The 123,998-nt window shown below is 40.1% G+C and overlaps 5 protein-coding genes across 6 annotated transcripts; 3 read left to right on the forward strand and 2 right to left on the reverse strand.

Annotated features, from left to right (window-relative positions):
- Positions 1-3,285: 3,285 nt before the first annotated feature.
- Positions 3,286-56,184, forward strand: ccdc146 (coiled-coil domain containing 146). The gene is made up of 23 exons (XM_073480934.1): positions 3,286-3,360; positions 4,027-4,232; positions 21,805-21,887; positions 23,383-23,598; positions 27,195-27,252; positions 29,504-29,586; positions 29,819-29,912; positions 30,028-30,101; positions 31,003-31,230; positions 31,367-31,456; positions 31,879-31,975; positions 33,822-33,914; positions 34,375-34,542; positions 35,545-35,633; positions 37,089-37,253; positions 37,434-37,509; positions 38,405-38,553; positions 38,650-38,878; positions 51,299-51,409; positions 51,565-51,702; positions 52,200-52,325; positions 53,863-53,985; positions 55,647-56,184. Coding segments are annotated over exons 1-23 (2,901 nt in total). The 5' UTR covers positions 3,286-3,359; the 3' UTR covers positions 55,851-56,184.
- fgl2a (fibrinogen-like 2a) lies at positions 4,896-16,917 on the reverse strand. Its single transcript, XM_073480764.1, has 5 exons — positions 16,063-16,917; positions 15,043-15,247; positions 8,784-9,003; positions 6,696-6,866; positions 4,896-6,612 (listed from the first exon to the last, which is right to left on the reverse strand). The coding sequence occupies exons 1-5, from the start codon at positions 16,672-16,674 to the stop codon at positions 6,297-6,299; spliced, it is 1,524 nt and encodes a 507-aa protein (XP_073336865.1). The 5' UTR covers positions 16,675-16,917; the 3' UTR covers positions 4,896-6,296.
- Positions 56,185-58,393: 2,209 nt separating the features above from the next.
- gsap (gamma-secretase activating protein) lies at positions 58,394-97,369 on the reverse strand. 2 transcript variants are annotated; one of them, XM_073480277.1, is made up of 32 exons: positions 97,191-97,369; positions 95,830-95,900; positions 94,722-94,778; positions 93,856-93,925; positions 93,507-93,554; positions 93,332-93,420; positions 92,843-92,912; positions 91,697-91,746; positions 91,247-91,372; positions 90,530-90,586; positions 90,376-90,422; positions 90,117-90,202; positions 89,248-89,325; positions 89,024-89,110; positions 88,703-88,795; positions 88,147-88,309; positions 87,590-87,680; positions 85,419-85,488; positions 82,829-82,908; positions 82,555-82,635; positions 82,072-82,194; positions 81,875-81,930; positions 79,678-79,709; positions 77,352-77,413; positions 75,330-75,425; positions 71,526-71,596; positions 71,182-71,276; positions 70,301-70,420; positions 63,661-63,722; positions 61,634-61,738; positions 60,377-60,473; positions 58,394-60,185 (listed from the first exon to the last, which is right to left on the reverse strand). In XM_073480277.1, the coding sequence occupies exons 1-32, from the start codon at positions 97,276-97,278 to the stop codon at positions 60,085-60,087; spliced, it is 2,622 nt and encodes an 873-aa protein (XP_073336378.1). In that variant the 5' UTR covers positions 97,279-97,369; the 3' UTR covers positions 58,394-60,084. The 2 variants fall into 2 exon arrangements, with proteins under 2 accessions (XP_073336378.1, XP_073336377.1); XM_073480276.1 differs by having other exon boundaries at positions 60,068-60,185; positions 71,182-71,282.
- On the forward strand, positions 68,278-69,762 carry LOC141008572 (urotensin-2 receptor-like). Its single transcript, XM_073481005.1, has 2 exons — positions 68,278-68,708; positions 68,854-69,762. Exons 1-2 carry the CDS (start codon positions 68,310-68,312, stop codon positions 69,403-69,405), a joined length of 951 nt encoding a protein of 316 aa, XP_073337106.1. The 5' UTR covers positions 68,278-68,309; the 3' UTR covers positions 69,406-69,762.
- Positions 97,370-99,345: 1,976 nt separating the features above from the next.
- On the forward strand, positions 99,346-120,783 carry nampt1 (nicotinamide phosphoribosyltransferase 1). Its single transcript, XM_073480275.1, has 11 exons — positions 99,346-99,489; positions 106,553-106,709; positions 109,497-109,600; positions 110,740-110,868; positions 115,283-115,441; positions 116,026-116,162; positions 118,136-118,361; positions 118,478-118,597; positions 118,904-119,044; positions 119,235-119,369; positions 119,522-120,783. Exons 1-11 carry the CDS (start codon positions 99,436-99,438, stop codon positions 119,633-119,635), a joined length of 1,476 nt encoding a protein of 491 aa, XP_073336376.1. The 5' UTR covers positions 99,346-99,435; the 3' UTR covers positions 119,636-120,783.
- Positions 120,784-123,998: the final 3,215 nt, after the last annotated feature.

Below are 123,998 nucleotides of genomic sequence, written 5' to 3' on the forward strand. Positions count from 1 at the left end.
GCACCCAACAGCGCATGAAAGACAGGAACCCAGAGTCAGAGGGGGTTGTAAAATTACCCCAATCCCCCAGTTGCATTTGTTGTGACTACAATACAGCAGTAAAACAGGGATCTGGACACTTCACCCTGGGAGTACAGTAACTTTTTCCATAAGGCCTGGTTTATGCACGGGCTAGGAGACAAGCAACCACATTCAGGACATACACACACACACACACACACATACACACACACAGTCTGACAGCTGGTTTCTGTGGTTCTTGACCTGTTCTTACACACAGTTCACTAAACAAGAGAAACAGCAGAGGTTAGCCTCTAAAGCCTAGCACAAGACTGACTATCTATTAAGCACACTCACACTTTGACCTATGCTAACATCAGCATGCTGAGATTACAACAAAAGTAATGCTCACATGTTGATATTCAGCAGGAATAATGTCTTCACGTTTGCATGTTCACTGTTTTTGTTTGCTGCGTAGCATGCTAACATTTGCTAAATAGCAAGGTTGGGTGTGGGGAGACCAAATACTCTGGCAGCGGTGTTGGTCATGTGTGTTAATTTGGTGTGTAATAGATGACATGGAGCGGTTCAATAGGAGTGGCTGAATGATATTCTGGTACAACAGCAGAAGGTGTTAGGGGGTGACATAGAGGCCTTGAAGCTTCCAGATGATTGTTAGTCTTTGCTGGCTCATTTTTTGTATGAGTGTGCTGGTAGAAGCTGAGCCTAGGCAACTGTCCAGTAGTCTGACTCACAGATGTAGGCTGGTGGTGTGAACCTGCCTATTTCAGGTGCCATTTTCAAACTCCCCCGTTTCTACAAGAAAAAACAACAACCTCAGAGCTAGCGGCCTACACGCTGAGAATGGCAAGTTACCCTAACCCTAACCCGGTCGCTAACGGTGTGAACGTCGGCATCTGTCACCTTTTCTTTTGCAGGGATTTAGCCATTTTATTGCCATGGCCCGTCTCCCCATGTATAAAACAAGTTCCCCACGCACTAATTTTCAGGGGCACCAAGACGATTGCGACTGCTTTTAAGGGCGTACAAACTAGCATTTTTCCTCCTGTACTAGAATTAGAATTGGTGCAGCCAGACCTTTCTTTAGCGTCTATGCAAGACCAATTGGCTTTTGTCACTTCAAGGTATTTGAAACTGTCGGCCTTTTCAACTGGTTATTGATGAGAATGATGATGGATGCTGGATGAAAAGTAAAAGGACTAGTACAATTCATCTTGAGAAGGGCATGAATGTCTGCACCAAATTTCATGGCAAATCCTCCTAATAGTTGTAGAAATATTTCAGTCTGAACCAAAGTGGTGGGCAGACATTGCCATCCCTAAAGCCATCCAACTGTACAATATCATCTTTTCAACATACTGTATAATCCCGGTCTTCAGCCCTTCTTACTGCCCGTGGTGACTGATTCATCAACATCTGCTGTGCATTGTTAAATTTCACAGCATTTTCTGTGAACCAGCAATTTTGGTTGGGTTGACGGGAAGATATGGTGAAACAGCGTTTTATAACACATACAGTCAACAGATTTGAACAGTTTGACTGAGATGAAAGGGTGAAGCTACATCTGAAAAATGGATAATGAATAAGAACTGTAGAATGCAACAAACGGCAAGCAGCTCTTAAATCTTCAGGGTACTTTTGCTTTTCTGCAATTCTAAGTTGTTCTACCTCAAAATAGCTATCAAACAAGGGCTTCTGTTTTATTAAGCCAAAAATGGTAATAGCTGGTCACATGAAGGGGCATATTTATTCAGCAGAAAATAAACTGGAGTCTGCCAGGATTCAGAAGTTAGCATATCCAGACTGTTGGAGGGGATTCAAGGTTAATTTGGAAAACTGCATTCCATGAAAAAACATTCATTCCCAAAGCGGCAGGTGATTTGTTCAGATTTAACGAGGGGTGATAAAATTAGAGCTACTACATAATTAACAGGTTTAATTACAGAGCCTGGCTTTAAAAGTCGTACATGTAGAAAAGTCGTACACCTAATTTGGTCGTATACATGTAGAGGGAGGATGACACTCGCCTTCATTTCCCACTTTTTAATTTGTTCTGGCTGACAATGGAAAAACAGTGGATTGTGTTTCTGTCATGCATGAAATTTTGTGCTCAAAATTTGCCATTATAGCTCATTTAGCTGATGCCGCTCCTCTGTGTCACTGTTTCCAAAATTGAAAAGCAGAAGCCAAGCCGTGGATAATGCGTCAAACAAAACTGCAACCACTGGAAAATTAGTCATTTCAGTTGTTGACTTTGTGCACGAAAATAGGATTTCCCTTCTGCCAAAACAGCCAAATTGTAAGGGAGTGTACAATCAGACGGTCAGATATGGCTAAAGTGAATTGCAGCTAAGTAATAGACACAGCCATTACTTTAACGATGCCAGTAAACCTGGCAAAGGCTTGTGAGTGTGTATGTGCAGGCATTTACGTGTGTTTGATGTGCATGCTGAACCTCTGCACATACATTTACATGCTTTTCTTCCTGCGCATGAAGATGCACTCACCCTCAAACCACATACCTGTACCATATGTTAGGCCATATGGTTTTGTTTGTTTTTGTAGACAATAATTACAATCAGTGACAGAGGAGGGTTATTTGTGCGACAGCCAGTAAAACCAACGTAAATCAGAAACATACAAACACTGATCACCTCTATGTCTACCTTTACTAATCATTACTGACCTAAAATCCTAAGGGGCTCTTCTTTCACACAAATATTGGCATGCTCTCACATACAAAGCGGAGATAACACATCCCTGCAGCTGTTGGAGGGAGTGAGTAATGGGGCCATGCCAGCTCCCAGTGTGCACTGTGGGAAAGAAGCTAACAGGAGAGCATTGCGTCACCACCATCACTTTCACCTTGGATTCAGGTCAGTCCAATCCACTATCATGTTAGTGCAATCAGTCTGCCTTGACCAATGAATGACACATGTTGATCATGTGTTGCAAGAAGATTTACAGTTAATGACTATTTACCGCCATCTGCTGGACGGTCACTGCAACGTTAATAATAAAGACTGGATGATTGTCAGAGTGCACTTGTTAAAACCTTTTACATCTTTGTATATTATATACTGGTGAATATAATAAACACAAGCTGAATGTAGCTTACGTAGAAATAATCGTGACAATAAGGGATTTCACCTGACGTTACGTTGCGTCGTTGCTATGGTAACCACAACACGCCAGTCAACCAGAGAGAAATCTGTGATTTGAGTTTTTGCTAACATTAACGTTAGCTGTATTTCAAGTTATATGGTCTTTGTGGTTTTACAGGGCGAAGGGACGGAGTCTTGAGGACGTGTTAGAACGAAGACTCGGAGATATTGAAAAGTAAGACATTTGCATGAACGTTTGCTTCTTTGTTTGGCAGACAACACCCCAAACATTAGGCTAACTACTTTCAGCTAATTAGATAAGCTAGCTAGCTTTTGTGTAGTTTTCAGTGGACAACGCAGTGTTTTTAACGGTATGAGCAAACATTTAAATTAGAACTTTTATAGAGGTGTTTTGGGGCAATAAGTAAGCTCAATGATATTTGTATTTGGGTTTACATGTGCGACATAACATGACAGTATCATTGTCAGTGATTCATGACAGGGAAAACATTAAAAAGGAAAGCTAGCGTCATTGTGCTAAGATGACAAACTGTCGCTTAATTGGCTTTTTAACGAACGAATGTCATCTAATTATATTATAAATACATTTTCTGTCAAGGATTTCTTATTATTAAGATACCCCAGAATTCCGTGTGTGCGGTTTAAGGTTAAAAAACAATCCCTAGCTAGTTAGATATTAGCTAAATGTATTTTAATTTTGATTTCTGGCAGCAAAACTTCCGACCCGAATATTTCAAAATAAAAGCACAACGTTCAAATATATATCTCGGCCTGTGCCTCGTTATAATATTATAATTTATTCAAAGCTGGTTTTGAGTGTGTGCCATTGTATTTCTTCCTATCATTGCTTCACCTACTGTATCTATGTGTTTTGCATTAGTGAGTCTATCTGAGGAGGAGCATCGGGATAGCAGGCCTCCCAGCAGAGGAAAAGTGGAGCTGGAGGATCAAGAGGAGGAGGAGGGAAAGAGAATGGAGAAGGACACCCCTCTAGTGGCCCTTGCACCTGATGCTGCACTCCCAGAGGAGCAGCCCTCTGCTGCTATTCACGTCTCTGCTAGTCCTGCTTTCCACTGGCTAGATGAGGTAAGACTCTTAAATGTTGTTAGGCGATCATATTTCTTGGGGATGGCAGTTTGGAGGTTCCACAGGGAGGACAAACATCATATTTGGCAGTGGCAGTGGCAGGATTACTCGAATTACTTATGAGAAGATGAAAAGAAAAGATTATGAATGGTTATGGAAGATTGTACAGTGGGATTTAATGTGTCTGTTTACCAACAAAAGCCATTTTATGTTCCAGTTAAATTGATGTTTACAGCAAAACGTGGTACTTTAGATGTATTTATGTTTCTTATGACCTTTATCTCAAAACTTAAAATGTTTTTAATGTTTAAACAAAAGTGAAATCAACTGTGGATGAGCACAATACTTTATTATTAACTCAATAGTCACATACAGTAAGCAGACATTCAAGTAGGCCCACAGTTTGAACTTCATATGAGCTCATTCTTTCACTGAGTGGCTTTATTGAGTCAACACCTGATTAACCCATTTATCATGGGCATGCATCACCTCATCCCTCCATTTTTACAGACGTCAAATCGCCCAGGATACTAGACGGCGGACACTTGAGAGTGTGGGATTTATACTCATGGATACTCATGCTAAAGTTGTATACATTTTTGTATACATTCATGAAAAGGTGATTCCAATAAGGGCGGAGCTTTCAAAGAAGAGCAGGCATCATTGTGATTTAAAACTACCAGACACTGCAATGTATACAGCCATGTAGTTAGAACTTTATTCATTTTTTTGATATAAAAAGTGCATAATCTTTTGGCATGACAGTTGAATATGAATGATAGAAAAGGTCAATATTGTACACACACAAAGCTCCAAATACACACATAATTACTATGAATGGTCACAATAATGCACAGTCTTTATCACTGCTCGAATATCAACAATCATCAAAACTTGTACTGTAGGACCTATGTATTATATAAAAGCTATCATACCTCACAAAATAAAATAAATACTGTACACGTTCTTAAAGCGAAACATTTCTTTCCCCATCCTTCCCATTCACAGTGTGTATAGAATGGATTAAATGATGCAATACAGTTTTCTAACATCAGGCAGCAGTATTGTACAAGTGGTGAGTCAGGGAGGACACTTTTTTTTTTCTTTTTTTCTCCATGTGAAAACTGGTGTGTGGCATCAAGAGATGTGCAGTAGTTCAGTGCACCCAAGGGTGGAAAAACATTTTTTTTTATCTTGCAGCAATCCTGCTCTGCAGCTGCTGTCAAGAAGAATTTACTAAAGCATCAATAATGCAGAATGTACTTCGGAGTGATCTGATATAAATTTATCTCAGGCTGCATATTTATACTGGGGTGTTTTTTATTGTAAAGGATGATTATACATTAGTAAAATGTCCCAGTGTAATTAAATAAATGACACAGAAGCTGTAAGTGTTGTATATCACTTCCTGTAGCTCTTTTTTTTTAAACACTCTGACCCCAGCGTGAAGTCTGTGACAATGAATTTCAGACCCACTTTAAAACTTAGCTCTCATATACCTCACCTGAGTGGCTGCTGTTAATTATTAAACCATTCAGAGTGGAGAAAGTGATAGCTCATTAGTTTTTACTGCCATTGTGTGCCATGGTGCGTCTCAGCTGGGTTTATAGCAGGAGGCACCAGGACAGGAAGTAGAGAAATGTCAGAGAAAGAACGAAAAAATCTCTCATGGTAACCCTCCGTTTAATATTATGGCCCCTGTAGGAGGCTGGCCTTTACACTGCATGTGTGGTTTTTTTATTAGTCCATCATCGTTCATAGTCCATTGTCCTTTATTATCATCATTTTAATCCAACATTTTGAAGGCCACGCTCACCACAGTGGAAAAAAGTAATAGCACGGTTAATTTTTTTCACAATTACTTTTGTTATTACTGCATTCAAACTGTCTATAGGACTTCTTTTTCGGTGTACACGTATGCATGTGTAAATGTGTGCAAATGCATGACTATGCGCATGTGTATGAGCTTCTCAGGCTACTTGTTCTTCCATTTTTCTGACTGTCTGTGTTTGTGTTTGTCTGACTGACTGACTACACTCGTGAATATTAACTGTACCTGTCCTCTTAAGGAGCATAGTTCTTGGGCCGTATCATCATCTTGACAGTCTTGAAGGCCTGCCTGTAGTTGGTGGGGTAGTACTCCGTCGACATGTTGTGCCATGTTCCCCAGAAGATCCCGTTTCGGACTCCCTTGTACCTCTTATGATAGTACTTCCCGTTGAGGTTGGCGGACATGCAGGCGTCAAACCACCAGCCGGAGCTGTAATAGGCGCCGCAGTTTCCAGAGGGGTACATGTCGTTGTCGCGGTCGGGCGTGGAGAAAAACTTCTGGTCATGGTTGAAGTGCTTATTGAAGCTGATGGCGTTCCCGGCTGTCCCACTGCAATGACATATCGATTTATTTAAGATGTAGTCCTCCTTTATAAATATTTGATCACACATGCAGAGAAACCAATATTGTACCTGTATCCGCTGACAGACAGCCGATAGCGAAGGAATTCATTGGCCACATAGAACTGGTCGTACTTGGCATACTCCCGAACACCCTCAAAGTCCTCCAGCTCGATACGCACGATCATGTCTTTGGCCTTTGTCAGCAAGTGGATATGGTCATTGCCCAGCCAGAACTCACCTCTACAGCAGAGAAAAAAAGGCAGATAAGGGAGGGGGGGATGGAAGAGAACACAATGAGATATAGGTTATGAATGAGCTCATATGCTTGTTCACTTGATTAGAAAGTGGATACTCTAACTGAATTTACTCATCCCCACAGGGGAGGAGAGGAAAGGAGGAGATGCAAGGGGAGAGTAGTGTGGCAGTAAAAGAAAGATGAGAGCAGACATTATTCTTTCAGTGGGAGGTTATACTAGATCTGTAGGCACCGTTATCAAGAGGTAGCCATGGTTATTTCCCTTATAAAATTCCTTCCTACAGGAGCTGAGACAAAAATAGAGGAAAAGAGCTGAAATTTTAATCCGGTTAGAGGCTATAGAAGAGGCTCTGCATGAACACAAAATATAATCAGTGTGAAAGGGCTGCTTCCCAACATTTTCACCTGTTCCTCAACTTTAACAAACTTTTGTTTTGTCTTAAATCACTAATTTAAGTCAAGAAGTGTATTATCTGTTAAAATGTGTGAGCCCTACTGTGGTACAGTGATAGTGAGAACAGGTGCGCATTGTATGGACCTCTAAGCACTGACGGGGCACTCTTAAGTGGTGGGAGGAAGGGTAAAGCCATTTTGTAACAAATAACACTCTGTTACAGTTGGTGCACTGATGGTTTTGCTTGGATTTCCAAAGATGAGTTCTGCTTGTCAAGAGTAACAGAAGAATCTTGAATTAACGCATTGTTTCCTATTACGTTGAAGATTTGCTTCAGTCTTGCTCACCCCTATGGTTACCCGAGCAGATGGTAGGTTCCAGTTAGGTGAGGCTGAGAAATAGAGCTGCAATGTTTACTCGATTATTTGGCAACTATTAAATTAATCAACCACTATTTTGAAAATCGAGTATTCAGTTGAAAATTTGTCTGGTTGTGGACAAAACAATGCATTTGAGGACATCATCTTGGGCTTTGGGAGACACGGGTTGATTGTTTTGACATTTTATAAACTAAACAACTAATAAAATTATTAAAAACGTAGTCAAAAGATTAACTGAAAATTGAAATAATTGTTAGTTGCAGCCCTCCTTAGAAGATGATTAAAGGCCAGTTACTGAGCGAAAGTAGAGGTAAAGTAGGTGGCAGCTTGTAGATTTCTCACCATTAGTTCTTTATTTTCAAGTTTTTCATGTTGAACTTTTTGGGGTTTGTGTTTTGCCTGCCTTTTATACTATTTTAGTTAGAGGGGTACTCTGGTGATTTAGTATTGCACTGACAGATAATAAATGAGATTCTCAGGGTTATTTTCTCAGACTTAAAGTTTTCCAGTGCCTTTCAACACGAACTGCCCTCTATATGGGGTGGCAGCACTAGCGAGCATTCAATTAAGTCTGTAATATAGCTCTTTGTGGTCATATTTGAACCCAAGCATCTTCTGCCCATTCAAGCCCTCGCATCCCAATACAATTTTAGCTTTTGACACCAAAGTCTGTACATGACCTGAGAGCTGCAGTGATAAGTAAATTAAATCAATAAATCATAAATCAGTCACAAGAAAATGAATTGCCAACTATTGGCAAAGCTTTTTAAGGAGAAACATTTGCTGGTTCAGGCTTCTTAAATGTAAGGATTATCTGCTTTTCTTTGTCATTTATGATAATAAGTGTAGAGTAAGAGTAAGAGTCTTCATGTTTTGGACTGTTGGTTGGACAAAATAGGCCACTTGAAGAAATTGTGATGAGCATTTTTCACCATTTTTTGGCATTTTATAGACTCATTTCTTATGATCCTGCAAAATAATCTGCAAACCTGCCAAATAACCTTTAGTTGCAGCCATTACATTAAAGCTAATAGAACTGGTTGTCTATGAAAGCCTCTAAGCAACTCTTTCCCTCATTCTAAGATACATTGTGAGAGGAAGCTAGTATTTACACCCTAGTCCATTACCTGAGGTTCCCGAAACCTTTCTTATACTCGGCCCAGGTGCGGTTGAAGCTGACAGAGCCATCGAGCCGTTGCTGTATCACGGTCCATCCACCTCCATAGGACTCCATGTCGCAGAAGACCTCAAATGTCCCGTTGCGAGGATCAGGGGTCACGCGATACACACCGTTCTTCCTCGCCTCGAGCACATTGTAGTCTGAACATTCCCGAGGGGCTAAGATGACTGCAAGGAGACAGGGAGAGAGAAAGGATGGAGGGTGGTGATATTTAGTAATCTATTCACTTTTCTCTGGCATTTTTCTACGCCAACCAAGGGACAGTAATAGAAACAGCCCCTGAGGCTGACGATGGGAAAAGAATATGCGATAAGTTAGCAGGAAATCCAGCTTTAACCATTGTGGAAGTTCTCATTCCTGCATTAATTTCCTGGGCGGTCTATAGAAACCCAAAACAGTTCAGTTTGCCCTTTACCCAACCAGGCTTTTGGTCAGTTCCTTGTTTTGATCAGGCTTGAGTTCAGCAAGTCATCAAGCATAAAACACTAACTTTCAGTAAGCATTTGAGAACTCTGTAGTCTTATCCTCTATTTCTCAACATGAGGTCCTCTTTTTGGAAATCACACTGACTATCTGGACTCCAACATGAAAGAAGTAAGTGAAAAGACAAAGGCCACTATCAAACTATAGAAGTCAGTGACCTTCCCCTGTGCTGCTCCACGGGCCCATTTTATACAACTTCTCTACTTTCCAAGATCCCTTACTTTTTTTAACCTGCCCACTTATTTCTCAAACTCTTGCCCCTGTGTCGCACTGCAGGCTGCTGACCCCACCCAGAACCGAGGTCCAAAGGCCCCTGTCAGTTAGCATTTGGGAATTGAAAGGAACAGACTTGTCAAAACGTGGGAAAGTGTAAAACTGGATTAGAGAGGCGTACCCCCTCCCTGCATGTTCGGCACCTGGGGCCTAAATCATCTTGACATTGGGCAGGCAGCATGTGGACCCCTTCCTGAGTTTGTTTGGTGAACTCCATTGCTGATGCAGTTTTGTCACACAGTTAAATCTGTTTAGTGGCTTGGTAGATTATAATAGAGCAAGGGTATGGGGAACCATACCGATTACAGAGAGCCAGACATCAGGTGGTTCAAGCACAGGGAGGGGGAGTCTAGACCAAATAGTGTTTTGGGGAGTGGAGAGACGTGCAGTCTTGATACTTCATGGTAACATTAGCACAAGGTTAGAGTTTGGGTTTTTTCTGTAATGATTAAATCAGAACTAGTACATGGTGCACGAAATAAAAGCACCCTTTATGTCTTTTGGTTGCTTTGAAACGCAATCACGATGATTTAAGTTGATTTCATTTCAAAATGCCCTGTAAGACTATTAACCAAACGAGGCAGCTGGAGTCGGAAGATCATCTGATCAGATGATCTTGCAAATCCATCTAACCAGGCTTTCAAGATGACCAGTGGTTAAAGTGACCATTTGTTTGGCAACTCATCAAGGTTAGTGTAGATGCCACTACAATACAGTTATATTGGAACTGGAGAGCATTTCTCCATTGAAAGAAGAGCAAAAAACAGCACTGAAGGTCCTGAAGTCTCCGTTGGTAGGGCTCTCATACTGTTGATCAAATCAGTTTAAGCTAGCCTGTGAAAATTGTGATAGACATATGGTTCGTCCAATCACCTGCCAAGCATTTTTTGTGCTAAGAGCCTGCCCTTTTCTGAACAATTCCTGAGGACAACTTCCCAGATGGTTCCATGTAAGAAACCATCTGGCGCATCAGGTTATAAGACTATAGCCAGACTAGAATGAGCCTATGAATTTCTTCATTTTCATCTTAAAACATAATGTTGATTAAAAAGTTCCTCATCCGCCATGCCACTAGCTATAACTCATGTTGTATAGTTCACATAATGTCACCCAAGGAAGAGCCATGTGGAGTAATTTGTTGAATCAGCACAGCCATCTAGTTGGCTTCTTCACTCTATTGTTTTGTTCATAGTTCAGATCTGCTAGTCAGTGAGGTTATGTGAAGTTTAAACAGAAGCAAGAGGCCATTAAACTCTGTGCTGTCTGCGGTTTGCCTTCAAGATCGATCTGCATCCATTTTGCACCCCTACTTTGGTTGCAGACGGTAGATCACCCCATATGGAGAACAGTCTGGGAGTCGAACGTGAGGTTACAAATTTTATCCTTGCCACGTTAACAGCTCTATCTGCACTCTGCATTCAAAGTATTGTCCTGTAAATTCTTCGAGTGTCTCCTTCACTTCAAGTGTCTGACTGTAGTTTCTCCGCTTTACATTTCCTTCTCCTTATTTGTCCCTATCTGTCTGACTGGGCAGCCAGTATCCCTTGACAGACAACAGCCATCTCATCTAACTACTCTGGCACTGTGCCTGACCTAAATAACTCTAATATCAGCCACTTGCTGATGTCCAAATTACTGTTGGCTGATTGGCTGTCTGACTGTTGAGGTGGCAGTGGAGTCAAATGACTGCCTAATTGGGTGGCTGATAGCTTTGCCTGCTTTCTTGCCTACTTATTAATTTCCATAATTCCATAGGCTCCCTTAAAGGCTCATAACTGACATGCTTTTAACTGACCGTTTTTTAATACCACTGACTGCACAGAAATGATTGGCATAAAAGGAAGACAACTCTGTTATCAAGGATACATTCCATTTGACAACCAGGAGTCACACTGATAGGCACTTTTTTAATAGAAGGAAACATGTATCCTAAGTGATAGTGGAATCTGTCCCCGCAAAAACGGTTCAAATCAAATACTGCTGTCTGTTTGATGGAAAGAAATTCTCATCAAACAGCAACACTTCCTTTAGGAAGTTGTGTATCACCACATTGCAGACAAGCAGTTCCTGACAATGTGGCGGACTGGACATCCATTCTCTTTGTTTATAATTGAGTTAATGTAGCTGAACAGTAACATGAATTGCTTTCCATTCACCTCAAGGCCCTAATACGTCTTGCAGGAGTGAAAGTGAAGATTAGTGCTTGCAGCAAGGATGGGAATTGGCAAGGAGGGTGAAATAAATGCTTACAGCACGGCGAGCCGTGAGTGATAAAAGCATCTTGACAAACTAACTATTAGTCCTGCTTGACGGTGAAATTGCAATTCTACATTGGCCTAAAATGTTGGTGTAATTTATGTTTTTTATAAGCTGCATTGTTCATTTGCTGTTGTATTGTTTTACTTGGAACAAAATAGTTTGGATAAAAGGATGAAGAAAGTTCGGTAAAGTAAGTGTCCTTAGATGCCTCTTCTAAACTCACTGAGTGTAAATGTTGTTTGAACTGTGTTGTGTAGCCTAATGAGCTGTACCAGTGTGTGGCTGATGTCTAAATCCCCTCTCATGTGTGAGTGGTTAGCATTTGTTGGCCAGTGATCCATCACCACAGCTCCTATCTACATAAATACACACATCTGTCTCTAAAATGTCCTGATATAATCTTCAGATGATCACTTTAGGTCTGCTTGCTTCTATTGCTCTGGATGCAAACTGAATTTAAATGTTGTTTGTGCGAATCTCTATTTAACAATTATTTAATGATTTAGCTGCAATTTGGCAGCTGGATGGTTTATTCAGTAGTCAGGAGAGCCATTAAACTCTGAATTGCTTCACTAAGCACTTTTTACTTTGTGATAAACAACTTGAAAACATTTTTCACTGAAAGTCACTGTAGTGTTCATAGCATGTAGGGACATTAATTCAGCACCTGGTATTTGTAGTCTTAATTAAACCACACTAATGGTAAATAGGGTTAAAAAAAAAACAAAAAACTAATAGATATCGCAATGAAACTTCCCCAGTTGATTACTTATATTAAGACAATTATTTGTTGTATTATGACTTTCCTGAAATGTTATGTTTTAATATGAAAATCGGGAATTTTCAATTTAATTCCATTTCCAGAACATAAATCTGAATATTGGATAAAGCCAGGTGTTTTAATGAATAGAATATTTTATAAATCAGGCTATGAATGATATATGAACAAGCTGCCTCTGTAAATACCTTCAGAATATAGATAGGATATAAAACTGGAAAGGTTGATGTATGTAAGTGCTGCTGGAGAAGTATCTGATAAAATATGCATCACTTTGCGTAAACTTCCAGAGCAGACAACTAAAATAAATGCTTAAATGTGTATTTTGGACATTTTCTTTACACCAGTCTGAAGGAAGACATGATATGGATGCAAAAATGCCTAAAATGGTGTTTTCACCTCTAGTGTTTGACCTGTAAAATGGGATTAGTGTGACATGTATATGTCATGAGTAGTATGAAAAAAACCTACATCAGAGCCTCTCTTAAAGATCTGAAAAGTTTTGTTTATTAGATGTTCATTGTGTCTTTTGGAGTAGGAAATATCACTTGAGTAAAACAGCAGTTACAACATTGTTTATACTCATGTTGTGAAACTGCACGAGTCTTATTACATTTTGGTGTCTTTACTCGGCAACAACAGCTGTCCCCTGTCTACTTCTTTGGATTCACTCCAGACAACGTCAGGCACGATTTCCTAACTTGCGGCAGAATAATTTGCCGGTTCTTGACTTTAACATGACAGATTGATGTACAAATACAAGTGTTAGTGACCCTGTGTGCCACCCGTGACTAATGTTGGGGAAAGCCGCCCACATTACTTCTTGCGTTGTTGTCAAGAGATAATGAGAGCTAGTTGTTTTATGCAGGAATGAGCACTCAAGAGCATGACCTCCAGAGGAAGAGAGAGGTGGGGGGGGTGTGGAGAGGGAGGCAGAGGTAAGGGATTAAAGAGAGAGGGAGACGGTGAAAGTTATGGAGAGAGGAGTGAAAAAGAGTGGCACTATGTAGAGAAATGGATAGATGAAGAACAGATAGACCGAGGATAAATGTGGGAGAGAGAGAGGACGGGATTGAGGGAGCTGAAGGAGAGTCTGAAGGAGAAAGAGGCAAGTTTAGGGGAGAAGAAAATGCAAGATGGGATTCCCTTCACACCACTGTCCCCGCTAATCTACTTAGAAATAAGCTCACATCTGTTTTCCACATAAAAGCCCCAAAATAGTGTCACATTCACTCATGCAAAATCAGGTTATTATTCAGCTTCAGCCTGAAAAGTGGCCTGCATTTCAACTGTGCCCTCATCCAAATAAGCTTTTACATCAATGTGAAGTGGAATGTGTGCTACGCTTGGCTAGTTTGCAATCCCTACTGATAACTCTTTGCATATATTCACCATCAGGAGGTTCTCCTCATTCCTCTTTACAGAATTAAACCTGACTCTAGAAACGGCTGCTTATTTTTTTGAAATGTTCACACTTTGTATTAGTGTGGGCGCCAAGTATCTGTCTTTCCTCCCCCTCCCCCTTTTCAGTTTGTCCATATGGAGAGTAGTGGAATGTCAGAGCACTTGAATTAGTTATATAACAACTAATTTGAATTCTCACTTTGACCCCAGTTGTCATATTGCTTCACTCATGTACAGTATGACCTCAACCTAAAGCTATTTTGCTGTGGTAATTTTTTGCTATGGCTGCACTTAAGCCGACTGAGGCTCTATTATAGTAATGTAGCACACACAGGCAGCTATTGTTGGCATTGTACTTTTATCTTTTTAAAGGTGATGAAAAATTCCTTTTATGATTAAATTAATCCCCCCCCCAAACTATGTTCATATCAGTAATGGAGAAGGCATGTCGCAACAAACCACTGTGTATGGTAGACAATGTCATTGTCAGCCTGAAAGATTTCATTTCCCATTTCCCAGAAAGGCCAAGTTGGGTGAAGGTGACCACCCAGAGTTTGGTTGTTTGTAGTGATTACAAGTCGCCATGTCCACTTAAGCGTGATTGGATACATCCTATGCCAGAAAATTCACCTCGCTACAGACCAAAGGATCCCTGGTCCCGGTCTACAAATCGAGTTTCATTACCATAACAACATCTGTGCTGAATTTAAAGGAACAGAATAGAGGAGAATAGAGAAATGGCCTCTTGATCATGCTCAAAAAGATTGCAGAAATGAAATGCATAAGAGGATGAGAGAACAGGAGAGGCACCTTTTGAAACAGCAGATAGAACAGAATAGAAAATAACAGAAAACACAAAGAAAGGGGTTTTCGTTGAAAAGGGAATACATTTATAGGAAAAAGCTGAAAAGATGGAGAGGGCTTTCAAAGGAGGGGAAAGATAGGATAGAAAAAAAGATTGGAGCATTCAAAATAACAAAATAGAGAATCTTAGTAAAAGCAGGCTTACACTGAGGGGCGTTCTGCACCGGACACGCGGTGGTGCATGTGGAGCTCAGCTTGTTGACCACTCCCGTGATGTTCTCCACCTTCCTGTCCACCATAGCCTGCAGATTGTCTATGTTGAGCAGGTTCAGCCCCTCCAGGCGACCCTGCAGAGCCGAGATCTGGCTCCTGGCGTTGCGCAGGCTGGCCGACATCCTATTCAGCTTCACCTGGGAAAAGGAAAGGAAATAATTTCTGTGCACAGACTACAAAGCAGGTGGATAACTGAAGTCACCAGCCTCCTTCATTGTTTCACCAGCCAATTAGAATTTTTTAATAGGAATGAGTCTGCTTGATGTTTGGCCGTCTGCCAGAGTGGCTGTGTGAGAGTCAACAAAGTTAGCAGACAGGGCCAAAATTTAGCGCCGTTTCGCTGCTGTCTAACGCCGATTCCCCACCCTGTTGACAATAGCAGGAATTTTCCCTGGTGGTCCAGTGCCAGGTAGGACTTTACAGGTCTATAAACATCTGGCCAGTTTACATTCCAGCTGGGTACATTTGATCGGGCAAATTTCAATGACTTTTTTCCTACAGTGTTTTATAGAGCACATTTTAGTTTAGTTTGTTTAGATTAGTGTCACTAAAATATTCACAAGGCTGATAATGATGCTGGCTCACTGGGAATTCACATGGCTCTGATGGAAAACAGAAATTGGTGCAGTGACACTGTTGCACTCTAAATTATGTTTATCTGGTACAGAATGTGCACCAATGTAGATTTTTACATCCTTTGAACAATTTCCAAACTAATCCTCACCCGAATTTAGATTAGGATGACAAATACACTTAACTTTTATTGACACCATTCAGTGATGAGAAATTCATTAAGATTTACTGAATATAAAATATAAACCTGGAGGTTTCATCTTTGCATCGAAACATGGATATTAAAATAGAGCTCATTCCTTGGTAAAATCCTACATTTTCTGATTAAAAGTGTTAAAAATTCTCTCTTTTGTTTGTGAGACTGAACTGCGACTCTTACCTGCATCTCCTGCATACTGCTTGGGCTCGGTGTAATTTTCCCAAAAATAGAACCTTGCGCTGGTCCAGCATTGTCCACAGTAACTCTAGGCACCATCCCGTCTCCCCTCTCCTCCTGGCTGGACCCACCTTGCACATCCTGCCCTGTCAGGTCGAGTCTCCCATCTTCGTTGTCCCTTTGAACTGGGATCTGCGTCTGTCCCTGGTCAGCTTGCTGATGTCCAAAAGCCTCATTGCCCCGTGCCCCACGGCACTCCTGGCACCCGCTCTTCAGCTTATTGACCACCTCCTTCAGACTCTGCAGCTCCTTCATCGTCTTCTCCAGCAGCCTGAACTGCTTGGGCAGCTGGATGGTGAGGGGAGGCAAGGTGAGCTGGTAAGGGCAATCCTCCCCCTCCTCTGCCCCGGCCCCGGAGCTCCCGCACTGGCCCGAGGGTCTCAGTTTCATGGGGCAGGAGATGGGGGTACCAGAGTCAGATCCCAAAGAGAAGGGTCCTTTAGCGTCCCATCTCTGGTGTGAGTTGATGGGGAAGTCCGCTGCCCGGCTGGTGCGCGGCACCAAGGCGGCTGTGAGCAGTAGACTGGCACAAACGCAAAGCACAAGTGTCCTCATTTTACTGAAATAAGTATGTGTAAAGTGAGAGTGTCTGCAACTGCCTCCGATGTGAACTCAGAAAGTGTCTGGATGCCTAAAGTAATATGAATGAGAGTGTGTGTCTGTGCCCGCAGCTGTAGATTGTAAGTATAGGAGTATGTGAGTGTGTGTCCAGTATCCTATTGGTTTAAGAGTGTGTGTGTGTGTGTGAGTGTGTGTGAGCACATCCTGCAGGACGGAGAGCGCGCAGGGGAACTGCCGCTGCCTCAGATAGCTGTGTCATTAATATCAGGACGGGTGAGGGAGGGAGGAGAGAGAGGCAGAGAGAGAGAGATGGGAGAGGGAGGGTGCTGAGTTAGAGAGGATGGGAGGGGCAGCACTATTGCGTAATGCAAAACACCATATCAGCAGCACTGTGAAAAACCACAGAGACGCAGACAGAAATTATGGGAGTGGGAGAGAGGGAGAGAAAGAGGGGGAGGAAATGAGGGGGGGGGGGGGGGGGGGAGAGAGAGAAAGATGGTCGGTCCTTCTCCTGCAGTCAAGGCATGGTGCCGTCCTGCTCATTTCCCCGAAGAGCAAAGTGACTCAGTGCACAGGAACTATCCACTCAACTGACGTTAGGGTGATGTTCTTTCACGCTCTGTTGTTTTGCGGTTTTGGATGTCCGCAGCAGAAAAATTTAAAGGCCTTGTCCCCTGACCCGGTCCAGACTCCAGTGCCTCATTTAAAAAACTCTGCCAGTCACTTTCCAGTTCCAAATTAGGCTCAGGTGGGCACAATTACTGTAAAATCCATGCTTAGCTTGGAGGAATTACAAGTCCAAGTACAAACAACTTGTTTGTTTACATGTATTTTACAAGGCTTGTTGAGGATGTTGCAAATGTAGCAGAAGAATAATCAAGAGACTTCGGAATCAGTTTTCCCTGAATCTCGATAGACATCCTTTGCATTATTGAGCACCTGCTAGTTAATAAAACGACTGATTGTCAGTTATTGGACCTGATATTCAACTATTTTGCGATTGTTGGAACCACTATCTTCTTTCAATTTCTGGTATAATTAATTAAGCTGTTTTTGGTACTATCGCAGTCGCCAAAATAACTACTAACCAAAGTTAGTAAAAAGGAGTTCAAACTAAAATGTTTGCCTCAAAAATGTAGAATAGAATTGAGATATATTCTAGAGGCTAAAACGTGCTTAAAAAGTAAATATTACAACCCGACCGATATATCAGCTGATATCGGCCTATCACAGATATATTGGTATTGGCGTATATGTTGTCGATATTGGCTGATATGAAAACTTTTTGGTTTTAAAGAACATGATTTATAATTATTTAATTTCAAATTAAGTCTATAGTTTAAGTTCACTGATGTCCTTTTAGACTATAAAGTTTATTGTTAAACTGTAAAATATTCTGCCTTCATTACATATCTTTGTCACAAGAGTATGATAACCACATTTGAGGGATCATGGCAAAAAGTGTCTGTATATCGGCCGATAAATCAATATCTGAATTTTTTACTCCCTAATATTGATATCGGCATCATCCCCAAAAACAGCATATCGGTCTGGCTCTAGTAAATATAGCCTACATCATAGTGCAGTTTTAATGGTTGCCTTCTTTGTCACGGTGTCAGGAAAGTGTGGACTGAATTTAAGCAGCCTTTCTTTATCGGTATCATGACGAAAATATGGAAATATAAAAGCAATATGAAACCAACGGCACCAGATACACCTGCAACATGTCACTGAAATAAATGCAAAACAGCTTTTTTTTCTTTTTTGTTTGTTGGCTTGCTTTGGTCGCCTCACTGGCTGTCAGGGTGGATATCATTAATTGAAACTGCTGGGTGCTCTTTATTCATGTGTGCTGCTTAACGATTCTCTTGCATTTACCGCTGTGTCTTAGGAGTGTTTTAATGAAGGGAAATGGGACGTTTTAGTAGCACAACACACTTGTTTTGGGACCCCCTTGAAAACAGGAGATACATCTCAAGGGGTTCGACCTGATATAATACATTTGACTAATTAATATATTCAACAGTGCCTTTTGTTGGCTTTTTAGAAAACACTCTCAAACTTTATTTCATCACTTGAAAGTTATTTCACTTGCCTCCTCCTTAGAGAGATCAGAAAATTGGATTATTGATCTATTATTTTACAGTAAGTGTTGCTGGAGGATACATCAACATGGCAGATGTAGGCTGACAGGCGGGTTTAAACGAAGTGTTGTCATCCTCAGCGCTCCCTTCTATGGCCCTCTATGTTTATAAAGTTGCACAACTTAATTTACAATGTATTAAAAATGTAATTGCTGTGATGTTACAGCAATAGCATTGATGCCTTTATGATTTGGTTTATGGCGTTTTTTTGTTTACAAAGTGGACAGATAATGAAGTTTTAATGAATAAACAACAAGCAATTCTATTGTTTTTGTCTGTAATGATGATGTGGTCATGTGGTCATTTTTGATGGTTTTTAAAGTCACGACCACAAACAATGTTCATTCATTATGGAATCTCATGCAGCATCTTATTAGTAACAATTATTAAGCAATACAAGCTCGTTACATTAATTGTTTACTCTGCAGAGTGATTCGTTGCTGTGGATCCTCACCCACAGTCTGGATGTTACCCTACTTGGAGTCTTGTTATAAACTTCAAGTCGATTCGTTAACTTGGCACTGATTATTTGTTTGCGGGACATGGCTTTTGTTTCGGTATATTAAGTGATTCATAACCACGGGTCATGTAATTGGATTTTTCTTTCTGGGCCACTGGATGTCTCATGCACCCGTCACATTTCCAGAGAAGTGACATAGTTTTCGGATAATTGATTTCAGCTACAGAAGTGGCTCTCAGCCCTGATGGAGGAAAGTTCTCCTAACAAAGTGATTCAATCTAGCTGTAGGCTCAACTCCAAAATATTAAGACATGAAGGTAGAGATACACACAGAGAGAGGTGGTGGTTGTCTCCATCACACAGAGGAATTCACTGCTGTGCCTCTGTGGTCATTATTTTTCTCCCTGAGGGTGCGGAGTATGAAAGCCCACGGGTTTCTTTTTGTTACCCATTTCACATACCTGCTGCACCACACACTCACATTACTGGAAGGTTTACCGCTGCTCTGCAGTGCAGATCACATGCTTGCTTCCCTAAGTTGAGGGCATCTGTGTGTGTGTATGGACAGGTATGTGTGCCCATGTGCCTGCATCAATATTTTCCAGTGATTGTCTCTATCTCACTTCAAAGATGTGGTCTGCCACATGTGAGCCTTATGCAGCCACCCCATAAAAGCCTCCCCCAATACTCTATACTGCTGAAGATAAGTCTTGGCACCAGAATAAGAGAGGCTGCCTGAAACCGCTTCGGGCTGCTTCTCTCAGATAAATGCCCAGCGTATGGCCAGGATGTCTGCCGCATCACTGGTATGTCTTTTTGAAAGCATAACAATGGCCATACTGGATGTGTTATTTAGCTTTGAAATCTGTTTCAAATTATTATTTTGTTTTGGTTCGATGAGGTAATTTCACATGTTCCTGTAATTCGCTAATTTTAGGACTCAATAATAGATTACATGAGTAAGGCTGAAGTTAGGACAGATGACCCACTTACCATTTCAAGATGTAAGAGTCAGAGATTTAGTGTTTTAAACTCTGATCATGTAATACTAGCCAGGTGTTTTTGCTTGTAGTTTTGTGACCTTGGGTGACTGCTAATGCAAACTGACTGAAAAACATCAGAATAAATCATATTAACGAGAGCCCTAATCTGCATCATTCACAACATTCATATCTCTGTCCTTTCAGCCCTTGGAACGTGCTCGCGAGCGCCCGAGCACGTTTGACAATACGCAGATAAACAATATAATGGGATGAATCTAAAAACATAATCGGCTATCCCTAATGTTTGAAGTCGGGGAGAGTTATCAGTGCGTGTATGCGTGTGTGTGTATGTGTATAATCAGTGTGTTTGTGTGTGTTCATTGCCGTTACACAGTCCGACCTGAGATATCCTCAGTTCTGCAGCTCTTTGATACAGACGAGGCTATCCCTCATTACTCCCCACCATGCCAACCTGGCTCTGAAGATAAGAGGAGAACAACACCTGTCTTCTGTTTCTATCACTGTAACGTACACACACAACAACCTTCCCACAGAGAGAAATTTATCAACAGCTCTTGGTGATAATTTTCCCTTTTTGTAATGTTGTCGACCTTTCTTTGCTGTGTTTTTGTGTTTACCATGGTTTCACAGCTGTGTATCAACTTTTTAAAATCACTCTAACACACCTAATGGTAGCTGTAATCTCAAAAACTGTAGTAACTTGATGTTTTTTGGCCAATTTGAATGTTTTTTATTCTTTTTGAGATTGCAGATAGTTGGGGGTTTGTTTTTTTATACTCATTGTGATAGGTGCTCTGATACTCTGATAACTGCTGTGCTGATAAAGGTTTATTCAGCCCAATTTTGGGTTAAATCCTTTTCACAGACATCAGGGAGTTGGGCTTTGTTGGTAAGTCCAGACACATATAAAATAGCTTTTTTTTTTTTTTTTACAATGGTAACTGAAAAGCAATTTTTTTCCCCATAAAACTCTGACTGTTCTGACTTTTGATCTCTTTAGGAGTCTCTAGTGGTTTTCGTTTTCTTCTTCTTCTACTCCTGGAACTTAATTCTGTCTCAAAACAATTTCACAAAACTGCTTACTGGTCAGAATTGTATCTGGTTCCGAGCAATATTGCCCTATTGAATATTCTCTCTGGGAAAAATGGCAACTAGAGATTTCCACAAAATGTGATATTCTATTCATATCTTTTATTCAGGCAGCTCTGGGTCACAAGTAGTTGAAATAGTGCAACCTGAGCTGGCAAACTCACACAAGAAGATTTGTAGCCCACTTAGCTGAATACAGTATTTAAATGTCCAGCTGGAGTTGGAGTGCTGGGATGTAGATGATTGACGCAGGGGGAAATTTATAAATCCCAGCCACCAATCATATGCTGATAGGAGTTTGGAAATGTTGCTTACACACTTAGAGTTACTATAGACCATAAATAAGGTCCTACCTCCAAAGTCTTCTTGACAAACTGCTCTTTCATGTCTTTATGATTGGTAATATTTCTATTTTCATGCTCCTCAGTTGTTGTCATTGGGCAAAATCAGCCAGACCAGAGTCGCCAAACTGAAGTCCAGCTACATGCTACTCCACGATACTCTGAAGAGGTATGTTCTCTTGTTGCAATGAAAGCTCATTGTCAATGGTTTTTTGGTTTGTTGATTTCCTGTTTTATTTTGTAGTTATAGCCTGTGTTTTGTGTCTTGTCTACTTCCTGCTCACCTGTGCTCCTGTGCTTCTGTGCCCCTCCTCAGTTTGATTTTCCCCCCACACCTGTCTCATATCAGCCTCGTTAGTGCTGCCCTGTTCCCAGTGTCTCTCCACCTGCACCTCATCCCCTCGTTAGTTTAGTTTGTATTTAAGCCTGTGTTGTTCCCTCAGTCTTTGTCAGTTTGTCTGTTTTGCTCTCCCGTGTTTCCAGTGTTACTTGTGTTCCTTCTGTTCCGGTGAACACTGCGAGTCTTCCCTGTGCTTCTTTGGTTTGTGCCTAATTTAGTTTTTTTTTTTTCTTTTTTTTTTGTGGATTTGCCCCTGCCTGTTTTTGTTCTTTTCGGACTTCAGATTTACATCAGCTCATTAAAGCTCGCTTTTTGTTTTCTACCCGCCTGTCTTGAGTGTTTTGCATTTGGCTCCTATTTTCATAATTGTGACACTCTCATATGTGTGTTATGTCATATTTTTGAAGTGCATTGTGACCTAAAAGATGCTGAGAATACTAGAAAAGTTTACTACTCGCAACAGCCACAATCCATCCAGCTGAAGTGTCCTTGAAAGAGACTTTAACTCCTTATCAGATCTAGTTGTCTGCTGTTATATATGATCCAAAAAATATGGAAGTAGCATCTAAGACATTTTGAAGCCTTTAGTGGGGTTACTTCACACTCACTTAGTGGAGCCAGATATCCTAATTTGACCTCAGAAGTGGAAGGGAGGATGTAGCTGAGACAGTTTAAGCTAGGTACAACCACTCGGCTGAATATAATAGGCTGAGACACCTGTCAATCATAAACATACTTCTTTTTAAGCTTTAAACGCCACCAAGGCACGCAACAGAGGGAGGGAAATTAACTTTTGTGACCTCAATGTCTTGCGGAAAGAACAAATCTGTGTGTAATTCCTTGTGAAAACAAAATCTAAATGTGCAGTTTAAATGAAATTGGTTCAGCACTCAGCAGTCTATCATGAAATCAACAGCTACTGTATGTTTATGTGCTCATCGTAGCAAAGTTAAACCGCAGTGAAAAGACAAGAGTTAAGGCTGTTTGTAGGGTTATTTCTAGTTAACAAAGGTTTGCAAGGATTCATCTCATTGGTTTTACTTCTCCTAAAAAGTAGAGGGTATTGTTATGTTCTCACACAGAAAAAATAGTCAAAAATTGATCTGATGTTTAGATTCTTACTGGTCAAATAAAATTAAATATTCATCAATTATCTACTTGTGTTATTCAACTTATAATTATGACATAACTTTGAAGGAGAAAGAACTAAATAGAGGTCAAACTGGTCAAACAACTGTTTTGGAAATCGTGTAAATGTACTCAGCATTTAGTAAGTAGTATCTGTATACTGCATACCACATACTTATATCATTTCATCTTACAGCTCCCAGGATTCTGAGATTCAGCTTTTGGGAGAGGCAAAGAGGTTTCGTGCTGAGCTGGAGAGGCTGCAGGCCGAGGTGGAGAGAACAGAGGAGCAAAGCACCTCTGAGGAGCCTGAAAGTGAGGTCAATGAACTGAGGCAGCAGCTCCTCCAGGCATACAATGAACTGAAAGCTGCTGAGGACAGAGAGTACAAGACACAGCATAAACTGAAATGGTGAGCTGTACATATATATATATATAAAAATAAACACACAGTGTTCTGCCCGTAACTCATGCTACATCAAATGTCGAATGAATTAAATGAAAATGACATTCGATTCAAGAAAATATATCTCTCAAATTTAGATTCAGCTTTGTCTGTCTTATAAGTGCGCGCGCGCGCACACACACACACACACACACACATACGCAAGATGAACTTCACACCACTGACCCAAGAGATGAAGGAGAGTAAGGACAAAACCCAGAAGTGAAACTGGAGTGGTAAGAAGTTGTGTACAGTCGGAGAGCATACGCTTGCATGGAAACACACACACAAAACACGCATATACACACACGCACGCACAGCTCAGTAAGTAGAGCCCAACTGAGGTAAGCTGTTAGAGGCAGCATCTTCACAAGTTTTCATTGACTTTAGAGGGAGGTGAAGGTGAAAGAGTATAAGACATAAACACACAAATAGTATTGGTACTGTGTGTGTGTGTGTGTGTGTGTGTGTGTGTGTGTGTGTGTGAATTGCTTGGCTCCAGCTTTTCTTCTGTACCACTGACACGGTTCACTGTAATAAGAAGAAAATGTTCTGTTACTGTGAGGGGAAATTTTATTGCCATTGCCATAAACGTTGTTTCTGTTTCAGTCGCCACATTCTTTCAAAGAGTTACGTCACAGGGAAAAATTAATGTAAGCAGTTCATCATATAAATACCAGGTTGAAGTGGATTTTTTTAAATGTTTGCGCCGTATGTAACATGTTTACTTGTCTGAGCTCTCCGCACTGGTTCGATTTGTTGACGTCAGTCCTGTAGTTGTTTCTGTTCCTCTCCTCTAATTCATTCCTTTCATCCCATGAGTCTCCTCTCTCATTGCAACCAACTTTCCTCTTTTCTGCTGCAGGTTTCTCTTTTCCTTCCCCCAACTCACTCAGCACCACTGTCAGTGTGTTCAAAGGGTCAAACACACCCACAGAAATGGAAAACCTTGCACTCACTCGAGTATCTGCCTCTTCTCTGTACATAAACTTTATTTTTTTAAAGGGCCAATGGGAGGTCACTTGAACATTGCTAAGCAACATGATAACATACACCAGTGATTCCCAAACAATTTGGCTTATGACCCTTGAAAACATAGCAACGTCTGCATGTGACCCCTCTTTACAGGGTGCATATGCCGGCCAGTGCTTTCTTGGATTGAATCATTTTTAGAGGCCTGGAAAAATAAAAATAACCAGTAAGACACAAGAAAAAAGAAAAAACTAGAAAAGAAAAAAATCAAAGTGTAAGCTTAAAATGTAAATTGTATGTGTGATGTTAAATGGGAGTTGTAATCTGAATCACTTAAAGCAGTTTGAAGTCATTTAAAGAGATGAAAGCCTTTCCGTATCTGTCAGTTAAAAGGCAAAATAACAAAATAAAATCACTTTAATTCTCTCTTTCAGTGTAGCAGTGGAAGCATTTAAATTTTGCAATTGAAGTTGAAGCACCGGAGAGTCGGTAATTGAAGTGTGAGCACTGAAAATAGGTGAAGTATCAGTAATTTCAAGGGAGGGAGACCACGAGACATCACTGCATTCTTGGTTCGAACATTTGACAGGGTTTGAAAAGAGCATGAAACTTGTAACTATGAATATTAAAAAAACTATGAAAGTTCTGAAAAAGCTGAACTAACATGATGAAATAGAGAGCTGTTTCTAGGTGAAATTATGAATGCATAAGAAGGGGTTGAAGAGGAGTTGTAAAGGTCCCAGTTAGATGAGAGTCTGAAAAATAATAATTTTCAAAAGAAGATGTTTTTGCATGCTAAAAAGCTCACAGATGTATCCTTGAAAGTCAGAAGAAGAAAGAAAAATAAGTGAATTAAACTTCTAAATTAAACATTTCTAACGCTCCTTATTTACTCAATAGCTTATAATCTTTTTCACAAGCAGATCTCTTTTCGTATCTTTCCTGCTTTGCATTTGCCCCTCGATTGCCTCAGCAATATTAAACCCATCACAGCACGTAAAGTCACCACTGTATTGCAAAGATATGATCTGTAGGATACAGTGATTTTTAGTGCAGAGCACACACACTGTGGCAAATAGTTGGAGGCACAGTGGTAATTGAAATATTGAATGAAAACCACTTACAGAGCATCCTCAGAGGATGCAGTAATAGACAATATTAGATACTGAGTGTGCATATTATTTGTGACAGCTTTTGGTAGTAAACTCTGTTGTCCTCTCGTTACCTCTTTCTGCCCTTTCTTTTGTCCCCTCTGGCCTCATCTAATCCCCTCTTCCTTACGTTTCTTCTGTTGTTTTTCCCCTCTCCTCTCTTGCCCAAATGGCCAGCAGTCTGCATATGATGAGCAGATGCTCACCATGCAAATATGCCTTTTAAAATCTTTGCATCCTTTTATCTAAAGCCAGACCGATACACAGGAATTCAGCACTTTTTCCAGTCGCATATTTTAGCATTCATGCAGTTTTCTCTGAATATCAGTTAATATCCAATATATCAACTTGTCAGGAAGATTAATATCATTTACTTTGTGAAATGTGTAGCTGTTCAATACATGCCATTTGTAAGGTTCTTTCACAATGACAGAGCTGACTTGAAATTATTTCTTACAAAGTTTAATCAGCTGCTCAAGCGTCTGCCCCAGGGAGATGAAAAATTCATACAAATCATGTTTTTATATGAACACTTGCACGGTGTTGGATACTTTATTTCTAATACTTTGTGTATGTATGGAAGAGCTTGTATGCCATGGTTCTTTTACTCATTATGCTTGTCTAAAGCAGTCATTTCCAACCTGGGGTAGTTGGAGTTGGAGTAATTCATAATCAGTTGAAAGAGTAAACTAAACAATTGAAATAGTCAGCTAAAAGTGATAACTAGTTGGAGGAGTCAGCTAAAAGTAATGAATACATGGTTAAAATAGTTAATAAGTTAATAGAATTAGCTAAAGTAAAAGAAATGAAATTGTGGTAATAGGTAGGCTGTGTAGCAGTCAGTTAAATCAATGAAAAAATAACAAGTATCTTTAGTTAATGATGAATAAAGGGCCTTTCAACAATAGGACTACTATAGAACAGGACTACTGCACTGTGAAGCCCAGCACAAATCGCATTGTGTCTGAACGGCCTTTAACATCCAGTTTATATTCCATTCATAAGAGCGCATTTGGAACATGACATGCAGTGTTAATGAAGGGGGTACTTGAGTTCACCTGATAGGAATGTAGAGGTATTTTTGAGGGTATGTCAAAATGTTGGAAATCACTGGTCTGTGCTATATAGATTTTTTTATTCACGCACTACTGGGAGAAAGGTTTCATAGCAAGTTATTTAAATGTTTGACACCCGTTTTAAGAGTATGGACTCTGTGTCATTTACTTTTAGTTGCTTTCTCTTTTGAGTAAGAAGAATTTAACCTTTGATTAACTGGAAACTGCACATCAGTGTATTTTTAAAAAATTTCCTCACATTGCATTCCTCTTTCTGTTGAACCAGGAACTGAAACATGTTTACTTCTCTTAATAACATATTCATTTTGTTTTCTTATTCCAACTTTCTCTTCTCTTCTCCTCACCTTACCTCACCCCTGTGCAGTCTCTGGGAAGAGAAGCAGTATCTGGAGCAAGAGAATGAGACTCAGCCGAAGCCTTCTGTAAGTTCATCATTGCACCATGCAGGTGTAGTTTCATAGACGTGGATTACTACTCAAACAGCCGTCTTCAGAGAGGATAAATATGACTTTTACTTTAAGCCTCCATCCAAGCTTAATCCCCTAATATGAAGACTTACCATTGGCTCTTTCTGGAGCGATTCGAAGCAATTTGAAAGTTAAACATGTTCTACTCCAATCTCCCATTCAGACAAAAGAATGAGTTTAAATCCTTGTTTTGTTTAAACGGTCGAATTAAGTGAGTAATGGTAATCATCCACAAAGGTAACTGAAAAGGCAGTTGCTAAGAGCATACTTGCTTCCTATATGAATCTTTTCTTCTCCTCCAACTCAAAGAATGGGATGTAATAATGCTCGCACTACATTATGATATATATGATCTCTGCAAGATGTGTGAAAAGGAACAAAAGTTTCAGTATTTGCTATTCATGCTGTAGGGCGTAATACTGTAGGCTTTTAGGATTAAGTCTATCAGAAGTAACAGTAAAATTTAGTGAAGTTGGAACATTCCCAACATTTGGATGAGCATTAAAATCTACAATAGTGGTTAATTTATCAGCACTAAAAGTTGTTTTGAAGAAAATCCTTTCAGGTACAAGAATATGAACATGAACAACAAGACCCTGAGGGTAGACTCAAGGAGCTTCACATTCACAATTCTCCAATCAACAGATGTCATCAAAATTCTGTTGAGGGCAGAATAAGGTTAGAGTTTGAGCTTTTTAGAACTTGTTTAAAAATTCAGCGTCTTTTAATTCACTATTGGATCTTTTATACTTTTGGGGTTCAATAACACAACTGCTGTTTAATTACTAATTCCAGGAACAGAACATCTTAAATGTGCTACAACTCTGCTTTCATTGCCTCTAGCTGGTGTCCAATTCTAAAAATGTACCACATCATAAGTGTGTGGTCAAATTATATTCATAAAAGCAAAACCTTCTTCTGCTTGATATTTGATTAACAGAAACTGCTGTCTTTACTAGAACAGTTCTATGTAAAGGAGTGTATGTGTAAAAGGGCCGTTTCTGAGTCCTTTTCCCACTGGACCTATAGCATCAAATGTGATATCAAAACTAATGAAACACTCAAAGGCTCCCCAGGGAGCTATTCTCTCTCTGTCACACAAACACACATACACACTTGTCAAACATGATTAATAAGCTATGTGTGTCAGCACAGATTCCTCACATACATTTCTAATTATTTCTGCGGTTTTTACAGTAGATGGATGCTGCAGTGAACAAAAGGCACTCTAGCTATAAAGTTCAATTGATAACAGCTGTTTAGTTGCAGTTGTTTTTCTTCATAGGCATGCTTGCATTTCCACCAACATGCAGCTGGTTCTGTGCTGTTAGCACACCTAATTTTGAACTATTCTGAGCATTTCGACCAAAAATAAATTGGTTCGGAAATGTTTATCAGCTGAAACCAAGCACAGCAGATTTTCCTTGTCCTGAAATCCAAACGGAAGTGGGGTGTCATATTCTACAAATCGTTATGCATTGTGCAACGCTGGTTCTGAGAATCTTTGAACCAAACCTCTTCAAGAACAAGAGCTAATTTGGTGGACAAACCGGCTTTTGTAATCCAACTTTCGTCAATGATTTTGAGTGTCCAACTGGGTTTCCCACCTTGAAATCCTCGAAAGTTTGTGAATTTGAGGGAAAAATCAAGACCTAGATAGTCTTTGAAAATAGACATAAATACACAAAGTCATTGAAGGTGCAAGAATAAAAATGTTTTGATATTTTTTTATTTTATTTTCTACTAAAAATTCTAATGTAACAATAATTAACCTTGATCCGTGTCTCAAACATGCCTTGTTGGGCTGTACATTTGAGGGAATTGTCCTTGGAAAGCCCTTGAAAAGTCCTTGAAATTAATATTTAAAAAGAAGTGGGAATCCGGTTCAATCCTGTCTTTCTTGTGAAGAAAGTGATGTTAATTTTTGGGTATCAAACTAGAACTAATTACAGCAATGAAAAAAAAATGTTTTACCATCGAAACAACAGAAAAGACAAAAACTAGCTTTTTGGGACAACAATGTGTAAATGACTGAAAACAAAACTCCATGCGAGACAAAACAAAATGCTGCTGGAACTGACTCTGAGAGCTGGGATCAAACTGTAGTATTCTGCCTGTATAGCCTTGAGCACAATTAAATTCTCATCATAGACCTGATTTTCTTGATGTGTGATCTAATCTTCAAACTGTTGGGCGGCTCCTCCAGGAGCTGGAGAGCAGAACAAAGGCCCTGCAGGACAAATATGAGGATCTGAAGAAAGAGGTTGCCCAGAGACAACTGGAAGTCAGGTACTTTATCTGTGCGCACACAGGCAGTTTACTCACATCACCCTGCAGATAGACATTGGTGTACACCCTCACTGTGTGTCTTCATGACTTTCAGTTTCATTGAGTTCAGTGCTCTCGTATTGTCTGTTTTAATAAGAAGCAGTGTGCGTGAATATTTTAAGTTGTGTTGATCAAAGTTGCTCAGATAATAAGCGTGCTTTTTGTGTGTGTCTTGCCCGCACTCCCTGCACAGAAGCCTGATGGAGGATGTGGAAACCCATGAAACGCAGATATTGAAAGAACAGAAAGAGCTGGAAGACAAGAAGGAGATCATAGAGCTCAAAGAGGTCTGTGTCTGTGAGAGCATGTGTGTGAGAGGGCATAGCTAGCAGCAAACCATCAATAGAATAACAAATCATCTCGCTTCTTACATTTATGTGTCTCTTTGTACGCTGTAACAAGGCTGAGAAGGCCCGGCTCATCAGCATACCTGACCAGATTTTAAAGGAGATTGAAAGGAAACGCTATAAGAAGGAGTAAGTACATTTAACCCCTGAATATTATTTATCGTAGAGGAGCAGGAAAGTTAATGTACCGACCACATGGAATAGAAATGAGCCAGTCAGGGTGCTCGGCGAGACAGCGCTGAGAATAAAAGACGGCAGACTTTTGAAAAAGTTGCTCCCTGATTCGTACAACCCTTCTGTCATGTGGCTCCAATCCCTCTGTAATCTGTCTCCTTCCCTTCGTCTTCATCTCCTTCACACAAAAGACCTGGATTTAAAGGGAGGAACTCTTGGTTATCATACTGTAGTTTTCATAATGGAAAGAGCATTTGCTACTAATTGATTTTGGTCAGTGTAGACTTGATCTGCTGATGTGGAGCAGAAAAACAAGCTGAAGTGTCAGTTTCCAGGTTTATTCTCAATATTCGGTTTCCACTATGTATCTTTCCAGCCACACACCTTCTGATGCACAGTAGTTTGTGTGGATATTTTATTCCAAATGATGTTTGTAGCAACAGCCAAATTTAAAGGTGTAAATCCATCTGATTCAATAAAAAAAAAAAAGACAAACATATGCATCTAACATCATTAAGTGCAACTGCAGTCACAAGCCCCTTCTTCTTCTGGTTCCACTTCTCTGCAGTCTCTTTTATGTTTTTTTCAAATTAATATTTGGCTTGCAAGTGATGCAGTGGAGCTGTCTGTATGCACCATGTGAGCTACGACTTGTAATTTGAAATTCACAAAGCTGAGTCGTACTGGGGGGGGGGGGATGTATGAAAAAAATATGGCGACACGTGCTGTTATTTCATCAGATATGCACTCTTGCAGTGCAAGCGAGGAGCAATAAACGGATAGTCTTCTCTTGGTACTTAAGCTTACCCTTTATCTTTTGTATGATCTTTAAAATTCATCCCTCCAAATGCAAAAGAGCTGCGATGAAGAAGATAGAAGCACTAAATGGAGAGATTTCAGACACAGAGCAGCAAGTGCAGGAAGTGGAGCAGCGTAACCACTCCCTCAGGTGGAAGAAGAAGATGTTGAATGAGGAGCTGGAGGGTCTTCGAACCCAAGTAGAGGCCGGTCAGAGGGAGTACAGACGGCTGCTGAAAGAGCTGGAGGTTAGAATTGAGGAGGAGGCCCAGCTCACAGGAAACAGGTACATACCCCAAAGAGAAAAAGTGGTTTCATTAGTTAAATATATTAAGGTAGAAATACAGAATTCAACTCAAAGTTTTTCAAGTTGGAGTAGAGGATTTCGCTGTGTGTTTTCACGTTGTGTCTTTCATCACCAGAGGTATCCTGGAAATGAAGTTGCACAACGTCTTGTGTGACAGGAAGCACCTGTACGAGAGTCAATCTGTGCAGCTCAGGGAGAAAAATAGGTACAGGATGATGCCAAGCTGAGCTCCATCACACACGTAACTGAGTCCCCACACATCAGTACACACTGAGAGATTTAGTTTTTTTGCACCAAAAATATACAGGAAATATGTGTACTTGAAAGATATTGAATCAAAGAGCTATTAGTTTTGTCAGCTTGTTGCTGTACTTTTAAGATAGGTTTGCCAGTAAAAATATCTTACACAGTGGATGTACAATATAAAGGTTGACAAAAGAATATCATGAACAAAACCTGTATATTTGACAGTAATCCATATGTAACAAGCCTAATTTTAAGTTTTCTCATATTGTGTAGGAAACAGAACCTGATGAAGATGATTATGATGATGATGATGATGATGATGATAATGATTATAGTGATGATGATAATAGATGTTCAAAAAGTGCCTGTGTTTCTCTTCAGGCAGATGCAAGCCCTCAAGAGAATGGAGCATGCGTTGACCATGGCCAATGAGCAGCTAAAACACACACAGTCTATCTACAATGACTTACAGGCACAGGTGACCTGTAGATTATTTCTTTCACTATAGATCTACTCAATTTTAAACCGGTTTTAAATATTCCTGTGTGGTCTGGAACTTTTCATTATCAAACATCCAAACGATGTAAAACAGACTCTGTACATGAGGGACCTCTAATTGCATCTAAAAAAAACACACTCCTCATGGTTTGCCACATTATGTTTTTACTGGTCTTGGCAATTGGATAGGACCATTTCCCAGGCTTAAACACAGGTGTGGGAACATTTGAGTGTAAATGTCATGATGGCAGTAATCAGCTCATAAAAGCTGTTCATTACAAGAGAAGCTTTTTTTCATGCTTGAGCTTCCTGTAATTTTACTGATTGTGACAGTTTTTTAAAGAGAGAAAATGGAGAGAAGAAGAAGAGAGGAAGAGTCATGGGAAATGTGTCAGCACATCACACCAGCACATAACCATATGAAAGGAAATCACAATGATGCACCAGGGATTACACATATATCAAAAACAAATGCAGCTGTACAGTTCATTTCATTCATTTCCAATAATCTGTCAGTCAAATAATGACTCTCACGTGAACAATTACTCATAATGAATTTTTCAGTGGGTGTACCACAAAATTGCATCACATTTGTCTTTAATCTGATGTGATTAATGGTGATATTTACACTATGGTGTGTTTATTCATTATTTGGTCCAAACCTCAAGCGAGTCTTGAGTCATTTTCTCTTGGTCAAATGAAGCCAAATCACAGGTTGTGTCAAGTCAAGTAAAGTCAAATTCATAATTCATAATCAGAACAAGTCAAGGCACTTTTATCACCCCCAAGATACTGCAGTCTTACTTGCAGTATCTGGTCTTTATAAGATATTAATGGCCAATTTATCTAAACTTTTAAACACTGAAATGCTGACAGCCAGACAAAAAGAAATGAAACTAAAATGAAAATTTAAAATGAACACAGACAGGCAGTCTTTGGGCTCTATCTTACTCCTGGTGTTAAGTATCATTGCTAGTTTCAGGGGTTGTCATTTTCACATCCCATCTGTGCACCCCTTTTGGTCTTAAAATGAGGTGTGGTCAGGTGCAGTAATGGCGCACTGCTATCTTTAGGCAGCAGAAAGCGACAGCTCCATAGAGCAACAAAAAGCTGTTCTCTAGTCAAAGGTGCAGTGTTTTTTCCGGCTATTTAAAGGCTGCATTATTCAGATGGTTAGATGTGCCTACACAGGCAGGTTCAAAACACATGTACACTCTGCTTTACTGATTAGAGAGATTGCTTTTAGGTTTAGGAAACTCTCCAGAGGAAACAGAATTAAACTTTTATCTTCTGAAATAAATATTATCAGACAGGATCTCAGGAGGATGTTTGCTTCCAAAGTATGTCACTGTATGACTCTGGACTATGTGTGCAGTAGTACTCTCCAAGACCTGTAAACACACTTTAATGTGTAAAATTGGAGTTCCCTGAACCACTGAACACAAGGCCCAGCAACCCTGCAGAAAAGGGCAATCTCAGCACCTTAAAGCATTCAGTTTTTTATGCGCTTCAGTGAACAGTTTGAGTGTCACTGGATCCAACAGCTATAAGAGAGACCTCAGGGGGAAACTCTGATATATAGCACTAATTATTTTGCAGTCAATGTTTAATGTGGGTTTGAATATGCACAAACTGTATTTGATCTAAAGTTTGGTAACTCTGTACTGAATACGTGTGCTCTTGTCTTTTAGTGGCCTCCAACCAAAGAAACAAGTGATCACACATTTTTACAGCGTCTTACTAAGCTGCAGGACCGACTTACAGCAGATGTAAGATCTGTTTGAACAGACTTAACTTTGACTTTACTTTCTGAATCGAATTTCCAGTTAGACGCTGTTCCCAAAAGTGAGGCCAGCGCTCAGCAGGGGATGGTGCTCCAGAAAGAGGTGGACGCTCTAAAAGTCAGCTTTGAAAAAAAGGTGGGAACAATGTGTGTGGGTGGACAGGATTTCATTAGCAACTTTAAAATGTAATGCTGTTTACTTCTCTCAAATCTGTCTTTGTGGAGCTTGTCATTTCTTTTTTTGTTGAAACCATGACAGCAGTGTTTATTGTGTGTTCCACTCTATCTTTGTTTAGTTCCCCTTTCTTGTCACTTGCACTCCTTCTAAGTTAATTCCATTTTTAGATTTTCTATCACCGAAAAAATGAGATTTCCCATTTCATTATCATCCTGTCACGTAGTTAGACAAAACTTAAATGACCCCATTGAAGAAAGGTCCGCACAGAAAAGTTTCAATATCCGCCCCTCTATCCATTTCCCTCGTATTAAGGGACTTTCAATCCACTTCGTCCCATTCTGCTGTCACCCTTAAATTGCTGTCAAATTGTAATCAGGAGATTTTTCCACTGAAAACGCTGCTTAATGTGTTCGACCAGCTATCAGTAGCGGAGGAGGAGAGCCAGAAGAAGCGGCAGTACGGGATGATTCAGGGGCTGCTGAGGGAGTCGAATTGCCTCAGAGAAGAACTCCATAACCTCAGATGTCTGACACAGATCAAAGCCGAGGAGAGAGGCCAGAAGCACCGTGAACTGCTTAGAGCTGAGGTTCAATACCAACACACAGACACATAGAAAGGTGCATTTAAAGGTGCACTATGTGGTTTTGGAGAAGAATTTGATGGATTTTTTATGTGTAAACAAACTAAGTAAACAAACTCTCTTTGTTTTCCTGACTGAATCAACAAACTGACCTTAAAGGACAACAAAATTTCATCCTGTTTTACTTTGTTTATCTTTGGTGGACCCTGCCACCTTTCTAGCTTCAAACAGTGTTCTGGGGACCTTATTTGCCTCTGAGAGCAGCTTGTTTTTTTAGTTTACTGAGTTTGTATTATTACCTCATTAATATTGTTAATATTACAATTCTGTGTTTGAATTTATTTTCCAAAACTACATAGTGCCCCTTTAAAGTAGGTTTTGATGTCATTATTAGTGCATTTTCTAATTTTTAGAGTCATAGACATGCTTTACACATAAATTTGTCAAAAACATCAAAGAGGAACTGAAGAAGGTTTATTTTTTAAGCACTCTGGAGGTTAGTGTGATGGGAGAGCAACCAAAAATGACAAAAACTGAATTTCAAAGAGTGCAAGGACCCTAACTAATATTACTGTCACCACTGTCGGTATGATTTGAAAAAAATACAGTGTGTAGGCAATTTTAGTTCATTTAAATTGAAGTCAGAGCCTAAGGAGGCAGAAATGACTTTCATAAATGGTTCTGAACTCCCTTTTTATGTTATTTTGTTACTTGTGACAGTCTTCGACCTGATTAGTAAGTAATGACGACCCAAATCAACAAAGAACAACATCAAAATAAATCAGCGAGCCCCCCAAAATCTTTGCACTAAACCAGGACTGCAAGATCAGCTAATTCATTTATTGTTTCATTTTTTATGTATTGAAAGTGTCAGGAAAAAAAAGCTGCTACAGGAAAATGTTCAGCCACAAATCTGATTGAAGGTTAATGTTTGTGAGCACATACTGTAAACGCAGCCACACAGAAGTGATGAGACTGTAGTTTTTACCTGTGTAACTCCATCCGCAGCAGCTGAAGCAGCACATCCAGCAGGAGCTGATAGAAAAAGACCTGATCATCATGGACCACAACAAGCTGAACACAATGCTACAGCGCAGGTGTCACTGCTGTTTTCTCTTCTTATTTTGCTTGTCAGACACCTTTCATTAAATGCAAAGGTGTGAGTCATGATAGAGTGTGTTGGTTACAGAGAATTCTTATTCTCTGCCACTGTCTTCATGTTTCCTGTCCCTCAGTCTCACTCCCTCTCTCTTACTTGTTCTTTGTATGATGTGGAGATAATGTGTGCTATTCCTGCATTCATGGTCAACTAGTACCTGTACAATACATCCACGGTCTTCACAGCATCTCACTGGATTCCTGTTTGCAGTATGCTGTAATTGATTCCCTGGTTATTTGTTTGGCTCCTCTGATCTGCGGAACAGCTGGGATCACAATTAATTCAGACATCTGCATATGTTGTCAGGGGTAGAAAACCATAACTTACTAATTGGTCATACTTCAGCGTTCAGACTAATGTGTCTGGCACCACCCAGTACAACTGCAGTCTCTGACGGTGCGTCCTGTTAGGTCACGACCACAGATTACAGTCTTGTGTGGTTGCACTTGACATGGAATCTGATCCGAAAACTGCATCTAGTCAAGCAAAAACAAGGCATGATAATTAAATATTGCATATCCTCTCCTTGTGATTGTTCTTCACAACTTGCATGGTTTATTGATAATGATAATTTAATGACATGTCACACTGCATTAGACTTTAGTTTTGTCATGACAATGTTTTGTTTCAGGGATAATTTGTGACATCAACATGAACTTTTTAGTTCATATTTTACCATTTTTGATGTTAATCAATATTAAGATGGCGCCATTATGGTTATGGCATTTTTTGTCATTCTTTATTTTAAGCATGCCTATACTACTATAGGACTGGGCAAAATACTGATCTTATATAGCTATCATGATATGGTGCTTTATGTCATCTTAGATTTTGGATATTGTTATTTCATGATACTTGTTCTAATACTTGCCTTTACCGAATTAGTCATTATATCCACATTACTGATGATTATTTATCATAAACTTCATTGTGTTCATTTTTTGTGAAAGTACCAATAGTCCGTACAGTATTGATATCAAGCTATTTGGTCCAAAATGTTGTTATATTTTATCTCTTCGTCCAGTCCTAGCAATTATGTAGTGCTTTTGAGGAGATTTCAAAATATTGAGATACTTAAATACAGTGATTCAATGTAATTAAGTACATTTACTGAAGTCCTGTGCTTTTAAGGTACTTGTACTTTACTTGAGTATTTACATTTTCTGCTACTTTATAACTCACTACATTTTTGATTGCATTTTCTGATATAAAGTGTCCAGATATGGAAAACTGTCATTGGCTGTGGATATAAATTCTACACCAACTAAATCCTACAGTAACTAACAAGATGTTAAATGAAGAGAATAAACTAAATCAAAAGAACAGTCAACTGTAAATGATAGAATTTATTGTCACCCTGGGCTCATTGCTAATGAGTGTTTTCTCCGCTTAGATTATCACAGTATTGTAATCTGTGCAACATGATTATGGAAGAGAAGAATAAGTACGTCAAACTGAAGCAGATCGCCTCACAGACAATCACAGAGTTGAGGGAGCAGGTGAAGGTGCAGGAGAACGAGCTGGAGATCCAACGTACCATAGTCATCAACAAGGACAGGTGTGTTTTGTAGAGGGTTGATGGTCGTCTATGTTAGCATTAGCATAATTAACACTGCTGCAGAAAAGAATGCATAAACATCCATGGTGAAATACTGTTGTATTACAAATGCTGTCTTTGTAAAGGTTATAAGGTTCATTTTTTTAATTATTATCTCGTTTCTGATATTTTTCTTTCCAGATCACTCACAAAGGCTCATATGAAGATCTCTAATAGCTCCAAACTGAGGGACAAACTGCGCAATGACATCTCCAAGGTCCAGGCACACAAACACAAGATAAGACCAGTCAGAACACATTGTGCACGATAAGCCAGTATCACAAGTTTAGCAGTTTAAATAAACAGATGTCATGAAGAGTTATTATGATCCAGGGGTGTGGCGTTGAACACAGATACAGATTCAAAACTGCCTTTGACTTGTTTCTGTAGCAGGGCCCTTGAATAGCGTTATGAGACAGCTTTCGAGTGTAACGAAGCAAACCCACGTGCAGTGACCTCTGTATTTATCTTTGTGTTTCATAAGACACTTGAGCAGTAACACGCAGTTCACAAGTTTACAGCAGTTTGTGAACTTTTGTGTCGTCTACTGTAGATGTTGCTTCTTGGTTGTTTTAAAGTCATTGCCTAGCACCATTAAGTGGAGGCATTCCATTGCACTTAAAGGGTAAACATGTGCCAAATAAATGTTGCAGTCAAATATGTGCAGATTAGACAATCAGATGGAAGTTAAAAAGTAAAGTTCTCAAGATTGGAGAGGGTGAGTAATATTACCAGGAAAAACCTCAGAGTTTCTGAGATCAAAGTCATTAATTCACGAGAAGAAAAATCTGATTTTCTTTGAGAGACAAAAGTATTTATGAGATAAAACCTTAAATATTCTCTTTAAAAAAAATTTCAGCAAATGTATGACTTTATATTCTAGGTGAATAATCCAAGTAAATTATACATTTGTGAATGTATTCGTATAAATATACCACTTTAATCTTTCTCTCTATTTAGAATATTAACCCCCTCTCCGGGCTGTTTATTTTTACTTTACTTTTTCACTTTTATTTTTACTTACAATTGCCCTGATACTCGTTCATGCTAAGAACCCTTTTATGGGTCAAAAAACATATTTCACACTCTTTTTTTTTTTACATATTTTCTAGGTTGGCTGGAAGCACAGTCAGATTACTCAGGAGTTTGAGGACAACAAACTGGAGCTAATGAAACTCACACAAATGATCAACGCCCAGGAGGAGGCCCTTCTGGAAATAAACAAGAATCATGAAACAGCCATCCAGCGTCGCAATTTCCTGTACGTGTAATTTGGAGTTTACAATATACTGCAGTAAATTCAAGAAAAGGATTTAAACTACATTTGCCAAATAATGTTTGCATGTGTCACCCACAGTGGCATTCAGCTCCTGGAGCACGAGGAGGTGTTACTCAACTGCTATGAAAAGGTGAACGTCCAGGAGGCAGCCATCAGTACAGGCAACATGGGGCTGGAGACCCTGGAGAAGGAGATGAGGGACTTACAGTTGGAGATTAATGAGGAGAAGAGACAGATAGACCTGAAGAAGAAGGAGGGGCCCCTGATGAAAAGGTTGGAGGAAGAGATCGCCATGCTGCAGATAGAGGTGGGAAAAGTCTACCAACATAAACTGAAACACATCCTTACACAAACACTAACCAAAGTTTAGTCTTTGAACATCTAAACTTCTTCTCAGTCTACCTATTATTGACAGTCTGAAAAAAAAGAAAGCTTTAACAAAAGAAGTAAATCCACTAAACTTTCAGAACTGCACACTTGTTACTTGAAAATCTCGTGGGTGGAAAGATCTGTCTGTACTTAAAAATTGTTGAGGATGGGTTATAGACATGTCTCATGGAAATCATTCATTAAATTCTTGTTCTGTTGTGTGAAACGTGTCCTGGTGACAGTCTCCTAACGCCCACTCCTTTTCTCTCTGTCCTTTCTCATTCCTCGCCAACGTGAAATAAAAACACCGAATAGAGGCTGCTGCCTAGTTTCCGGAAAATTACAGCAAAGTGCAGGTGTACTTTCGAACTGTTGTGTGCTCCTTGTCCTTTTTTTTCTTGCAAGGGCTAGAGTTGGGCCTCCTCCAGGTGGATCATTATTGTATTGAATGAGCATCGCAGAAGCTTGTGTTATTGTTTTGTATATCGCCCCTGCAGTTTGTCCACTAATTTGTGCAGATTTTGCCTTCAGTATACTGCTGTCCACATTTCCACAGTGTCCAATCACAGCTTGACGCCCGACTACATCAGAATGTGGCCACAGTTATTAGATTGAGAATCCTATCTGGAAGCAGTTAGGCCTGTCAATTAGCTCTTCCCGGTGCGATCGGATGATAAAAACTGAAAAGATTGTGTGTCTGCAAGATTTTCTTTGGAAACTTCTTGCAAATTCTGTGTGCGTTTATGCATGTCCAAGCCAGAGAATTTATCCAATAGTGCTTTAGGCCATTCCCAGCAAGGTGTGTGTGTTCCTGACCCTGTGAAAACTACAAATTCGGACATTTGTATGATTTATGTGATGTCGATGAAGAGTCCTCAAAGGATCTTAGAAGATTGTGTGTACATGCCAGCTGTGTGTGTTGAGGGTATTCCAGACTATTGTTCAGCAGTTTTTTGTATCTTTGTCAAGTTAGGGGAAAACCAAAAAGAACAGTTGAGAACAAGCTCCAGAGGACAGGACTTAAAAACATGCAGCTTCACTTAACAGCGTTACTAATGAGCATATCTCCGTTTTGAAATACTTTCAAAGCTCCAGCGTGTAATGAGACTTTTGAACAGCTCTATTATAATTCCAGGCTTTCTTCTTAATCTAATGAACAAACTCAGTGATCATTTTCTACTTTGCTTACAGTTAATATCAGAAAAATATGTATTTTGACCAAACTCCAAATATTCTCCAAAGACTCTCAGCGCAGACTCTCCATCACTTCCCCGTCCACGGCTTTGAGAAATACAGCATTGTAAGAAAGTATCGTGTTTCCACCCATCAAAAGTGGTCAGTTTCAGCCTCTTTTTTTCAGAGGTTTTGTTTTCTTGAGGTGGTTAACATCCTCACAGTTTTGAACAGACTCAGAATCACAACTGTTGTGAGCTAAACTCAACAGACAGACATGTAGAAAGGAGATGAGGATCCAAACCAAGAGGGACAGACCCAAACAACCTCACAGTGCGCGAGTTTCACAGAGACGCACATGAATAAATAACATAAAAAAAACAAACACATACGAGCAACTTTTGCAATACATCGAATGACAGGCGCATAGAAGGATAGAGATTCGAGAGAGGCAACACACACAAACGCACACACACGCTGATTTTCCCTGCCAGTGGCTGAGTCGAGGGACTGGGTGTGTTGCTGCTCGGGATCAGAGTGACTGGTTTTGACTTGCTGTTGGACCAGACTTCTCTCATCTGAGTCTTGTGCTCTTTTGGATGAACACAGCGTTGGAACAGACTCCACCATGTGCTGCCTTTTTTGAAAAACGCCCCTTTCCATTTTCTCCATCTGTTGACTCCTTCTGCTGTTTATCATTTGCTACAAGAACCCTTGTTGGTGCCATCTTTTGTCTTTCACCCTTTTTTTGCTGTTGTTTCTGTCATCATTAGTTTCTTTACTCGTTTCCTCCTCACCCATCCTTCTTTTTATTGTTCCTACGAGACATTCTTAAGGGTTTTGTTTCATTGGGAGTATATTATTTTACTAGAAAGTCCCTTCCACTCTCCTGTCCATTCTCCCATTTTTCTCTTCTCGCCTTTCTTTTCTGGCTGACCTTGTGTTTGGCTGTAGATACGGTACATTCCTACCTTCTGTCCTTTTTGCACTCCACAGATGGAAATGACTGCCAGTTGGTCAGTCCACAGCTTTGGTTCAGACTGAAATATCCTGACAGCTATTGACAGCACGATCCCCAGAGGATGAATCCTAAAGATTTTGATGATCCCCCGACTTATCCTTTTGCACCACCATGAGATTGATATTTTTGTTTTTTCAGTAAGGCTTTCTCGATAACAGTAAAAATGAAAAAACGCGCAATTTTCAAGTCAACCACAGGGGATGGCAAGCAACAGACATAACAGCATGAGATCACGTCTTGTACAAAACTACAACTGTAAAACCAGCAAAAATAGCTTGCATTAGCATTCTTGCACACACAATAAAAGGGAAAATGTCCCAGAGACTCAACACAGCAGTAGTGGCAGGATTCTCTCTCTACCAGTCAACATCCCCCAGTTCACAGAATTACAAGTACAATAGTGTCCCACACGGGATGGAAATTTTCTCAGGATTATAATACCACACAGGAGAAAGCCACGTAGCCTCCGCCGCGCTCACTCTAGAAGTCCCAACTGGAAACACAGACCGGTCCCCTAATTGTCCTAATTCGCTACAGCTGTGGCGTTCATGACCCATGGCTGACCGGCAGACCAAGGAGGCAGGAAGAGAGAGAGAGTGCAAGTGACAAGCACGTAAGGAGATGAAACATTGTAATGGTGACAGAGGGATGGTGTTTCATCCTAACACAAAGTGATTTACACACAAAAAGATGCTAATACCACATAATGGGCTGTTGAGCCACCCTAAATCACCGCTAGCGGGAAATAAATCCATAGCAACAGCCCTAGTTTTGCTATAATTCTGCTCGTCATTCGTGTCCCCGTCAGCATGAGCTTTTCATTTAACATCACCTTCAGGTCAATTTTCCTAATACATTGGTCCTTTTTTTTAGTACCTGGAGACTTATTGACATTCCCTAATCTCAGCTGTATGTTGAGTTTTTGGCTAATTATTAAATGTTAGCATGCAAACGCCCTGAAGTGAGAAGATGGGTATGGTAAACATTGTATCTGCTAAACATCAGCATGTTAACATTGTCATTTTGGGCACGTTAGCACGATGACGTTAGGCACAGCGCACTCTTAGTTAATGTTGAGTGCAGCCTCACAGAGTTGCTAGCACTGCTGTAGACTCTTAATGCACATCCAGACAAAGAATGAAGACTATTATGAATGATAACATTCTGTAACCGGCTTCAGAAAAAGGATATTGATGACCTGTTACTGTTGCATATTTTGCAGAGATATGACAGATATGAAACCAGAGGTTCACAAAATTCTTCAATGATGAAAGGAGTATGGAGATTCCAACACTCTGTTACAAGAGTTGTCATCTTTTGAAGACAAATTTTATTCATATTTTTATGAGTCAGTGTCAATTGTCTTGGTGATCGTCATAGAGAACATCAGTAAAGACAAAACAAACTTCCACCAGCGCTAAAGACCTTTTGGCAGTATGTTTCAAGTAGGCTTGCGACGATGTGAAAATTTCATGTCACAATATTCCTGGCCAACATAAGTGCAATTCACAATATTATCCATCTGATTTAACTTGTTTTTGTAGGGGATACAATGTGCAAGCAATGCCTTCAGCCATTCAAGATAAATCAGGAAGCTAATAAAGGACTGTACGTTAGCAAGTAGGAGAGATTTTCAAGTCATTCATGTGAGGATAGTTACAATTATCTATACTACGATTATCCCGATAATGAAAATTCACCTCAATCAACTTATTGTAAGTGTTTTTTTTATCATGATCTCTGATAAAATATGGTCCCAACCCTAGTCTCAGGTAAAATTATGTTTTTATGTGTAATTTGCAGCGTAATATTAAGTTACAGAAACATTTAATACATTTCTATCGTTCATCAAATTGCTCTGAAAGTGACCCCAACGACACAATTCCCCACTGTCCTCGTTATAGTTGGTGTGGACTCCACCGTACACTCCAGTGAGAGCATTTTTAAAACAATCCATATGTCATTATCGTTATAGTCATCATTCTTGGCACATGCGACTCCTGGAACTTTCTAACAACCAACAGTTGCACCCCTTATTTAGTGAATCACTTCTGTTCATCCATCCATGCACTCATCCAGCCATCCACTCATTTCACATCTCTCCCTCTCCTCTGTGTGTAAATAGCAAATCATTTTCTAAATCGCTGTTTTCCCTCGCACAGCCATCTAGCTCCCCTGGGTACGGAAAGTGAATCACAGGGGTCTCTCCTATTGCAGGAGGCTCGCCAGCTCGATTCATTCTCCCTGAGAATTCATTTTCTATGCGGGTTCAATTTCCATGCAGCTGCCTTGCTGTCGATTTATTATACATATTGTGTATTTGTATTCATCTGTGACCAGTTTATCTGTTCGTTGCAGACGAGTCCCCCCCTCCCTTTGATGGGAAATTTTGACAAAGATAGATCGGGCCATCTGTGAGACTATTGAAGTTCAATATACTCTGAGGCTTTCATTTGCTCTGAGGAATTTTAATTGCTGCAAAATAAACAGAGGTTGGTGTCGGATTCTGAATTTACAACTTGTTTATGAGTCGCTGCCACGTCAACGCCTCAAACGCACGTACAGGTGCACATGCATCAGCGCGCACACACTCAGATCAGTGCTGTGTTTGTGAGGTTGTGATGATACCATTGCAGCAGCATCTAAATATTGTTCAGCAGTCCTCTAACGACTAGCTTTACTACTCATATAAAGTCACATGCACTCAGAAGATCACAATCATACAGAGATATATATTTATAGAAGGCACACACAGTCAGTAATGGATTTACAACAGGGTGGGGCTGACTTACCGCACTGTCCCTATGGAGGTGAGTCATATTGTTAGTCTGTCCATCTCTTAAATCTTCATCCAAAGTGTCTGGAACTTATTACCACGGGGAAACCCACTGTGACCGGAGTGAAAGTGAATGTGTTATTGTATGTGTGAGACAGGTAGAGAGACAGTGAGGAAAACAAGCACACAGAAATTAAAAGGCTGATACTGTAACAGCATTGCGCGGTGTGTGACCATTAAAGTCATTGTGTAACTCACCTCTGAAATCTGAATTCTCTTCACACTGCTGCCTAAATACACAAGAATTCTCCAGCTCTAATCAGACAAATCAAACAAAATCAAAGTTGGGACGTGTCCCAAACGTAGTCCAATAATGACGTGTTTTTGTTGGACCACCAATAAGTCCACTTCTCAAGATTCCCACAGTAGATTCCAGAACGATCAGAGATCACAGAATGTGATAATCTGCTAATCTTGTTTGACATATAGTCAGTTGAAAACTGTGAAAAGACAATGGGCTCTATCTTACACCTGGCGACCCCTTTGTGCCGTGCACCTTAATTATGTCCCAGATTATCTGTTGTTTAACAGCAAAAGGGAGTTGGACACGCCCTAAACGCACTTACACCATGGGCTTTAGACCATGCAACATAGATCGTTCAAACAGGGCCCATTATATTTAATGTTTTACCTAATCGTCGTAATTAATTTTTGTAAACATATGCTTATTCTGAATTTGATGCCAGGAACACGTTTCAAACAAGTTGGAACAGGGGCGTCAAGAGGCTCTGGAAGTTGTGAAATGTATAAAAACACCTGTTTGGAACAGGTAAACAGAATTGGTAACAGGTGCTCGTATCATGATTAGGTATGAAATCCTTGAAAGCCTCAGTGGTTCACAACCAAGGACGGGGCGATGTTCATCACTTGAAATGTGAAACACATGACTGTAGAAAGGATGTTACCACGTGGGCTCAGGAACACTTCGTAAAACCGTTGTCAGTAGACACTTTTTTCTTTGCACAGCATCTCAACTTTTTTAGGAATCAGTGTAGTACATAATGACAAAGAAAATCACCGTGGCTGCTTATATTCATTGTTGTGGTGATAACTCCATCTCATATGCAAGCACTGATTATTTTTAAGGTCATGCATTGTCTGCCCCCGAGGTTACCTTTATTTTAATGTCTTGTGAGATGTAGCCTGAGGTTCTTTCTTACCTCATAACTATTTCTGGCCCTGTATTCCAGAGACTGAAAGAGAGGGCTTTTGTTGTCAGGGGCTTCAAGGCTATGGAGTGATATGCTAGAAGAATTCAGGCCGACAGAGTCAGTACCCTCAAATCTCTTCTTCCCACAAGATATTACACCCTTTAACTTTTAATATTTCTTCATATCGCTTCCCATTTATTTTACGTTTTTCACTAAACCCCCGAATCGGTCCTGCTGCAGGTCGTACTCTCATTGAAAGTAAAACCAAGAGCTGACTTGAATTTTCTCCAGAGCAACATTACATGTGTAAATCAGTTAACTAATATTGCGTGACCTGCTGTCAAGCATTTATGTAGAAGCCAAGTTTAAGTGCATATTTTATGTTCAATTATAATTTATTCCTCATTTAGGGCTTTTGAAAGGTGCAGTTCAGCTCCTCTGCTCACATGTTCTGCTAATTAACCTTACGTAACCTTAATGTGATTATGACTTTACTGCTGTTTTACTTTACTGACCTTTCTGCTTTACTGATCTGTCCCTTTGTCTTTTATCCCTTTTAATTGTGAGGCACTTTGTAACCTAATTTTCAGAAGTGGTATATAAATAAGGTCATTATTTATCTTTATTATACTGTTAAGCATCCCTGCCATCTATTATGTGTTTTTGCAAGCCATCATGCTAACTATTAACTGAGCAGAAATTATGTAGATGATATGCAAATTGTATTCTGCGTAGATGTTGTCACACGCACAATGCTTTACAGCGTTCATGAGCCAAGAAAACAGCAATTCTTTGTGACTGTCAGATGAAGAAAACAGAGAGGCAGGCAGGCAGAACAGAGACACTGACACTGAGACAGATGAACACAAAGAGAAAGACAAACATGAGCGCATAGCAACAGAGGGAGAAGGACGGCTATAAAAATGTTAAGACCGAGGCCACAACAGAGAAGAGAAAAGATTGATTGAGGAGCAGAGAGAGGAGAAAGAGAGTGACAGAGACGCGCTGTATCCCATCCATCATGTAGTGTTTAAATGGCTCAGGGTGGTTTCATATGAGGGTGGAACGCAGATCAATCAGATTCAGATGTGAGGAGTGGGCACACACTTGTCTCAGTTGGTTATTTGCAGATTCTGACGTAGCCTGAAAAGTTCATATTTATTTAAAGCTTTGACATTAATGAGAAACATGTTTCTCACACTGAATGTTCATTATTCAATTATTAAATAGCAGTGAACTCGCTGGTGAAATGAGTACACAAGTCAAACCAAACACCAAGGATATAGATTGTGATTATACTGAAGTTGTAATTGCCCAAAAAATGTAATTTCAACTTTGATCTATGTTTTTGCTGTGATGGCACAGCCTACATTAGTGGTCTCTAGTCACCAAAGAGTTTGTAATACCACTTAAATGTGCAATAATTTCAGTAGATATCTCCGCAACACAGTACATAGTCCTCATATTGTCAATCCTGCTATTTATTCACATTCTGTTGACAACTTTATTTGATTTTTCAACTAAAGTTCTTACATATTGCCTCTTTAAATTACAATAGCGTCATGCAGTACATGGCTGAAGTCCGACATTAAGAATAGTAAGACACTTTCTTGCTTTGAGTTAATTAAGAGGATTGATTCCACATAGCTGTAAAAAGCAGCTGGTTATCTTAGCTTAGCATAAAGACTGGAAAAAGGGAGACATAGCTAGCCTGATTCTGTCCAAAGGTGACAAAATCTGCTTCCAGCCCCTCTAAAGTTAACTAATTAACATTATTTGTAGTTTGTTTAAGCAGTCCAACAGTTAAAGTGTAAAGACAAGAATTCAACTCTTTTTAGGGGGGTTATTTCTTGCACAGAGCAGAAACTCTTAATGCTAAACTAATTCAACCAGTGACTGCTACTGAGAGAGTGGTGCAGCATTGATCTACTATCCACTTCCTCATGTTTAACTGTATTACAAAACAGAGTGTGCAGGAACTCAACAATCACTCAGAACGTAACATGCTGAAACAGTAACTTTCAGTGGGAATCAGTGTGCATGCTGGTTAATTGGGATTACTAGCTTACACATTCTGAGGAGAAGCTGGTTAGCCTAGATTGCTAACTTTCAAGATTCAAGATTAATTTACCTGATATTACACAACACAAGACTGTGTGACAAAACTCAAGGTTTACTTCCCTCAGCTGCAAAAAAAAAATAACAAACACTATACAAAAAATGAATCAAGTCACATAAATAAACTAATCATGGTGAAGGTGCGTTTAGGAGTCTCACAGCCTCAGGAAAAATGCTGCTCTGTATTCTAGCAGTATAGCAGTGGTTATTGTGTATCTTTTGCCAGATGGTAGAATGGTCAACATGTTGTTGCTGAGTTGGCTGTTGCCTTTTGTTGTCTTGAATTAGTCTTGATTGAATTAAAGGTGACTGTTGGGCCTTTGGCGGTGATACAGTGTGCCCTCTACTGAGTGTGATTCTAGTATTTCTGTCTGCGGACATGTTTTGTTGGCGCAAGATGCAGTCATGAGACTTAACAGGTGTGTAGTCAAATTCAAAGATGGGCGTGGTTCGAGCAAGGGGGCTGGAAATAGAAGAGTGGCACCCCCTACTTTACTGCCCTGGCCCACATTCATGGACACCTTGTGTAGTGGAAACCATCACAGAAGCAGTTTTAAGAACTTTGCCAGGTGTTTGTATGTCTGTCTGTCCATCTGTGTTGGTCTGTCGGCAGATTTTGTCAACACATTAGCATCACAACCATGCAAGTTGCAGTCACAAAACTTTGCTTACTTTGTAGTCATGACTACTGATGAGTCGTGGGTCAGAACATGAATGTGTTGACGGATGTCTGATGTGATCCCATCGCAAGAGGCTTTCTAGTTGTAAGCTGTAGTAGAGGGCTGTGATTTGCTCCAGTCAGCAGCACACCAGTGCATCTCCTAGTTAGCTGGTCCTAAAATGTCAGTCAATCACTGTCAGGGGGAAATGCTCGTAAAGAGCTTGAAGCTTGCACATCTGCTAAATGGAGAAATATGCAAAATATTGTTGCTGCAGTATTGTACTGTATGTTTCCTGACACGAAAATTGGCAGGAATTGAAAATTGTGTCACTGATCATTCACAGTTTGGTGCCCTCCATTTGCATGTTCAGAAGGGAAATGGAATCATTTTACAGGCTTTGTAATTTTTAGCTTGTTGTACGCTCAACATGCTTTCAATTCCTTTCATGGTGAGCGCGGTCTTGTTGTCAAAGTCATATTCTCTGTGAGAACTGCAGATAACCCTGCTCCCTGTTGGTCAGCCCCAATTCCTGTTCCTCCACATCTCCCGTCTCTCTCTAATTCTGTCTTTCTTGTCTGCTTTCACATCCTATCTCTGCCTCCTTCTCTCACTGTGGCCTTCATGCTGTCTCTCCTTTGCTCTTCTTCACTTTATCTTCCTCTATCTGTCAGCCTTTTATCAGTCTCCTTGTACATCTGCTCCACTCTCATCTATGTCTCTGCCGTTCAGCTTATCAGCTGCTTACTGTCAGCTTTGTCAGCCTCTTAACTTTTTTTCTGCCCTCCCATCTGTGCATCTGCAACTTTAGCCTTACAAACACCCCTATTTAATCACATGGCAGTCATACTATTAAGTTGAAACTTGAGTCATATGACGTTCAGAGAGAAGCGTCTTTTAAAGGGGCTGAACACTGGAGTCTGTTTAAATCAGGCTCACTGTCTGTTTGCATAAGAGAGGCTTCATTTGATCTCTTCCGCGAAAGGAGGGAAGCTGGGAATCATCACTTTGTTCCACGCTGTCTTTCAAGGCCGACACGTAAACTCTCACATTAGATACAGACATGTAAACATACACGGGTGCGTGTACGTACACACACTGTATGGTTGAGTGGAGAGGAGCGCTTGTTTCATAAGCCAGGTCATGCCAGGTCAGACCGCCTGTGTACAACATTTTTCCACACCCTGTTTTTCCTCCTCAACTCCTCCCCACTCCTCTCTTTACTCTCTGCTGTCGATCCAATCACTGCATCTTCACTTATATACGCCGATCTCCCCAGGCGTCTATTCATTTTTTCTTCTTCTTCTTTTTTGTTTCTCTCTTCTGTCATCTGATCTGTTTTTTCCTCCTTTCTATTTTCTGCTTCGTCCTTTTTATGATGCCTGTCATGGCTTCCTTGATCATCCCAGCTTCATATATTTTCATATATAAAGACTGCCGTTGTTTTGATATAATGGGGCCATGGGTATTTGCATTAACTTCCTTGGTGAGATGTAGCTACTTTAATTGCTCATTTCTGTCTGCACAAGTTGAGTCTTCTTATTTGTCTGTCTCTTTAATCTACATGAAATAGTGAATATCAGATAGAAAAATGGCAAAGTGAATTGGGAAAACAATGATTCTTCTCTTTCAATGAATGTGGAAAATTATTTTTTCAATTGGTGGATTGACCAGTTAGGCAATAAAATGACGGAAAAGTTGACAACAAGCCCTAGTACCCTGTAAGGGTGAGAAAAATACTAATCCACGTGACATATGTATTCAACTATGTCTTTTCAAACTTCAGGAATCTGAAGATATTTTTTTATTTTTAACAAAGCACAAGTTTGTCCTGACTGTCCTTCAAGGTTAACACTGATACAAACTGAGAAAAGCAGATAATCCTTACATTGAAGGAGCTCGAGCTGTTGTAAGTTTGGCATTTTTTTTGATCGATTCAAGCTGTGAAGTTTTATTGTAAAAGAAATGAATTTCATGTGTCCTTGAGGTCTAATGCTCGGCGCTCGAAAATTTCAAACCTGCGAGTTCAAACAAGACAAATGCAACGCCACGCAAAGTTGTGGTTACTGCTTGTAAATTTGGTGCAAATCCATTGGATCCACACAACAATGGCAGCACCCATGGGGAGGGGAGCACAACTTTAGTATTTTTATGAGGCTACTAAATGGAATATTTAGATACATTTCCAAGTATAAAAGTGGCGTAAAATAAAATATATAATGGCTCTTGGCATATTCAGATTTTAGAACGACTGGACAACAAAAAACAACATGAAATGTTTGTCGCAGATTGGATCAAAACCACATTGGAGGTGGTTTGAAATACGATTCAAGTCAGATTTCTACAGATGTGTCTTAGTCCGGACACTCAAAGTGTCTTCTGTGTCACTTGTCCAAGTCCAGAGCGATTGAAGAGAATCACAGTGGCTACAAGACAGAGAACAAAGTCCATGGATAATCTTGCTGTGTACATCCATTGGCTACTAGCTTCCAGTCTTCTTCTTCTCTGCCTTTGATGGTGCACTGCTGCACTTTTAATGCGTTCCCGCCACCTGTAAATTATTGGTATAGTGTGGAACCACTGGCCAGTAATGTCTATTGTGTTTGTATGTGTATCCTTGTTCGCCGGACCAGACAAACAAAACGAGGGATACGCTAATTAATATACTGGTCCACAGTGCTATAAGAAGTACACCGCAGGGCATCTTTTAATTAAACTTTTAGATGTTAATTTTCTAAACAGCTAATCAATAAATCATATCAGCACTACATTTTTAACTTGCGCAACACTTTAAACTCCTTATTCACAAGCTCGTGTCAGCTAAAGGCCTGAATCTAAAATGTCTGCACTGTCCTTACTTTTAAAGTCTTTTGTCGTCCTGCCTGCTTTTTGTCTCTCGCCGCTCTTTTAACTCACATTCTTCATGCTTTCCTTGTGTATCCTCCTTACCTCCGCTTCTATTTCTGTTGTCTTAAGGGGTGTCAGAATATTAAAAAAACCCGGTCCCTGTGGTGTTTTAAATGTTGGTTTCTTTCATCACATTTTGTAGCTGACTTGTCACCTCGTGGGGACATAGCTCCCATATAGGCATCACATTCAGCTGAGAAACATCATTGTTTAAAATCCCCTGTGCAATAAGCATCCTAAGTGCCTGAAGGACAAGGTCCTCAAATACAGACTAATTTTAGACGTCTTACTTTTATACTTTTATGTTGTTTACTTATTCACTCGTGGCATGCTGTCCTGTGGGAAATAACTATTATTTCCATTACAGTGACTCTGTGAGTACAGCTTGGCCTGGATGTACAGTTTATATTGTACTGTATATGTCAGTACACTATATTTGTAATTACAGTCTTGTGTATTCTTGTTTTTGTCTCTAATTCTCTCTGTTTGTCAGTTGTCAGAGGCCAGGGACAAGACACTTGAAGGTCTGAATCGAACAGTCGATTACAAGGAGCTAAAAGGCAAAGACCCCTCAACTGTAGAACTGGTCAAAAAAATTGAGCAGGTACAACATTACAGGAGTTTGTGTGTGTTTGTGCATTTGCCATCCAGCCCCATACGTGTTTTCTATATAATGAATTTAGGTCATATTTCCTTCATAATGAGTGGTGAAAATACATGAATTGAAAGGCCGTAATCATTGCGTTTCTTTGCACGCAGCTCGAGGTGAATCTAGCAGAGAGAGAGAGGCAGGTGCTGGAGAGAGAACTCCTTGTGGACCAGGTGACCCGGCTCTCGAAGCCACTCAGCGAGCAGGCGGAAAACTGCCGACAGGACAGACTCACGCTGGCAAAGCAGGTAGAGATCCACTTGCACACGGACGGAGATGGAGCTCAGCTCATGTATGAAAGGAATACTCACTCAGATTAACATGTAAAGACCCTCGTTACGTTTTCACCAGTTAATTCACAGTTCAGTCCCTCACAAACACGTTGCTCGAGGAGCATGTGCGGTCCATGTGAGGAGCACGCAGAGTGGGCATCAAGGAGTTCACCGAGCATTACAGTTTCCTCTATGCCCTGTCTCCGTCTCCCTCTTCCTCTCTCCTTGACTGTCTGTATTTCTCTCTCTCACACACCAATTATAAATAGCCTCAAGATCGGGGTTCAGTTCATGTAATAATAATATGAATAAAGTGTGTAACCAAAATCTAAGCTCAAAAGTCAAACTTACAGAATTAGATGCATGCATTTCGTGTTTATGCACCTAGAGGTACAGTGAGATTAGAGTGGAACTCTATGATTAATATTGAATAACATTGGTGTGAAATTCTTCTAATCTGTCTGTGTCCGCAGCTAAACGAGTTTCGAGCTCACATAATGGACACCAACCAGCGTCTGATGGCCGTCTCGGCAGAACTTTCCATGAAGCAAGCGGCTGCTTTGTCTCTCGAGCAGGAGATCAAAGAGAAAGAGCACCAGGTCAGATCTGGGCCGCACATTCTCCCCTCAGTCTCCCACTGTGTTTCCCATTACGCCTGTCACTCTCCACTGACCGCGATCGAAGAGAGCAAAAAGTGTCTCGATGATAATTTCTCACTGTGTCCCGTCTTTCACCTCAAACCCATTTATTTTTTGCTTGTTTGTAGAGTAAAACAAATCAGGGGGTGAACACAGGGAGGGAAAGTAATGTTCAATAATCATAAATGAGGGAAAAAAAACTCAAAATAAAACAATGTCGATGAAGGTAAAAGAAACGATGCATGAAAAGCAAATGAGTTATCGCTAACACAGAAGATGAAGGAATCAGGGTTCATATTTAACAATAGTACAGAGCATTCACAGACACTGCTGGTCCCACAGCAAGCAGTTAGCTGACTTTTTAGAAAAGAGTCATGTCTGCAGAAGCTTTCTGTAGTCGTTTTGTGTCTCTTTGTAGTTGTTTTGTTTGTTTTTTTGTTGTTTTTTTTTACATCATCTTGAAGTCATTTTTTAGCTCTGTAGTTGTTTTGTGTGTCTTTGTAGGTCATTGTCTCTTTGTTGTTGTTTTGTTCCATTGTTGTTGCTTTGCATCATTTTGTAGCCATGTTTTGTCTCTTTGTAGTTGTTTTGTGTCTCTTTGTTGTTGCTTTGCATCTTTCTTTAGATAGTCTGGAGCTTTCAATCGCATCTAACGATCTTCCTCCACAGATAAGTTTCCGAGTTGTCATGGGGATATAGATGTTTTTTTCTGAACACTTAAAGGAAATGAGAATAAATGAGAATATTACAGTAGGTTACAAATTTAATCCTCTTCTTTTACTGTTTAAAGATAACTAATGTCAGTGTATTTATCCACAAGCTAAATCCATCTGCTGCTTCTCACCCCTCCCTATTGTGGCCGCTAAAAATGCGAAAGGCCGTCTGTAGAGGCAGCGTTTGGTTTGTCTTTCCTGGGCTATTGTAGAAACATGGCAGTACAACATGGTGGACCCCATGTAAGAGGACCAGCTCCCTCTGTAGATATAAAGGTCATTCTAAGGTAACGAAAACACAAGGAGTCTAAGTTATAGGTGTTCATACAAAACATAATAATGAATATTGTGTTCTGTTACTGCCAATAGACCCCCTAAGTCCGACACATTGGACCTTTAAAAGAAGGCAAATAGCCATCAGCTAAATCATCATTTAAGCATTTTAGATTCTGACTATGATATGAGCAGAAAGTCTCACTGCTTTCTGTCTCAATAAAAAATTAATCTACTAAAAATGAGAGGATTTCCCACATGCTTTGTAAATGTTTCAGAAGATGAGTGTTAATAACCTGAAAAACCCCTGCAGCTGATGTACGCCTTCAGCGCTGCAGACACAGCTACAAGAAGAAAAATGCAGAGGCATACGTTTGCCCAAATTCTGACACTAATACGACCATCTGTTTTGGGGGCGCAGTGAGAATTGAATCGAGCCAGGAGGGTGCAGAGTGGACCGAGTGATAGGAATACAAAGTGAATGTTTCCTCGCGCTGCCCCTGTGTTTCCAGATGGACAGGTGCCAACAGCAGCTGGAGCAGGGCCTGCCACCGTGCCCCGAGATGGAGGAGGAGTGGAGGAGGATGCTCCGAGACAAGAAGAGGAGACAGAGGGACAAAGAGGAGAGAGAGAGGGTAAAGAAACACACAGGCACACACAAAGATCACTGGTCAGGAATTGATTAAAGCGCTGAGGAGAAAGACAAGATGATAGAGTGACAAAGAAAGAAGGAGTCGACGCGGGGCGGGAATCGATTAAGATTCTGAGGGACAATAGGGTCCGCTGTGTACCCGAACATGCACACAGTGAGACGGAGAAGCGAGTCGAAAACTCTGTAGGAGCTGGAATAGTTTTCACCACATGCACAGGACAAAAAGGGCAGACTGGCTGACAAACAGAAGTCGAGGCTGTCTGCACATACAGGGATCAGCTGTGTCTGAAACCAGTCCAGCTCTCTGCAGCATGCCGCTTCTTATCCTCATCTCTATATTCTCATCCTGCTTACAGCCGCTGGCCCACAAACCCACGATACCCATGAAACCTGTAGAAACTGAAATATTTGTCTTGTATATGAAGAGTTGAAAGGTTTCCCCTACTTTTCTAGTCCTTTCAAGCTTCTTCTTAAAATGTAAATGTGTTTCGTGAACCCGATAAGACAAATATGTGTTTCCCTGTTTATGTATCGGCTGTTCCAGCTATTTTTTTTTTTTTTTTTATGCATTCCTAGCCATTATTCCTGTTTTTGTGTGCGCTCCTTAGATCACATGCCAGCGGATAAACTGTTCATATGCATGAGAAAATCGCCATCTCTTTGAAGTCTCTCTGAGATTTCGGCACAGTTCATTTGCATGCTGTTGTGGGGTGAAAGTCAAAGGGAGGGCTGTAAGTGTCATGAGGACGTGTGCACACTGGAGGATTTTTTTTTATTCCTCCCCCCAGCAGGCGTCCGCCATGGTTACAAATTGATACATCAACCATATTGAGTTCAAATCAATTCAGTCAGCTACTGTCAGAATTCGATTAGACGGGGAAAGAAAGTTTCTATAATCCTGTTTTTTTTACGTTTGTGTGGTTAAAGTGTTTACTTGTTATCACATAATTACTGTTAACTAATTACAGCCTTGTTAAAAAGATAATTTTATGATAAATGTATGTATCTCTCTATCTTTAATACGAAGAGTACTTGAGAAAAAGTGTCACATATAAAATGTACTTAAAGATGCAATATGTAAGAATTGGCCACCTGTTGAATTCATACGCAAAACAAATGTTTTCAACTAAAATTCTTACATATTGGGCCTTTAAGTATCTTGCAATAAATTATACATATATTAACATGCATGTCGGATAATTAACGGATCTGATATTCAACTATTTTCTGATTATCGGATAATGCAGAATACTTTAATGTTTTTTATGTTAAGAAAACTAGTTTTTATTCGAGAAGCTCAGCTTGTTGTGTCTGGGTATTATTTTATTCCAAAAACATCCTGTATAACAAGCCTGGAGCATCTTTAATATCACTAATTTCTCTAATGTTCTCGATTAAAGTTAATATGAGTAAAAACATAATGAAAATTTAATCAGCCCAGTGATTCTGAGCTCAGGCACTTAACTGTACACTAGTGCCCTTGCATTTGTCTTAGGAAATTAAAAAAAAAGAAAAAAAAAATATTAATGATTCCATTTTCATGATTAAAATTCAAGAAAATCAAATTTAAACCATTTAGTCCAAGGTCAGGAAGTCTTACATCAAATATTAAAACTGCGTGTGTGTGTGTGTGTGTGTGTGCAGCTGGCTGAAGAAGAGGAGTGGATCCAGTTGCCTAATGGAGTGTACACCACAGCCGAACCTCGTCCCAACGCGTACATCCCGCAGAACGACGGCGCTCTGCCTCTGCCCAAACCCTACGGAGCCCAGGCCCCCTTCAAACCCTCCCAGCCTGGAGCCAACATGAGACACATCCGCAAACCAACGCTCAAACCCTTAGAGATATAGAAAACAACACGCAGGTTTTCAACATGTCCTCCAGAAACATGTAACTTCAATTAACAAACTTAAATTTAAATGCGCATTTTTAATTTTCTAAGATGTTTTCTTCATTTCTATCAGGTTTATTGATCTTTCTCAGTGCTGCTCCCTCCTCCTCCTCCTCCTCCTCTGCCTCTTGTGTCCTGTCCAGCATACCACTGCTGTTTTGGTCATGTGAGTGTGAGTGTGTACTTGTGGACTCCATCTGGTTTTAATCTTGTTTCCTTTTTTATATTTACTGGAAAGACGTTGTGTACACTCTTGCTTGCAGTAACACAAAATACTGTAGAAGAGTGGAAGGGAGGACAGAGGACACAGGGGGGATAAAATGTGTTTGTGTATTGTTACATCATGTCCACCAATAAAAAGCTTTGTATTTATTTCTGTACGCAGCAGCACATCATTATCGTCTTACTACCTTTCTCTTAAATGAGATGAATTAATTCACACTCAGGGACAGTGGAATATTTCAGCGTATTCTTCAGGCTCGTTTGCCGTTTCATCCGCCGCACTTGTAATCTCGCAGCTGATGAATGAATTGCAATGGGTTTAAGCTGTAAGCTGGGCTGAGAGTGCCTGAAATGATAAATGTAAATACAGAGAGGAAGACCAGGCAATGAAAGAGCATAGAGAATGACGAGAGAGGAGAATTATAATGAAGAGGAACGAGGGATGGCAGGCAGAAAAGGCGGCAGAGGAAAAAAATGGATAAAGTGGAGCTTTCAATGAGGTGGGAAGTTCAGAGGTGGTTATTTGAGCGAGCAAAAACAAAGTCACTTGCTTTTGAAGCTTCTAAAAAGTTACCGGAAGTCATCGTACGTGTTGTGAGCGTGTCTTGAAGCATATACTGTACCACGTGTCTATTTAAGTAGGCTAAACCAAAGTTCATAGCCACCATTACAATGATACACCTGTGATGCCCAGCTACTTCTGTACGTATGCAGTTGCTCAGGGATGCCGGTGGCTCATTCAACTCATTTGAATGCATAAAAATCATAATTTGATCCAAAAGTATGGAGACATGTTGGTGTTAAGAGGGAAAATAAACATCCAAATAGACTTTGGTGTGGTTAACAATCGAAATTGTTGAAATAGGATATAAGAAGGATTTCAAAACAGTTGGAATAGTTGGCTAAAAGTTTGATAAACATTTGAAACTATTAGCTAAAAGTAGTAGATAACAGATTTAAATATTTCCAAAAAATGAGTGGATAAACATTTGAAATGCTAACGTTAGCTAAAAGTTATTTAAATAATTAGCTCAAAAGAAAAGAAAAACAGTTAAAATACTTTGCTGAAAGTAAGTTAATGGATAAAAAAGTTGAAACTGTTGGATGAACTGTTGAAAATAATGAGCTAAAAGTGAGTTAATGGATGAGTAGTTTGCTACAAGTAAAGACTAGCCTGAGAACCTAAATTGATTAGTAGCATCTATCTAGTGGATAGATGATTGAAACGGTTAGCTATAAGTAGCCTAGGGGATAAATGTTTAATAATTAGCTAAAAGAAACATAAACAGTTGAAATAATTAGTTAAAACCGGACAGTTAGCTTACAGTAATGGATAAACTGATTAAATAAAAGTAAGTTAATGTATAAACAGTTGAAACAGTTCAACTAAATATAACAGAAACAGTTGAAATAATTGATAAACATCGCTTTAAGTAATGGATAAAAGGCTGAAGCAGCTGTGGTTAAATAGCTTTTATCCTAAGAAATAGATGAACTGTTACATGATGGTGCACTTGAACTCATCTTGAACTGATCTGATGGAAAAGTTTGAGCACCACCGGTGTAAGCTTAGTTTGCAATGCACAGTGTGAGAGCCGACTTCTTTAAAAAAAGGTTCAAGGCGGCAGCAGGTTGAGTTTATCTGATTTTAAGGAAGCCCTGTCCACCCAGTGATGTGATGTGTGTGTGATCATCCACTGCAAACTGATGGTGAGAGCTGTCAGATAAACTTAGCCCCTGACTGTTTGTGCTTATTAGCTGGCTACATAACACTGACTGCATAACAGAGTGTGGAGGAGGCAATCAGGTGGGGGAATGAGTGATTTATTTACATTTTATAGAGACATTCCCCAGAAAAGAAATAAATCAAGACGGCTGTACCAAGGTGGTACAGCACATGGTTAAAAAGAAATTGTGCAATTTGGCAAATGTGTATAAAAGCATGATGGGTGTGTGTTCTAGATAAATGTGACTCAGCGTGTACGATGACTGATGCTGAGTTTATTTCCGTGGAACTCTGCTGAGTCTGTCCAAAACACTCAGGAATTGTCAAGAATGAGAGTGCCCACTTACTTCTCTGCACAGCTTTTCAAGCGACAACCTATTGGACTGCGAGTGAGGTCGTTTCCTAAATTACCTCAAGGCTCCACAGTGCAACTGGCTCGCGACTTTTCAGGGTTCAAAGAAAATTCATCGGAAACAACGTGTGCCAAGACCTGTTGCCACGGAGCTTCTCTGCACACCATGCTCTTCAAAATATAAGACAGGAATACAGTGAACTTGAAAAAAGAAGTATTTATTCACAATTTCATTTACATAACTTTTGTGTAAACAGAAGAAGCATGACTAATCCCTTTTTATTCCGAGGAATGTTTTGTAATATCTCAAATAATAGCATGACATGATATGTAAATAATTTCCTGTATTTAGTCTAAGATGGTGCCAACATTCAGACACTTCGAAAAGGATGGTGAACACATGCCACACACCCACACAGCACCACTACCAAAGAATCTCTCTGCTTACAGTAAGCGCCCGCTCATGATTGACGGCACATGAGCAGGATATTGGAAGCAGATGTTAGGCGTGTGTCTGTGTGTAGGAAGGCTGAGTCACGTCTAAGTCTTCTGCTTATTACTTATCCTGTGCTGTCTCGTTAGATTTTATAGGCTCTAAAGCATTTTGTAGACTGATTTTGCCCACCCATAAGTGTGTTTTATTCCTTGTTTCTTATAGTAAAAGTTAAAAGGGTGACCTTTAATCGAAATTTAGCTTGTTTCAGACTATTCTAGTTGGCCAAAGTTCTTGTACGGTTGCTTTTGTCAAGATTTGAAAACTTTGGGTTTTGTAGAAAAACACATTTATAGTTCTCAAAGTAAGATAACATTTTGTGCTGTGCAGAAACAGATCTATACTTTCTAAATGTACCAGAGCGAGAATCAAAACATCTGAAATGAAAGCCATCCCTTTCTGCCAATAAAAGAGCCGGCAACAAACTTTTTTCTGAATTTCCTGAGCATTTCAGTCATGATGCTGATATTAGGTTTGAGACAATTTGGTTAAATGAATCCGCATCTCAGTTGTCTCAAAACTTGATAATCCTCTTTTCTTTGAGAACTTAATACGTAGACAATTAGTGTATTTCCTATGAAGAGTAATTCAGTTTACAACATCTTAATATCCAGTCTTTCTAAGTGCCACTTGGTCTCACCGAGTTATTCAGCTGCATAGATTCTGTATAAGTCATTGTTAAAATCAGATTTAATGCAGAGCAGGCACTGACCGACTATACCAAGAAGCTCTGTCTGTCGAGGCTTTTGTCAGCATGTAATCAAGTTGATGGGGTGCAGCAGCATTACAGGAAGCACAGGAGGATAAACAAGTGTGTTTGATTTATAAATACCGTTCGGCGTATTTGACATCGACATTCATAAATTGTTTGAGAGAAAGTGGAGACGTTGTGGAGAGAATTGTTAAAGAAATACGAGTTCGTATAAATAGCTGCCTGCAGTTATTGATTTTCACTCAAAATCCGAAAAGTATGTTTCTCCAAATTGAATTAAAGAATCTAACTGTGTTCCCTATTGTGTTTGATTTTATTCTGTTCGTCCATTGTTGAACTGTGTAAAAATAAGGTGCTGCATTACATCTTTCTCTCTCGCATCACATCTATTTTTTTCATCCACCCAGCCTCCTATTCATCTTTCTTTTTCTGGGCTTCTCCACCCATCTATCCCTCCGTCCCACCCTAATTTGTCATCAAACTGTTGTTTATGAGAGCTCTGCCTTTCAATCTCTTCATTCATCTTTTACTTCTCACCCTCCATCATCCACCCACCCGTTACTTGTCCTCAAGGCCCAGTCAATGATGACTCTTCTCTCAAACACATTTTCCCCCTCATCTGATTCCCCCCCCCCGATCCATCCATCCCCCTGTCCCTCTCCGCTCCTCCCTCTCCCATCCCCATCCTTCATTTCTCCTCAAAGCCCAGCAGTATTAGTGTCTGTTTCAGAGCTGTCTCCTCCACGAACCTGGCGTCCACGTTCTCCTGCTCCTCGAAAGGGTTCAGAGCTGCAGCACAGGAAGAGGAGTTAGAGAGAGATGCAGCTTCTTATAGCACACCACAGACAACCACACACTTCCTTTCTTTCTCCTTCACTGCTGAGTTCTGACCAAGCACGCGCATAAACACACAAGCTCTGTCTTAATCCTCCAAAGGCAGGATACACACACACACACACACACACACGTTCATACACTACCTTGTTCCTCTATATCAGAGAGTATTTTTGCCAGGTAGGTAAGAGGCAGAAACTCAGGTCTGAAGCCTGGCTTGTCTCTGCCGGTGAATGCAAATCCCTGAGGAGGAAGGAAAAGCAAAAACATAACTGTGGGTTCTGCAGCTTTTTCCGGCATACACACAGTCAAGACAAATCTGCAGCAATTCTAGATACTGCTCACCTTGACTCACTCGTTTCCTCTTATGGATAAAGTTGGCTGCTGTTTAACTTTTAAGGGCAGCCATACATTCTTAGCTGTCACTGCATTGGAGTGCCACTGGCTCTCCATGCCAGTGCGCTGGCCAATTAGCTGACTAAAAATGGGCAGTAGCATCAGGAAGTGATAGATACTGCGTAAGCTGTATAGCTGGGGTCATTGTTTAAATATATTTAATGAAGAAGGCCCAGAAGAACTTTTTTTCTGCAAGTGCAACACTGCAGAAAAAGGCACCTTTCTGTGGAGTTAACACTTCTGGAAAGATTGCTTCAGATCAAAACTGTGGTAACAGTGACAATACCTCCAATCTAATTTAGCTAATTTAACAGAGCCGAAGGGGACTCATTATTATACTGTAAATGCTTTTCTTGCAAGACACCCTGCGCCTCCTCTGATTGGCTCGTATCTCTTTTTCGACAAGAGAAGGAGAGAAACACACAAGACAGGTGCCTTCTTCTCATAATTTATTTATTTTTTAAAGCAACCAGGGGCGGAGCTGACACAGCAGATTCTAACCTACTCTTTCCCAGTTAAACACACCGACCTCTTCGGTTGACGCAGCGAGTGAGTGAACTAGCGGCAGCCCACCCTATGCCTGTCCCCTTTGCCTAGCCCGGAGACACTCAGGATACTCTGGAAGATGAGTGACCCTGAGGAGAGCAGCTCAAAGAGGTTGATGTGTTTACTGGGGAAACTACAGCTCACAAACCGCTGCATCAGCACAGCAAGTAGAACAGACACAACGAGAGCTGACTGAGTTAATGGTTTTAGTCAAGTGTAGAGAACCCAACCATCAAAGGCAACCAATAATAGGCGGAATAGGGCGGGTCTTAGCTCAAAGCACCGCTGTGGCGAACCTGTTAGCATGGCAGTGGACTCAGTTGACCATTTCATCACTAAATATTTAATTTCACACTCATATCTGGGAGATTTTTTCCTATTGCTTGTTTGCTAGTTGCAGTGCTATAAGAGAGAAGAGTATGTACTCTGTGCAGCATGTGTGTCACACTGCACTGCATTACCTTGTTTTTGTTGTGTTTCTCCAGCAGAGTCCTGACATAATCTCTGGAGATTGAGGCTGAGCTGACAGGATGGTCCCACATATGGTAAATCCTCTGCTCCATAGGCTACACACACACACAAACACACACAATAGAGTTTACATTTTAGGCATGTAGCGAATGTTGTCATGATTAAAAATTATCCCTGAAGCATGTGAACATCTGTTCCTTTCTATTTTGCCAACTGAAACTCCAAACCATTATAGAGGAGTTGACTGCTAATGAGGGCTTCCAGAGAAACCTCATTTTTCAGTGCGGTGAAATGAACACCATGGTCATAAATAACACTTGAGCAAACAAAGATTACAGGTGTGACTGACGGTACCCAAAGAACGCAGCTTTTCCTCAGGGCTACTGTCCAGCTTCAAACCCGCTGCCAAGGTTATAGAGAAAAGCTGCTGCGTGCTTGAATGAATCATTACGGATTGTGTCAAAATCAGTGGTGAGGAGAACCAAGTTTAGACAAGCACGACCAGGTACTCTATACAAGTCACGTATTTGCAAGCAGACATGAATTTTGTCAGCAAATTCAGTTAGCTACAGAACATTTACACCTAGCTGTTACTGAGTTTAAATATTGTAAATACTAGTATAGTGTAGGGCAACCTGTTTAAGGAAGTTTGATATGAAGCTTTACCTCGACAGCAGTAAGCACAAAGGTGCATTATTTCCACCTTGAATAGAGGGGAAATGTACTTTACTTCATTAACGTAAAGAGAGGAGATGGAAAAAAGAAAAGACTCAAGAGGGTAACAGAAAGAACTGGAGTCTCTGGTGAGTGCTGAACTGAGTCAGAGGCTGAAGTGAAGACAAAAACACGAAAACACCTGTGATCAAACTCACGCAAATAACATCAAGAATAATCAACTAGCTTGTTAGCCTCAGCAAGCTTGGTAGCTTTTAGCTAAAGGGTCATTTTTCAGTAGGCAGGCTTCATTCAGCTCGCCTCAGCTCCAATCACTCTCCAATTCTTCGCCCATTTTTGTATTATCTGCAAGTTGGGCTGAGTTGGGCACTGCCAAGACGGCGACGGCCAGAGCCACCCACAGTGAGCTTCACAATGGCTCTTCAGAAACCAATGGATGCCGCCACAGTGGCTTTGTCTACAATTTACAGTCGATGGGATAAACAAACACAAAATGGGAATTATGGGGGTGCTGGCTTGGGTCAAGCGATTTGGCGCAACACCTCCTGTTTTCAAACTCTGTGGGAGTGTGTGTGTGTTGTACCTGCTAATCTCTCCTGCCTGCCAAACTCACCCAACAAACGTCTGATGGGCAGGAAACGGAACAGAAACACTAAACACTCAACATTCCTCTGATCACAATGCGGACGGAACACAAACACACACATACAGACACACGCACGCACACTAAGCTACACAAGAAATATACTGTTCCCACACAGGAACACGTGGATGTTACACAAGAGTTAGGGACACACATAAACACACAGACTCAGTAGACAACTACCTACACTACCCCTTCCCCAACACAGACACACACACGCATACACACATACACACACCAGCCAGTTACACAAGTGCTTTGTGATTGGCTTGAGGCTGGCTTGAGGGAGATGAGACCTAAAATAACTTCAAACTCTTAATTGGACCAGAATGGGAAGTTTGGGGAGAAAACCATTCGAGAAAAGATCAAAACTTCCTCCTCATAATAGATGAGATTATAATAGCCTCATGCATTGTTGTACTCCCGGTACCGTCCAGGCTGAGAAATTCACCTCGGCCATGTTCTGGTCCATTTGCACACTTCACATCTCATGGTTTGGACAGCTGATACAATGCCAAGGATTTATTTTGGGAGCTATTACGCCAGAAAGAAATGGTTGAGTGAGCTCCTTTAATCTTTCCCTGTTAGATAAACTAATCTAAACTCTCCTGGCCCTGCATAAAAACCTCATATCTGGCCACACACACACACACACACACACACACACACACACACACACTCAAACACATGCAGAAGTACCTCAGGGAGTCTCTTAAGTATGCTGAACTTCAGTCTCTCGTTGGCATCACTGTTGTCCAAGTCTAGACACAAAGAGAGAGGACAAGAGAGGAGACATGGTGCTAATTACTCATCTCACATGGGAGGACACATAATGCCATGTAACACCTTTACACACCTCTCTATTGTACTGTCTATGTAAGTTGATATCTCAAAATCCTTTGAAAGGAAACATGGAATTAAAGAGTTATTATTTTATTTTTCTTGAGACGCAACAGGTTAAATAAACACAAATAAAATATGCTGATTTCCCTAGATACAAATAAAGCATTGGAGGGATACTTCACCTGTATATTTTATTCATGTTTCGGCAAACAATGCTTCAGAAGTAGATTCTTATTTTGGCTTTAAGAAATTCAGTAGGGTGTTTTTTTTGTGTTGCAGTGAGATTCATTAGTTCAAAAAGAAAGCAAAGCAGGCAGACATCCTGACATCCTTTGACCAGGCAGCTTGTTTCAGCAGCACATGGATGATTCCCAGTTGCTCAAAAGCTTTACAGCACCAAATATTGGCAACATTACTGCAGCTGTTGCACCCGATAATCGTTTTTACTTAGTTATTAGCCACGCTAGCAACGTAGCTCTATGTCTGTCAGCTGGTAAGTGACCATTTTGGTCCAGACTGAAATATCTCAACAAATATCAGATGAATCATAGTGAACAGACCTCAATGTTCCCAAGAGAATGCGTTCTAATGATGTTGGTGAACCCCTAGCGCCATCATTAGGGTCAAAATTTTAGCTTGTGAAATACTAATGACATTCCACGCTAATGATGTGCTAAAATGCTACACTAAGACGCTAAACATAGTAAACATTATATACACTAAACATCGACATGTTAGCATTGTCATCATGACTATCCATGGTGCATTCATTTACCTTCTGAAGTTGGAAGTTGGAGCTAGGAACGATGTCATACACAAGTTGACCACGTTCCAGAACAACAAGTTGGAATACCAGTTCTAGCCAGGTTAGCCACTGTTAGCAATACCAGTTGATAACAACGCATATCATGGTATTCTGTGCATAAAAACACTGAAGCAACATGTCCACAGAGAGAAATTGGACAGCACTGTTTGTAAGACTGATTTAATGAGACACAAATAAGACAGAAGTGCTAATAAACAACAACTGTGATAAGCGTAGTAGCCATCTTGGATTTCGAGGACTTTCCAAGTCTGAATTCTGAATTCAGGGGACGTTTCAGTTGAAACTGCAGAACTCGGACATTACGACTTCCCAGTTCAAATGGAACGCACCATAAATGCAGCTTGACTAGCTGAGTACAGTCTTGCAGAGACAATAACATAGCTGTGGACTGAAAAGTAAGTCTGATAATAGGACCTCTTTTGTTTTACCTCATGATTTACGTAAATTGCTGACAGAAAAAAAAAAGTTGCGGCACATAGTACTGTGTTGAAGTGTTGAAGCAGGCTAAGTAAGACTGGTGTGATTGGGAATTCTATATGTTTGTGTGAGTTTTTAATGAGACAGAAAGTGCACACCTGACCAGCTGCCAATTACCCAGGGTAAAATAGGAGAACTCTAAATAGATATACTGTATATACTTATTTGATTAATCCCTGGGGAGAAGTGACGCATGAACCCTTACTTCAAAGTCCTGAGACATCCTTTTCTCTCACTTTGAAGTTTGAAACCCTTTGGACTCTGTCCTTTAAATAAGCTTTTCATCTTCGAGGATCTTTGTTTGTTCTCTTCATGAGAAAGAGACATGTAAACCACAACAAGAGTGATGAGGACGGCCAGATATTTTGATTTAGTGCCAGGTCCCGATTTTTGGGCTTTGAACAATGTATTCTCCATGGTATGAAATCCACACCAAGACATACAAAATACACAATATCAGTATCCCCATCATAGCTAATCTTAACCTCTGAAATCTCAGTTCATACAAGGGAAGAAGTATACAAAGAAAAGGAGGGGTGTTGCTTGTTTCATGTGTCAAACGGGTAAACCTTCACAAGTAATAACAACCGGTGAAGTCAGATGACTGCAGCATCCGGCCAACGTGCTCTACCAGTGGTCACAGCTGTGTGTGGTGACCTGCTTTTACAGGTTCAATGGTCACGAGTTAGTTACTCTTCAGCGGACCTCATAAATGCTGTTCCACTATGTATATGTGGCAGCCTTCCTTAAATCAATGATAGAATAGGATCTTATAAAATAAAAAATAAAAAAACATATGAACTTATTGCCTTATGCTAACAACTGGCTAGCTGTCTAGGTTGGCTTTTGAGCTTGGATATCACTCAGCATTAAAGAACAGAGCCAGTGTTAGCAGCAGCAACCTGCTTGTTAATTCTGCAGTGCAGTGGATCTAAAGATTTTCTCACAGAAAGACACTCAACTGGATCTAGCTAGCTCGTTGGCAGATGTTTTTTTGGGTTTCTGGGGTAATTCATAAAGTAGTTCATAATAGGTGCTGCACAGTCTCAGCCACCTTGGTAGCTGTGGTAATGCAAAAAATATAACTTGTTACTGAGAAAAAATATTATTGTTTAGTCAAACTGTTTATGTCAAAACATATTGTGAGTCTTAGATGAAAGTGAGCATGACTGTGATACATTAGTAGGTCTGTCAGGTTGAGGCTGCACTGCAAGGTGCTTCCAACTAAATGCTTACTCCAGCTACTCCAATTTGCCAATTAGAACCAAAACACAAAATACAGCTGAGGCTGATGGGGATGTCGATAGTTTTGCAGGTATTCAGTCATAAACCTCATCCTGAGGAGAACATGAATTTTATGCTAATCCATCCAACAGCTGTCGAGGCATTTCCATCTGAATCATAACTGTCAGTACTAAAGCAAAAGTCAGAGGGTCGCCAGGGGTCAGGAGACTTTATCCTAAGGGGAACATGATTGTCTTTATAAAATTTAAAAGCAGTTCATAGTTGTAATATTTTCAGTCTAGATCAAAATGGTGGATCAATGGAAATAATAAGAATATTTTATGTTGATTGTGAACTTTGTCAAGCATCCAGTTCAACAACTGTGCTTTAGAAGTGGAACATTCACACGCTTTGGTTACCTTTGCACCTACTGTGCAATTTCTATCGAATATATCAATTTATGTACAAAACCATCTCAGGGATATTTTTTGTATCATTGTTATTATTATGTATCATTATTAAATTAATTTGTTTGCTGATATGTTTGGAAATGGAGGATAAACAAGAAAGTGTGCTGTAACAATTCAGTCTGTATTGTTTGTTTTAAATAAACTCATAATATTTTCACATTTTTGGTGTTTTCCTCTCTGTGCATAATTTGCATGACGTACAATAGGGAATGCTACCATGCTATTATTAGCCAATATTAGCAGCAGCAACTAGCTTGTTAATTCTGAAGCATAGTGAATCTCAGAGAAAGACGCACACATCTGTGAAGAGCAGAAACACACATTCTCGATTGTCGAGCCTAATGGACTTAGCAAGCTTGTTGGCATGCGGTTAGCCTGCTGGGTGACTGAGCATACAAATACTTTTGACTGATATTATTAGAGTCACTGGGAGAAAAAAATCTAAATCCCATATCAAATTATTTAATTATTTTGAGTTTTTTATATATTTTTTACAATATGTCTTAATTCATATTGAACAACTTGGGGCTCCATTCTAAGGCTGTTCACACCTGTCTTGAAATATGTAGGCTAGTTGTTTTTTGGGTTTCTGGGGTAATTCAGAAAGTAGTTCATAACAGGTGTTGTACAGTATAGCCACCTGTGTGACTGTGGTATTGCAAATAAATATAATCTGATTCTAAGCAGTTCATTATAAAAAAGGAGAAAAAAAACTATATCATCAGTTATTAAGAAATGTTTGGTTATATAATTTGTCAAAACAGTTTGTGAGTCTTAGGTGAAAGTGAACAAGACTAAGAACCTACATTAGCAGCTCTGCGGAACACTGCTTTCAGTTAAATGCTTACTCAAGCATGCTAACATGCTGGTGTTAAGCAGAAGTATTGTTTACTGTGTTAACCAGCTTAGTTTAGCACGTTAGCTTGCTAAGTCCAGGTGATGCTGATCAAAGTGTCACTAGTTTTGCAGGCATTTAGTCATGAACCTCATTCCTGAGGGGAACATTTATATATAACAAATCTAAAGGTAGTCCATCAAACATCTGTTAAGACATTTCAATCAAAACCAAAAATGTCAACCTCATATGATCAAGGCTTGGTGTCCTCTTGGAACTTCACATAAAGTTCATAGTTGTTATATTTCAGTCTAGATCAAAATGGTGGATCAATGGACCAGCTGACACAAGCATGGCTATTAAGAATATTTCATGTTGATTGTGAACTTTGTCAAGCATCCAGTTCAACAAATGTGCTTTAGAAGTGGAACATTCACATGTTCTGGTAACCTTTGAGGGGACATAGAGTGTCATGTAAATTTAGTGTTGACGAAAACCTTCCCCTCATACACATAAAGACCACAGACCACTAGACCGAGGGTATATAAAACTAGTAAGTGGCTGTCACAGTAACAGAAACTAGGGCATACAGCCTGAAACAGCTCAATCTTTCCAATTTGCTTCAGTGAAGTCTCATCACTTCTTCATCATCTTCCTCCATCATTCCACCTCCATGATGACTGTTGACGGCAGCTCCAACACCTCTTCCTCCCTCTTCTTTAACAACTGCTCCTACTCAGGACCACCTCTGACCTCCTGCCTCTGGCCCTGGTACATCGTTGCTAGTGTGATTGTTGCAGTCAGTTTCCTGCTTGGTATGCCTGCCAACTTCACGGTGATCGTAAAACTCAGTCGACATCTGCACGGCTCCTCGATCTCGCAGCGACTCTTCTTCAGCCTGGCGGTGTCGGACGTACTCTGCCTGCTCTGCCTGCCTGTTGGTGTGGCCATTTTCATCAATGGACCAAGTTTGTCACATGGGGTGTGTCAGCTTTTCTTTTACTTCTTCTTTTTCTGCATCACCTCCGACGTAAACATCCTGGTGCTGATAAGTATTCAGAGATACTACCAGGTAGGTCACTGACATTCGCACAAAGTTTTGTTTTTTGAGGGGAATTAAGTTACAAGTAGCAATAAAGGTTTTGAAGCAGTGAGAGCAAAAGCAGATAAAAATGCCAAAGATCAAAACCCTGTCATCCTTTTTTTTTATTTGCCAGGTTCTTCACCCCAAAAAGTGGGAGAAGCTGGGCCGGATATGGCAGCGGTTGCTACTGTTCAGTGTGTGGATGCTCGGAGCCCTGGTGGCTCTTCCGGCTGTGTTTTTACTAACCGAGGTGAAAAACGAGGATGATTGGACCGACAGTCGTTCCTGCAGGAATCAGAGGATCACACCGTTGCTTGAAGCGGTCTACATCTCCTTTATTGTTTTCTGCCATCTAGTCTTGTTCTACTTCTACCAGCTACTTGTTAGAGGAGTCCACCGAACTAAAATGGCTGACAAAAAAAAGCCTAGAGTGACTAAACTTTTCATCCGAATAATCGCTGCTTCACTGGTTGTTGGCTTTTTTCCTCTTGTTCTTCGCGTGGTGTATGTGGTGGCGCTTTTCACAGAATCAGCCGAACTGCTTCATGTTAGTCAGATGCTGACCTTTGTGGAGTGTTTTTACTTCTTCAATCACTGTCTGAATCCATTCCTGTATTTCTTTGCCTCGCGGCATCAGCCAGGGGGGGGAAAGAGTCTCCTCATGCCCCTAAATGACAACTCCTAATATGGACACTGCATTATGAACAATTTCATATTTCATACTCATGTGGTTTGATGCACATTAACACAATGTGCTAAACTTGGTCTAAATGATGGCCTTGGAAATACTGTATACAGTTTTGCATTTAAAATTTAAAATGTTTGTGTCATTTTCCTGTTGTTTACTGTTGCTGTCTATATCTATAATTCTGTATTTCTACACGCATCATTTTTACAATATTATTGTTTGTCCTCCATCTTTAATATGGACTGCTGTTTGTTTTAGACAAACTATGATAATACTTTTTATGTTTTGTCCTCATTTTATGCTAGTACATCGTGTGAGTTATGAACAGAGAGAAAAAATTAAACAATGGGTTTTTTGTTGTTGTTTTTCTTGTTTTGTTTTTGGGTTTAGCAGTTTTAGCAGGTCCTATGTTCACTATATTAGTTTAGCGTGTTAGCATGCTAACATTTGGGAAATGGCTTTGGTTGAAAAGAATAACATTAGTTTTGCAAATATTTGGTCATAAACCAAAAAAGTAATAGTTCAATCAAAAGTTATGGTGTCACCAAAGTGATTACGATTGACTGAGTGGAACATGAATGTCTGTACCAAATTTAAACCATCCAATCATTTTTGATAAAATACCGGAAATACTAAAAACCACAAATGTCAACCTCAAAGTCAGAGGATCACTAGGATTATCCACTGAGGATCATGAATGTCAGGTAAAAAACTATAGTTGTTAAGAAATTTCAGTCAGGAAAGCCAACCGATAGACACCGCCATCAGTAGAAAAACGACTCCACACTCTATCACCATACATGATTATATTTTCTTGTGAAACTTCACAGATAGGCAAAGGAATTTTTAGCAGTGTGTGTTTCAGTTTGTGTGTGTGCGTGTGCGTGTGTACCTGTCATGAGCCGAGACACAAAGGTTTCAGTGAGCTGCAGGACACCGTGGTCAATGTACTGTAGGAAGGTGTGATGAGGGAGGCAACGAACGGCAAACAATGCCAACAGTGTGTGATAGCCTGGAGAAAAGAGACAGGCAGAGAGAGAAAAGGTAGAAGAAAAAGAAGAAACTTAAGCTTTTGAGGTTCCTCATAACAAAGGAAAAGGAAAACAATCTTTCAGCTAAATGCTGATTTTTAGCAGGTATAATGATTATTACATTTGCTGTCTTAATTTGGTGCATTAGCTTGCTCACATTTGGTGATTAGCTCTAAACACGGTAGAGCAAAGGCTGATGGGAATGTAATTAGTTTTGAAGTGTTTAGTCATAAATCTAAGTATCTGACATAGATGTATTCCGCTAGCTTGGCTCAAAACATGATAAAAAGGCATCTAGACAGCAATGTGTAATTATTTTCTCAACTTTTATTTACCAAAGTGAAAACAACCTCAGCATGCCTGCTGTTTTACAGCCTCCCACTCACATTTACACCTGCAGCCTCAGTGTTAAAGGTGCGCAGCCTTGCCTCGAGCCATTTCTCATTTCCTTTCCCTTCCCAGGACAGCTCAGGATTCTACCTCTCCAAATCTACTCATGAGCGACTAAAATCAAGGGATTGTGCAACAGGGGGTTTTTATGCCACAAAAATTGGCAAATTAATTCAAATAATCGAAAATGTATGCACTATGCTAATGTTTAAACATATTTTTGGTTACATTAGTGCTGAAGAGAGCAGGTCTGTCCCGCAGTGCAAACACACATTGTTATTCTGATTGAGACAGACAGACTGGATTAAAACAATTAAATGTGTAAGAGTGCGTGTGTGTGTGTTGATGGTACCAGGTGGGAGGGGCAGGCAGAGACCCCTCATGGCTTCCAGGATGCGAAACATGAAGTGAAACACGGACCACTCGCCTGGACTGCCCCGCTGTGTGCTGGAACTCACACACACACAAAGCAAACATTTGGATGGGGAACGTTACGTAACGGGAGCGCACACGTGAAGAGGGGTCATCTATCATTTGCACATGTGGAAACACACACAGCGGGGAGTGATGGGGGTCAGGAGCACACATGCGTAAAGATGAACACACACATTCTGTCAGCGCTTTCCGCTTTACATTAAACCGGTTAGAAACATGACTTTTAAAACACACACACACCGACAAGGGAGGGCTACTCACAAGCACAAAACACACGGGCCAAGTTTATACTTCAGCCAGACTGACTCCAGCATGTGTCTGATGAGCTCCAGCTAAACACACACAAACACAGAGACACGCACATGTTAGTGCTTAGGGAAGGAGATGCTCCATTAGATTACAATGAAACATTTTCCTCAACAGGCAGCTTGAGTCACAGCCCTGAAAACATGCAATCTAGACGTTCTGTTATGATGATGTTTTCTTCGTGGAAATGAACTCTTCTGTTTCCTCACTTCCCCTTTTTTTCCCCCAACTTCTCATTTTCATTTCCAAAGAACAAGAGTAATGCGCTGGGTCAGGGTGTGAACACACATTTCAGCACGCATACACCCACATCATTTCACCACAAATCTGTCAGCCTCCGGATGATTCTGATGCACCTGACTCGTCCGAAAACGTGCCTGCTGCGTGCTGGAACAAGCACACACACGCACACCCTTCTTTCCACAAATCTCCACCCTCTCATCTACTGTAGAATAACAGGAAGACGATCTGCCTTGTTCACATCCTGCACACCAGTGGGAAACCCACAACCAGCCCAAGCGAACACCACCGGCAGCGTCCTCTGGTGACCTCAGGGTGGGAATTTCAATTAGCTTCACTTATGTAACGGACAGAAACAAAAGCTGCGTCAAAGACAAATGTAATAATAACCCCCACTGTTTTTCTTCTTCCCCTGAACAAATGTGATGGTTTTTTTCACTTTTGACACATCCTTTATTAAAAATATTGCAAAAAATAATCTAATTAGCATATTTCCTGTGCTCATTTGTTACAATGTCTGTGAACAAGAGAGGATTCACAGAAATATCAAGGTGATCACTGCATCTCACGATCCTGCATCTCTTAACACTCTGAAGTAATTTCTAACCCTAGCAGGGTCTCACACACACACACAGATATTTTAAAGCTTTTTACATTAAAAAGGGACACTGTGTAGTTTTGGAGAAGAAATTCAAACTCATTATTTTTATTTTTACAATATCAATGAGGTAATAATTTAAACTCTGTGTGTCACTGAAGCTTGTATTAAAGTATTCACTTGTCTGTATGTTTGTTTCAGCGAACATTTCTTCCACTGGTCTGTTAACAGTTTAAACTGAATGTTTGATTTAGTTTCAAATTCTTATCCTCCAAAATCAGTTATTCATTGTTTGACTAATTTGCAAAATAAATCATCCACGTTAATTTCTTTTCCAACTAACATCTCTTGAGCTCATTGTTGATGTAATCCAGTCCCCTTTAGATTAGTAACAAAGATAAAAATATGTGGCCGGGGTGTGTTTGTGCTGAACAGAAAGTCACACAAAAAGCAAAACAAGTGATTTAAAGCCACAGACTCACACACGCTATTCCCTGTGTGACTCTGCATTAGAATAAAATCTGGAATCAGCGATTTATCTTAATGAGCCTCGGTCCCGACAAAGAGCCTGGATTTACTCAGTGTGGCTTCCCTGTTGAGACAAAGTTTAATAACCTTGGGTATAGAATAACTTTTCTGCATAATTAAACATATTTTTGCCTATTTCAATTCATTGCATTACTTTTAATATGTATTTGCTGCTTTTAGTAAATCATATTCAGCTGTTTGCAGGTTGTTCTTTGCTCTGACATTGGCTATGTTATAAAAAGGAATGTACCACGGTTGTCTGTAGCAACAGGGACAGGAAATAAATAACTATGACAATAATGTGCTTTAGAGCTGTAATGTATCATAGCAGAAGTTCCCTGGCTCTTAAGAGCTGTAATCTGTTTCACCCCCAACTTCTCCCCTGTGTCAATGCAACCATTAGTCTCAATAAGCACTGACAAGAGGGGGAGATGTTCTTTATTTGTGGAAGGGAAGTCAGCCGTCTTTGAAACACTACCATCCTGAGTTTTTAAAGCATGAGTCAGCGTGATGTGTAAGTACATCGCCAACTGTTCTTTTAAAACGTCTCTGAAGGCTGTTTCTTCTGGGTCCTTGCATGAGTATGCTTTAATAAGTCCGGCTCCCTGGATTAGAAACTTTTTCACTTTCACTCAGCAGCATGGATTCAATAATCACCAGGTTTGTCTGTCGCAGGGGCAAATGCCAGACTGATTACAGACACGCCTATTTCATTACTTTCATTTCGAGTCTGGAGGTGCAGGTTCACGAGCCTGTTCTGCCGCGTTGAGCCAATCGACCGATCCGACAGTAAGCAGGGAGGATTTCTTTGGTCTTCTTCACTCTGTCATTTGCAATTCCATGAAGTCCCAAAACGTGGTTGCATCCTGCTTCCTATTCAATTCCAGCCTTACCCTTGGCCTGATTTAATAGTGTTGTGTTGATATATGCTGTATGTCTGCTTTCAGCGGCTGCTAGCTGTGAAGGGATTTACCTCCCAGGAATACTAAAGACTGACTTTACGGAACTGAGTACCTCTGGAGGGTACTGAGACGGAGAGTGGTTACGTCTTCCACTTGGTTATGCATATCCCACCTGCCGCTCTTTGGGTGGATACAAAGGGCAAAAGTTTGGTGAGACTGATAGACATTTATAGGCTGTAAATTCAAAGCAACATTTTGTAACTATTTTACCTTGAAACAACAGCATTAAAAATTGTTTTGCGGGTACATTGATTTGTAATAGGGAGACATCAACAACTATGTCGTTAAAACAGGATAATATTTTCTCATGTCCTCAGCTCTCTCTGATGTACGGAGTAAGGGTGTAACAACATTGTTTTGTTCATGATAACTGTGATATTAAAAAATTAAATATTGATTTTCGTGTTTGTTTTTTTTCTATTGCTATTGCAATTTCCTTATCATGAATTTGTTTGGCCATGATAATTGTGTCGTAAAAATCTGACTTTGTGACAGCCCTAATACAGAGTTTCTTGATGGACAAACACCTTTTCTTGTTGCTAAAGTAACCACTAACTGCTGTTAATTGTAGCTGCTAATTAGCTCAGATCCATCTAAAATCATCAGTTTGCCCGACCCTACTCGTATGTTATATTTGAGGCTTGTTACATCTTAAGTTGTCGCACTTGCTTGATGTTTGGCTGTGTTTGAGCAAAGTTGTACCCTTCTTGATAATAAGTAATGTAATCATTACAAATGCACATGTACAGCTCTATATTATCAATAGTGGTGTCTAAATGCATTGCGACATTTGTTTCCCTTTTTTTTCTCTTATTTTTTCCAATCTTTTTTTCCTTTTTGTTCTCCCTTTTATTCTTTTATCTTTTTTCAGTATCATATTAGGGTTATCATATCACTTTTAAGTGAATTGCAATATAAAACTGTAAGAGGGCCTATTCACAAAGACATATCACACATAATGTTGCTTTAAATCAATCTACAAAGTATACTGAAATAGTTTCTTGTTCTTTCTATAGTAATGGAAGTGTGTAGGGTATATGGGGAACATAAACACACTGAGTAGTTGAGAATGCATGTCCTAACCTGAGAGCCGATGTTTGTTTCAGAGGACCGACCCGATGGCTTCCAGCAACCCCTCTTAACTGAAGAGCCCACATCCATCTATGAGCTCTGTCAACCATTTAACTAAAGTGGAAAACTCACTGCCTTTTCCACTGAGCAACGCTCTCTGCAAGCCTCACTTAACCTTCCCGAAAAAGAGCAAGGGCGAACATTAAATAAATATAACTTGAAGATCGATGTGCCCTTAAAAACTACAGGAATATACAGTGCATCTGGACACACACACACACACACACACACACACACACACACACACACACACACACACACACACACACACACACACATACACACACACGGTGTACCAACCAGTTTGGCCACATAGTTGACAACCAGTGAGTCTATCTTCTTCTTCCCCAGTCGAGGCAGGTGTCTGTTGAGATGCTCTCGCAGCTTGTCAACTGTCTGCGAATGCAAAAAAAACCCCCCACACTGATTATTTTTCGCGAATGTATGCAAGAATATGTGTGTGTGGCTGGGAGTCAAACTTTGTGTTTGTGTGTTTTAAGCATACTTTGCTGTGCACTCAGCAGGGTCAAATTGAGTTCACCTCGATGTTTCCCTCAACTACAGTGTCCCGAAATTGATTTAACCATGAAGAGAAGAGGAGATGAGATGAGAGAAAAAAAGAAAGAGAAGAGAAGAGACCTGAATGTGAGAGGTGGAAAAGCAACGAAAATGAGTTGAGGTGTAAAAACCTGAGGTGTATAAAGTTGACAAAACGAGCTGATATCCCTCTGGGAGGAAAAAGGGGAAAGAAAAAAAAGGAGGTGAGCAGGAAGGAAAGGAAAGAAGGGTAAAGAAAAGGGGGTACAAAGAGAGAGAGAGACAGCAGAGATCATTCTAAGAATAGCTGAGAGATTGCTAGCATCTAGCCTGAACTCCATTAAACTGAAGCTATCTGCTCTTTAAAAACTATGCTGAGCACAGGGAAAACTGGTGGATATGAACTTGTCCATCAAACAACGTTCAGTAAAAAAAAAAAAAAAAAACGCAGGACAGGGACCTTAAGATGCCCTTTTTTTAAAGTGTCGACTCATCTGAAGCGTAAAAAGAGTTTCACCTTAAAAGATGACGATGACGGCAAATGATTGGCTGTCAGTGTTTCATCATGGATCTTTAGTGGTCAATACATCATGTTAAAGGAAGAATCCACCTCCAGGGGCTGTTAAACTGTCGTATGTCAACAGTCTGATATGCTCGATGCATCTAAGGAAGATTTTTATAACTAAGTGTTATACCATGCACCCACAAACTTCTACTACAGAACGTCAAAGTAGGTGCTTTATCTCAGGAGCAACAATCCAGGCTGTGGTTGATGGGTTTCATTATTTTCTATTTTGCTGCTCTTTGATTATAAGTGGCAGGATGTTTACCACCTCGTTTTTGAAAAGATGAAGGACTTTCTGCTTTTGAAATATCTGCATGTTTTGCCATGACTGAATGAATGACTGTTGCTTTCAGTGAATGATTCATTTGGCTGACAGCAAACAAGGCTTTTAACAGCGTGCAAGTCCAAAATAAAATCCCCACAAAATCATCTGAGGGGCTTTTAGATTCAAAACAGGGGATTGTGATGCTACATTATGGCCAAAAGTATGTGGGCACCCAGCAAGTCTTGCATGTAACCACCACCCTAAATCTGCAAATATCAGGAGGATGATATAGGGTGCCTACAGCAATGACACTAAACAAATGAGTTCATCATACATTAGTGACTGCTGCTGTTTTTATATGTCTAAGTGAGATATATATTCATTGTCACTGTATCACTTTTTTCCTAACTGGCCCACTTTTTTGTTGTTTTTTTGAGTATGTATGTCTGTTTGTAAGAACTGTCTTTTTATTTTTTTGTGTTTTGCTTTTGAAGCCAAAGACAAAAAGGCCTGTTTTTTGGACTGCATTTTTCTCAAAGTTTGTTACATTGGTGCAAAATAATACCAAAGTTAAAAAAGCATGCCTGTCTAATATCAGCATAAGTTTGTCAATCAGGTAACAAAACCCAAATGTAATGAATTCACATGCGACGTTGTCAACTCAGTGTTTTTATGACCAACTTTGTTGTAATATAACCGAGTTGTTGTTGCATGAACACTTGGGAGTCTTATCAATCGCAACCATCCACACCGTCAGTGTGACACAAGCTCTGGCTCAAAGTCGCTGTCATGTTAGAAAAGGAAAGAATACCTTTACCTAGCATTATGACTTCCCCTTTATATGAACCAAATGTCTATAGCCTAAGCCATGAGAACGCTACTTATAGCAGTGTATGTGTTTTAATGAGGGCATGTGTTGCAGCCATTGACTGGTTTCAGCTTCTGTCTCTCTCACCAGGCCTATGAGCGCCCTCTGTTGATGGTCCTCCTCCTGGAAAAGTGGCACCAGCTTCTTATCTAGAAGAGACCAGAACACACACATAAAAGAGATGTTTGAAGAAACCTTTGATGCCGCATCTAGCCTAGAATGAACACTACAGGTAGCCTCAGGTTTGACAGTGTGGCAGTTAAACAGTCATTAAACAGGCACATCAGTAGAAATGGAGGAAACCCAAACTCTGACTTGTTTATGGCTTTAATAAAAAAAAAATTACAAAAACCTCAGACATTAATGGATTCTTTTTGGGGTGGGTTTTCGCTTTAAAAATGTATCCCAAAGCTTAGGGGTTATGAGGCTGCAATCCTGCTATGTGTGTGTGTGTGTGTGAGAGAGAGAGAGTGTGTATGCATGCAAATTTGTTTTTATGTCAGCCACACAAAAGTGGACCAGGCTCCAGCTCGGTTACTGTAGATGAATTATTGCACACTTGCGCGCACAAACACACACACACCATCTTTTGATCACTTGTGCACACATGCAAGAAGCTGGCTTTTTGATGTTACAGTATAATATGTTACAGATATAAATAGAGCTCGCAGGGCACAGCTAGCTGACAGGCTGCACTGCCAAATTCATTGTATGCCTGTTAGCAGTTCAAAGTTATCTGCGGTTTTAATTTTGCATATTTTAGACAATTAGCTGATGTTCCGTTTCTGAGCCAGCAGGTATGAGTTCAGAGCTTTTGGTGTCTCTGGGCTAACAGACACACACAGGCTCCTCATGTTTACTGACTGTATCTCAGGTGGTCTCATTAAACAAACCTGAAGCAATGTAATGAAGGCATTTATCAAGGAATAATGCCAAATTTAAACATGACAATTTCCTCAATTTAAATTTAAAATTGTCAGTCTGTTTGGTTTTGCTCTTTGGTTTTTGCAAAAAGCCATTTGAAAAATGTCACTCTGGGCTTTTGGAAATTAAATGGAAATTAAGGAGGATGGGAATGTCCTTCTGTCAGTGAGTCCATCATTTTGTTGCTGACACTTCTCAACAACTACTGAATGGATTGCTATGAATTAGGTGCAGATATAATGGCGCTCAGAGGATGAATCCAAATGACTTTGGTGACAAAATTTGGTGCAGATGTTCATGGTTTTCCAGAAAACATATCCTCCCGACTTAGATGTTCCTCTGAATTTTTCTTTGGTGTGACATTTGTGGTTCTGTGTCAAATGTCTTCACAACTATTGAATGGACTTCCATGAAATTTGGAACAGACGTTCAAGGTTCCCAATTGCAATTACTTTGTTAGCTTAAAAATCAACGCCATCAAAAGGCAAAATGTTAATTTGTCCAATGATGAAATTCCAATCAACCTCGCTGTACTTTGGGTTTAGTGCTAGTTAGCAATTGTTACCATGCTAACATGCGATACTAAAATGGAAAACATTGCACACTTCCAATCATTTGCGCTCACTTTATTTGTGATGTGTGGGATACAATTTTTTTTATACAGGATGAAAAACTGAGGACTAAAAAGAAAAGTACCCATTTTTGATTTAACACACCTTCTATAAGACTTTTTGGTACGCAAGAACTTTGTCATATTGCTTTATAGAAAATCACGATCAAAACGTTTCAGCATGGGTTGAGAAATGTGAAGTTAGATTAGAAATGTCCATTTTGTCCATTTCCCTCCATCTGCGGATTACATGTGATATCACACCAGATAACAACCACATAACTATTAGGAAATCAGTGAGGGAGCTTCTTACGTGAGTGCTATCATCAGCCAGAGCAGTAAAAGCTATCCAAAAGCAGTTGGTGTGTGTTTTACAAGTGAATCTGTGGGAGGTTGTGGGCGTATGAGATCATTAATTAAGTGAGGTAAGGGAAGGTCCCGTGTTGTGGTTGCCACAGAACAGCTGCACTGAGAGAGCAAGACAGACAAGAAGAAAAAGAGAAAGAGGGAGTGAGGTGAAGGAAGTACCTAACTCCCAACTGTTATGTAATTGTAGCATTCTTCAAATTTATTTTTTTTTCCACTGTATTATTCACCCCCTCTTCTCCCTTTCTGCCTCGCTCCTCTGTCTTCTCAACCTCTCCCTCCAAGATAAATTAGCATGGTGGTTCTGTTTAGCTGAATTCTCCAGTGGGCATGAAGAATGCAACCTCAGAAGAACACAAAAACACACAAACCCAAACACACAGTTCTGAGCTCGATATAATAAGCCGAGGTTTTGTTATTTATGACATTCACACTCCCTGCATTGTGTGTGTCTGTGTACCTGTGTGGTTTTGTGTTTGTGAGGGTATGCAAGTGTTCAGTGTGCCTTCTTACCAAGACACCAGGTGTCCACCATTGATAGAACTCTATAAAATAAGAAGAGAAGCTTTGTTTGAAAACAATCCCTCAAGCCAGCATTTTAATAAGAGTCTTACTTTTCATGCCATAAGCTGAGGCAGTATAATGCTACACTGCTGCAGTCGACAGCAAAAATATAAATATAAATATATATATATGTAACTATAAAAGCAAAAACTTTGTAAGCAGGTGCTGAAGTTTGGCCTGGGGGAAGCTAATTATGAGCCAAAACACCAATGGTTTGATCCCTGGCACAAACAGGCCAGGGTAATATTTCATTCAGAGCAGGTTTACATCAATGATGCACTCAGGAACATGCCTATCATCAAGTTACTCGATCATAAAGTATCGACGCCCACTAGTTATACTGTCACTCCTTAGTCATTTGTGGACATTTCATAACAAAGAGTAACCTGGTGATACGTTTGTGCAGGTCATTCTTGCGTATAATTCAAGCGAGCACTGAGTGTAGTGTATTTTAAAGTTTTGGGTGTTTGTGCAGATAGTTACAACCAAAAGTGAAAGCTATGAGACAGTCCAATTTAAAGTGAGCACAACATCCGTAACAGAAGTGAGAGCTCAAGTAACTGGAGACAGGAGACAGAGAACAGACACTTTTGTTCTTTGTTGTGTTTTCTACAGTGGTTTACGCTGAGTGAACGTCTGCCTTCCACAATCTTGTTGCACATTTATATTCATACCGCCTTGCGAAGTATGTAGAGGCATATTTATCAATGCTCGCAACGGGTCATGAAAATAAAGGAAGGGTTTTATTTGGATTCCAGGCAGGACGTATCAAATAATCGGATCATTTTTTAAGGAAAATCAGGGAGTTTTACTAATGCAGCTAATAGCTAAAAGCCTCATATCTTTCTTTGATTTGATGTTATTCTTGATTGATTTTACTTCATAACTCATCTGAGTTCAGCAACAACTTCATCATTCAAACTCATATTTGTGTTTGAATGGATTCCAGCATAATTAAAGGATGAAGTTGTCTACTTTCTATATTCTCTTATTGAAAACAAGCCCTTGAAAAGCCAAAAACCAACAATGAATTGATCCTCCTTAAAAGTATTGTCTGTGTGATCAAAGCTTGTAGCTTATTCCTCTGCCACAGAGCTTCATTGTCATCATAACGCTATTAAAAACACATCAATGAGCTACACTTAAGCACCGGCTGACATATTCCTTAATTATGATGAGCAGGTTTATGTGTCGTTTATTATGTCAATCCTACTTACTTAACCTGCTTCTGTAAATACTCACGAGAGCACCAGAGGTAACAAGCTAACCCTTGGCAAGGTTTCGTCTAGACTGGTAAGTAAACAGCTGCTTGGCTATTTTGCATTAGCTTGTTGAGATAGCTTATTGTATAACATTACTGACTGTGTTAACGTTTGGTAAGTTGTTTGTTGAAATAAAAGAAACACCTTTGGGAGGGACTGTGTACAACTTTCTGGTGGTATGCCGAATTCTTACGTATAGCACCTTTAGTCCATAGTCGAAAATAGTCCCCAACAAATGCACAATTTCCTTATGTAATTAACTACAGTGCTCAGCTTCCTTAGGAAATCATTTTGGCTTTTTAATAAATATACATATATATATATATATATATATATATATATATATATATATATATATACATACACATATATATATATATATATATATATATATATATATATATATATATATATATATATATAAATACAAAACTCATTTTTAAAGATTTAAGTCTTCAGGAGGAACTAGTGGGCTTCAAGTGCTGCAGATGCTTTCGTCAGATAACCTCTGTTGGGGAAATCAATGCAACTTGCAGGGGTAGCTGAACTTGCATAGCAGTTTTGTAACTATTGCTGGAATTAAATAGTTTTTTCCAAAGCCAATCAATTTTGAGAACTAATTGTATTTCCTCCATCAGGCACCCCAGCTAATCAGTTCCTAAACAGCGATCTAATGGATCTTTCGGTGAAATTTGCAAATATTCTTAAAAACTAAAGTGCTTATGGTGCTTAAACACTTTAAACATTCAACAAAAAAGGGAGAAGTGAAGAAATTCGGACCTTATTGGAGCAAAGTGGGATATTGCAAACACAGGTGCACTCTCGACTGAGTGTCTGAAGTAATGTTCTGTTCTTAACAAAGCTCCGGCGGGAGGCAGACCTACTTCTTTGTGTTATCCTCCATGTGATTCATGTGGCTGGATGGTCTCCTCTCGGACCTCTGAAACAAGCAAAACCATCATGGGAGGGCTGAAAATACGCCATCATTTGACAAGGGCACACATAGCCATAGACACACACACAACAACTGGCACATTAAAACAATTAACCATCAATCAATTCAACTCAAACACACACTCACCAGTTTATCCCAGTCAGCTTGTATGTGTGAGGTTCTGTATCTTGGGTTGGGAACAGCATCCAGATATTTTGTCCTCTCTGTGTTCCACTGCAGCTCTGACCAGAAACCCTGGAGACCTCTGGCCTGCACACACACATACACACACAAACAAACAACACCTCAGTGACACAGCAAGGACATTGCTGCAAAACAATTGAAGATGATTGCATGTAAACTGCTCACAAGCAGTTACAGTTTAGATAAAATCACATTGTTTTACATATAAATGTCATTTTAATGTCTGAAGTCAGCTACAAGCATTTAATTGTCTGAAAATGAAAGACTGGTTCATTCACTGGTTCTGTAAATAGAGCAGGAAACACAGTATTAAGAAGACTCTGTGCTATGATGATAAATATAACAATCAGACATACGGTCACTAATAACCTAAAAGCATTTTTGGTGTAATAATTCTGTCTTAAAAACTGAAAACCGGGTTGTTACCTTTCCTTTAAACACAGCTTCAATATGCAGCTCAGTGGTGCACAACACACCAGGGACCTCCAACAGACACGCTGGTATCTCCTAGAACACACAAAGACAGAGCAAAGTGTGTTTGTGACTGTGTGTGTGTGAGAGAGAATGATTTCAGGCACACAAAAAAATAAAACTTAGAAGTGTGTTCTTGCATTCATATCCGTATATGGCTGCTTGTTTTATTTCCTGTGCCGTTATGCATGTGGAAAGGTAAGTACAAGTGTGTGTGTGTGTGTGTTACCTTCTTGTTGAATACAGAGGAGTAAGGCAGGACTTTATCCAGGCTGAGAGACTTCTCATAGCTTATTCTGTACAAAGAGGCTGTTTGTGTAAGAGACAGAGAGTACAGGTGAAACTTATATATTATATATCACAGCAAATAAAAAATAACTACAACACAAGGAATTTTGACCCAAGGTCGGGTTTTGGTGTCAGATTTCATGTCATGTCACCGTTTTCCTGAACCTCTCTATTCTATAGGCACTGTGGTGATCCTGCTGCGTTGTGTCTGCTATGCCTCGAAGCAGCCCCCTGAACTTGGTTTTCAAAAATGTTATACATCATCATCATCATGGATTTAGTTCGATAAAAATGAGTGGGTTATGTAAGTAGCCAAGGACTGTACACTTGAGGTAGATCTGTGTCCCATTTTGAGTAAGCACTGGCAGGATGCTTTTTTTCCAAGGACACTGTGCGACAGTCTACAAGGGTTAAGCTCCTGCAAAATGGAAGAAAAACCCAAATCTGGTGCACAGATGCAATGACGCAGAAAAGCTTTTTTGGGTCAATTTTGTTGTGGGATTTTCTTACAGAGTCACTGGCAAATATAGTGTTTAGTGGATTTGTAGCTGCAAAGCTGTTCTGATAATCTTAAAGCAGGGGCAAGCCAGCAATACTGGTGATGTGATTCTTACTGTAATCAGTTTGTTTAGGGTGAGGATGGTATTTTTGTAGCTGGTTTTACAGAGTGAAATCTTGTTTATTGATAATTCTGATCCGTGGCTTGTGCTGTCTCCTTGAAACTCAAGTGTTGATGATATTGTTACTGTTTGGCAGTGTGGATTACTGCCTTGAATGCGTCTCTGTGGTGACGGCCAATAACAATAGCCTAAGTGCTGTGGTTCTGATGTGGGTGTTTTATGAATACTCTGCCTGCTCTGTTCAGCTTTGGCACCTGTGAATGGTAGACAAATCTCTCCCCTGTCTTTTTAAATCTCTTCCCCTGTCCAGACTCTCTGGGGAGAGAGTGAAGAGTCTCTGGGGAGTCCCCAGACAGAACGAACAGTCTTACAGCCACTACTTTCCCATTACAGTGATGTAATATGATAAATAAATGAGAAGACATGTTACTATATGATATAACTTAAAGGATTAGTTCACTCCAAATGAAAATTCAGTCATTATAACATCTTCTTATCCTCATGCCAAAAGAAAGTCAGGTGAATTTTCGTAGTCCACAAAACTTTTTAAACAGCGTTCTCCTAAACAGCTGAATTAAACGGGGCCTTGTTTTAAAATGTTTTAAAATGTTTTAAAACAACCACCAAAAACCCCATAAAATGGATCCATATAACTGTCTGGCGTAATCCAGGTCTGTGGAAGCCTAGAACTCCCAAATTGATTTGAAAAGACGTTATTTACACCCTCAATATGCTGTCGAGCTCGTGCACCCACTTCAGACGGGGCATGCGCTAATGCTAATGCAAATGCTAACGCTAAACAAATCATCTTTTCAAATCAATTTGGGATCCTGGGGCTTCTTGGATTATGCCAGACGAGCTGTGTGGAGCCATATGATGTTTTTTCCCCCTATTGGTTTGTTCCATTTTTAAAACAAGTCCCCATCTACTTCAGTTTTGTTGTTTTTTTTGTTGATGAAGGAACTTCACCTTATTTTCCATCAGGTGTAAGTAGATAATGGATGCTTTTTCATTTTTGAGTGAACATTCCCTTTAATATTAAGGCGATGGCGGGTACAGAAAAAAATCATTAATTATTATTTCATTATTCCAAAGTTTTATTTGAAATGACATGCTAAAGTGCTGTACCTTCGGCTCATTGTAAGTCACCAATCTCTACCACATATGTTTTAGAGAAGGGCAAACAGAGGAATAAAAAAAATAAAATAAAATAATATTATACAGGGCTTAAATGATAAACTGATTCAGTAGGCATACCCCCGGTCCTGCCATAACTACTATGACATATCAGTGAACACAGGTTACTAATGTTTTATTTATAAGGTTAACATAATCGTCTTTATTTACATTACAGTTGCACCTCTAAGATGAAGAGTCATGATTAATGACTCTTCATCTTAGAGCAAGTTTAAGTTTAAAGTTTTTTAAAGTAGCAGCAATAATATGCAAATTTATGCGGCAAGGTGCTCCAAACATCTAATGTGATCACCTACTCTCTAGGTGACGGCTGTTTCAAAAATATGAAATTAATATCATGTGCTGTTCTTGAGTTACTTTCTTCAGACGGACATTGTGGGACATACAAATGTGTTGCTGTGTGTCCACTAGGACTCAGACGTATTTTAGCAAAACTGTTCTGTGCGAGCCACGAGTCTCCAAGGGCTCAAAATAACTAAATTCCTCCTCTGATCCAGGCTCTCCAGACATGCGTTGGCACAAGTCTGCGAGAAGAAATTTAAGAGCCAAACAAAGTTGATGAAAGAATTCTGTTGTGTGTAGACAAGACGTAAGCAGTCTAGTAACCACAGACAGAAGGAGACATAAAAAAAAGCAAGAGAGAAGCTTAACTCTTAAAGGAAGAAGAAGTGATACAGAGGAGACTTGCATCCCCATGTTTCAGCTAGCACTGACCTAGAATAAACTCCTGGAACTGATCAAAGGATTCAAAGGCGTTCACGTTGTCACACAGCCATTCAATAATCTGGAGGCAGGATAGAAACACACAGGAGTTAGGTAACAAAGTGGCAGGAGCACAACATGACAGCTGTTCAAAATGTTCATCTGCCAATATTCATTTAATGTGGATGGTTAACTCCGGAAAATGACTGACTTCAGTTTATCTTCTCCTCTTTTAAAAGAATAGCCTGACATTAGGGTAAATTTTGACTTACCTGCTGAGAGTAAGATGAAAAGATATCTCGTTATGTCTGTGTGATAAATTCAAACACCATTTTTTCCTGAGGATGCCCTTTTCCATTTCTGATTGGCTAGTACTTATTTCATTCATTGGTTGGTTTAGGCATTAGGAGAGATGACTGGTTAGGCTAGTCAGCTAGTCCAGCTCTCTCTTACAAAAATCCACCTGCCAGCACCTTTAAAGCTCACTTATTTGTAGATTTTATCTTATTTGTTTAATCTTGACAGAGATTCAAGCGTTAAAACAACAAGTTGCAGGTTTTTGAAGGTGTTGTATACTTTTTTAGCTGAGCAGAGTGACTTCCTGAAGTCTCTGCTGGTTGACTGTAAACCTCATGGTGACAATAGGACTGCACGGATTAAACAAACAAAATCTTACATGATGATTAATGAGCATTAAGAGGAGCTAGTACTGTAGGTAAATTAAATTACCTTTGGACAGAGCCAGGCTAAAATTAGTTGCTGTTAGCCATGCTAGCGATGTGGATTGCAAAATTGGTCGGTTTGTATAGAGGTCGCCAAAATATCCCAACAAAGATTTGATGGATTACTACCATGAAATCAGGTTATATGCATTAACACACTAAACTAAAACAGTGAATATGATAAACATACCTGCTAAACATAAGCATGTTAGTATTGTCAGTGTGAGCATGTAAACCGCTTACACGGCTGTAGACTCTTGTTCAAACAGTGTATATGTTATCTTAACAAAACAGTTCTAGTGTCTGATAAGAATTTTTTGGGATGATTTAGCTTCTGATGTTTACATTACAGAAACATGAAAAATTCATAATGTCCTCAAAAGATAGTCCCTGCAAATCTCACAGTCCCACAGTGTAGCAGAGTGAAAACTCATTTTCTGCTGCCCATTTCTCTGCTGTTTGAAGAAATATCTCTTTGCCAAAGTCAGTTTGAGCCCAATGTCCAGAAACAGAGATACGTTCTGTATAACAATGTGTGAGGAGGAAGAAAAAGAAGCAGAAGCAGGAGTAAAATAACTTAATTTGCATAGTATTCTCTTTAAGTTAAAAACTGGCTGTGAACAAAGCAAAAAAAATGTTAACAAGCAATCACCTTTATTAAAGCCACTACTTTTTGTGCTGCTGACCCCATTAACAGGGTCTACAAAAAATACAAAAGTTATGTGTTGTGTCCAATTTCCCAGTGCTAGCTGCACTAATGAAGCTGGTGACTCATTTAACCTCTAAAGAAAGAATTTATTACAATCCATCAGTGCAGCTGGAACATCTTAATTTAGGTGCACTACTAATAGTCTAAGTCTGAGTCATAGTCAGCAGTCAGTGCCCAAACAAAATATCGGTCCCATTCTTTCAGTCTTTGTTTGACTCTTGATCTATGCCAACTTGTCTTCACTCCTTTTCTATTTCCTTGCCGCATCCTGTCTTTTATATCTTTCTCTGTCCTCTTAACTCCGTCTGCTCACTTCCAACTCAAGGTTGACATCTGCCGAAATTACACAGAAGTGCAGATAGGAAGCTATTTCTACCTTTATTTTTACTTAGCTTTTCATTTTCCTTCAGGGAAAGAATCTTACTGTGGCATTATATATTATTAAAAGATAGATTTCCCACTTGTCTGCTTCCTCATCCTCCCCTCATGTCTGCATTCAGTCTCTCCCTTCATCAAGGAGATATTGATCTTGTGACTTTCTTTAAATATTTATAGCAGCTGAAATGTTCGAAAACTTTGTGTCCTACAAATAAATAATGACATTGCGCTGTAAAAAAAATAAAAAAGAAGAAAAATCCTGGATGCAGGTGTAAGTTTCATTACCTGATGCCAACTTTGAAACAAAAACTCAGTAAATGTGCTTTAAATGCCAACATTCTGTCCTACCAACTCTTCCCTGCTTTCATTTGTACCTTCAGCTCCAGATTTGGGTCATTTCCCATGTAAACCAGCAGGCAGTGGAGGGCGGCCAGGCGCTGAGGGTCAGTCTTGCTGCTGGGACACCTTGGATGGAGGTGATATACAACAAATTTACTTTTATACAACATAAGCACATACAAACATAGAGACACAAAGGCAGATGCACAGGCAGACGGCCAACAGTCAGGCACTGTACTGGGATGTGATGTATGAGCTGTTTAAAAATATTGGAGTCACAGTAAAAAATGAATGAATAAATGAATGATAAATAGAACGAAAAACTGTCCAAGAAACTAATAAAGCAGGAGGCCACTGATGCATCTGTATTGAGCAGGACGGTTGAATCCAAGATGTCCGCTGGCCGGGATTCAAGTCGAAGCTGTTGTTTATTCCAGAAAGACTCTGCAGGTGTATGCACACAAAAATAACTTTCCCTTTCCACCTGTCTGCTTCCTGCCTACCTACACTCTCCTATGCTGGCAAGTTCCTCCACTATGCATATAAATACCATCTAAATCATAACCCCGGTATACATAAATCTATAGCTCACCGAGAGGGAGTGTCTGATCGCAGCAGCTGCAGCAGGTAGGCAGGGCTAAGTTCAGCAGTGTGGATTCTCCCAGTGGTCAGGTCCAACAGACTACTGCTGGACTCTTCCTCTGCATGCAAAACTGTCACGTTAGCTGACTGCAGGTCCAAGTCCACATCAGGGCCTTAAGGTTGTTGAGACAGATGGAGAGAGGATAGGACATGCAAACATACTAGGGCTGCATCGCATGTCCATTCGCATTTTTTATATTCAGAGCTTCTGTTGAGGTTTTCGAATGTCTGTCATCATACTTTATGACCTCAAAAGAGTTTTCACATCGGTGCATATGGGACAACATATATGCAGATACCAATATGTCTGTGATAGGCCAATATCAGCCGACCAATATATCTCTAGTCTGCTTAAAAGTGGATAAATATGAGGACCACATTCTCTACATTTGTTCAGGTTCCAGGTTAGATAACAATAATGTATCATGAAGAAATAGCAGCACGTATTGTAGCTGAGAAAGACATCGCTCAGCTTGGACATGATTTGTACAAAAACCTCATCTTACCTGAGAGATAGAGGGAGTGACAGAGCATCTCCTGCTGCCTGGTGTTGATACAATGGAGGAAATAATCCTGCAGATACACCAGGATGTAGTAACCTACATACAGAAATAACACAGCATCACTGTCAGGGTATATGTTAGCATGCTGTAGGCACGCCAGAAATGTATTACCCTGCATGAGGATACAGACTTCTCATTTGTATTTGAGTGTCTGTGTTTTGAATGCACAAGTAGGGGCTGCGTGTGTGGCCTTCTCACACACTGAATATATAACGACTTTGATGTGTGTGTAAGACTGCATTACATGTCTGTGTGTGCAATGACCTATGGGGATGAAGAGCGGATGGAGCGGTTTGGCTTTCTGTGGTGGCTGGTCGCTGCCCAGAGATACTCTGAATGTCTTGCTGCAGTCTGCAGAAAGAGAGAAAATCCAAATCACAATGTGTTCGAGATAAAAACAGACGCATAGGAAATGAGACAGAAAAGAAAGCAGAAGACAGTTGGTGTTATACATTCTTTGAATACACAACAGGAGATGGCACACACACCTTTGTGAACTAAAACCAGAGTGTAGATCAGTTCCAGTTTGTCTTTAAGGGGCTGGCTGTAGCATACACACATGCTTCCTAAAAACAAACCACAGTAAAAAGGGCATGTATCCATGAAAACAGAAATTAAATCAGTTGAGATATGTTTTGGTAGAAAGTCCACTTACATACAGTATTAAAGGTGCTAAGAATTGGCCACCTGTTAATTTGCAACATATCATCATATAATGCAACATATCACCAGAATAACTAACTGCTGCTAACTGTCGCCATTGTTAGCTAGTTAGCTCGGTTAACCATGCAGCTAGCTGTCATATTAGCCGACTCTGCCTGGACTGCGAGCTCAGAGAATGGAGGGAATAGCAGTTGTAATATCAAACATTTTAAAGGTAGAGAAATTAGTAAGAGATTAGTAGATTTTTTTATGTGACTTTATTAATAAGGTCAACAATTTAATGAATAAATCAAATAGTAATTCTCAAAATGACTAATCCCTTGTTAGAGGTTGGATTACTATCAGATAATTTTACCAATTCTAATTGTAACAACAACTCCAAAACACAACACAAAACATTTTTTTCAGAAAATCAGCTTATAATCAGAAAGTTTGTAAATTACAAAAAGCCTTCAGCCTTGATGTTCTGATCTCTGCTGCTCAAAAACACAATTAACTTTTCACTTTTCATTTAATGTAATAGGGATTATAACATAGCTTCTGAGTCGTGACTGAGACTTACTTTCTTGTTTCCCCATAGAGAAATGCAAAACACACATAAATATATAGAATTAGTCATGTAACAGGAATGTGAGAGAATGAATTTGTGCAAGCCAATTATCAATGCAAGGGTTTATGTGCGTGAATGCGTTACCTATTCTGTTTGTGAGCACTTCCATCCTAACAAGCTCCTTTTCTGGTCTCTCCGTGTGATAATGGTCAAAACCCAGATTCACAAACCTGTTGCACACACATACACAGTTAGTTATGAATGTGTGCTGCAAACTAATAAGTTCCATTGCAAGGTAAGTGGCTGCAGCCGCTTGTCAATAATTCATGTAGAATATAGGATGAAGTACCTGCTGAGAAAACAAATTTCTATATTTATTTTGTATTAGCAGTTGTTGCCTTACTTGACAGTGGGGAAAGGATTAGCAGGCAACCCTAATGGGAGTTCCAGCTGTGGGACGGTAATATAAAGCAGCAAGACAATTATATGTTATTATCAGGCCACAATGTGATTATGACAACATGATAGCTTAATTTTAAGACACAAAGATGACTCACCACAGTCTCGCAGTTATGGTTGAGGTAAAACTGAACACATCGGAACATGAATTTGCCCTGTGAAAGACACTTTTTTTATCCAGTGTAACTACTTCAGAGAAAATGTGGTTTACACTTTATATTAGGTTACACATATTAATTATTAAATAGTTGCTTATTAGGACATTTATTTATAGCATCTTGGCTTTTTATTAATCATTATAAAGCCACTATATTATTTACACCCTTTTTTAAGCCGAAATCTTCACTGTAGCAGCTAACCTTAAAGTGTGAGCATGCACCCCGTCTGAAGTGGGTTTAGCACCCACTTCAGATGGGGTGCAACCTAAAAATAATACACATAAAAAACATAAAAGTGCTCCATACAACTTTTCAGTTGTGATCCAAGTCTCCAGAAGCCCCGAGATCCCAAAGATGTTATTGACACCCTCGAAGTGCGGTCAAGCTTGTGCACCTACTTCAGATGGGGTGCGAGCTAGCACTTTTAGCTTAGCAGCTACAATGAAGATTTGGGCTTAAAAAAGTGTGTAGAAAGATTAGTGTCAAACTATTTGTGCTAAATTGCCAGTATACCAATATGTTACTGATATGCATGTTAATAAGCTACTCCTTAATGGCTAATACGTGTAAAACACATTTGTTTTGTGCTATGTATATCATCTTTTTAAGAATGAATGTAAGTCAATGCACAGTCCTCACAAGTATAGTTGTACATGCCTGTGTGTGTGTCACATTATGAGTGAGATAGTACAGCCTTTGTGTGCGTCCATCCCACTGGACCCAGCAGAAGTCCTCCACTACTCTCTCAGCTGTTTTGGACAAACGCTCGGGATGCGCCATCACCTGGTTCACACAAACACATTCATATTCATTCTGAAGACGCGCTGAATTCTTAATGCACAACCTTCCCAGGAGGACATGAGACGCAGTATATTTCACAGTCGAAACAATATATTCTTTGCACCAGGTTATGTAAATACACTCCAACCTTTTTGCTTAATAATTAGTAGATATGTGCAAGTAATTCATAACCCTGCGCAGAATCCGCCAGCCAGAATAATCTTCTATGCAATTTGTAGTCTGAGGCAACTATCCACTGACAATTCCTTCAAAATGAAAAAGAGCTGGCTGAAGTGAGAAATGTGGTAAATGTAGAGACCAACTTACCACTCTGTAACCTTCCTGTCTCGTCAGCAGAACATGGTAGAGATCCACATCTGGAATACGCAAAGATGACCATGCATAACTACAAGTATATCTAATGTAGGGCAGGGTCATATGGCTTTAAAATAAGTTTACAATATTTTATGGCTATGTCACGATTAGGGTTGCAACACTTTCACAAGATAATCATCTCAAAATTAAGCTTTCACGGTCTACTGCATTACACAATTATTATAACCTCCGCCAAGGATGTTATGTTTTCACCCGCGCCAGTTTGTTGGTTGCTTGGTCAAACCTGATAATCAGCAAGGGTGAGACTTGGTCAATCCCTAGTATACAGTATGTATTGTGCATACATGTAAACATAGGTATAATGTACTTTTACTTGTACTTTTGTTTCTTAGGTACATTAATTGCCAGAAAGTTACTCTTGATACTTACCTAAGCACATTTATTATCAGTTACTCTACGACTTTTAAGTACTATCCTTATTTACTCATTTTCTATGACTTCTAGGCCATTCACTACGTTTCCCCTCAATAACCTCCTAATTATTATTAGTTTGTCAGCAGAATTACACAAAAACTACTGAACGGCTTTCTACAAAACTTGGATGGAGGTTAGACATTTCTGGTTCGGATCCTGATAAAAGGACAGATCCAGGATTTTTTTCTCACTTTCTTTAACATTGCGATTTTCAACATTTTTATTAATTTCTTGGGGAATAATGGATGGATGCTTAAACTTGATATGAACTTAATAGCAATAACAAAGTAGAATTTTATACCGTAGATAAGCAAATGTACACAATATGATAATTGTCAATTTTCAAACCATGGTGTACCTTGAAAATGGTATATCGCTCGATGCAGCTATTAAAACCAGGAAAAGACACATTTATGTCATATCAAGATATAAGGTTATTCAAAATCCAAGATATATGGTCTCATGTCATGATAAAGATATCATTTTGATAAACTGTCCAGTCTTAATCCAATATAATCTTAATTCTTGATCACGCTGTATTTTCCGCTACAAATGTAAAAATCCAGTATACTTCTCTCTAAAATGTACGGATCTGTGCTGTAGCAGATTAAAGACACGCAGCCACACACACAGACAGACAAGCATAAGGGCGCACAGACTCACATCCGTCCTCAGTCAGCAGCAGCAGGTGGCTCTCCAGTACTGATCTCCTGTCAGCTTCTGACTGGAGGAACTAGGGAAGCCACAGAAAACACAAGTCAGCATGTGAATGAGTGGTTTCTAACAGTCACCAGATGGAGAAATCTATTTGCTGATATTCATATTTTAACACGGGCCTCAAACATTCCTGGCATGCTTAGATTTGTTGTTTGGCAAACGGCAAGCAACCAACAGTGAGGAGTAAAAGGGTTCTAGGCGCAGCGGCTTCTTAGGAAAAACATTTATAATATTCCTCTGTTGAAAAAAAGACATAACAGAGAAAGAAAAAAGACTATAGCAACTACAGGCCAGTGCACTTTCAGCAAGCTTGTAAAATAAATAGACTATGGCACTTGTACACTGTAAGCTCCACTGCTCCATAACTGCAACATCAGCTCGTGGCTGCAGTAAAACCCACATGAAAGTGGCCAAGACAGCACACATAAACTCTACCTGCACTTTGACCCTGCAGTCGACCGCCTTTAGGACTTTAGTGTTGTTGATGGGTTGGATCTCAATCAGGAGAGTCAGACACTTGGATACTAAGGCAGACAGAATATGAGAGGAAACTGACATAAGTATGTGACCAGAAAGATTAAAAATGCTGAAAGTTGGCTGTGAACGTTACTTGGTTTGAGGCGCTCCTCTCCTCTGGTGTTTTGTGCCAAGCTGACAGCTGAGAGAAGGAAAAAAAGCACACGCAAGGTGTCATGTGACTTCATTTACATATATTTACAGAGACTACACTAAGTCACTCTTTTTTTAACTGTTATTTGGCACCACTACAGTCAATTATCTGCACCCCAACTGTGTCTGCAACCTCGTTCTTATCGCTCCCCATGTTGCAAAATAGTAACCTTACAGGGGTGAATTGGGTGGCTCACAACAAGCTGAACTTCTCACTTAATTGCCTGAACGCTGTATTCCTAACAATGTCTGCTGTGGCGTTTCATTATCTATACATTACAGAGGCTCACCTAACAGCGTCTCCTCCTTGTTCAAGGAACAGCTGCTGACACGCACCTGCTTGTCAAACGTGTACAGGAGCTGTTGGAGAGAAAACACAAGCCACATGGAAACAAACTAACACGGAAACATGAAAGCAAAATCTGAAGCACTGAAGTAGGCCTGCAACTATTCATTATTGTCGTTAATCTGTTGATTACTTTTACAATTAATCAAATAATGGTTTGGTTTGTAAAAGTCAAAAAAATCTAAAATGTTGATCAGAATTCCCAGAGCCCGAGTGAAGTCTTCAAATTGCTTTTTAATTACATTCATATATTAAAAAGTAAAGCAGCTTATCCTTAAAGTCAAGAAGCAGATGTTTGACATTTTTGCTTGAAAAATGACTGAAACGATGAATAGATTATCAAAATTGGCAATTGATTTTATTTCTATCAACTAATATTAAAGGGGAACTACTGTATGTAGTTTTGGAGAAGAAATTCAAACTCAAAATTTTAATATTTACAATATTAATGTGGTAATAATACAAAATGAGACATATTAAGCTGTTGTCAGAGGAAAATCAGGTCCCGAGAACACTGTCTGATGCTAGAAAGGTGGCAGGGTCCGCCAAATATAAACAGTACGAAATTGTGCTGTCCTTTAAGGTCAGTTTGTTTATTCAGTTTATTCAGTCATTAAAACAAAGAGAGTTTGTTTATTTAGTTTATTCAGTCTTGAAAATGAAGAGTTTGTTTATTTAGTTTGTTAAGGCATAAAAAACAAGTCAATGAAGATCTTTCTCTTCTGATCAAACTCCATAGTGCACCTTTAATCGATTAATTGCTGCAGCTTTACACTGAAGGAAAGGAGACATCGGACATGTACAAAATACCTTGTTCTGTTTGCTGTTGGGGTCATATTTCCCAATCCTTGTGGTCCCTGTTGCACCCTATCAGAACAGAATAGAATCCTCTAATTAGGTCATTAAATCAATCAAACTACAAAGATAGATAATCCTACTCTAGTTCCCATTGGTGTCTCCCACCACATTGATATGTGTGGAACGTCATGCTTGACCTCATCATTACGTCGCCTGACCTTGCCGATTATCCCGACTTCACCTGCTTGACTTCAAACCAGCGACTTACCACTCCTAATTTTTTTGTTCAGAAGATTTCAAATAAGAGGAAGTTGACTCTGAAAGCCGAGGCACAGCCAGACATGCGTAAAACTGTGAACCTTGCACCAAAAAAGAGATTATTTCATCTTCGCAGGCTGCGCACTGCCTTTAACCTCCTAAACCCACAGACTCTGTGGCGGGTCTATCATTAAAAATTTATGTTGTGCAGAGAGGCACGCTTCAACACACGGAACTTTATTTTAAATTCCAGCAAGGATCCCAAGCTTTCCAAAAATACAAAATATGTCGAGCAGAATTATGGAGAAAGCAGTAAAAAAAGAATATAAAATGTTTCATTTGATGATGAACGTTTGAGACAAAAAGTGGCAGCTGGGATTCAAATATTTCACTCACTATAACTTCAACGGATGACTGGGACAAGCAGATACAGAATAGTTTGTGTGTATATAATGTTATATCTATCATACAGTGCAAGCTACTTCAGAAAATGGAAAAAGAAAAGTCGGAACACTGTGTTTGTTAGAAAATATCAAGTTCTACCAGATGTCACATTAAATACAGAAATTATAATGGTGAAAAGAAAAAATTTGATTCTTACGTGTGTTTTAAGTGTTACACATATAAATGTACGTTACATATAATACACAGCATATTGGGATACAAATCCAAGACATAATTCACCAAAAAAGTCAAGATGATGCACATGAAAAGGCAGTAACAGTGAAGAAGCAGTATAATGTGACACCAACTAAACTGGAAGGAGTGCTGAATTAAAAAGGATTAGGATAATTACACTCGCTTCGTGAGTATACTCAGCATAACGGACACTTAGTATGCAGTGCTGTCACTGTGGACTTACCTTCCAGCAGAAAAGGATGCTCCCATCTCTCTCAATGTTCAGGATACGAGTGTCGACTTCTCCAGAGTATTCTGCAGACACATCATTACTATAGTGAAGACATACTTTCTTAAATGTTAAGCTAAATAAGAATATAGTGTGTTTCCAGTGTATGTTAAGTTGCATGAAAAGTGCCCAGATGTGTAGGTGAATTATTTGGCAGGAGTCTGTGTTATATAATATTAATGTTATGAGACATAGTGAGACGCCTGCATAACCACCATTGGCATGCATCTCTTTCCACACATTCTTTTCACATATTATCTCTGTGTACTCAGTGGGAAGTGGTTTGATTTCTATAAATGTTACACTAGGCATTTCATTGCTTAGTATCTACATGATATTTGATTCTGCAAAACTAAGATAAATCGTTCTTTTCAGTGTGTTTTTAACAGATAACTGATGCTAAGAATTTCTGCACTTCATGACTTTTTTTCCAATTGAATTGAATAAAGGATGTTATCATGCAACTACAGATGTGTTGTGGTATTAAAGGGGCAATAGGTAGTTTTGGAGAACTATTATTTACAATATTTTCTTCCATAACTGAAAAAACAAGCTGTTCTCGGAGGTAAATAAGGTCCCCAGAACACTGTTTGAAGCTAGAAAGGTGGCAGGGTCCGCCAAATATAAACAAAGTAAAACAGTATGAAGTTGTGTTGTCCTTTAAGGTCAGTTTGTTTATTCAGTCATGAAAATGAAGAGAGTTTGCTTATTTAGATTATTTAGGCATAAAAGAAAAATCAGTCAATGAAGATCTTTCTCTTCTGATTAAAATGTATTACCCAAAACTACACAGTGCACCTTTAATTCAATACATTCCTAGTTTCTATAGTCTTTTTCTGTATTTTATCTTTGATTATGAAACTCTCCTCCATCTGTAGGGGGTTTAAAAGGCATGTCAAATACTTTAAATTAAATATTTGTATAATTGCTTTCTTTATACTGCATTTAGAGAGGAAATACGAAGAGTAAACAGCGCCAGCTACTGGCCACTACGTATTGACCTTTAGCTAGCTAACAACTTAAGAATTCAGTTTTCTATTTTGAAGCTAAAGCTATACGACACAGCCAGCTACCATATCTCCGAGAAATTGACTTTAAGAGGAATATTATACAAATTGGTTCTTGATACCTAAATGTAAAGCTAAAACAGTTCAATTCACTCAATATTCTGTACTAACGGTGAATGGCTGAACTCAAACGTGACACTTTTAACTAGCACTTTTAGCTAACTATTTGTCAAAGCTAACAATCCAATTATGTGTGTTAGCAAATAAACAGTGCAAAAGCCTTTGACTGTTGACACCTGAACGCCTCACCTTTCACCCTGCAGACAGACGCCTCCTTCCTGAGGACATCAGACACCACATCTCTGTGCAGGTCAAACTTTGGCTTTAATTTCAGCATGTGTAAACTTTAGTTTTCAGCTTTTTTACTTTATCTTCAAACAACAAAAACTCCCTGCTAACAAAATGCTTCGTTCGTGTTTCGGTTCCTTGAGAAGAGGCAGTCGCACCTCGCAGCTGGTTTCTGTTTGCGCATCATGTGACCGAAAGTCTACATGTTGACTTTGGGCGCTTGACATATCCACATGTCTGTCTACTTCTCCTTCTTCTCCTCCTTCTTCTTCTTCTTGCCTTCAGAAACTCTTGTTGACATGCGGAAATGTCATGTTGTCCCACAGAGTAGCTCCTCCCTCCTCAGGGAGCAGATTCGCTGCCATAGGCCGAAGAGAGCGTCAGTCCAGCGGGTTGGAATCTCTCATCGCCCCGCTGAATGGCTGACCTCACTCCTCTGACAACCAGACTCCTCTCAGTGATACAGTGGGCCCCAGTGGTTTGTGTCTGGCTGGTGACCATCAACTGCTGCTAAATGTATTGATATATTCACTTATTTTAATAAATGATTATCATTTTAGTATTTTTTATCGAAAACTCTCCTGTTTACATGTGTACTGGTTGGGTCGATGGCAAACAAAATAAAAGAAGGAAATAAAATAGGAAAGAATCCTCTTTGTCAAAGAAATTGTTTTCTTGTCACTTCATTTGGGAATATCAGAGGCAGAGTTTTAGTGGAAATATGCTGGTGTTGGCAGATCAAATTGTTTTAAAGTTACAGAAAATACATCCAAACTCTGGGACAGAGCCCAGAGATGAAGAAATCTGATTAAATGCCAAAATGTTAGGAAAAAAGCATATTGGGCAAGCCCGTATCAGTTGGCACTAGTCTTGGCTGTACTCCTAGACTTTTTCCCAAGCCAGTACAGATCTATATTGAATTTTTCTATCAAGGTAATGTTGGTTGTTTTGATGTGAGATTCCTTTATCAAGTTTGTGTCCCTCTGTTAATTAACCCTTTCAGTGTCCTCTGCTCGTCAAGATAATCAACTGGGACACACAGTCAAACCACAATGTTTTTGTGGCTACTACATTAGAAGCCGTTGAACGTTATTACATCAGTTTCCCTCAAGACACAGCTCATTAAAGACCGTGCAAGTCATGACACTTGTATTCCCTCCAAGACAGAAAATGGTAATGAAGGTTCCCCTGATCTCCGCTCATTTTTATTGCAGGAATACTGCATGCTTCTGTCTCCTTTTAGGTTTTGATCCAGACGCACTTGTGCATCTGTTGGGCATACCAAATTTAGCAATCAATCATAAATGACAGTAGTTTTTAAATGCCTAAAAATAGAGTGGGTTAATGTATAGAATAGACCACTGTATTAAAAGAAAGGTAGGCTGATTTGATTTAAAAATGACTTTAAACCTACTTATTTATCACTTTTTATGACATACCTGTATTTCTTATGGCATACCTGTATCGCTCCAGTGTTTTGGCAGTGTGACATGAATTTAGCAGAAACACAGGAAATGTTCCTTTAACTCATTAACTGCAGACAGTAAATACCCACAGCCCTTTAAATACACACTGCCTACACATTAACGTACACTCTCAATGAGCCTTTTAGTGCAATTTCTGATGCTCTAACAGCATTTGATGATCAACACTGCCCCCCTGTGCTCAGCTGCAGAACTGCAAGTAAGAGTGTGCATCACTTCTGTGAGGTCATTGAAGCAAGAGGTCGCACTCTTATTCTATTTTCTGATATTTTCGTTCATATCTTGCACCTGCACTATTTTATGCAGTGGATATGGTGGATATATTTAATAATAAAACACCCATACTTGACGAACTCGGCGTATTTATAATGTAAATGTTTCTACTGAGACACAAAACCTAACTAACTCTTAGGTTGACTAACTTGAATGTACAGTTTCTTAATGATGGGAAGAATTAATCATCTTCCTTCCTCTTCATCTTTCATCTTCTTATGTATAGACGATCTTTGGTTGAATCTGGTTGGCCGGCCGAGGGAAACCGAACATAGCCGAGTGGTGCCGGACTTTTGGTGACGTCATTCCGCCCGCCCCTTCCCCCGCCCGGTTCTCACCGGTCGTCCTTCCCCCTTCCCACTTCCACTACCAGGCTGGAGTCCCCGGCAGCACGGCGCGCAACACAACACACTGACAGCTGCGACTGACTCACAACCAAGGGGGGAAAGATGGAGCACAGAGACACCGACTTCAACATAATGCTGGCGACCGATTCATACAAGGTACCGTGCCGATGGTGGTTTGAGGCGGAGGGGGACTGGGTGGAGGGGAGCGGCTGATGGATGAAAATTGATAAAGTCAAGGTGGTTTCATCATCAGTCCCAAGGCCATCACACTGCTCTCTGTGACCGGTCTCCGTCGGTTCACAGCGGGCCGAGCGAGAGGAGGAGAGTGGCTGGTACAGCGGAGACGGGGTATCAAATTCGGCAAGCATCCCTCTCTGAGCTAGCTAACTTGTATCTTTTACCGCTGCTTCTTGAGGAGCCAGTGCTCCACCGGCTAGCCACAATGGTATCCTGCTAGCTGAATTAGCTAGCTTGCTAGCTCAGAGGGAGCGCAGAATGGAGACAGAGGGGAACGATATTAAAAAAAAAAAAAAGAAGCTAATATTAGCCACTAGCTAGAGAGTGCTGTGTGGATAGCCCGGCGAGCTGCACATGACTAAAGTCTCATTCAAGAGCCCGGTCATGCATAAATGTTAACCAGCATGGTGCTAGCTGCTACTACCAGTGGCAATGCGTCACTTTTCGTGAAATCAAAACTGAAAGTTAAAAGGCGCCATGGGTTTACAGTGTGACACAGCTCGGTTATCTGAGTCCAAAGTCTCCCATACAGTCGCCCGGGGCCTGTAAACGATATTTAACACCAGCCACAGGCTTTAAGGCACTGATGTAATAACATAGCTGCTAACTCACAATGTAGCCAGAGAACAAATGCACTTGCAGGAATGTAATATCGCACGTAGCAAGTGGTTGCCGGGACGGTTACCAGGCCAGTGTCCATGTCATGTGACATCCTCACTGATGGTGCTGAGCATGAGATTAAATCTGAGAGATCAAATTACTGATAATTATAAATGATGTAACATAATGGCAAAATAATGTATATGAGAGGGTATGATGTTTCAATTACATTTGAGTCAATGAAGTGAATTATTGTTGGCTTATGTACCATCACATTTCTCAGATAAGACAAACCCAGTGCATGAATGTTCATCATGTGTTTTATAGCTTTGAAACTCCAGACCGGATTGCAGATATATAGAGTGATATATCTCTTGCAAGTATATTTTATTGAACCTGTGTCTATTAATGGACCCTTCTTGATTCTCGGCCAGGATCTGTGAGAGTGTGTGAGCTTTTTGTTTCACGCGGCTTGTATCAGCATGTAAGGCAGATGCTTTATCATGTAATGGATGTACTCAGGCTCATGAAAATTGCTGTAGTTTTCCCCTAAATTGTCTTTACAGGGTTTAGATAAAAGTTTTACTTTTTTTTTTATGTATGTAGCAAGGCGATTCTTGCAGGAAAGTCCTTGTGTTCTGATAAGCTTTGAGCTTTTGGTTTCCATTTCTTAGAAATGACTGCTGTACTTCTGATTTCATTTTGATGACGATGACGAGCTCAGGATGTATTTGTTTCAGGCACAATAGAAGCTTTGTGTTCAGGCTGATTTATAACATAAGTGAAATTGCTGCAGTTGCTGCCGCTTACCCAGGAGTCATGACCTTGGTTGTAATTATGGTGTTCTGTATCATTAGGTACTACCATTGTAGCCTAAGGAGGCGATCACTAAACCTACAACTAATGCAAAATATTAATGTAAATTAGTCTTTAACCTCAGACCCTCTAACCCTAACCCTAAGTATCTCAACAGTTCCTATATTTAAAGTAATGGCCACGTAGAATCATCTTATCTTGAAGGGCTTTTACTTTGAAAAGCAGCTAAATTGTAATTTTTGATATAATCCTGTAATATGGGATCTGAGCAGCATACATTGAAATGTAAAGAATCAGTACCATAACCAGACTTTCATCCTACATTGCAATGATTTGAATTTTATTAATTTAGGCAGACTGACCCTTTTTACTCATTTGTAAAATAAGACTCTGCAAAGATCTCAAAGAAACATTTCCAGTTAGAGCTCTAATGATTCATTTATTAGTTTTCAACTATTGAATCAATCCCCCACTATTGCTATCATTGATTAATCGGTTTGAGTAATATTTTTTTTGTTTGTTTGTTTTTGAGTGTTTTACTCCTGACATGTCAACATGTGACATGTGACTGATACCAGAAACACTGATGGTAGGAATCAACATGACATGTTATAGACCAAATAACTAATCATAAACTTAATAATCTATAGAGTAATCAACAATATAGTGGTTATTTGCTACCCATTTCCATTAATTTCATATTAAGATAATTGCATACCACAACAAATTGCGCAAAAATTGTCCAAATGATTGCATTTTTTACGCCACTTGGAGACGGTGTCTGATGGACTTCAAAGTTTAAGAGCCACTGTCACTATATAACTGCCAAACCAATTTCAAGAAAAATCTACAGATATTGATATAATGTGAGAAACATCGCTTATAATGGCAAATGTCGTGATATTCGGTAATGTCTAATATTGGCCTGAGCCTACTTATAACTAATATGAGTCTCTATTGATAGAAATTTCGAAGGTCTAGTATCTCTTTCTTTATCCCTCAATAATGACTTTAACAGTGCCAAAAGAATGTGCTTCTCGCAAAATGCTCTTGGTAGCTACCATTCATGAGTGTGTCCAATCTAAAGCAGCACATAGCTGTTTCCTTGTTGCGTCATTAGTTACAGACTCGAGAGAAGCCGCAAAGGTCACCCAAATGAGGGCAACAGCAAAACATTTGGGTCGACTATGATCAAATTTCATGCTGTGTCTTTGCCAGACAAGGTGTTGCCATATCATCCTAAAGTTGCCGTTATTGTCTCTTTAAACAGCCGCTTGAGTTACACAAAAGAAGCAAAACAGTAAACCAACCAGTCAGTCATTCAGGATCCGCTGTCTAAGTATCTGACCTTTAAAGTATACTGAAATGTCACTACACCTGTGTTTACTGTGTGTTTGAGTGTGCATTGTGTCAGTGATGGGATCTTGTCTGTGCATGACTATGTCATAACCTTTGTAAAGAGAGAAGGGGTATGGCAAGCAAAGCACTTGCCTGAGGCGCAGACCAACCCGAGGCAGGTTTACAGGACATGAAAACAAACATCTGAATGCTTTTGTGGTACGCCTGTTTGGATGCTCAACCTCAAAGCCAAGCGTGTGTATTGTGTGGAAACGGACGCACACATGTCAGATTTGAACATACAACAGTGTGGAGGTGTGTGCAGTACATCATTGTTCATGCATAGCTTCAAAGCAGAACCACATCACAAGTTTGTTGGCATATGACCACAATTATGTAGTCTCCATGACCCTTAAATCCAAATAGAATTACAGTGATTAGGTAGGTATGAGTTCAGGATTTTGTGAGAAAAACATTTCCGCAGTGCAGTGAACCTGTGACATTTAGGTAATGGGATGGTCCCATTAAGTACTGTGCCACACGAACAGCTGCGGCATGCTTCAGATGTTGTGCTGTGTGGAAAGAGACCCACCTCCTGAGAAAAATCCTTTCTGGTGGCCAGATTAGGATTTTTTGTGTCCAAACATTTCTTTCATTACAAAAGTGCCCCTACTGCTATGTACTGTGCAGGACACAGTGGCTAACCATAAAAAGGGCAACAGGGAAATAATTTGCATGTTTTAAAATCACACACTGTGTGCCAGAAAAGTGATTGTACCTGGACTTTCTATAGTTGTTTTTTGTTTGGTTGTTTTAAGTTATCCAGTAAACACAGAAATTCTATGGTTTTATTCCGCCAACTGATGAATATAAATCCAATATTTACTCTCCTTTTTGTTCCGTTTTGGTCTCCACCACCTCCTTAGAAAAATATCTGGCTCTTTAGTAGCCAATTTCTTTTCTATGATCACAGCTAGTGGCTCACATTGTGTACCAGCACTTAGCGAGTAGCCTTTTAGAGGGTTCTTTCAGAGTCTTTTGCTGAAAACGACTGAAATTAACCAAAACAGTGACGTATGTAGCGGGTCATAAAACCAAAACAATGAGCTGAAAGGCGCTAAAAGGCACCATAGAGCCGAGGGGAACTTTAGAGTCAGGTGGTAATTCTCTGTTGGTTTGTCACTACTAGCAACTCCTTTCAGATTACACAAAGTTATTTTACCCATTATATTTAATATTTAACATATTGACCCACCAGATCCCCTTTTAATAAAACTATATCATACTATTTTATTGGATAATGAATTGAAAATATCCTTGAATGATAAATTAAAATCTCTGCTTCCTGTTCCTTGTAAACTTCTGATACTGGTTTTGTAATTTCAAACAGTGTTTGTGTGTATACATAGGCATGCACGCCAGTGAATGTGTACACACACACACACACACACACGTGGTCAGGCCCAGTGTCATGTTGTGTGTCCCAGCTCTATTTTGAGTCCTCGAAAGCCCAGAGGAAGGGCAGAGATAGGGGTCAAAGAAACTGAGTAGTTCATTGACATTTATCTCCTCTCTTCTCTTCCTCACAAACTGTTGTCCCGCTTCTCACATCACGTCTGTTTTTCTAGATCGTGATCAAGCCCTCGGGCCATATTCACGGGTGATTGCACCTGTGGTTCCATTGTAACCTTTATGTTTTTTATGATAGTGGAAAATCAAGATTCTCAAGGTTATAGTCAAATGAAGAAGAGTTTGTGACCAATGTTACGTGTTGTATTCCCACCTTCACTGCTTAATTCTTTATATAGAAGTTATCCACACCTTACATAAAAGACTTACATAATATCTAGTGAGTATAGCTTATTACATGGGCTTGATTCTGATAAACACCTTGATATGGCCAGACTCTAGTGGTTGTAAATGTACAACCATGATAAACCTTTTAAAAATGCATTTTGTTTGGATACTGGGAGCAGATCGGTATGAAAGTCAGATAACACAATGATCGACCTGTAGTTGTAATCATCATCTTGACGACCTTATTTATCGGAAAATTGCCGCTCACATGCCCCAGTGCACTCCTTAATTGATGGCCAGATGGTTTCCCTTTTGTGTATGTGGGTACATCCTTCTCAAACTGTGTGAATATGAAACATGCCTGGGCATGTCTCTTACAGTTTAGTGCAAGGTCTTGATTCCTACCATCAGTGTTTCTGGTATCAGTCACATGTCACATGTTGACAGTAGTTAAAAAGATTACACTGAAAAGGGTATTTGCTAAAATTATAGTATTCATAGTATCAGAACAATAAAGAACGTGTGTGTGTGTGGGGAAAGGCCTGATATGCCTCGGCCTGATCGTGACACATCAGTGCTGTATTATTTGATTGATGGGTGTTTTGTTGAACTGGAATGTTTGCAAACATCACAGATAAATCGGCACAATGCTGGCACTCCTTAAACTCTGGGTTGCGACCCTGAATAGCTCCCTGAACTGCGTCTGTTGGCAGCAAGCTACTGAATTCTCAGACTCCCTCATTTCCAAGCATGATAATTTGATTTGCTGCTTCAAAGTGTTATATTGTTGCTTTTGCATCCCTAAAAAAAACCAAAAAAACAGAATGTGTAGGGTGTCTGCAGTCAATTTCTCCATGTTATCAAGCCATTTTAGAACGAGGCTTGTCACATAGTTTTGCATGTGTTTCAGCATTTGTACAGGAGGTTTCGTCAGCTCCTCTGAAAAGTAGGACTTTTAAGTGTTTTACGCTATGCAATTTGAAGCCTTACGACTACATGGCGCACCACTGGTTGCTCCTGTTTAGCAATGCCAAGATTTCACAAGCTTGGATGACTCAAAACTTACATATACAGTTCAGCCTGAATACTTCTTCCACATTTCTTGGGAACCCTGTTCAGGAAGTAGACATCAGCTCTACACTGGCTCTTTCTTTCACTCGCTTTCATAAAAAAGGCATGAGCTAGCAAGATCAAGATCTGTAGACACAAGGCAGTGGTGCTAACACTGCTTTTGTCCACAGGGGCAGCCAGAATCAAATGTTGAAAGTTCCTTTTAGCCACTTTAACTTCCGGTTTGAAAACCCGTACATCACATAGTTTACATTGAATTTTATTTTTAAGTGATGTTATCTTAAAGTGTATACATCTCATTTATCTAAAACTTCCAACTTCACTTACTTTAGGTTGGAGACAAATTACCTGATGGGCCACAGTCTAAAGAAAATCACACTTTGAATTTACTGCAGTTAGTACAACTGGTGGTGAGATATCAAAGATGCAAGCAAAGCAACACAGCAGATCAAAGTTATAATATGTAGCAATTCTGCATTATAATGTCAATAAACAACTAGACCTTTGTTATATATTTTGTTGAGTTGTGTACTTCAACCAATGCGTAAACCCAGAGAAATCCACAAGTTTCCTCATGAAATAAAGTACAATTCTCCTCCATCTCCAGTTGGCAGTCAGCATTACAGTGCATAAGCACTGCTGCAGTCAGGTTGATAAACAGGAGAGAAGATAAATCCACTTTTTGGCACCCGAGCACCCCCCCTGCTCTGCCCGGCCTTTCACTCAACACTCCGCTTGCATCTTTTATTTTGATAGAGAGGTCCCATAGCGGCAGAAGTTGCCTATTTTATGTTTAAATAAGCACAGTAGAAAATACAGATAAGTCTGACCACCCTGTTTAACTATATATCTTCAAATGTCACAGTTAGGGCTGAAAATTTCAACAAAGATAAAGACGTTTTCTGACTTTTGTCTACCCGGGAAGTGACTGTTGTTGTTAGTGCAACATCACAGCGATTGGATCTATTTGTACCTCATGAATGAAACATGCACTTACAAATCCCTAGTTGATGAATGAAGCTCATGGTTGGCATAACGAGCTCATATCCTTTAATACCCCTGAAGTTAAAACCAGTCCAGTGACAGCAAATGATGATCGTAAATGTTCTCGTTCATGGTGCTCATAGTTGTGGATGTGTGTGTGTGTGTTGTTGGGGTTAGGGGACATAAAAGCATTGGCTCCCTGCCAGCACTTTTACGCTCGGTCTGAGACATTTATAAGTGAGTCTTGATAAATCATAACATTATCTGTTGTGTATAGGGACTGTATATTATGCCATTATACATTATGTTTAAGTGTTATGTGGTCATGTTTTATGAATATTACTATAACTCTAATTTATGTCATCTGTGTCTGCAGGTAACACATTACAAACAGTACCCCCCGAACACGAGTAAAGTGTACTCCTACTTCGAGTGCCGTGAGAAGAGGACAGATTCCACCAAGAGCCGAAAAGTCAAATATGACAAAACTGTCTTCTACGGCCTACAGTACATCCTCCACAAATACCTTAAAGGTGAGTCCTGACTCTGATGATTTGAATTATGCTGCTCAGAAGCAGCCCATGTTTTGTAGTCAGCTGAATAAAAGTGCTGTTGATCATGACACTGAAGTGCCCACCTCTGACACAGTGGGAGTTTCTCAATGGCTGCCAGACTAGATGACTTTGGCCTGATGAAGCCACCACCTCTGTTAATGATTCTCCAGTATGTTTGTGTAAATACGAGTGCCTTTCCAGTCAACTTAGACTAAATAAGGGTATCGTTCCAATGCTTACACTCATAAACCCGGGCATAGGTGTATTTTTACCTTCATTTATGGCTAAATGAAAGTCTCTCTGACTTATGGATAAATGATAGTAAAACTAAGTGCATGCACAGCAAACAATTCTACTGTTGTCCAGTTTGCAATCAGGGCACATACCAAAAAGCCCATTGTGATGCATTATTGGTTCCTGTGGGGGCTTTTTATCTTTTCCCTCCCCCACTCCACCCCCTCTCCAGGACAAGGTCAGACTAGCGCAGGGTCAGCTTCAGAGCAGCATGCCTGGAGCTACTAAAGATTCAGTGCGTTGCTCAAGGACACTTCAGCAGGGCAGGTGCTTGCTATTGTGGCCCGCAGCAACAGTCCTCTTTACTCTGTTAAAAAAAAAACAAGGTCACAGCTTCATGTTGATTAGACTCTACAGAGCAGAACACAAGGCCAGCAGGTTAGGAAGAAAAAGTAAGCGAGAGAAGGCAAAGTATAATGCACACAATATGTTCTATGCTCCTAATGAACTCAACTTTGTAAAGGTGGATGTTTAAGTTAGTTAGTATGATCCTGAGGGGCATGAGAGAGAGCAAGAGGGACAGAAAGAGAGGGATTTGAAAGAGAGAAAGAATGCATCTCCCTCCTGTCGTTTAAGAGGATTTCATGGTGCGGTAGCAGAGGTGCGGGGGAGACGGAGAAACCAGGGAGAACAGAGAGAGGGAAGACAAAAGCACAGCTGCTCTTTCACCGTCTGCAGGAGAAAGGCCAGCTGTCTGCGCAGAGCGTCCCTCAGAGCTCAGTGATTAGGCCAACTATTAGAGATGCATCCTTGATCCTCCAACTAACGAAAACAAAAATTTGAATACCGGTTCCTTTAGGCTGAGTCACAGAGAAGCTTTAGTCATCTCTTAAGTATACTTGGTCAAGGGAGTGGTCGGCACTAATAGTCATAGTGAAAGTGAAAGACAAACCTCTGTGTATCCAACCCACTGTATTAAAAGGAACCTTGGTATCATGACTTCAGGAGATTGAACTTACTACAGCCTTTTAGTGAGCAATATAAATGATTTTTTGGAAACAAGGCAGCAAATGCGAAAACTTCCCTCAGTAGAGTTCAATATGATTTGTTACCTTCTCCTAAGAGAAAGAAATCATAAAATAACTTTGTTCTCGTGCGAAGATTGTGGGAGTGACCTACTCATATATACCAACCTCCTCCCTTGTTCTTTGTTTGCTGGTACTTCCATACATAACTTTACTAATGTAATTATGTGATTGATGTACTTATTTTGACTGAAAACATTATTTTCAGTTACTAGCTTTAACTAACTACTTGGTGAAAGCTAACCAAGTAGTTTTGGTTCTAAACTTAACCAAAGCTTTAACAAGCTGCAACCATGTCATGTATATTAGCTTTTTTCTTATCTTGTTGTCAGGTATCGTGTAGTCAGCAACAGACATACCTGTCTGATTTTGTTGTTGTTGGCATGGTGACGTGAGCTGTCCCCTTGCCTTGGGTTGAGTCTGGTGACACATCAGAAACTGTGTTTGTGCCTGGGCATGTGGCAGCTCTGATCTCATTGGGCAATGGGACAACATGTACTGAGGCCTATTTGTAGATAACATTTTGATATTTTCTCAAGTTACACCAGGCTGAAGTACTTTGTTTATTATTAAATGTTAGAAGAAGAAAAGTTAAGTTGAATGGTTGATGTAAGAAATAAAAGCATGATGCGACACTTGGTTGTCATTTTGGCCGCTACAGTCTCATTTATATGCTCTCATTATGTTCCATGTGGGAACACCTAGTGGTAAAATGTGTTATTACCAGTCTGGTCTTTGGCTTAATATCAAACCAGCTTGATTTTTTTGCAAAAGGGAAGCCGGGAGTCCAAATTCGCCTAACACCTCCAAAGCTCACCAATTAACGCTGTCGGTCTTGTTTGTATATATCGCACAAAAGAAAAGAAATTCACTTTGAATCTGTGGTTTCAATGGGGGTTGTGTGCTTCTTCACTTGGAAGTGCGTAGACACCAGGAAGTCACTGCACTAGCTGAAAAACAAGTTCCCGACCACACATCCCCCTGCATAACTATGCCATAGAGGTGCTGAGATTGAACAGAGATTGTTGTTACCTTTGGACAGAGCCAGGATAGCAGTTTCCTAGCTGACTGATGGTAGCCTCATATTTACCATACAGACATGTGAGTGGTGTCAATTTTCTCATCTATTTGCAGAAGAAGGAAAAAAAAACAAATGAACAAAACACATTTCCCAGTGTCAAACCATTTCACCTTTCAAGATTGTTCTTTTTAAGTCTTCAAATATCAACGTATACACATCTCAGTCCTTGTTTCTATGGTGGCTGGGGACGAGGAAGTGATTGGTGTGTGTTTGGACAAAGACGCCCTGTCAGCATGCATGGAATGCTTCTAATTTAATTACAACATTGGACAGTAGAGTAGCATTCCAGTGCCTTCTCTTCATCGGTCCGTTTCGCCAACCTCCGCCAACCTCCTCTGCTTTTTTTCTCCCTTTCCCTTCCTCCAGGAAAGGTAGTGACTCCAGAGAAGATCCAGGAGGCAAAGGAGGTATACAGAGAGCACTTCCAGGATGATGTTTTCAACGAGAAGGGGTGGAATTACATTTTGGAGGTAAGAGACTGCTGAAAGTGGCCAGAAAAAAACTTTTTTCAAGGTGACACCTTGCAGCTGTGCAAAACTATTTTTATATCTATTTGTGAATAGATTCTATGAGGGCTTAGAGGCTATTTTCCAGGAATAGTGTAAAAAGTGGAAGGTGAACTAGATATGCAGGTGTACATATACACAGATGCCAGTACACTTTAATGTTTGCACATGAAACATTGTCAAGGTGATGTCTCTATTATCAGAGACATGTACACACACACTTAGGACATACAGTGTCTTCTAATAAACACACACAATTTGCATATAGCAAGGTTACCATCTGATTGGACTTGTTTCGAGGTTAATTTAGAGGTTTTTATAACTATGGATCATAAAGAAAATAAACAAAACAAAACCATGGTGTGTTTATTTTCAGAGCTGACTTGGTGGTTAAAAGCTGTTTTCTTGATGTGAATTGACAGCCTGCTCACTAAAATAACCAAAAATCTCTACTCATTCGGTGCGGAAGGAGAGAAGGGCTCAACTAGTCAAATTCTTTCGACACATGTCAGATTCCCTAACTCGAAATGAATCACTGTAAGTTTAAATATCAAAGAAATGTGCACGCAGTGTTTCTGGTTATCGAGAGACACTGTTTCAGCACCTTGGAGAGAGCACGACACTCTGTACTTACAAAGTATTTTCTCAAGTGAGGAGTGTTGATAAATTATTTTTGCTTACTTTTTTCCTCATCATGTTTTACCACATTGCTCAATTAGCCCTCAAAATGGCAGTTTAAGGCATTTCATTATATTTTTTTGGTTATTTCTAGAGGGGGCCTTTTTTCTCTTCTTTTTTTTTCTTTTTTTTTTGAGGTGAGGCAAATCAATGTATATTTCATGTTGATTATCTATAAGCCAGCACAGATCAAGCATGCAAATGTTGCTTGCTTTTGGTACTGGTATGTATTACAGTACCACTTATAGATTCAAGGTCTTTAATCCTAACAACAGAAACAGTGTTGCCTCCAAATGTGTGTCACCTCCTTTCATCTCTCTTTTCTGGTCATCTCAATAAAGACAAAAAAAGCCACAGAGAAGTATCTGCCACGATGTGAATCAGATTCTGAACGGAGTATATGTGCGTGTCTTTGTGTTTTGCAGAAATATAATGGACACCTGCCTATTGAAATCAAGGCAGTGCCAGAGGGGAGTGTCATTCCTCGGGGCAATGTTTTGTTCACAGTGGAGAGCACAGACCCCGAATGCTATTGGCTCACCAACTGGGTGGAGGTAAGTTTGTTTTCTTTCTCTTCAGGGCCTGGAGTTGATAGCGGGGTCATTTCCTGTGTGTCCTGTGTGTCCTGACATGACACAAGTGTATTGTTCTATCACAGCGTGTCAGACAGGGAGGGTCAAACTAGTTAGTAGCGCTGTGGCAACATGTAGGATTCACGCTATGGGGCTGAAAATCAGCATATCTTTCTTTAGTGTGACACTAAATCACTAGAATAGCCCTTGAAGGTTGTATGAGTCTTTAGCGCTATATTAGCAAGTTAAAAGCCATTTTAAAGACCTCACCCCTGTGCCCTCTCATAACAGTTTAAATGTTAATGTGCTACTCGTATTGCTACGAAAACTACATCAACAGGCATATCTTTAAGATTTAATGGTTTGCTTGATCTAATTATTGATTAAAGACGAAATATATTAGCAACATTTATGCCCTTTTAATTACAGTGGAGAGGAAACAGTTTTATAAAAGCCATAAACTATTTAGCTTGGCAGCAGCCCCAGCAACACTTCTTATCTCTCCTTAAATCTCACTGAATTACAGTCGTGTCATGGCTTATTGCTTAATCGCTGCTCAGATATGTGATGTAACTGCAGCAAAGTCACACACAGGTTGGCTTAGAGGTGCAAGAGCAGAGAGATGGGTGGTAGAGAAATCCGTGTTTAGTGGTTTTTGTAGTTGAATAAAACAATATTCTGTTCCCTGACACATCACATTTTTTAAATTAACAGTGTAAAGAATGTCCATCAGCTTTATACGCTTTGCATTTTGATAGACTTTAAGACGGTGTCAGAGGGTATGGGCCACAGGCTCTACCTGTAAAGGATCTAATTCCACGCCTTTTGTCTTTTCTGTAAGTAAAGTAGCTGCTTTGTTGTATTTAATAACATGACTGGTCTGGTTCTGTCCACTGGTGACAAAATCTGCCTCGGTTATTGCATACAATAACCAAAGTGTAAACATTCACATTTTGAGAAGGTTTATTTGCCAAACTTTTTCTTGGCCTGGGCCCAGTAACTTCGTCTCTGCCTAGCAACTGGTGCCAGTAAAATGTCCTTTGCACCCGTTTTTATGCTTGTGACATTTACTGTAGAGTAGCAGTGAAATAAGCGTCTCTTATCTGAAAAGATGTCAAATAGATGTAGTGGAGTAAAAGTTTAATGTAGCATAAAGTAGAAATAGTAAAAGTACACATACTTAAAAATAGTATCTAAGCACAGTACCTAAGTAAATGTATGTAGTTACATCCCAGTACTGCTGTACAGACCTAAGAGTGGTAACCTTCTGATCCAACACAAGAATTGAATAGTAGAGAAGTCAGGTGATATAACTGTTTGTGTCTCATAGACCTAATGCTGCGTGAACAGACCGTCCACAATGACTCGGCAGAACTAAATGCATTCACCATGGGTGATATCTTCGCTCTTATCTCCCTCTTTCTAACCGCTCTTTGACTCTGGCTCCTCTCTGCCTCGTTGACAAAATTTAACATGCATTCTACCCTGATTATATCTTGAATTCGACATGATTTTGACATGATTTGGACATTGCTTTGACTTAATTTTACACTGCTCTGACATGTTTGCGTTTTTTATGTCAAAAACTACAGCAGAAGTAAAACAGATTTTCGTGATTTGAATGAAGCCTCTCAGCGCTCTGAGTTAATTATGCTGAGCTAATGCACAACGTGTATCCTCCCTGATATGAGGAAGACCTGATGATCTTAATGCTGAGTGAACAGACTGTCCGCAATGACTCTGCAGAACTTAATTCATTCACCATGAAAGATATCGTCATTCTAATCTCCCTCTCTCTAACCACTCTTTGACTCTTGCTCCTCTCTGCCTCTCTCTCTTTCCATGTCAGCCTCATTCATACATATCGTGTTTGAGATCCTCCACAGATGAATCGCACATCAGCTTCTTTGAGTACGATTAAACAGAAATAACATGCTGTCCTTGTTTCCATCCGTTCATGGCAAAAGAACAGTTTGGACATGCTGTACAAAGAGTCATTCATGAAGCACATTTTTAACTACAAATGTGTCTTTGATTGGTTACAAGTTTCTGTTTTTTACTGAAGTATCTCAGCTGGTTTTGGAAGTCAAATGTTTCCTAAATATAATGACGAATACACGCTTTAAAGAAAGCTTGGACGTAGGTCACCTATAGCCAAGAGCACCGTCACCACACGCACACACTGTCCTGATAAATCTGGAATCACTACACACAGATACACACACTTCTGTGTCTACACACAGCTGATATAAATACATGCATAAACACACACACACATTCTTCATTCACGTCATTCTTCACGGCTGATGTAAAATTAGCTCCAGCGTTCACCCCGGTGTCCTTGGCTTGTTCTCTGTCTCTCCTTCGCTCTTGATGTCCTTTCTTCTTTTACTGTCTGTCATTTTCTTCTCTTCTGCCATTCTCTCGATCACCCTGCTTTCTTTTTTTATGTCTAGCTTGCTCTTTTCACTTTCTCTTTTCCCGACTTCCTCATTCTCACCACCCTCTCTCGTTTCTTATCTCCCTCCATTTTGTTCGGGGAAGAATTTATGTTGGCCCGTGTGCACGCAAGCATTCCTCCAGAGTGTTGTTCTTAACGTACTGCTGCCCCATCAGAGACGTTATCCCAGACAGACTGTCACATGATGATTACAAGCTGTATTTAACTTTCTGTAAATGTCAGTCATCTTAAGTATGAGATGATATTTGAGCAATTGGATTTTGTACAATTTTCGGTCATGAACAGGAAATAGAATATATTACAGTCGTTACACATGTTTATCTAATTTCAAATTATATAACAGTGTTATTATATTTCATGTTAAATGTTACAGGTTCCTCATGAAAAGGTCAACATGCAGATGAGGCAGGGGTCACGTGACCTGTGTGTGTGTGTGTGTGTGTGTGTGTGTGTGTGTGTGTGTGTGTGTGTGTGTGTGTGTGTGTGTGTGTGAGTGTGTGTGAGTGTGTGTGAGTGTGTGTGTGAGTGTGTGTGTGGGGGGACATTTAGCCTTGCTCTGGCAGTCACATGAGACCATATTATGCTTTAGATTATGATTAGGCTGAGGAGGCATGTGACTCTGTTCAGAGGGTTATAGGGTGAGAAGACACACTGCATAGTATTAGTAGACAAAGTCAGGTCAGGACTGGAAATTCACAGAGATGAGATTTGTTTCCTGACAGGCTCAAATCACTGTGATGGAGGGAAGATGGCTGGTGTTTTGAATTCTTGTCACACCCACTCTCTTTATCCGCAGCTAATGAGGTTTGACGTAGATGTACTTAGCTGTCATTCCTATTATACACACACAGCTTCATATAAGTTGTGAAGTGTTGCAAACACTGTGTGCAATTACATGATAATATCGGCTTCATGCGGCGGCATGATTTTGCTTTCTAAGAGTGGAAGTAAATCATATGGTTGTGATGTAATCTGTGTGTGTAATGACGATAAACTTTTACTTGATTTAATTTTTGATGCTACTTTGACATGATTTTGACACCTCTTTGATGTGACTTTGTCACTACTTAGAAATGATTTGACATGACTTGTCCACTTCTTTGGCAGTAGTGTACAAGTCATGTCAATGTAGTGCTTTCACATGATTATGAAATGATTTGGACACCTCTTTGACACGATTTGTACATTACTATGGCATGATTTTGACGTGATTTGGATGCTACTTTGACATTATTTGGACACTACTTCGGTTTTGATGGCAGAATAATTAATCACTTAAATATTAAAACACAGTGTGTATTTGCCAAGATATTGTTTTCTGTACAGAAGCATAGACAGGCAGGCATTCACACAAACACACTGTACTTTGTTTCCCAGGTGATGCAGAGTACAGATAAGCCACTTGTTTTCATATTGAAATGTGTGTCTCTGGTCCAGAGTTGACATGAGGCATCGAGGAATGTATTTTTCCCAGAGTTTGTCTTGTGTGAATAAGCAGCCCTCTCTGATCTCCCCGACCATGTTATTTTGGGGTTTTAGAGATTTTACGTCAAGTTGAGTACGGGGAAAACGGCGTGGTTGGACAGGATATAAACTGGTCTGTTTGGTGCTGGAAAAAAAGCTGCTGTAACTGTAACTTTGCTTTGAAAACAATGTTTTGTTTTGGTCTTTTTAGCCAAGAGACGAGAGGTGCCTATAATTGTAGACTAAATTAGCCGTTGGGAAATTAGAAGAAGTGAACCCAGCGAAATGGGACTGTGGATGTAGATTATCTCTAAGATAACTCTGGTACAGTGCATCAAATGGCAACATTTATGTCCAATATTGTACATGGTCCCTCTACAAATAAAATAAGTACATGTTCTGACACCCTGAAATGGTGATAAATATACAGTGAACTGGACTGACCTGTACTGTCCTTCCTCCCTCCATCAGACCATTCTGGTTCAGATCTGGTACCCCGTCACTGTGGCGACCAACTCCAGAGAGCAGAAGAAGATCCTCGCCAAGTACCTGCTGGAGACTTCTGGGAACTTGGAGGGACTGGAGTATAAACTGCATGACTTTGGCTACAGAGGCGTCTCCTCACAAGAGGTACTGTATACTTTACTATACTGCAGTACATTAGATAATACATGCAGCGGTGGAAACCTCATGATCTTTTTAGGCAAACTGACAAAAACATACAAAAATAATAAATGAAGTAGCTTTAGAAATTATAGTTCATGGTCTACTTACTAGCTTTTTCCTGAGCTTTCAACAAGTTTTCATCAGCAGATACAGTTTGCTCATTGTCACTGAGATGGATCTGTCGACCTTAAAGCTCAGTAGCTTTTAGCTTTTAATCCACAGTACTTGCAATAGTAGTTTGATAACATAATCTCAGCTCAAGGTCCACTTAATAGTTTTTCCTGGAGCTTTCAACCATTTCCCAGGATGTGTTATGAATGAAAGCTCTGGAAAAAGCCAGCAAGTAGACTGTAAGTTTGGATTGATTTGAGTTTAAAGTGTAAAACAAACCATAGTCAGGCTTAAAAATCAAGTGCAAATTGGAAAAGAAATGGAGAAATAAATGGTGAAAAGGTGAAATATAAAAAAAAAAATGAACTAAAGATTTACTTTAAAACAGGGTGTCTTTGCCCTTTAGCTCTTACAACCCATCTCCCTCCTGTTTGCAGACTGCAGGCATTGGAGCCTCCGCCCATCTGGTCAACTTCAAGGGCACAGACACGGTCGCCGGCATCGGAGTCATTAAGAAGTACTACGGCACCAAGGACCCAGTGCCAGGCTTCTCAGTGCCTGCTGCAGAGCACAGGTACACACACAGACACACACACACACTTCTCAGCGTTTTATTTATTTAACGTTGCTTATTAAGGATTTGTCCTTGCTTAGAGACAGGATATCTCTGTTGCTGTAGAGTGTTTCCTGCCTTTTCCGGAGTGGCACCGTTAACATTGTGATGTGGGGCAGTAGCTCACCACCCACTTTAATAATTACCCCAGTAATATAAGACCTCCATGTTATGATGGGTGTCTGCCAACGTGTCCACACCCCTTACAAGGGATGTGCAAGCTTCGCAGGAACTTTGAGACATAACATTTAGGCCCTGGAGGCTGCTGAATTCCTGTGCACAATGTTAATTATCAGCATAAGCCATGTACTCACATATTCCCAGAAAGCAAAGGGGCACAGGAGGCACGTCGCTATTCATCTTCAGTGCCGCCTCTGGTGAGATCGTCCACCTTCTGGCTAAGAACCAGGTCTGGATGCAAACTTTTTCACCCACAAGCCTAATTGATTTTCAAAATGGAAAAAGTTGTTTCAAATAAGAGTTGGTTATCTGCCAACTGAAGATGTATCATCCGGAGTGAGAATATACTCATCATTTGGCTGCGGTTAGGTGTTTATTTGCCTCCCTAATGAGAGCTTGGGCACCCTCGCTCTAATTATCTGGTTCATCTGTCTCACTTTGTGAATGGGGCTGCGATTGGCTTGTAGGTGAAGGTTTTGATTGGCTGCTGCCCTGACGCACATGTGCCTCATATGTCTCCCGTGTTGTTTTATGGCACTGATCCATTTATCCTGCGCGTGCACACACACACACACACACACACACACACACACACACGTTCCCTCTTTCTGCTTTGCTCTCGTGCACATACAGTCGCTTCTTCCTCGCCACCAGGGCAGTTACTGCTGCTCCAGCGCACCCTTCTTCCCCGCACCAGTGCATTGTGGGATGGTGGCAGTGGTTGTCATGGCAACCGTTATATAACCCCCCCCCCCCTCCCTTCCTGTTTGGTTTCTACCTCAGAGGGAGGAGTCACAGTGAAATTCCACTTTGGTTTTGAATGTAGAAGGATGGGAGCAGAGGTGTGTCACCTTCAGTGTCCACCTCTGTTTACCGTACACGTTCAATGACACAGAAATTGCCTGTGAAGAAAAAATAAAGTAAAAAATACCAGTTTCATGGACTAGCTCTGGTCAGATCTGCACTTTAAAGAAGCTGCCACCGAATTACTTTTTATTTAATGCTATGCTGTTTGTGTCAAGTACTACCTTTTGAAATCCTGAAGTGGCGCAAGTTTACCCTGTTTACAATGAAAAGGTTTCACAATTCTCTAGTTGTTCCAAACCAACCAACCAACTTCCAGGTACCTTTATTGAATCATTGTGGTGAGGAGACATCTCAAATATCTCATAACCTCAGAATATGAAATCACAGACTTCTTCCTTCTTGCAAATCAAGAAACTACACAGCAGAGATTAGTAGTTGTCCTTGCCTTTAGCAGAATCAAAAATTTCTATCCAAGGTGGCTTCAATATTCCTATTTACATCCTAAATACAATTTAGCCCAGGTTAGATTTCATCCAAGAGTAAAACCTGGAGTGTGCTGCCCTCTTCTGGACAAGCAGATGTACTATCATTTGATGAATGTCTTGTGACTGCTTTTCCTCCTGCTGAATTTCTCTTTTACTCCCAAACAGAAGCTAATCTGAATTTCTTCTACACTTTGCTTACTTTAAGTCTTTCTTGTTTGTTGTACTTCTTTTCACCCACCTATCTAGTTTCTTTCTGTTGAACCTCCAAGGGTGTACATACACCTGGTATTAACATCCGCCTTCAGCCATTTGCTGAACTTACAAGAAGGACAGATGTTAATACAATACAACGCTCAATCCAACAGCACTTGCCTACAGTGTATCATAGTATCAGTCAACCACATGGGAAGAGAAATAAATGTGGGACATAAAATATTAAATTCTCTGCCGTTCTCTCTGCAGTACCATCACGGCGTGGGGGAAGGACCATGAAAAAGATGCCTTTGAGCACATCATCAAGCAGTTCCCCAACGTTCCTGTGTCCATAGTCAGCGACAGCTACGACATCTACAACGCCTGTGAGAAGATCTGGGGAGAAGACCTGCGGGGGCTGATAGAGACGCGCAGCGCGGATGCCCCGCTGGTTGTCCGACCAGACTCGGGAAACCCTCTCGATACAGTTTTGAAGGTGCGTGGTCATGTGGGACAACTTGTCTTTCAAAAAGGATCTTAAAACAAGTCCGGATGCTAACTTTTCCCTTCTTGTCCCACCTTCTTCTTCCTCTCTTTTCTTACTTCTGTCAGGTTTTGGACATCCTGGGAAAGAAGTTTATCCCAGTGGAGAATTCTAAAGGTTTTAAGGTTCTCCCTCCTTACATTAGAGTCATACAAGGAGACGGAGTTGATATCAACACACTACAAGAGGTACGGACTCATGCCATTTATTGATGCACTGTTCTAGGAGACACAAGGCTATTCTAAGAGTGGGCGGTATCTCTGCTGTGAAAACCCTGTATATCTGCAGCATCAGTTTTTTTTAGGAGTCAATAAAAACACAATGGAACAATTCATTTAAAGGTCCCATATTCTACAAAGTGAGAATTCCTGCCTTTTTTTTAATATTATGCTATAGGTGCTATATAAAAAATAGAAAATAAGCATAATTTCACTTTTTTTTTTACAAAATGTTTGAAAACTGTGTGATTTTTGACTGAGTGTGTTTTTCCACAGATAGTGGAGGGTATGAAGGAACACCGGTGGTCCATTGAGAACATTGCCTTCGGCTCCGGAGGGGCTCTGCTGCAGAAACTGACCAGAGATCTGCTCAACTGCTCCTTCAAATGCAGCTACGTGGTCACTAATGGACTGGGGGTGAGTCCTGGCACATGAATGTAGTATCTGTGTTTTAGTGACCGTTTTATAACAGTGTGGTAGTTCTAGAAGATGAGTCAGAGAGTAACTAGGAATTAATTTGTCAGCACAGTGCTTCATGTGATAGATCATGACTGGAAATATGCTTTTTTCTTAAATGTGACATTTTTTTTCTGCGCGGTGGCAAAAGGTGAATGTGTTCAAGGACCCGGTGGCAGACCCCAACAAGAGGTCAAAGAAAGGCCGCCTGTCTCTGCACCGGACACAGAGTGGAGACTTTGTCACCCTGGAGGAGGGCAAGGGCGACCTGGAGGAGTATGGCGTGGTGAGTTCGACGCCCACAAAAACAGACAGACACTTTTGTGCACATAAATGCAAAGGAAGGAATTTCACCGACTCTAACCTGCCTCTTCTCTCACTTCTTCTTTTCCTTTGTTTCTTCTTATACCCTACCCTTGTTCTGCTTTTCATCTCCAGGACCTGCTGCACACAGTCTTTCAGAACGGGAAGATTGTGAAGACGTACACATTTGATGAAGTCAGAGACAATGCTAAGCTCAAAGAGAGTGAGCTTAAAGAGCTGCTGCACTGAACGCAGCACTACTGACCCCCCCAACCCACACCTTCCTCCCTAACTCCCAAAACAACCCCTTCCCCTCTTTTAACCCTTCACCTTTTGGCCTCCGACGTCACCTCAGTAAATGGAGGTTGCGTGCACTGCTAATAGATCCAACTCCCGAAGCCTGAACCCTCCCCCTCCATTCCTAAAAGCCTGAGAAGTCCCTTAAAATTCACAGAAATTCAACCTAAATTTCAAAACGCTGTTGTTGGAAACTCCCACACACCGGTGAACGGCAATGAGTGTGAAGAGGGGGGAAAATGAGTGAGAGTTACAGTAAGCAAGTGAGAGAAATTGCGATTATGATGAGAAACCGTGCGTTCACTTCCATGTGCCGCTGCTCCAAATTGACCCTCGGCGTGCTGCACTGATAGGCGAGACACGTTGCAATGTAAGAATGTGATTGGCTGCTGATAGGCTATGTGTCAGCATACTTTTCTGGCGACACAGAAGCAAATCAGATAATTGAAGGTTTTTCAAAGAGTTCCCGGCGGCTGCGTGCAGAGTGAACGCCACAGTGAGAAAGATGATGAAAGAGAAATACGAAGCCACACCCACACCAATGACCGTGCCCCGTGTATTGTGTACAGAACTGTTCATGAAAAAAAAAAAAAATACATGTCTGAATCTACTTAGCTTTGTCTTTTATGTGAGGGAAGAAAACGATGATTATGGTATATGGTGCACCGATAACATTGGTTAACTGTTATGTTGCGACTACTTGGAATCAAAGAAGACTCAAATGATTTGACTGAAATTATGGGTAATGAAGTCATACATTTTTCCTAGTTTTCTTGCTTTTAATCTGTAGTTATGGCCCAAACAATAAAAGGCCAACATTTATCAAGTACTGCCTGAATATTTTGTACTCTTTACTCCGCCAAATAAAATGTTATTGGTGCATCTCTGAAGGTATATTAATGATCATCTGCTTGCCATTATGTTAGGAGCATTCACGTCATGAAGGCCCGATTCTAGAAACCACAAATTCTGCTCGTCATCTCAAAGTGATGTTTTCAATGTGTTTTTTTAATTGGACTGGATTTGAGTGAAAAGTTTCCGATTGGGGTCCTCATGATGGTGAACGCTCTTGAAACCGCTGTATAAGACTAAAAGTTGATGTAAAAAAAAAAAAAAAAAAAAGTACATCACAGAAATTGTCTTCACTGGAATGAAGATGATCTAATTATGTGTTTATGGAAGACTGCATATCTGGCTTCTGGAGAAATGTGTGTTAAATGTTGGTTCTGATGTGTGTGTGTGTGTGCTTGGATCTGTGTGTGTGGTTGTGCGTGCGTGTGTGCACTGACGTTTTCTTCCTCTAAAGGATTGTGTAGTATTCCTTTATGCAAACGCACTTGTTGATCGGGGGAATAGAGAACACTCTTCCTTTTTACTTTAGCCGGGCTTTTATTCTGAAAGGAGACGCAGCGCTGTGACAGACAGGTGTTGAACAGCAACGTACTGGCCATGCTTTGGCAGTAAAACATCACCCTTGGTATCACTGCCTTAACTCGCGCAAAACAGGGAAACTTCAACAGCCTTGTTTCCCAAAAACTGTAAATGTGTCCAGCGATGGCACTTGTAGTCCTGTTTGGATCCATTGTACATTATCTTGCTGATGATGCCTCTTGGAGTTAATCATCTTCCCATTCAGAGCATCTCAGTGGAGTGTCACCACTGTTTGCAGGCACGTTCAGTCACATTGCTGAGTTGGCCCTTTCAGAGCGGAGGGACTTTTCTGTCGCAGAGCTAGGATGCTATTTACGAGGTGCTCGGAGCTGGTGACAACACGGGAATGCCTTTTTTTTAAAAGATGCAATCTGTAAAAATTGGTCGGTGGCTAGTTAGCTCAGTTAGCCGTGCAGCCAGCGGTCAACACTGGGAGCTCAGCGCACCGAGGAAGTCATGGTGTTTACACCGCGAGCACTGGAGATTCAGACCGGGATGGGGCTAGCTGGTTAGCATGCTAAGTTCAGTAGATATCTCTGCAACACAATGCATAGACTTCATAACGACAAAACTGTTATTTTTTTCACATTCTGTTGATAATTTTAGTTATTTTTTTAATGTCACATATTGCACCTTTAAGGCCTGAGTCAAAAATCTTTTTGTTGAAATTTTCAATCTGTACAGTGTTGCCATGTTTGCTTCCATCTAAATGTTGGCAAATTAAAAAACAAAGCCAGAAATACGTCATAAGTCATTTTGCTCAAGGGATGACAATGTCAATTTGGCACAGAAGTCCTGACTGAAATATCTCATGACTCTCCATCTAGTGCCATCATCAGGTCTAAGTTTTAATGTGTCTAATACTTTGGTCTATGACCAAATACCTGAATAACTAATGACATGCCCATAAACCTCAGTTTTTAGTACTCATTAGCAAATGTTAGCATGCTAACCCGCTAATCTAACTTGGTTAAAGGTGCTCTATGGAAGAATTGGCCACCTCTCAAATTCATACTCTAAACCAATAGGGGGCAGCATATCACCAGAGTAACCGCAAATTGCTGCTAACTGTTTCTGCCAATAGTTAGTTAGCTCACTTAGCCGTGCAGCTAGCAGTCCAGACAGTGAGCTTGGAGCACCGGGGGAGTGTTGAGACTTACACCAGGGGCACAGGAGCTTTAGACCGGGACGGACGTGGGCTAGCAGGTTAGCATGCTAACTTGAGTAAATATCTCTTCAATATTAAATATTTACATCATAACGTCAAAACTTGTGTTAACATGGTAAATGTTGTAACTGTGAAACATCAGCTTTGTCATTGTGAGCAAGTTAGCATGCTTACATTAGCATTTAGCACAAAGTACAGCCTCTGAGAGGTGTTCGCATGGCTGTAAACTGTCATATTGAGAGAGCTCCAGGGGAAGTTTATTCTCTGCCTGCACACAGCTGCACACATTCTCTCCTGGGAGTCTGCTCAGTGTTTGCCCCAGAGCAGATTCAATTTCACTTTCCCCAGGCGTTGACTCTGCTAGCTCTCTGTGATTTTAGCAAAGACCTTGAAGGAACCTGTGATGTCACCGACTCCCGTCTCCCACCTCTAGCTCCAACCAACCTGCTGAGACAAGCTAGTAAACGCTGCAGCTACTCACATGCTGAAACAATGTCACACCGTTTTCTTTACTTTCCCTCTGTTTTTGCGCCTGTCACTACTGTTACATGTATCTGTCAAATCATCTGTTATCCGATTGTTCTGGAGGAACGACACAGTTTTCTTTTTTCCAATTATGGGCTGCATTTTAGTAAAACTTTGATTTTACTATTTTGATACTGTCTCGGTTCTTACCTCAGAGAAATATTATTTTGTATGACAAAGGAGAAAAAAATGCCAGAAATATTGCAGTAAATATCCTTATTTACGAACGATGCGGCCATACTGCCTTCTCACTTGTACATACGACAACTAGCCTGACTGAAAGCGGCGATGGCAGGTTCAGGAGAGGAAAAACAATAGATAATATTATTATTATTTTTGTCAGAACGACTGTTTTTGTACCAACAGAAGAATATCCAAAACAGCTTGACTGAATTGGCAGTGTGACTGTTTGTTGCGACTGTCAAGCTTTTAGCTGCTGTGTGTTTGTGTGTGAGCGCGCGTGTGTGTGTGTAGTCCTGCGTGAATGCCTCGTGTGTTATGGATGAAAACGTGTTTGTGAATACCTTTTTCTTTCTTTTTGTTGTTGTTGTTTTACTTGTATGTATATGTTGGTTGTCCCAAATTCTCTCCCAACACAACTGATATTTTAACTAACATAACTTGCTATATTGTCAACAATACATTGATTAAAGATGCCACCCTGTCAGTTTGAAATGCTTGATTTATTATACCTGCTTATAGAGGATTGATGTAAAGGAACACTCTGTCGTTTTGGAGACAAAATTTAAACTCAGAAAGGTGATTTTTTATTTTTTTATTTTACCATAACTGAATAAGCATGCTGTTTTTAGAGGGGAATAGGGTCAGTACAATTTCTTTATTCAATTCATTCAATCAAATTAAGATTCTTCTCTGAAGAAGATTTCCTCCACAAGACTGCATAGTGCACCTTTTAAAATGTTAATGTACTTGTTTGGTATCAATCTTTACAGTTCAGATTCCTTAAATGCTATTAGCCTCTAATACCAGTTTAATATCTTTGTGGGAGTCCAGTTTAAAAAAACAAAAAAACAAAGGTCATGTACTTAACACTTTTATGTTTTGGTTAATAATTTCCTAATAATTCCTCAGGAAGTTTCCTGCAAAGAGTTTAATGTAATTTAAGAAATAGGAATAAGTATATATAAATTCATCAGTCATTTATTATTGGAAACTTTGTCATATTTGTTG

This window comes from Pagrus major, chromosome 14 (genome assembly GCF_040436345.1).
Source record: "Pagrus major chromosome 14, Pma_NU_1.0".
Taxonomy (NCBI): Eukaryota; Metazoa; Chordata; class Actinopteri; order Spariformes; family Sparidae; genus Pagrus; species Pagrus major.

Bases quoted from the DNA above. Each gene is read 5' to 3' on its own strand.
- LOC141008572 (XM_073481005.1), top strand. From the start codon at position 68,310: ATGATGACTGTTGACGGCAGCTCCAACACCTCTTCCTCCCTCTTCTTT. The intron at 68,709-68,853 runs GTAGGTCACTGA...TTTATTTGCCAG, and splicing joins GTATTCAGAGATACTACCAG to GTTCTTCACCCCAAAAAGTG.
- fgl2a (XM_073480764.1), bottom strand. From the start codon at position 16,674: ATGAGGACACTTGTGCTTTGCGTTTGTGCCAGTCTACTGCTCACAGCC. The intron at 9,004-15,042 runs GTAAGCCTGCTT...GTCTCCTTGCAG, and splicing joins GGTGCAGAACGCCCCTCAGT to TCATCTTAGCCCCTCGGGAA. The intron at 6,867-8,783 runs GTAATGGACTAG...TCTCTGCTGTAG, and splicing joins AAAGGTTTCGGGAACCTCAG to AGGTGAGTTCTGGCTGGGCA.
- nampt1 (XM_073480275.1), top strand. From the start codon at position 99,436: ATGGAGCACAGAGACACCGACTTCAACATAATGCTGGCGACCGATTCA. The intron at 109,601-110,739 runs GTAAGAGACTGC...TGTGTTTTGCAG, and splicing joins GGTGGAATTACATTTTGGAG to AAATATAATGGACACCTGCC. The intron at 119,045-119,234 runs GTGAGTCCTGGC...CGGTGGCAAAAG, and splicing joins TGGTCACTAATGGACTGGGG to GTGAATGTGTTCAAGGACCC.
- gsap (XM_073480276.1), bottom strand. From the start codon at position 97,278: ATGCTGAAATTAAAGCCAAAGTTTGACCTGCACAGAGATGTGGTGTCT. The intron at 88,796-89,023 runs GTCATTGCACAC...TTCTGTATGTAG, and splicing joins TCCGCTCTTCATCCCCATAG to GTTACTACATCCTGGTGTAT. The intron at 60,474-61,633 runs GTAATGCAGTGC...CTTCCTCCTCAG, and splicing joins AGAAACACAACAAAAACAAG to GGATTTGCATTCACCGGCAG.
- ccdc146 (XM_073480934.1), top strand. The intron at 21,888-23,382 runs GTATGTTCTCTT...TTCATCTTACAG, and splicing joins CTCCACGATACTCTGAAGAG to CTCCCAGGATTCTGAGATTC. The intron at 53,986-55,646 runs GTAAAGAAACAC...GTGTGTGTGCAG, and splicing joins ACAAAGAGGAGAGAGAGAGG to CTGGCTGAAGAAGAGGAGTG.